Here is a 118416-nt window from a genome sequence, read left to right as displayed (position 1 = left end):
AATATTCATAAGTGTTGTCAGAATCTCGCATCGTGTTTGCGACTCAACCTAGCACAAAGAAACTCTTGTTTTAACAAACGATATAGAAATTGCTACTAATGACACCCATAAAAACATCGTACCTGTTTAATCATCTTGGTTAAAATACCGACAGTCTCTTCAAAAGAGCGGCCACAAAGCCGCCCAAGACTTCGATAAATGACACCAAGGCAGGTTAAAGCAGTTAACCGTTTGTTTATCGTCGTGGGACTATCGTCACGAATTTTGAGTGCGTCATTACAGCTGTTCAGCACCGCGTAGAGAGAAATTGAGTCGCCTGTGGTAAAAACTTTTGCTAAACATCTTCCTAGCAGTTTGCGGGATGGCGGACCTACGCCTTGAGTAACTTGGTTCATAAGTTGGTCAGTTAAAGCCTGTTGAACATTTCTAACCTCGGTTTTTGTCGATTGGGAAAGCCGTCGGTCGAGACTGCGCAGCCAGTCATAGATAAATACAGGCTTATTCTGTTCAGGCACGCGAGCAAATGCAGCATCATTAAGCAATAAGCCAGGATGTGCATCCATTTCTGATAAAAGAACAGAGATAATATTATGCAACCCTAACCCAATTAAAACTCAGAGACTCTTCTTTATAAGCGTGCCAAAGAACGCGGCGTAGGTGCCAACCCATTGAAAGTACAGGACATTGACTTTTGCAATTAAAAAATTTCGCCTACATAAATTCGAAATGAAAGCGATGAACTTAGTTTTTGGCCTTACCATATTTGATTGCTCTGTATCTACTAAAAGGGCATCAAATAAACCATTTGCCAAAATAAAGTTTTAGCCATACTTCATCACAGCAACTAGTGGATAGTCACCATCTTTAATTTGTTTCAGTTTAATTTTTTTTGACAGAATCACACATTGGAATTATCCTGGATTATTTTCTAGAACCCTCACGTCGGCTCACCCCTGAGATCCATACATATTAGCTCTATCTTGGGCAGTTAGATTGTAATCGACCTATTCTGTGTATTTAATTAACTTAAAATGTTGGAGCAGTACAACTTTCATTTTGATCAAACTTAAAAAGATTAATTCAGGAAGCTCTTGGTCAAAGTCAAGAAATATTTCATCAAATCGTTGAACGCCTTATTCTCCTTATACGTCCCCATTTCTCCTCTGACCATCCGGCATCGGGTATTGTCCCTATGATGAGGTGGTAGACAAAGAGCAAACTTCATTGCATGTGCAATGAAGGTGTCATCGATAGTTCGATGGAAGAGGTGACTTAGTGGACCAATGGCATACACTCCAGTGTCTTCTCCACCACGACCGTCGTCTTGAGAGAAATTCAACCGACTTCGTTCTGAACCAGCAGTCTAGGGGTACAAAGTATGTAAAGCTTTAGGCTGAATATTTGCCTTTTTTACAATGGATCTTGAATCCCAAAAAAGCAGGAACATTGGGGTTATGAATATATGCGCTGATTTAAATCAATAGTAGGATAAAAAAACAAGATTTTGTTTAAATAAATGTACGCTTGCCTTATCTAAGAAATGCAGATTTTTTCTAAAACGATTAAATTCATGGTAGTCTTCTATCCGTTGCGAAGGAAATGCAACAACGATGATGAGTGTCTCCCTCAGATTAACCATATCCACTGCTGCTTTTACTGCATCATCAAACGCCAAAATTTCTTCTAAAATCCTTCTGTGTTTCAAAAATAGTTGTAATAGATATCCAACTTGCCTTGAATTATCAGAAACGTAGGATTTATCAGTCGGACCACCTTCCACAAAGAGGAAATATCCCTTGCCTTGATTCATCAGAACTTCAAGAGCCACCTTTGTTAAATTGGCCAGACCCGGCTCGGTCGGCTTACGACCTATTTCAGCGGGTAAATGAGAGGGCGCCAAGAGACCTGGAGGATAAATGTTGGGTTAGCTTTTCCAAAAATAACCCACCAAGAAGGTAATCAGGTCGTGTTAGAACCTTTTCATGCAACTCTGAAATTTTCCCTGCGTATTCAGCGCTCCTACCCATGTCTCGCAGTGTAGACAGCCAAATGTCAGTTAAAAAGAGGCCATCACCACGCAAACCCCTTCGTGTGGCGTCGCTGGGCAGGGATGAGGTGTTGGGATAAAAGTTTTCTTGTCCACCGCCAAGCAGAACGTTAATCATTGGGTGCTCGAGAACCAACTGTTTGGCCAAATCCATGCTATTGAGGTCGGTTGTTTCGTCGCACTGCCTATTAACCTCGCTACAATACAGATAAAATAGGTCACTTGTGCATATCTGAGAAAGTACTTAAATGAAGTTATTTATGCATGGCTCATATTGCGGCTGATAGTTTGATCCTGATAGAAGGTTGGACCTGAAGTTATCGAAATCTCAATCACGAAACATTGTCTTCTTAAAGTTAAAATATTTCAAAACAGATCTTCTAATCGATTTCACATCCAAAGCTTTACACAAAGACAAGATTTTCCATTTAAATTGTGAACCTTACATATCATTTTCAGAACCTTGAGAAGTAGCATATCCAAAATTGGCGGCTGACGGGGCCTGCGTCAAGCGTGTGTTGGTTACAATGCCAGTAGCTAGGCCAGCTTCCACAGCGGCATTCAATATGGACATTGTTTTCTCATGTTTCGTGTACGGGTGACAGGACCCACGCTTGACGTCGCCCGTTAGTCCCAAAACCCCTGATCGTGTCTTCGTTCCTGTAAAATTTTGTATGCTTATTACTTAATAAGTAGGCATTATTATCGTCGTGGCCACATTAAAGCTAGATTAAACTATTTTATTTGCATATTGAGGACTGTTTTTGCTGGTAAAAATTACCTGTCAAGAGAGCGGTGGCAGAGCTGGCCTCATCTGCTGACATGGTCTCAAGATCGTACGTCCTGCACATGGTGCTGAAAGGCCACACCTCAAAACTCATCCGTTTCACCTCCCCCGTGCGCTTTGCCTTAAATGCTTTGTACAGCCGCCCGCTAGAAAGACCCCCAGAAGTGAGCCCCTTGCCAAGAAATAAGATGGCACTTTTGGCTCGCCTTTGAACCAAGTGAGGGAACAGGCGTGAGGCGAAGTAAAGCTGTTCTCGCGCCTGGCGCTCCCAAAAGGTGGGCTGCACCTCCCATGAAAGCACAGGATGGTCTAACACCTCATCGTCCTCGCTCATTAGTGTGGCCATAAATAGACCCACCAAAATCCACATCATTAGTCCAAACGTCATTGCTCCATTTGCACAGCAAAATTTGGTAATTTCAAAGCTTGCGCGCGGATAAAATTATTGATTGTCCGAGATTTAAATCGGATTGACATTTGACTGGTCAGTTTTTCATTTTGGTAGCTTCGTAAAAGTTGCCGTCTACTGAAATTTAATTACTCCTAAATTAACTTTTTTTATATATTTGGTGCGTTTTAGGACCGGATTTTATGGGCGTGTTCTCGTCCGCTGCAGAAAATATCCTTACTTCCGTCGGGAACAGATTATCTCAGTTTTTAGTCAGCGGTTGCTTTAAACCCTTCCTTCTCTGGAGTACTTTAGCTTTATTTAGACAATCTTCCACCAATTTTTTAAATTGATATGTATCCAGTAAAAACGGTGAAGTAATTGCAAAGTAGAATATTCCCATTAATTTGTAAATTGTGGATGCAATGTAACCTTCTCTTCATGGAATCAGATGGGCACATCGATGCGAATCAGATTTGAAGACGAAGGAAGTCTTAATACCAGGCTCGAGTATGTATCACCGACGTACGGTAGGGCTGTAGGAGGCTGGTGTTGTGGCCTGGAGGTCATCTTCCCTGCTGAGGAGCAATGGGGAGCGTTAAGTACCCGCTAAACCAAAACCAAGTGGTAAACAATCAAACTGGTGCATAGGACACTCTCGTCTTCCAAGCCTCGCCCCCTAAGCTCCCCATGGATAATCTTCCGCACCGGCCATCACAACGTAATCGGTGCTCTAAGAGATGCAGCCAACAACCAACCACGCCAGTCATTGAATTTGCCTACACTTGAGAAGATATCTGACAATTTTATTGGATCTAGAGTTTTGTCCTGTTTGTCAAATGTATTAGGGAAAGTTGGAATTAGCAGGCCTTAACTTAGTCATAAAAACACTGACCAAAGCCCTGACCCATTCAGCGAAGGACGGTGTTAAAAAATAGTTTTGTGGGGACGTGGTATTTCTTTTACGTCTTCTTGTCACTTCTTACTTCAATGCTTCCAAGCTGCACCTATCTGGGTTCTTTCCAGGTGGTAGAGTTGAAGAAGGCATCACATGTTCATCCAATTGACATCTTCATACATGTACCAAAAAGTCCTCCGCAACGAAAATTCTCAAATGGTTTGTGGCTTGTCTCGCTTCAGATGTTAATAGCCTTCCTGTAGAAAACGGGACGTCATTTTCTGCTCTTCCACTAGGAGTGGTCACAAATTCTCCCATCTGCTGCCTATGCTTCTCTTCCCTCACTCCAAGGTCAAGTAATTAGGACTGGAATTCAAAGCAGTTGTCCCTTGAGATAGGGTTGGCTTTCAGGTGCTACCACTGCAGGGCCCCGAGACTTCTCTGAAGAGGCAAGGCGACATAATGTTAGGGCTGAATATGTAATGCTGGCGTATAGAAGACCTGGACGGCTATTGTATAGATCCAGGGGCATGCCGTCCAGCGGAAGTACAAATGCGGAATCTTAAACCAATAAGCAAAGTATTACCATCACTGCCCGGGTTTTGAAGAACTTTTGACCTCTAGCGGTTATGGAAGCATTACATCCACTGTTGGAACGCGCACTGCAGACCGAGCGTTAGAATGAGTCAAAGTCTCTTAAGTCCAATTGAGGATTTTGGCCAAGTTTCTCGGCTAGGCAACTACCTGAGCGATCCTTGATCAGCGACAGACGTGAAAAATATAAGCTTAATCCTTCCAGCATGCTGGACGCCCTAGTAGCAGACACAACTGGAACAGACTGCTGTTTTTTTAGTACCCGAGTCACACCTGAAGATGTCACGAAGCCTGTCAGCCTGGAAGTGGGTGAACTTCTAATTTCCAAAAGAGTTGGAGAACTAGTTCTTCCATGGATACAAAACAGATTCCGAAATCTCGGTGGTCGGATGGAGCCGCACATTCACTATCACCCATACACATACCAACTGGGTCCTGATTTCCTCGGCTCACTCCAGCCTCACAAATGTGCTTATCAAGCGGATTAAATGACGAACTTGTGAATGTGGAATCCATGAGCCACCGTTGCACGAATCAGTTCAGTGATGCAAGCATTGGTGTCAGGTGGTAAAACGTTACACCACACGGATCTGCGAAGGCGGATTTACCCTCGAGACACCCGACGACGGATGTGTTAAATGTAGTCCTGTCGTAATTGTATAAACAACACCTCCTCATTTCTTGGCCTTAAGCTTATAGCACACATGTATGGGGTAAACGGTAAAAAAATCACCGAAATGGGTAACAGCCTCCGCCCACCAACACTTTATCGTTTTAAAAGGATCATTTAAAGCCACCGCAATCGCTCTATCTCTAGAGTGATGGAATAGTATTTGGTTAAACAAACTGCCTGTTCGGTATACTTTCGGTGTCTCCGAAAATCACCGAGACCAGTAGGGCTACGTGTCCGCGTACTACAGCCCCCTTTTTAGAGCACTTCCTTGCGCTAGTGATGTTTCTTTTTCCCAGGTAGACTAATAAAAAACACTTTTAAATCACGCTTTGAAAGTTGAATGCTCTGTCACCTTGGGTGCGATTATACCCGAGGACCTGACTTCTATAGCCTCGCACTGACCGCAATGTTGTATTTGTTTGGTGGTGGAACCAGAAAAAATAGCGCATTTCATATGTCGTACCGGCGTTTAAAGCGGGTTAATCAGATGTCTATACAGCTTCATGCCCTCGGTGAGGCAAAATAAGGACAAAAAAACCCTCAATTTAATGCTATTTTGATGCGTTGGATACACACAGCTAAATACATGCATTTTTCCACCCACTGGACCCAGACCGCCGACCTCGATTGATTGGCCTACCGAAAGAGTGAGCCTTCCAAAGCTCTTTCGATTCTACCAAACGTGCAGAGGGTCTATGAATATTCAAAGCTAATTCTTGTTGGATGGGTGAAATGGGGAGGAGCACCACTCTTTACCAAATGACCGCAAATTTTGAACAGAAGCCACCGGACATTACTCCTTTGTCTGTCACGCACTAATTGGGAAGTGCCTTTTTAAAACAGCCTCTGAGGCGGTGAAAGACCTTTGCTAATGGCAAGGGAGACTAAAAGGATCCGCATGCTCCATCTTGTCACTGAAACGAATACCTGTGCCAGAATAGTATCAGTTTTTTAGAAAAGAGCCTTTTACAAAATCTTGATGTTAGTTCTTGGCCTTCGCTTCGTTCTCACAACCGGATAAAGTAACTTCCACTTTCATGAGAAAGGGTTGTGCTATATTAGTAATGTGGACAAGAAAAATGCTTTCCTGAGTGACCTAATGTTTCATTTTGTCAATGCAACATCGAGGAAGTTGGATCTTACACAGTAAGTCTCAATTTCGGTCTTGGACCTACCGACCCATATGGTAGGTCCAAGTGCTCCTAAAGGGTCCCTCAGGAATTCGGACCTTGTAGGATCTGGCAAAGACCATCTCTTTTCTGCAAATGACCAAATGTCACCCCTCTTATCACTCAGATCTGTGCCGACTGAGTCTCGGTAGAGGGTGAAAGGCTGCCGTAACTAGGCCTAAATGAGATGCTTTGTTCCCTCTTCCTTACAGAACAGGGTTGTGAATTGAGAAGTCGAATTTTTTAGATATACGAGTATTACATATTCTGTCCTGGTGACTCACCGAGGGTGACAAATCGTAGAGATGGTGCCACCACAACGGCGGAAACCATCGTGGCCAGTGCGGTAGTAGCTTGAATTGCGGCTGGCGAATTGGTAGAGCGAAAGGAAGAATTCGTGCTTGACACGGAGCATTTCCCCCTGTATGGAGTTTAAGAAGTGGTGACCAAATTCGAATGCATTGGCAGTCATCGGAGGGCTTTGCTTTTCCTCTTGCAACCGCCTTCACAATCCTTCCTATCGTTTAAGATTGACCAATGCCTCATGGAGAAAGAGCAAATCCTTACTTCTTTTTCGTGTCACGCATATTCGAGTCATATTGAGAAAACTTAATCGCCACAACTTAATTGTTTTATCTTCTTGGTTTGATATGACTTGTCATTAATTTTCTTGATGAAATTGCAGCTATCCTGAGATTGTCACCAGAAATTTTCAAAGGACCCACGTCACCTATCTGTGACAGCGGACTTTGGACTTGGGAAAGAAGCACAGTGAATCATATGCAGGCGCCAGAGGCAGAAACTCAGCCACATGGAAAAGTGATTTAGTTGGTTTTTAAACATATGCGATTTTTTTAAATAAGGGACGGATTTATTTGTCCCTGCTTTGTAAATGTTAACCATATCTTACAATAGGTCATTTTCACCCTTTCGTTACGCACTTGCTCTGAGGCAAAGGTCGTGATTCTAGCGATGTAGGAGGATCCAACGGTATCTGGTTATTAACCATCAGGATCACCTCAGCTGTCAAAACCACTTGATTTTTGGTGGTGCATTTCCCTTTGGACCCGACATTCTGCCGTAAAACGTTGTAGACTCGGAGCCAAGTCAAACTCACTTTGAAAAGGAGGAAAGGTAAGAATATATTCTTCATTATCAACTGAATTTTAATGAGGGTACTTAAGAGTAAACGTATAAAGCATAAAATGTATCTAGTCATAAAATGAACTGCAGCAGAAAAGGTCCTCCTCCGTTTGAAGGACTTTGTGGCATTGAATCACCTCCTCCCCTCTTTGACACTTGGTGAATTAGACGAACTTTTTTTCAGGCCAACATATTTTAAATTATCTTCAGTCGCAAAATTAGTCAATTTGACATTTGTTTTCTTATATTTGCGACACCGGGTACGGATGAGAATGGGGCGTCGCATATGTGTGACGGAGAATGTGGACGTTTCTTTCATCGCTACTGTAATGAATGCATTGTAATAGTTAAGATGTGAATCTCGAGTTGCTTCACGCATGGCAGGAATGAAGAAAGGAAGCAGACGACCTACACCGTTCTGACGCGTGTAATTGCGTGCGCGCGTATGCAACCACATACGCACGAGCGAAGGTACGTACGCACGTACGCAATCCGCACAACTATAAATGCAAGATATGAACACTCGTGAAGCATTGTACAAGGCGACGGGATAACTGACAAAAATGGTGCTAGGACAGTGTTTGAGGAGTTTTACATTCTGCCTTCTCCTCTTCTTTTTCCTGGATTGTCTGTGCTCTGTGGCAGCGCTGACACCGAGGCAGAAGCAGCCCACGAGCAGTGAAGACACCTTTCCAGCTTTTTGGGAGCGTCTAGCCAGAGAAAAACTCAAACGGAGTAGTCAATTCTTCCCTGCACCCCGGGCGCGTGCAAAGAATGTCATTCTCTTTCTGGGCGATGGAATGGGCATACCGACGATTTCTGCAGGTCGATTCTTCAAGGCCGAGATGGAAGGTCGTCTCAGCGAGGCAAATCCAATTCTAGACTTTGAAGATTGGCCCTTTCATACGATGTGCAGGACGTACGATTTGCAGACGACCGTAACGGACTCGGGTGGCTCTGCTACTGCCTACCTCGGTGGTGAGTTTATTTATGACATTGCTAGCTTAGAACTTTTAAGGTGGTGATATAATCATGCGGTCTTCAAAAACAATGGTTTTTTTTCCTCGAAGGGCATACGAAAAAAGGGTAGTGACTCCTGGCAGTTCAATTCTCCTTTATCCCAAAAATAGAGGTTGTGCTGCTTTGTCAATGGTTGGGGGAATGGCTTCAATTGTTCCCTTCCCATTCTATGACACCTTCAGTATAGTTGAGAATGTTCAATCGCCTGTCATTACTCAGTTACGTTTGGACGTGCTGGCATAATTTACGTTGGTGTTTGTGTTTAAACCCCTTTTTTTTCTCCACAAATAGTAAGCACTAGTTACTTAACAAAGTGCCAAAAAATAGCGCTTCAAGGTTTCTCCTCATCTTGAGGTAGTTGTGCGCAAGAGTCGGATAATATATAAGGAGGCGTTTTAATGTCCTAATTTCCTACTTAAAGAGTCCTTTGACTGACAGTGAAATTTTTTGGCCACTAACTCACTTTTAGGTACCAAAACTGGAACCGGAATCATCGGTCTGACAGGCGCAGTGCGTCCTAAATCCTGTCGCAGGTATGCACCTGAGGAGAGAGTAGAGTCCGTTTTAGAGGCAGCAATGGAGGCTGGTATGGCAACTGGGATTGTCACCACGTCACGTGTCACTCATGCCTCCCCCGCCGGAGCATTCGCTCACACCGCCTCGCGCAATTGGGAGTCCGACAGGTAGAGCTTGTGGCCTATCCATTTGTCCTCTCACTTTAAATGTTGATGAGGGGCTACGTCATTGAAGGCCACCAGGGACGTTCCCGAGAGGGAACATCATAATTTGCGAATTAGCCATTCTCTCGAGTCCGTATACGCCGATGGTCCCGAGGCAGAGTTTAAAACTTTAGCTCAATGTGAGCTGAGTAGCCTCACCCTTATGAGTCTTCGCGGACTCTGCTGGACACATTCCACGCCTTCTGCGATGGCTTACCGATCCATTTTAACCCAATCTCTCACCAAAGTGTTGACAGACCATCCGGTAGCGTTGTGGCTATCTCTGAAGGTGGTATAATGTATGACAGTCCAGTGGCATTAATTTAGTGGTTTGGCAATGTCGAGTTATCTAAGTGCAGCCTACTTTCACTTCTTTCCACTTCGTTCCCATCTAACTCTAATCCCACTGTATAAATAGGGCACTCTCAACTTTTTGCAGCAGAGGAATGTACCACCCTGCCGTTTGAGAGCAGAGGGGTTTGTAAGAGTTAACGCGATTTTAACAACTCCCGTGGTGTGAATCCTCGCAGTTTTTGCCATCTGCAGAAGACGTCTCTCTTCACAGTAGCCTGACAATCTGCTTAGACCTCAATCTGCCTGTTTGCAACAGGGTTTGGAATAGTTGGTTTTAATATGACTTCATAAAGGGCACATCACGTGTCTGTACCTCAAAGTTCAGGTCGGATAACCGAGGTGTCATGTACATGCGGTGCTATGTAATCCAGAAAGTGTATCATTCCTTAAACTTATTTTACCATAGGCAGATAGCGAAAGATTGTTTCGGCGTCTCCGAGCCCCCAATGGATATTTCCCGACAGTTGGTGGAGGAGAATCTAAACATCAATGTAGTTTTGGGGGGCGGTTACCGCACTTTCCTTCCTCGAGAAGGTAAGGGCGAACGTATCGATGGTCGAAATCTGGCAGAGGAGTGGCTGGCCAATCAGATGAATCGAGGACGCCGTGCCAAGCTCATCACTGACGCGACCCGATTCCTGCTAACCGACTTCTCTGAGGTGGATTACCTTCTCGGTGAGTCGAGGAGTCCCGGAACCTGCTGTCAAATGCTGAACGTTCGGGTCTTTCATATACCATCTCAAGAGTCGTGAAAAGCTGAAGAAAACTTGTAAGGCAGTTCATCAGCTCAGAAGAGAGTTGAGGCTTGTAAACATCTACTCAGAGGTTTAGATTAGCTAATACCTCAAAGTTTGAGGTCACAGAACCCGCTGGCCCAGTGCTAAAAGGTCCGCTGTTTGTAGGGCTCCTGAACCCCTCCCACTTGTCCTTTGACGCTGATAGAGGGAAGGCTGAGCCGTCACTGGCTAACCTAACTACCACTGCAATAAAGATCCTCTCTCGTCAGCCAAAGGGGTTTTTCCTCTTCGTCGAGGGTGCACGCATCGACCACGCACATCATGCCAACCTCGGCAAGTAAGTAATCAAGAGGGAAACTATAAGGTATTTAGCCAGTCTCGAGATAGAAGAGAGAGGACTATAGTCAAGCCACGAATCACTGTACGCACTGTACACTCTCAAGTGACTTGTTTGACACAGGAAGGCCCTTTTGGATCTACTGGCATTTGAGGAGGCAATTCGCGTAGGCACGAAAATGGTCAATCTAAAGGAGACCTTGGTGATAGTCACTGCGGATCATTCGCACTCGATGCTGTTTGGTGGACAACCCGATCGCAAAAGAAGCCTCCTCGAGTTGAACACTGAACTTGATCGGCATGTGAGTTTTTCAACCCGCCTAAAGACGACGGTCTTCTTTAGCTTCTGTCCAGATTTTCAAGGTTATAACAGGGCATTTAAAATGCATACAGAAATTTGGTTTAGGAAAGGAATCCCACTCAGCAATAGCTATTTACAGTAGCTACTTTTACCGGAAAATTAAATGCGGATGTTTAGTATGCGCCAGAATTCAAAGGTAAATTTTGAAGGAAAATTGTAAGCAACAATAGCATTTTTAATTAAAATTAAACTTTAATTTTTATTATTTGATGATACCCAATCAAATGCTTTCAAAATTGATTGGTTGCTGAAGCTAACTAGTTTTTGATTGGACGGCTACTGGGATCAGGTTCAAAGGGAATGGGATTAAGTTTTGATGGCAGATTTGAATTACCAAAATACAATGACGTTAAAATCTTTTCCTGCCAAGTGAGTTTTTTGGTTTTTTAAATACAACAGAAGAACAGAGCCACAAAAGGCAACATGCCAATTCTGACACCTGCAACCGTTGCAAGAAACAATTGTATTTTGGAGGATTGGCTATACCAGTTTGGTTCATGCTTGAAGGTTTTAACCCCTTTCTCGATCTAGACTTTCCACCTAACTTCCATCCGATCCGAGCACAGTTCTTCCACCTGTTATTGATGGTTTAGCCGTGATGGACGAAATTCCCTGGAAATGAGACTAGGGGAAGGAGGATTTACGAGACTTTCCATTTTTGAAGACGTTATGCTGCATCAAGCCATCATCGCTTGGACTGTAAAAGTAACATTTGGCAGGCACCTCTAGTTGAAATGTTGACTGCAAAGAGAATTGAGTACACTCCGTAGTGGTCATGAAACTCATCCATCGATGGATAGAGATGTTCCGCCAAGTTCTCTGCCCAGCCTTCTTAAGTTGCATGGTAGCCGAAACAAAAACTGAGGACAGATGATCTCAGCAATAACCATTTTAAGAAATGTAGGGGAAGAATGAGCAGTGAGTATTGTCTTCTTCCCACGGGTATTCATGGGTCAGATAAACGGCATCAACCGTGTGGACTTGCTAATGGAGAAAGTATAGTGCCGTTATCTCATTAACTGATTTTGCTAGTCGAAACTGTTCCCGCAGGACTCCTAGTGCTGTCAAGTATGTAGGTCGCTGCTGTAATTTTGGTTTAATCTTAGATATGTAACAAATTCTGGTGAACAACTCCGTTTGCGGCTCACTCGAAAAACAAACTATGTGCCAAAATAAGTCAGTTGGTCAGTCAGTCAACAAACGGTTGGAAGTGCGCAGCTCATGTCGGTGGACTGCGCAAGAGAAGTGAAGAAAAGCCAGTCGGTGATATTTTGTAGTCCACGGACATTGTTGGTTTGCAGCAGGCGGACGGCAACCATTTACTCGGAAGTCTTCATCATGGTCGTCCCAGTTTATGTAGACGTAGACGAGCAGCCATTGAAGGTTGCTCGTGACATCTTGACCTCGGATTGCTTTAGCTTGTCATTAACATGGCCTCTTCATCAAAGAAGGCGACTCTTCCATCGACAATACCATCCCCAGGCAGTTCTATATGCTGCGACAGACCATCACCAGCTAACTCTATACCAAAAGGCAACAAAATTTTGTAATAGACTAGCCACTTAGCAGCATTACAAAGGTTATTATTCTGTTTAAACAGATCCTAGATGGAAAGGGCATGCTTCCTCTGATGTACACCAGTGGACCTGCCGGCGCGGTGAACACTACGCGTCTGAACCTCAGCGCTCTCTCCAACCCCACCTTGCATGGCACCAATTTCCAGCAGCCCACTTTCATTCCATTGCCCTGGGCAACTCACGGTGGCGAGGATGTGGGCGTCTACGCCACAGGTGTTTTTAGCTACCTCTTCCACTCCACTGTGGACAACACCTTTATTGGACAGTCTATGAAGTACGCCTTGTGTCTGCGGCCCTTCGAAATGGAGCCTCACTGCCCAGCCTGCGGGTTTACACCCAGCCTCTTAATACTAGTTGTCTCATTCATGTTCTCCCGATTCATGCTTTTTCAGTGGTGCTGAGCAGTGTATTAAAGCGGCTTTGCTAGTTTTCAATGCCGCTGCCTTTGCCAGTTTCCGATGCCGCTGCCTTGTTGTAGTAAACCCTCTTGGTCTGGCATGATGTACATAAATCAGCCTCTCTGAATGTGCCGATAGTAAGAGTAAACAGACTCGTGACAGAACCTGTTTATGAAAGTAGCGTTTCTGCCTATGCGATGAGATGTTTGGGTTTCACTCCAATTACAATCAAATCTATAGTGGGAGGATCCGTTGGCAGTTTAGGACTAAGGGAATCTGAATGCAGAAAAGCTTGCTGGACTAGATCAGGGAACTTGAAGCCTGTGTGTCGTTGAGTGGCGTAGTGTGGTGACTGTATAGCCACTGAAGCTATTAGCGATTAAAAGTCTACGGATGCCGGACTATATGAGAAGGCTCTGCAGCTTTGGCACCTAAATAATCCTTGCCTGTGAAGGGAGCGAGCTTGAATCACCTCCCTCAGGTTAAACCGACCCTTTAATTGAGCTTAAGTCTACGGATGACCATTAGGGTAAAATGCGGACTACCGCAGTGAAAACTGCCTGACGCTTACCTACCTGCTTTACATTCCGTGAATATAAACAATGCCATGCATAGTGTAAGGCCCCACAATCGGCGGCAAGATATCGTAATGCGCTGCGGCAAAAACGCCCCGAATGATTTCATCACCTGAGAGAAGGGCCAGAAATATAAAAGCGTGGGTAACAGTGGGTGGTTTTGGAATACCTGCATAGCATTAAAAGTTATTTCAACGGGCTTCAGCATTTCACATGTTCCCGATTTTTTGCGAGGGAGTTCTGGCGCCTCGAGTATTCCCACATTCGAAATACTTTGTCGCATCTCGACTTCACAAATAGTGATTGATGAGACTAAGCAACCGAAACATTGATTGCTGAGGGAAGTTATTCAGAAGGTGGCATACAAGATGGGCGAATTTTTAGCGTTTACTTAACTGAGCGGTACCAAATCTTCCTACTCATTGATAATAAGTAGTATGTCCATTTGAGGTTTCTTTAAGCATAAGTTCAATGGCTTTAAAATCGAACTTTTATCAAAAGAATTGTTTATAATTAAGTGAATTATGCATTTATGAAAGCGCTGCAAATGGATGTTTGATAATTCAAGTCTTTGGAAGGCTTCTAATCGAGGATAGGTGGGGGGTATCTTTGGAACGCCCTTGAGTCATTTAAAACGATGGCATAAGCTACTCGGTTATAGAGAAACAACCTGCTGAACCTAACTTCTGCTTGGATAGCATAGAAGCTTACCACTTTTGCAAAAACTAAAGCAAAACATTATTCAAGATAGTTTCATTTCAGGAGAGGCCAAGTAAAGCCAAGCGGAATGCCAAGTAATCCGCTTTGGAGACTCACAGGCAAATTAAGACGAGTTGCTAAGCAAAGCTTCAGGTTAGATGCTTCTGTAATCTGCGGTAGAATTCTGCTGATGTTACAGGCCATGAAATTGCTTGATTAGGAGAGAGCTTGAGATAAATAGGGACAGTTATGTCTGCATGTTATTCCAAGGGGGTTCTGACAAGTTCCAGCATGGTAGACAGCCTCTGATCAGTCTTGAGGTTTTCTTCGGTATTCGAAGTTATAACAATCCTAATTTAACCTGCGTGGTGGTAAAAGGATTGAATTTGAGTCCCAGATTACCTACGAACTCTTTGTAGGGTGAACCGCATCGGATGGGTTTTAATCAGTTTGGTAAAAAACTATGGCTTGCATTTGTTCAACGACGATTTCACTGACAGCAGGAATCCTCCATTCCTCAAAAAAAAGTGGGTAACTGAACCGATGAATGCATGTGAATGGAGAATGCAGGACTTTTAAGACGGACACTTCAACATGGCTTTTGCAGTGTCAATTTCGGGCCCCAGGCGATGATTTAGACGCTTCGCCGTTTCTCTTGTTGACCTCTGAATTCAGATCGGTGGAGACTATTAAAGGTTTTGCAAGCAGTTAATGGTGTATGGGAAAGAAATGAGGAGTTAGGAGTTTTTTATTTCTGAGGAAGGACTGACAGCCACGGAATCCTGAGGTTGTTTTCAGCTATCTTGCTGCACCAAAACAGGCAGTATAGAGGCGTTTTTATCGCAACATTAGCTCCCCATGCTAACATAAGTTGAAAGGGCCTCCTGCAAACAATGGAGTGAGGGTTTTGGATGAAAATCAGTCTAATGAGCCATTGACACGACTTAAGTACACATGATTATTTAACAAAAGAATTCACCGTCCAAAACACGCTCAAATTGCAAAAACCTAGCAATTACTTAAAGTTGTGGGCAGTCCTAGAAACCGATCCTTAAGAAAATCTTGCTATTAAGTGCCTCTATGCGGCTGCAACAAAAGGCAGATTTGGAAAGCGGTTTTAAGGATTACTAGTTAAGTTTCAATACTTGGATAGTTCGCTTGACCCTGCGTTTGGGTTATGCTGGCACCCAGTTGACAGGGTAGCCCAGACCATGCCAATCGCCCCCGGGCCCTTTTCAACGTCGGTGATAAACATTTTGCCCTAGTATTGTACACTCTTTCCTTTTAAGGAAGTGTCATGGCGCGACATTAGTGGGAGTGAAAAGCGAATCAAGTTATTTTTTTTCTAATGGAGCGAAAAAACTTGGCGTGAAGGAGAAATGGTATATGCTGGAGATGGGGGAATCTGTGGCAGCCCCCAAAAGAGGGGGGGAAATGACGTCCACCTTCGACAAAAGTCCCAGTTCGCCAGAAATGGCGTTAACAACTAAAGGGACACCAGCTTGGTAAGCTCTGCGGTAGACGCACTGCACACAGAGAAGTCCGCTGCTTACCACCGACACAGCAAAAAGTCCTGCGAGCGTAGTCTGAATTGGGTATCGATGCCAATCTCGCTACACGCGCTCGCTGAGGGTTCAGTCTCATTTCGCCGCAGCTCACCCTCGGCCCCGGGGGACCTCCACAGGCAAGCGGCCACGACGAAGTTCTCTCTGTTACCCTCTGCCTTCTCTCAAGGCACCTCCCTTACGGAAGACGGCGCGACGCCTCAGACCTTCCCGCGAGAAGGAGAGCTACATCAGCCTTTGATATCTCGCACTGGCCTCGTTCGCAAGGCTGCGGCGGCGTTACTAGGGTAAAGCCAAGTCGCTAAAGCGCAAGTCCCTATAATTTATTAAAAGACGTCCCTAAACTAAAAAAGTAAATAAGGCTAGTTAGCAAGATTTTTGAAGGTTAAAGCAAAATATTGTGCGAAAAAATTTTATTGATGACTCTGACTGTTAAAAATATACTAGAAATAAAGTCAGCGTTGTGGCATTTATTTTCAGTAGTATAACCAGCACCATTTAGGTATTTTAGGATAACTTGAAATCGTTCTTATATAACTCTAGTTTCGACGTCAGGATGTCAAAGTTCACTGCGGAACAATATATGTAACCTAAATAAATTAGATAAAATGCATAACACATTAAAGTAAACAAATTGGTGCACCTAGTGCCCTCACAAAGAGCATAATAAAACTAAATACATTTTGACTTTCTGGTCCTAAATGTAAATTTTACTTAATTGTTTTTTAAGTCTTACTTCCCCAGTTTATGTTATTTCGCCACTGGTTTGCCTGTGCTGCTTACGGCGGCGGCACAAACGCCTGACCGAGCAAGTGAGGAATGGGACCTGTGCGCAGGAGTAAGAAGGCTCCACCAGATGGCTGGGAAATGATTGAACCAACAATAGACGAACTTAATCGGAAAATGCGGGAGGCCGAAACTGACCCCCATGAAGGCAAGCGGAAAGTTGAAGCAGAGTGGCCAATATTTCGTATCCATCACAAACGGTCGAGGTATATTTATGACCTATACTTTAAGCGAAAAGTTATATCGAAGGTACTTCATGATTTTCCTTTCTGATTGAGCCCTTAGGAACTGTATAATTATTGCATTAAAGAGAAAATCGCGGATGCTAACTTGATAGCAAAGTGGAAGAAACAAGGATATGAGAATTTGTGTTGCCTGCGATGTATTCAACCCCGAGACACCAATTTTGGCACCAATTGTGTTTGTCGTGTTCCCAAATCAAAGCTGGAGGAGGGAAAAGTCGTTGAATGTCAGAATTGTGGGTGTCGTGGATGTTCAGGCTAAAGTTCTATGTAAATTCTTTTAAGACCGCGTACTACTTGTTTCGCTATTTTTTAAACACAATATGTATTTTTAAAAAGCCGCTTTGCCTCCTTTTTTCATATGCACTGTGATCACGACGGAAGAACATGGTTCTTACAAGTTTGCCCGGATTACTATTCATCTAGATTGCGTGGCCTACATCATCGTTTCTTTAGTCCGGCTCAAAGTGGACAATACAACTACTTACCTAGCCAGAGCTCACAGATTACTTACCTTTTGGGATGTGAATAGCTAGAATATTGTCGCCTTCACCACCTATATTCCGGCATCTTTCCTCCTTTTCTTTGACGCCAATTCCTAATTATTACTGCATTAGCTGTTTTTGTCTATTAAGGAATGCTTACGTTGCTACATCATCACTATGATTTTAAACTTATTTTATACCTTTCACTGAATCTCGACTTCCAAAAACTTGCTTTTATTTGTGAATCCCATAAACTGGACTATTACGTGATTCTGGGCCCTTATGGTGACACTGCCCATCACTGGATCGGTGTCGCGATCTTTGTGAGAAAGAGGTTGCATACGGCCAAAAATCCGCTGTATATTAACCATCGTCGTCTTTTATAGATGAGTTGAGGTACTATGAAGTATTCATTCAGATTAACCGGCACCCGTTAGTCCCAGATATTCAGAAGCTCCGTCGATTTGATCCTGTACATGAAGAGCGGTAGTGGTCTCTCAATTTGTCGGGAGCCAGCTTTCATGGTGGTGAAAGGAAAAAGAGACGGAGAAGGCTTCTCAGTTCTAATTACGGCTAATGTTGTGCAATCTACCCATCACATGCCTTAGCTCAGCTGTGAATCGCAAGGCTCAGTTGATGTTAAAAATCAGGCTCTACGTCACACCCTCTCCTCACATGCCCATTGTAACCTCAAAATTGTCATTGTTGAGAGCCGATGGCAAAATACGAACGCAACGATTTAGATAAGAAGCGACAAACATACTGAGAGTCGAATTCTCCTTTTAGAAGACGGCTTTCTTAGTAAATACTAGTTTTGTGATAGTGAAAGGACGGATAAGTGGGGATGTCCTGCTTCCGCCGATATCCTCTTTCTTCAACACGTAGCACAACCAAGTGAGGGGCTACAAATGCTTGATGTCATCTTGCATTTGAAGATTCGAAGCACTACTGTTTTGAGAAAATATCCGCTCTTCCATTGCATGCTCATGAGTTAAAATGACTCCCAGTTGGTATATAAAGAGCCAACATGTAGTGGGAAATAATAAAGATACTTTGAGTGAAGCGCGATAAATCATGAAGACTCATGAAATTACAGGCAAATTATTAGCTATCGTGGGTACTTTTTATCTAATAAGGGTAATGAATTCCACTGTCCACTTAGCAGAGCGGAGAGGTAGTCAAAATGATGCTCTCTTTGAAATTACAGGGTTCCACAGCTTATCGGCCGCGTTTTATGAGACTAAAACCTCACTGTCACATCTCTCTTCTGCTCTGGGATGGTACATAAATCAGATTTATTAAGGACTTGAAATAGACCCCCAACAGTCACCACCGCTGAGAATCGAAAGAAAGAATACAAGATAGGGAAAAAAGACAAAATTTTAGGGTAAAAAATCCATGATACAAACAATCGGAGAATGAAACGGGTGGCAAGCGGACCGACCTCAATCCTCCTCCAGGCCTTTCAACACCGCGGCGTATCGATCACGTAGGAAGGTGAGGTGATAGAGGACATCCTGTTTAGCGTCGCGTACCCTCCTCTCCTCCTCCTCCTTCTTCTGAGTAGAGGCCTCCCCGGTGGTTGACACCGAGGCGCGCTCCACACAGCGCACCACACACGCCAGCATCTGCACCTGCTGCATCAATCGGTGCGCCATTCGGTCCACACTGCTCAGCCCTCCTCCTTCCTCGCTGTCCTTGTTGTCAGGGCTGTCGGTAGCACCACCTCCTGGTATTCACACAAAGATGTAATCACAGGTGATATGTTTTTTTCTATATCTAGTTGAAAAATCAGCAGAAGCTAGCTTCTCGTAAGCTTTTTTTGCATAGCGCTGGAGATGGCAGAACATAGCGCTCAGTGTCAAATGGGCTGAGCTAACTGAGTGATTCCCGTGATGAATAACGACGGAAAATTATGTACCACTGCTGACACGATTACACAATTCGAGACTGATGAGCCAAGATCTTCGAATGATGCAATGATGCGTCCGCACCTACATCACCCCTGGGTGGAACTCGTGATGGAAGCTAAGCAGTTGGGTGCCTAATGTCCTCCACTGGCAAAAGATGATAAGAAGCCTCAAAGACTCGTCGGCTGTTCTTCACATCGCCGTACACTTGAAATTGTTTCCTGGCTGGCTGACTGATTTGCGTGTTATAAAGGTGGAACTGCTAAGCTTGTGTTTCTTTGAGAAAGGATTACAAACCAATAGTGATTATTTTAAAGAATAAAACTATGTTAGTAGACTTTCTGCGTCTTGTTCAGATTGGCTGAAATAAAATAAAAAGCTGGTGGAATTTAAATGCTGAATAAAAATTGTCAAAATAATGTGGTTTATATATAAATGAATACTCCTATGTCGCATGAATCCAGAAAAGCAGCTCTTGCCATTTTCCTGTCTGGAGCATTCACCTCCGTTTCCCTTATTCGGATGCGTCTCAGTACTTGCCCCCTTGGACGTCTGATTAGTAGGTGGCTGAGTGGGCGCCAACGGTGTCGAAGTCGGCAGCGTGGGAGTACCCTCGTCCACATCCAAATTCTGTAAAAATACCAGCCAGAAGGGATTTTGGTATCCAGAACATAATTCAATTCACTCGTTTCACAAATTAATTTGGGATCAGAGTCAATACTACCTTTGAAAAAGACATAAAATTAATATCCTTTTTTTGTCTATCATTTTATGAATCACCAAGGTCTTTGGGAGTGCCTCCTGTTCCTTGTCCTTTGTGGCGCTTGAATGCTGATCGAGAGGGGGAGTCTGGTTTCCCATCTGCTCCACTCCTCCCTCAATTTCTCTCGATGTGATCTGATGTATAACATCCTCCTCCTCCTCTTGATTCTCTTTTGAGGTCACAGGTCCAGCCCTCCGTAGCTGTTCACTTCCTGGCATTGGTGCTGGATCAACAGATGAGTTCCCAGCGATGACAACGCCTGAAGTTTTGGCGTTAGAGGTTGTCACGTCGGTTGCGGAGGTCTTTCCACTCATTAAAATATTATAGTACTTTTTTGTGATGTCGATTAGGTCGGGGTCTAGTGCGGTCAGTCCAATTTGATCAATGACTGCAAAGTGAAAAAAGCGACTGGTTATGTTTACTCCAGAAAAGCAGTTCTACATATACTCACAAATTAAAATAGACTGATTCGAGGTGTGGGTTTCTTGGGAAGATGGGTTACCACTATGGTCTATCTTAGGTTTTATTCCACTTTTACACAGTTTGGCTCTAGAATCAAACAGTCTGGCCCTAGCCATTTCCGTTTCTAATGCAGTTCTACTTCCGAATAGTCGATTTAACATGTAATTACCTGGTACCAAGGTGGTAATCGCTAGCTAGACGAAACAGGGAACAAGGATGGGGTAAGACAGGGTCCCTCTTCCCCATTCCAGAGTACTGCATGAGATCTTGTGAAAATGGAGCTTTCACCTCATTAACCAGATTTTATTAGTCCCGGTTCTAATTGACAAGCTTTAAGTCGCGTCGAGTGGGCTGATTACATTTGTAATTGATGGTTGGCATTAAATGAATCCTATCCTGAAAAAGCACTGCATTTTGTCTACAATAAATCACATCCAGCAAATGTTTGCAAATTTGATCAGATTTCCTAATTTAAACATCGCATTTGACTTTTCACATTAAACCGTCATATTGGGGTCAGTGGCTTAAAATGACTACAATTGATACAGAATAATCTCTGTCCCAACTCACCGGAATGCGTTTCCTTGCCAACACCCTTCTTTAGCCTGTAGGTGAATCGATAGAGAGTACGTTTGTCGTCGCCTTTTAATCTTCCACCTTCACCCACTGCCGGAGCCCTTCCACCTCTCGCGGGCAGTTGGAAGGACTCGTCAAATGAGGTGGACGCGACGGACCCGTCACTTGAGCTGTTAGCGCTCCTCGGTTGATGAATTCGTCGTCCACCCTGCATTGTCCCCCGTGTCTCCACCTCAAAATGACAGCTGGAATTGGAAAGAGGAGAGCCCAGTTATCGATTTCAAATTCAAAGAGTGGGTGCATTATACAAAAACCTTGATGCTTGTTTGAAGTTTTATAAAGTGAATCGAAGAGAATGCGGTACACGACATCACCTTCAACACTTGAATTTTTAAAATGGCACCGATTATAGGAGGGTGGTGGCTTGCATCCCTCAAGACTTCCCTTCTCCGAAGTAGCAATTCAACCAATCCAAATCCCTGAGACATACTGTAAAGTTGAGCTGTATGCTTTATAAACACGTGCTGCTCTTATTTTTATGTCCTGACGGAGATCGGTTTGTTTTAGTGGAGTTTAGATTGAAATGGAAGTAGAAACCGGTAGACAGTTATTTGAGTCTCTTCTCTAGTGTTGCAGAACTGAACGATCCTGCGATTCGCTCTTACTTTAGCAGTCTTGCTGTTTGGTCCGCTTTCAACTTCATTTCCGAAATACCTTTCCCGCAACGATACTTTCATTCATTTATCGTTACCTTTAGCTAATTGGTTCATGCATACGGAACTTAAGCATACATCTCGGACCCTCATGACTCAAATTGTTCATTCATCTGTCCATTCATCCATTTATCTGTTCCGTATCCATCCGCCCATTCTTCCTCCCTTCAAAGTTCCCGCCATCCATCAATCAATGCACAGACAGAGGGACACAGAGAATGGAGCATGAGAGAAGAAGGGCTCTTACATCTCGACGTTGAGGTGAACAAACTGCAGTTGGGAGAGGCTGGCATCGGAGGAGGTGAAGAAGGAGAAGGCACGCATTTTTGCCAGGGCATCGCAGATGGCGTAGCTGAGACTAAAGCAGTCCTCATCTGTTGTGCCTTTAAGTTAGCAGAAATGGAAATGGATCGTTTCAGCAACAGTCACGAAACGGACCTACATTCTGTGGTTAATCTATGAATTGTGGCTTTCTCTACTAATCTATCTTAAATTAATTTTGACATCTGGCCTCTGGAAAAATCTTCGGCAGTGTAGCGGTGTAAATAAAGGCGTTTGGGAGTCATCTGCGATTTAAAGCGAGTCAATGCAGCGCTCTGTGTTGTAAATCGCACCAACGCTCTGGTCATCTGATATAAATGACAAAGAATCCCTCAGTTTTTGTGCGACGCACAAAGTTGAGGCTATTCCCTTCTGCTTAACAACTTCAAAAACTTTTTCCTTCGAACACATTATAATCAAACTTTACAGGAAAAAAATTAACAAGTTAAGTCGGCTTAAAAATTAGCAGAAAACAATACCTCAAAACAATTGTGAATAGCTCAACAATCGGAATGGGTTATTGCCCATAAAATATTCACACAAAAACCATGAAGAAGTTTAAAATAGCGAGGCAGAAGCAAGGCTTACTTAGCCCAAGGTCATCAATCAGGACGAGAGAGTTGTCCGTCGCTGATCTGAGCATGTGACCAACCTCGCGCATCTAGTTGAATCACAATGAAGCGTCGCCTCACCTGCATAAAGCTAACCTACCTCCAGAGCGAATGCAGAGGCATTTGTGGACATGTCGTCGCGACAACCCATACGGACAAAAATTTTGTCTGTCAACCGGAATGCAGCAAATTTGGCAGGCACGAAAGAACCAATCTGAGCAAGGATTTGCATTAATGCTACTTGGGTCAGATACGTGGTCTTGCCGCTCTGAAACAGTGAGGAAGTAATGCCTGGGTTAAGATTTATCTCAGTTTAGGAAATTGAGGATATGGAGGGTTCGGAGGACCATCAACATGGCCTCCTGCTGGATGTGTGATAGCTATTTCATGCGTGCGTCCACAGCAGGTGCCTTTCTTCTGTAAGGTCAGTCCTCTTTTGAAGTGAACGCGCCGACAACACCACAAGCATGGGGTTTGGGATGCCTCTGAAGATTTCATTTGGCGTGTGACACTGGAAGTAACTACTTCTGATTAGGTCAGGAAGAGCATTAAATGTTGAAACGTGGGCGAAAAAAAGACCCCCGTATTGAGCATGGATAGCACTGTGCTATGTTGCTTTCAGTGGGTACGGAACTCACCATACTTGTGCCAAGGATGATTAAGACATTCTGTGATGCAGATGCGAACTACAAATCAACAGCAAATGGGTACAAAAAAAGAGTACAAGAAGAGAAATTGCTATAACTCCAACTTACTGTGTTATTGCTGACCGGTAGACAGCCACCGAACCGATCGTTGATCATATGCCGTCCCTCTTGAATGGCCAGTGTGTCCCCGAAAACAGGTTTCACTAGAAGTGGAGGAGAAATGTTAGATTTAATCATATTAATTCGGGACAAACCGAAACAGTGACCAGGAGGAGCAGAGATGACAATGCGAGCGAGGGAGCAGAGGAGGTCGAGACCAGAGACGGCCTCGGAGAGGCGGTAAAAGAGACTCATTTCCGGATGTAGATCGTGAATGAGCTTGCAGGCGAGACTGAAGGGAGAGGTAAAGGAGGGGAGTGAAGATGAACGTGACTTACTTGTCAGCGATCAGGTAGACCTCGTTGAGGGATCCTTTCACACGTTCTAGATGAGGGTGAGGGTAAGAGAGATGGGATAGGAGGCCCTACCGTTCAGTTTCACCTAAAATAGACGTGAGATAGTTCTAATAGGCAACTTTCAGGATTCCCATCACCTCATTCAAAAAACCGGCCATACGTAAAAAGACCTTCAATTATTTCTAATAGACTTAAAGCGTTGTACAAAATTACACCAGGTTTTATTCATGCTATTCGTAAAGGCGGAGTTAGAGCAGAAATACCATCATTTTGGGGTGCTTATAGGGATGTACCAGTGTACTTCCCATTCAGCGACTTCCATCACTGCGTCTGTCAGAGCATGTTTGGCTACAGTCTGAATTTATACCCCTCTAATCAGCTTACGCACTTTGATGCCATAAAGAGAACAACACAACGACACCCTGAAGGGGCTCACATACCAGCTCAGCCGTGGTGCAGTTTATCAATCCTCTGGCGACTTGCACCTTGATAAATACTTCAGGCAATCCATGACGCCTTGTGTGGGATTGACTGTCAAAAGACGACCCTGAAAAGTGGGAGCCGACAGACTCAGCGCAAATTTCCGACCTTGTTCGCAGTGCTGGTGGTAGATACAGCGCCTGTTCGGGAATTTGAATGAAGAAGCCACGCGCTTTGTTGTAACCCACACGAAGAGGCAGAGTGTGCTCTGAAGCAAGGCCTTTTACGTAATCTGAAAAGGGAAAAAGAAGAGGACTAGCATAATGCTAATTCTCAAACAGCAACACCGTTACTACAAACCACTTACGCGAGATATCGTCCACCTGCTCGGCGTAGGCGCGTCGAGTTAAATCGAGAAGGACATTTATTCCTGGCTGAAAAAGGAGGGGAAGGAGGAAATGGAGGAACCGTCTTTTGTACTAAAGCGTTCTTGTCAGACTGTATTTAAAAATTTGTACAAAAAAGGAATTCCGTGCATTTTTACACTTTCCCGCCATGTATTCGCATTAATCTCAGCGTTGCATTGGTGTCTGGAGGGCCGCTTTGTCATTGACTTGTCTTTGCAGGTAAACCGATCTAGAATAGCTTACTGTGCCAGTCAGGGACGAAAAACAATCAGCAAATATTCCCTATCTTTGTTCGCGCGGAATGAATCACCTCTTGCCCAACTTCGTTAAACAATAGATTGTGCGTCGATGAGAAGTCCGGGATCAGGTTAAGGCTTCTGCGCGCCAAAATATTCACAGGAATGACTTTTACGAACTGAGAACATGGTGACGTCTTCTTGGACAAACATTTGGGCATCCTTTAAATGCCTTGCTGATAAGCAGCTGGCTGGATGGACATTCCACCATTGTAAAAGCTGAGCTTAGAGTCTTCTGTAGACGCCTTCATTTGCAATCACCATGGCAGCACTGTGTTTTACCTTAACTTCCCGCACCTATGTGTGGAAAATGCGAGAAAATGAGACTAACCTTGATGGCGAAACACTTCTGTACACGCATTTGCAATGTCCCCTTGCAGACACAAGCGTCCTGATGCAGCACAGTGGTCATTTTTTCCAGTAGCTCAACGTAGCCAGCGTCCGAGAGTATCTGCATTGGAGTTAATAATGAGTGTTCAAGACCAATTTGTTACTTCACAGCTCTTTCATATTAATACATTAATAACATAGTTGCTACAAAACAAATTAAAACTCTTCTAATTAAACTTTAAGAAATGGTAATCAACCACACTAACTATGTCAGAACCAAATTAAACGGTGCTCTATCTCATATTCGTTTGAAATATCGGCTAATTCTCACTCGTGCGAACACAGCTATCATTCCATAGTTTCGACATTTGGTGGAAAACAGTACGTGAGTTCTGCGTAACTTATTCGAAACAATGAGGTGAGAAGTTTACATTATCGCTTACTTCTCGATAAGTCTTGAGAAGGGCAGAAGACGTCCCTTTCAGGGCATCATGCAGTGGTCGAATGAGATCCAACATATGCTTGATCGCAATCAGTTTGGTGATTCGTAGCTCAGCATTATTGCCAATCGTTACCGCTGATACCAGTGAGGAGGTGGCATCACTGTCACCGCCCACGCTGGACTTCCTCCCCGAAGCCATGTTGGAGGTTGGGGCAGAAGCGGCGGAGATGTTCAACCCGGAGGCAGTGCCAGTACGTAGCCTTTTTGGTCGATGATCACGCTGCACGTCCGAGCTTGGTGTGAGCAGGTCTTCCCCTGCACCAGGACCGCCAGAGGACGAGGTCAAACAGTCGCGAAAGGTGGGCGAGGTGATAGCGAAGGCGGCGGAGTTGGTGGCAGTGCCAGTAAGTAGATCAGTACGAGGCGCAGGGAACTCGGAGAGGTGGACGCACATTGAGAGGAGACTGTCGATGGCTGGGAACTTTGCCAGTACATTCTTTGAAAGTAAACAAAACCAAAAGTACTTAGTAACCCATTTTGTGGGTCAAAATCAAGTGGATTTTGCCCTACTATATACTTTGCTAAACATACTTCATTCCTGATTGGTTTTTAGGAATTTCGAAGGACTAGGGTGGTAGGGATTACTTAGGATTGTATATCTACTCATAAAACCCGATAATAAATAAATCAGATCAATTAAGATAAATGAAGTAAATTTTAACTAGGATGCTCAATTATCTCGGAATACACTTGATAATTTGATGTTTTTAATCGTGGATACTTCAATTCCCATTTGAAGAGGCGGTATAATCCTTCAGTTCCTCCGGACCGGTATGAATTATTATGACTCTAGGGAGGACTCAAGGTGCTGCATGGGAACTTGTGCCAAGTTATTACGCCATACTAATGTACTGTCAAGAGTGGCTTTTACCATTCCAACTCTCGGTTTTTCATAATTCAACTCAGGCAATGCCAAGTTTCGTTTTGTCCCAAGCCTTTAACTGGAACACAAACCTAGCGTCAATCAGAGCGCAGCCAAATGAGGCGTCATTTATGTCCTCACTGTCCAGTTTTCATCTAAAGAAGCGAATGACTTTTACGGCCCAAATAATGCTTGTATCTTCCTTCTCATTTAATATTAGCTTCAGAACGCTAAGTAGAGTTAAAACCATGGCCCTATAATGGTGCTTGCTATCAAAAGTAGGTTTATCCTAGGTTACTAGGTCATTTGACTAGAATAAAAGTTTGTGACTGAGGAAATTGGTTCTTACCGGAGCACGCCTTGACAGTTACAGGATTATGTGGGTGGTTTTTCGCATGAAAATTATCAAAATTTGACCTAAGGCTACGCAACTCCCCAATAAGGTTCTACTTATTCCGCTTGGCCATTGTATATGAAATGCACATAAAAATCAAACACTACCAATCAAATTAGTGTTGTATATATTTCATAAGGGATGGTTGTCGCTAGCAACAGTTGGGCTTTCGTTTACTGAGTGATCCCAGATTTTGCGTAGATTTGGGTTTTTAGGCGTTGGGCGTAACCTTGCTGGATTTAACTATTAGATGGCCAAAATAAGCCAGTGGGGTTGTTGATAAATCCTTCTTCATTGACTTACTGTAACCTGCAGGGACTTGTAAGATGCATGCTGCTGTCTATATGCATCTACTGTCAGCCATAGATATGCGTCAATTTATCAACGGTACTCTCCATTTGTGCCCGTTGAATTTCCATATCATTGAGCAAAGGTTGAATCTTATGGGTGTGATTCGAGCAGTTTATGTTTAGCTCGGCTTTAAAGCTGCAAAGCATAACGTCTCGTCAATTCCACAGCATGATGCTTGGAGAAGACGGTAGCAGAATGCACCATAAAGAATCAAGTGGCTCAGACGATTTGCGCAATTCTGCTCAAGTTCAGGGGGAATTGCATGTTACTACTGACAAGCTATAATAATTCGAGGCAAAGTTCTCAGGAACAACTTTTTAGTAGTACTTCAAGTTAGTATTGATTGAACAATTTAGCGAGGAAGGTCGTGATGGAAGCTACAAAGTAAATGGATGCCCTTACCTACTACGCATTGTCAACTGAAAAAATAAGCTCCAAAGGCTATCATGCATCATGTAAAAACTTTCCATGTATTTTAGATGTTTAACTGACTAAATTGCAATGAAAAATGGCTTTTAAGTTAGAAAGTTGTCAATTTAATTTTTTATTATTAAAAAAATGAGCAAATGCACATTCAAAATCAGAGAGAGAAATATGTTTTTACCCTCTTGTCTTTTGTAATGCCGTCGGAGTAATGCTTTAGCCGACACGGCAACGGAGAGGATTCACCATATAAAGCAAAACTCCCATACATTCCAACAGCAAGAATATAGATTAAGATATTATGATATGAAGTGGCACTGAGACTATTAAACTTCTTAATTATCATTCTAGTGAAATGAGAAGGACAATAATCGGAACCACTACCTGAATCTCAAGCAAAATCTGAGGTTTCGAGATGAGCTCAGCAACCGAGTCCTGCCGATAAGTGATCGTGGTCAGATCTAAGAAAAGAGAAAAAGGAGGAAATAATCTTGTCGCTGGTCACTGTATTACCAAGACCATAATATCCCTTCCACAACGCACCATTGGGCGGCTCCAGCAAACAGCCTCTGAGTCGACGTGCCCCACTGAGGGTGCAGGTGTTATTGATGGCCTTGAATAGGGTCTGGCTGTCTCGCGGTCGACCCAGACGACTCACCAGGCCCAGTCGAATCGCGCTTGTAGCGTCTGGGTAGAGATTTTATTTCCATTAAACACAATGCTTAACGATGTCTACATTTGTGAGATACGATAGCCCACACAATTGCATAAACTTACTTGTCGGCAGAATGAAGGAAACAGGATAAGGAAAAAACCATATCACAAATTTTGATTTTCTTCGTCCGTTATTAACGCATCACTTAAAGAAGAGAGCCATCAAATGCATACCCAGCATTGTCGCTTGAGTAGAGCATCCGAAATCCACTTTAAGGGACTTCGGAGCATAGTAGACCCTCTTTGCTGTCTCCAAGTAGTTAATTAACGCTGCAGCAGCGGACAGACCATAATATCTAAATTAAACATTACAGTGTTGGCAAAAGATATCGACACAAGCTAAGTAAACCAGGATTTCGCATCCATTACTTTGATCAATATGCTTAACATCATCGTAGGAATTCCATTTAATTGGTGAAGTCACGAATGACAATCAAAAATTAGACTATGAAGTTACGTTAAGGATATCCTTGATGCTCACTTCTCTTGAAAAGCGTAAATTGATGGAAGGTAGTGCGGATGACACAATGATTTGAGATATTCGAGACCTGCGAAAAAAAATGCATAAAAACAATTTTAATGAAAGCACTCCTGAAAGAGTGAGGAATGGGAACCTTGTTGATTGTTAAAAGAGTAGCGGCTAACACCAATAATGTTGCACCCAAATTCGCTTTGTTGGAGCAATTTCACAAGTCGATTCATGTTACTTGACTGCTCTAAAGCCGAGTGAGGCAGCAAAACCTAAAAATTAAATGTAATGCCAAATCTCAGTCCCAAAAACTACTGGAAACCAAATAACAGCATTGTGTTCCAATACTATTAAAACACACTACTACCAGTTTAAAAATGCATCTGCAAAATAAGGTTCATTTCTGTTTGCGATTTTATAATAAATAAGATAAACGTACCTCAGTGGGCATCCATACGAGCATTTTCATAAGAGTGCTGCCATAGCCACTGGTATCGGTGAATTGTGATACCTCGATGCCAGGTCGATTTAAGTCGATAGCCGCCATTCCAATTTGACCATTATTTGCACCGCGTCCCTCAACAATGCCTTTATTTAAAAAACATTCCTTATGCCGAATCCAATTTGCATAATATCATTTTGCGAGTTAATAGTAGGATAAATGTACCAGTCCCATTAACCAACACTATATGTGAAACAAATGTGTTTTGCAAAAGGCTTAAAAAAAAGAAAGTAGAAAGCTGAAACCGAGTACCTAAAGCCAATTTCATGCTTCTGGTATACACAATGGCTAACAAAAGAGGCCTTTACATCATAATTAACATCTTAAGCGTACTAAACGAGCACTAATTCTGCAGTCCCCTACATAAAATTGTATTTGAGAGGGTTCGTGTACTACGACAAGTCCTTGAGGAGGAACATTTCCAGTGGCAAATACTTGAGCTTTTTCTTGAATTTGGCGGTTCAGATACTTTCGTTCTTTCAAAAGCTCTCTTAGTGGAAAAGCCTGCGCGCCATTTAAAAGAATGCAATTTTCTTTTCCACCTAAGAGCAAAGTCCACTTGGCGAGAAACTAACCCTGAAGATGACATTGAATGTCCGCACGATAATATGTACAAATTTAACGTAAGCCGCCATTTTGATTACTTAAAACACAAAGATAATCTTTGCATTAAAATTTTAAAAGCTTTAAAAAGAAATTTTCTGACTATGAACTTGTAAAATCTGGTTTTAGCTTTCCATCAGGGAACGGCACAACCCTTTGTGTAGTTGAGGTGAATTTGTGCAACTATGGAACATTTGCTTATTGATTAAAGCAACGTTAACCTTTTTACTTAAAATGGATTTTTTGTTTAAACTAATTCAAAGGATTACCTGCCGCTACAAAATCATGTGTGGCATTAAAAGTTATTTCATTAGGGAAGATTCATAAAGCTAAAAACAAATTTTTTGCTAGAAGGTGTTTATCACTTTTATATGTACAATTGTCTGTATTCGGTACCCCTGCAGTATGGGGATGCTCAAATCGGTTTTGAATATCCTCAAACTGCCTCATTTACAACCCGACCTTGACACTTAAAGGTCGTAAAAGTCGGAAGTGTGTGACAACTCAGTTGGTCACTGTGACACTGTACTTTTCGCGCTTACTATTTTCCAGCTTATCCTTGTCATGGACATAGGCGAACTTCTATGATTTTCTCATTAGAAGGCCTACAGTTCGCAGAAGCGATGTACATCTGATTGAAGACTTATTTTTTTCCTCTTCTACCCTATCCAACAGTTAGAGGCATATTCTTTACGTGACTTTTTGATCAACTTTTTATGTTCTTAGTAAAAAATTTGAAACATAAACTCAGCACATTTTTCCTGCCATTATAGCTGTTTTTTACGTCATGAGTAATTTCTACACTCGAGTTGCCAACACTGAGTTAGGTACCGACATTTACCCAATTCGCTCGGACACCTTTGTCATTCGCACTCTTCTCAACCCTCTCCGCCTCACTCGTACGCTAATTCAATTAGGCCACGAGCCTCTTTCTCCTACCGCCTCCCTCTCTCCCCTCTCTCTCCTGAGCTTTTCTTCCTCCACCATCTACTGCTATCCTAATGTCTTCGTCTACACTCGTCATCTCTTTCACACCTACGGCTTCTGGCCTGTCATGACTTGCGGGTTCTTCTCCTCATTCTGCTTTGACTTCCTCACTGAGGTCTTTTATTTCATGAGCCATCGATACATCGTGGAGAGAGCCCTTTGTGCCGAGGAGTGGCTGGATGATACCGAAGTCATGGAAAAGCCAAAGTCTAGATTTGGCGAGGGGCTAGTGGATAGGATTCCACTCTCTCAATTTGCAGCTCACCTGCTTAATCTTTGTCTCCTCAAGGTTCATGAGGTCGTTATCACTCAACCCTTCTATGGTTTGTCAGTCTTATTCACCACACTTTCCTTTTAGTTATAATGGTTCGGCAGGGAGCCAGCATTATTGGCAAAGAGGTGGGGTATTCATGGTTCTATCAGGCCGTCTTATCAATCTTTAGGGATAACGGTATTATGGGATTTTTCTCTGTATGTTTGATGTCTAATTATCTGATTTTCCAATTTCCGCCTTCTTTTAATCATCTTTTTTTTTCTAGGGTATTACACCAAGGCTGATGTTTGAATTGTCTCCCATGATAATCTACCTCTGTGTGCGTCGTATGCTCCAGCAAAACATCTTCAGTTCTTTGCGGTCCTGGTCGAAGACGGTTCATAGCTGCATTCATACTCTCTCTTACGCTGTCATCAACTTCCTAGCATATCGATTGGAGGTACTTGTTCATTGAAATTACTAAATTTCATAAAGGAATGAAAAAATAGGGTTTAGCACATTTGCTATCATAGTCCGAGAAACATACACAACCAGGGTCTTGATGCGTTGCTCCTCGAATATGACATTAAATGTCACTTTCTTGAACGTTACGAATGTAACGCTGCTGGCGAATGACTCAATATGGTCGATTACTAAATTCCCAATTATCTTCTATGCAGGTTTGTCAAAAAAGATAAGTGCAATCATGTTTGAGAGGCCATATAAAGCATCCAACTCTTAAGGTAGTGTATAGCATTACGGTCGAATAGACCAACCTGACAGTTCTACAGAGTGAAGGTAATTAGTCATCACCTTATCTTGTCATTGATGTTAGCATTAGGTAAGCAAATGATCACACGGGAAGGAAGTATGCTTAGGTGCGGACGTGGCTAGGGCTGATTTGCATTATTACAAAAGGAGAATTTTCGTAAGTGGAATTTGCTTTTGTGTTCTGATTGAAGTACCCTTCATTCTGACGTCTGCTTACAATCCTTCATATATGTCATTGAAATGGGTTTGTTAAGCATATTATCACTTCCCTATTCTGCGAATTCTATATTAGTGTGCTTTTATTGAGATGAAAAGCAGGATTTGGGTTGATTTCGTTGCGCCCAAATTTATTTTAGAAGTTGTAGAAAGATATTGCGTGCGGAAGAGACTAGGACCATGCCAAAAAATATGGGTAATGATGAGCCCTGCGAGGACTCAAGAGTACGGCTGGTTAAATGACAATTAGGGAAAATGATGTATCATTTTTATCAATCATGGTATCCTTCTGTGCCGCACTTTCGCAGGGGAAACTAGCGAAAACTTCTAGGAAGGAACTCACCCTCCTCTCCTTTATCTCAGGTGGTGTCGTGTGTGATGGCGTTACACGGTTCACGCATACCGACGGCGGAGGCGGCGGTGGCAAACAGCTTCAGCGGCTGGCGCGAGTGCAGACGCACTCTTGCGATGACCGGGCAATTGCAACGGGGTTACTTCCCCTTCTGGCGTTTCTGCCCTACCCCCTCCTTCGCTCCACTCTAATCTCACTGTTAGGTAAAGTACTTATTTTTGTAGTCGCTCTTCTTTGTGTAGTAGCTATTAACAGAAGTATATTCTGTCCTTTTTCTATTCTTGTGATAAGTATTTTGTAGACATGATTGGAAGTGGTAATGTCTGTATAAATGGATCGGTCATTTGATAAACATTTATTTTGGTCAATTAATGGGGCAAAGGACATTGAAGGAGAAGTTAATCGTGGGATAAGTCGAAGCTTAATTTGCCGTTTTTACATTGAATAAGTGGATAATTGAGGTATGAAACGTCCACAACAATTTCATAGTATTGTTTCAAGTCATGTTGGCAGAGGGTTGTGATTGCACGACTGTCCAACAGGCTGGTCCGTGCAATCAAGTTCACTGTCTTGACTAATTTTAAAACCACGCCTCTCGTGTTAACCCCCAGTATAATCTGTCAAATTTTCTCATAAAAAGTGACACTTTCAAGAGTCTACGTCTTTGCGACATCCCCTCTGGTTGTTCCTTGCTATCCCATCTTACTTCTACCCGCTTGATGATGTGTGGTACTAATGCCGTGCGTTGCAGCTGGTCTGGATGTCTACTGTGATGAATTGGGGCTGAAAACCTGTAACTACACGGTAGAGGTAAGGGTAAAAATGCAGCGTTACTCAAACTGCGGCAGAATGCACGGGATAGCCAGCGAGTACTAAATCTCTCTTTGAAATCTATGCAAATCACCTCTCAGGACTGCATTAGCTTCAATTTTTTCTCCTTTAGTATAAGACTGCTATCGAGAACATAAATATCATAAAGTACACCTTCAACTTTTTACCAGCGTTTGTGTGAGCGTTTAATGGGTTAAATTCCCTCCCGTACTTTAAAAAACTGGGAAAAATCTGACCAATACGCAAACAAGGAAGTTGTTGTTGATGGAGGAAGACATGAAAAATGGCTAATGGGATGGGAGAAATAAATTGCACACCTCAAAGCATTCATTTGTTGGATAAATTAGAATCTGCAGGTAATCGCTCCTGGCAGCTCCACTGCCTTGAGGAGGCCACCCTTAGCATCCAAATGATACCCGAGAAGCTTCGGCAGAGAAAGTTTACCTAGCACAGCTGGGCGGTCACAAGATGGCATGCTGTAGGCGAGCGATCCCCATCACTGTTGTTCGTCCGACGCTTTGACTTGCTTGAAATACGCACTGCGCCACAAAACTCCACCTCTGTAGCAGCCCACTTCGTGGATGTGAAGCCAAGTATCTTTATTCTTCTTAGAACTCGCTTTTACTAAGACAATTTAATCATTTGCGAATTTGACTCCCATGTCCGAAGTTGAGTTCAAACTAGACTTTCAATGTTGTGAATTTTCTGTATTAAAAAATAAAAATTCCAATAGAAAATCAATCCCCAACACAATCCAAATCCCCAACCGTCTGACTGGAAAGAACAATGTCTTCTAGCAGACTGTGGATGCATTCCCCGCATGAGGGACAAACACTGTGGTCAATTTGAACTGGTGCTCGCAAGCTGAAATGGGGTCTTAGGCGCTCCAAAAGGTTCCTCTTTTCCGGTAAATTTTGCTGTTCTTCCGCATTCTAGACATAAGCGTTAAAAAGGCGCAAAACCTACTTTTGAAAAAATATCCCAACATTCTACAATTCTCCTTCGAATAAACGGATCTTCTTCCCACTCCGCAGAGCCCAGATCGGCACACGTTTCCATAGTGAGAAGAAAGGTTTCTGTGGTCCTCAGGTGCTCCACTACAGCCTGGCAATTAAGGCATCGGAGTAAACACGCCAATAAGACAGCCTTTAGTGTACTCGGAAAGATTTGCTCTGCGCCGATCGACGCTTTTTCGATCTGAAGGCTGGTTACTAGGTCCAATATTTGCGCGAAAATCTGGGGCGAGAATATATCACAAACTTGCGGTTCCAGCAAGGGTGTGATGAAGAAACCACGAAGCATTTCGATAATCGTCTCATTAGCTACTAATGAGGGCTCTTCAGCTATCTGTTCGGAGACAAGTTTTTGCAATTTTAGCAGCTGTGAAGCGACCGCCTCATTCAGGAAAGGGGATTGATAAATGCGCAAGAGAAGGAAGGAGTAGGAAAGGCACCCCCCGCTAGACTTTAGACGAGAGCACTCTTCGTGAGCAAGACGATAGATCTGTTGAAATATACCAAGTCCCTCTGTGCGGGTGATAGAAGGAAGGTTGGAATACAATGAGAATACACTATCCATTAGGACTGAGAATTCTGCAAGAATATGCGGCCGATTGCAGATTTGGGCGAGGAGGAATTGCAACTGTTCCCTTTTTCGTGCATCTTCTTGCAAATGACAATAGCGATTGAAAAGGAGCCAACAGTTTTTAAAAACATTATCAAATTGGTTCTGTAAAAGTAGGTTGATTGAATAATTCCAGAGATTATCGATGAATGTAGGAGGTAGGAGATCGCGAAATGCAGAATGAAGGAGAGGATTTTTTTGACAAGTTGATAATGGTGTAAGGACTTTATTAGGAGGATAAGTCTTCGACTCGTTAAAGAGATCTTCCATTTGGCTGTACCATGAGCTCACTAAGAATCGATGAAGCGGACAATCCTGAAACACCTCATTGGTAAGCAGCCTTCGTAAATAACCGCCAACTTTTGATAAAAGGTGGCCATCATTCATAGCGTCTTCAAGGATGGCTGGTTGATATGGGGCCAACAAAGTTGAAAGATACACTAACTCTTCTTTATGATCAACAACAACAGAGTTTTTATTAAGAAACTTCGCAATATTCTTTGTACAATCATTGAGGTAAACGTTGGATGGACGAGGAACTTTAATAAGTACAGTCAGAAGATCCACAAGAAAGTCAACATCATAGGAGGATAAATCCGTCGATTTTATACAGTTAGGAAATCGATCACCACCTTTGCGATTTTTGAAACCGGAAAGCGACAGCAAAATGAATAGAAGAATTATAGAACGGCGGTGATTAACATTAACCGACTTTCGGTGCAGGTTTCTTAGTGTCATAAGATGTGAATCAAAAAGTTCACCAGAGAAATGAAATAAATTCGCCTCATGTAAGCTCTTTTGATAAAATGTGTGGAGTATCGAGATCATTGAGCAATTTTTAGACATGATCAATGAACTTAATATGCGGGTTACCACCTCGAAATCTGACGGTTGACAGTAATTGCGCATTCGCCAAAAAATGGCAAATTTAATTTTGAGCTTCCCGCGGGACAATTCAGTATCTCCTAAATTATCCTCGAAAGACGTCATGAGCTTTCGGAAAGTGACATCATGAAAATTACTCCAAACCGCGTGATGCTCGTCCTCACAGTATAACGCTTGTTCGAGCCTGTTTAAAAGGGTATCATCCAAATGTTCTGCGACCCCCTCTTTTTCCTCTAAAACAAATGCAAGCAGTTCACGAGAGGTAGACATTTGAAAGACGCACCCTTTGCAACAACCACGATAATGCAAAGGTCACAGCCGAACCACTAATGTCCGAAGAAGAATGTTGGCTCCCAAAGCTGGCCTAAATTAGACAAACTAATGCTTTTTGCTTAATTATTTGGTTAAGCTAAAGAGCACCACAGCCTTTCTTTTTGTACTTCCTCCGGCACCATGGCCTCCGGGCCATGCCAGCGACTTTCAATCCTTTTGGTACAGCAGTAATGCACATTTCGCCCTAATATTATGTCTCACTTTGTGTTTAGAGATGTCTAAAAGTGCTGCGCCAACCACTTCTGGATGTCTAGTTTGTTTGATAATTCTCGTATCATGTTGCTACGACCAGTATTATGCAGACAAGTTTAAATATAAAGGTCAAAAAGTCGCTTTCTTTTTTGGTCTTAGTTTGACGTCATAATGAACGCCAGAAATAATATTGTCCATTCTTATCTTTTATAGTCGTCAAATGAAATGATACATCTTCGCATGAGCATGTTAACACAGACTGCAGTAAAATTTGATTTGGAGGCTCCTGCTACTTGGATTAATAAAAAAATGTACCATTGCATCAGTACAATGACTTATTAGTAGCGTATACAGTCGAGATGCACGACACACAACCGAAAACCTTTTTATACTGAGATTTTAAGACCAAATAAGAAGGATAAGTCCTCTGTGTCATAGCTTGAAAGGAAGAAATGTGAATGATCAGCTCAGAGAATGAACTAATGCGCTCTGCAACGGCCCTGCAAATGCTAGGTATCCTAAGCAAATATCGTTTTTTGATTTTTCAAATTTAAGGTGTAAGGAAATATGGATATTCGCATGGCATCAATTAAAAGGAACATTTTTGTCTTAAAATATGTATCTCAAATTAGTTGATAACACAGGTAAAGCGCAGGATAAAAAAGAACTAGCTAAAGGTGATGATTAGGCCAAAAAGGAAGCTTCAATGCAATGCCTACAGTATGGGCTTAAATTATTCTATAAATTGTCAATTTTTAAAATGCTTTAAGGGGCAGGGAATGGCCCGAAGTCTTTTATCCCTTATAAACTTACGTGTGATTGATCTTGGCTTAGAAATCTTTTTTTGGCAAAACTCTGCTTTGTTAACTTATCAAAAATCAGAGCGCTTGAAATTTTGTTCGTATTGTTATTTGGCCCCAAGCGCTGCGTTCAAGTGGATTGTGCTTTACATCTGTTTTTTATTTCTGGATGTAATGCGTTTTTCTCGTTAAATGTTTGCCCTGTTTGTTGCATCTGTTTGAATGAGTAAATTTCCATCATCAGAGGGCTATCCCTTAAAGGGAAAGAGCTCTGGTCCTCCCGATGTGTATCCTCAAAAACCTGATCAGCTTGAAGATGCTTTGACGGAACAATTGGTCAAAGATGGATTTAAATATCACAGACCTGTTGCTGATGAATATAAATCAGGAAGGGGCAACAGCGCGCCTCAGGATTTGGATACCGCTTGGGACTTATACTATAACATTCTTCTCCTCAAGGCCCAAACGGCTCCTCCCTATGAACCGGATAACCCACAAATCCAGGTTAAAAGTTTCTCAGGAATGGATAAAGATTGGGACCAGCTTAAAGACTGGCTTTCAGACCTTTCAGGCGCCAATTGCAACAGAAGAAGCACCGTTTTCCACGCTAGTAAAGAAAGGATTCTGGCTGAATTAGTTTCCTGCCGCTTCCCTCTTTCGCACTCCCTGCGTCTGATTAACAAACTCATCATTCACACTACCGCACCGCTAGAAAATTTAAAGAAGAAACAAAAGCTTGATCCAACAATGGAATGGACTGAGGAACTTCTACGAATGCTCAATGAGCTCTTTTCTGGTGATCTCTCAACTACTCCTCCCAACAGATACGACAGTATGTGTGCCGAATGGGATTACCTTTTTAATCTCCTAACAATTCTTTACGATAACGATTTAGTCGAGCATTGGGACGTGCTCAAATCGCTTGCAACAAAACTTGACCACCTGTACAATAACTCTCTAAGGCTCGCGTCGCAAGACTGTTCATCCTTCTGCTCGCACCACGAGAGACCACAAGCAGCGAAGTGTGATCCCTTTCGCATCCTTAAGTTCGTTCTCCCCTACTTCCAACGTTTCTGCCTCAGATTCACCGAAAGTGAGCTTCTGGCTCGTCGTATTCTCTACTGGGCCTGCTCTGCCTTCTCTGAATTTCTTCGTGCCTGCGCTCTGCGATCAAACTCGGCTGTAGTGACCTTCACAAAACCGGAGGACTACATCGATTTCTTCGTTTGTTCACATCATCGTTCCCTTCTGCTCTCTACCTCCAGCATAATTATTGCACTAACACTGCACTGTCCCTCAGCAGCAGTGTGGAATAAAATCACTTCTGAGACTAGTTATACTTATCTGACCGGGTCGCCGCTTGACCTTCTCCCCTGCCCTCTTTCCTGTCTTCCTATTTACCCTGGACCGGAGGCTTCTAACCTTCGAAAGTGTCTGGTGGAAACCGAGACCGTCCTTCTGGAACGCGGCAGATTAGCTGAGAGTGGATGGTACTTGTTTCCTTCGCGAACAATCACTTCCGATGAATGTACAGATGAAACAAAAGTAAGCAGCGTCTTTGTCCATCCCTCCCTGTAGAATCTAGCTGATCTGATTTCGGCCTGGTGATGGTTTCTTCCTTCTTTGAAAAGCATCACTGAAAGGCCTCACCGATTCTTGGCTTCGGTGATGCAAAGTATTATTTGTCTTATTAACGCTACTTTCGGGAATGGGCTCTTACAGGCTTCAAATTGAATTTATTTATTTCATCCTTATCCTTTTCGCACAACTTTCCCGTCGGCGCTTTAAGTTTTCATAAAAATAGCGTGATCTAGGTCTGCAGCTCGAGTTAGTGTTGAGCCAATAGAGTTAGTATTTGCGAATCTGATTTAAAGTAACTGGTAAATAATGCTTCATGAAGTTTATAAACTAGGTGAATTTAACGATTCATCGTTGATATTTGGGTGACTGTCAAATTCTCGGTAAGTTCACTGTAAGGATCCCGTTGCGAAATCGCCCTGATGTTTTATTATTTTAAGCCAATAAGTGCACTCATCCTCTAACCAAGAACATTCCATGTCTCTTTTATTGTACTAAAACCAACCCATCTGCTTTTGCAATCTGACACAGAACACATGTCAAACATCTGTGATGCGGTCTCCAGATAGGAATATTGGTGTGTTACATGTGTGATTACGTTAGCGGAAAAGAAACAAATCGTAGCTAGATACTAATATTCTTGGTTGTGTGACTGTTTATTTTAGACGGAAATGTTTGTTCGTGTTTTGGACGAATTGGACTCGCATGATTTCAACCAGAGCGTGGAAACACATCCAATCGACAGTCTTTTTAAGAAACTTTTCCACTCTGAACACCTCGAGTCACCACGGTCCATCACGGCGTTAGTCACTTTCCTCTGCAAATGGGCTGTCTCACCCACACGCACCGGCATTCATCGTTCCATCATTCTTGCCTGCCTCCTTGACTACCTCCACTCCAAACTGCCAAATTTCAATTTCCAGACCTGCCTTCTTGCATTCCTTGACATCCATGCCCCTCCCAGCCCAATTGTCGACGGGCCCGGTTTTCGTTCACTCGTCTGTCTCTTTGCCGAACTCATTGACCGAGGTCTCTTCAACCACGATGCTTTTGTGCGAACCTACATCGCGCGAGGTGTCTTCGATAGCTCACTTCATCCCCTTGCTAACGCCGATTCGGTTCCTCCCTCTCTCACCTCTTCATCCGCCCTTCCTCCACCTACCACCGCAGCCGGCCTCCATCCTTCCTCCCTGAATAATAACTTTTCAGTGCAATCGGAGATCTCCGAGGACAACGATCGCACCAGTATGGACAACCCTGACTCCGTACGCTCCGATCTCGGCAACGGTCTGCCTCAGCGACACTCCTGTGATCTCAACCGCCACCTCCAGTATCTCATTCACTTCCCCTTACCCCAAGACGACTCCTACGCACACGAGCAAAATCAACGTGCCCAGCTTCTCTATGGGAGCAGTGCTAGAGCCCATTCGAGAGCGCGAGAGACTCCACGGAAGGTGTCTCGAGACATTGTTAAGCTCTTTACGAGGAGTGCGCACCGTCTCGACGTAGTACATGGAGAGTTAGGCAAGAGGAAAAAGAATAAAGAGCGGGGAGTGGATGTCAGTGGCACACCGAATGGCACTCAACGTGGCAGCAGTGGTACCAAAGAAACGCGGTCATTGGAAGAACTACTTGAAGCGATAGCAACGCGGTTTCGTTGTCTCAATTATTACGACATGGAGTATGTCATCTCCAAGAGTATACCTGCATACCTGCGGTCGTTGTCTGGCACCATCTCCCCTAACACTACTACCACGAGTGGTGGTGACTCTCTTGTTGCCGACTCCAGTGGAATCGTCGCATCGTCACCATCTGCTCCCAATTCGAGTCGAGATCACATCTACTATCCGGCTCATAACAGCCTCTTTCTCTTCCTGGAGTTGATTGAAACCTCGCTTAACATCCTCAGTCTCTTGGATACGGTTGTGGAGACGCTGGAACGCCTTCAGGCCTCTTCTCTCTCCGCTCCCTATCCCTGCATGAGCTCATATCTCTCCCTTATCTGGCTACATGCTATTGGCATCCTTCGTACACATCAGGCGGTTCTGATGACTCAGCCTAACCTACAGCAGCGAATCCTCACCTGTCTGATCGAACAACTTCGTCGGGGCACGCAGGAGAAGCTGCAGAGCAAGTGGTGCATTTTGGAGTACCTAAGGAGTCTTTACCTCTCCAGTGCCTATGTAAAACGGCTCTGTACTCCTTCCGTATCCCTATCCACCTTTGAGTCGCTTCAACATCAGCTTGCGCTAAATTCACAGACCTCGGAAATTTTACGAAGACTGCGCACATGTGCAGAGGACCGTAAGACTCTTGTTGACGAAACGCTTAAAGGGGTGCTTCAATGCCGTGATCCGGATCGCCTTGTAGCCCTCTCTGACCGCTTCGTTGATTACACTGTCCAGTGCCCCGAACTTGCTCTAGAGTGGCTACCATCCATGGCTGCTCTCGTCAATCCTTCTCTTCGTGGTGGCGGTGTTGGAATCTCGTCTTCTGTTACCTCTCCAGGCGTCCAGAATTTCAATTCCGAGATGAGTAGTCAGTTGGATGATCCAGTGGAATGGGATAACCTTGCTTCGTTGATCGGAACCCTCCTGGCACATCACTGCATCGACACGGAAAAACTCTTTGATAAACTTATCAATCCCTCCCTCGCCTTTGGTCTCGATCAGAGCTCCGCACCCATAGATTCACGCTCCGAGCCTACCGTCCGTCTGGCCTGTCACATCCTTCATCGATTTTTCACAGTGGAGACGGTCACTCAGGATGCACAGCCTTTTTCCTTCCGAGTATCCGAACCCTCTCTTCTCTCCAGTGCGCTTCGTCGTGTGAATTATGCACTTTTTATTGACACTCTAAAGATGCTCATGATCCACAGTAACAAGGGAAAACCACTGGAGTTGATAGATGAGGCTGGGGAAGATGGCAGTGCTGCTGGTTCGGACGATAACTCCTCGGACAATGATAGGGACTCGGAACGCGAGACAGATGACGGTCCCGCAGACAGCTCTCTTGACCCCACCGACGGGTTTGATTTGACGGATGGTCCACCGGTCTCAAAAAACAAGCGCAAACGGCGTCGAGTGCACTTAGCACCGTCAAAAAATAAGCGTAAGCGTGGAGTGAATGCACGACGTAGCACTTCTGGTGGGAGCTTACTGAATATGCGACGCAAGAATCGTCTCGCTAGTTGCATCCACCAAAGTACCTGCGCCTTCCTCTCCACTGGTCAGCCTCCTAGCGATGCTGATTTGAGGGAGATGTCTCTCCGCGACTTTGCACATCTCGTGCTCCGTGAGATTTGTGTTACACCATGGGTGCGAGAGTACTTCTACCTTATATCGACACGCCTACTGCAAAAAAACGTCTTAATTGATAAGATGATTTCGAGTAACCAGACCCGCTTTCTCCTACACATCATCTACCATCCGCATGATGTGAAGTGGATTGATTTGGCCGCCACTTCGGACAACGTGGCTGAAGCGATGCTCTCGCTCATCTCTAGCGTCAACGTTTGGTCGTTGCATGCCACTCTGATGGAACTGCACCTCCTCTGCCACCAAATCTCTGTCACTTCTTCCAAGGAGGTCTTGGACCAGGTTGCCAATCGGATTGTTACCAGTTTTAATGAGCAGGCGATAGCCTATTTAAAATCCACTCCAATGGGCGCATTTTCAGCCTCCACTTATGGTGAGCAGTTGCCTGAAGCTCTGCCGGATATTGAGATTCCTGAAAACGACAATAGTTGGCTTCTTCCCTCCCTCATCGCCAAGTTACCACCTGAACTCAAAACGCAAATTGTCACCAAGACTTGTGATGTAAGTTGGCCTTCCCTTTAACTTGTTTAGAGTAACCCTAGTGCCTGTAAATGGGCCTTGTAGTGGTATCGACAGCATCGTGTTAAACTTCTAATTTGGTTTAGATACTCAATGGGATCAAACTATTTTGGCGGCACAAGAACGACGAAGATCAGGAGCGTATTGTAATGCAGCACTCCATCCTCCTGGCCCATCCCGTCTTCTCCTCTATCCTCCACGTCTGCATGGAGACCGTGGACCCGCTAGAGCGTCTCTACGAGCAACTGGAGTACTTTGTTTCGGGCGTCAAGGAGACGCGTGATCGGATGCCCGAGAACCTACGTACACGGCACATCCTCCAGGAGTGTCTGGCACTCCGTCTTTCTCTTCTAGGCATCTGTCTCTCCTCTATGAACCTCACCACAGATCGTTTGATCAGCGGGGCCCTGATTCTGGCTCAGCTCATTGGATTCGGGGTCACGGAACCCCATTCCAACCAGACCCTCTTCTTCACCTGTCTTGACATGCTTCATAGTTTGGTGCACAATTTGGCAGCTCAGGTGGGTCCTGACAATCCCCAGTACCAGAATCTGGCCAAGAAGGTGCGAAAAAAACTGGCTGAGCGCCATTTTACTGTGGGGATAGAGTACATCCGGCCACTTCTCTTCATTGGTCGCACCGGCTATCCCTTTGTGGCTGTGACACCCCTTGATGGCACTGCAGGGTCGGGTAATCGTGGCGATGGCGGAGGTGGAGCAGGCAAACTTGGTGGGTCTTCGAAATTTGCCTCTGTCAAGTCGAGTGGAAAGTCAGGTGGAGCAAACGCGTCCAGGTACAGTGGAGGTGGGGGAGGTGGCGGCGGAGGTGGATCCGCTTCAGCTACCACCAATTCTGGAAATAATAATGGGAATCCATCCTCAGGAGGTGGTGGTGTAAAAACCTTTACTCGCAAACGGGGTTATGCTTTTGTGAGTCGTGATCGCTTTGCACCATGGGAGATCTACGATGTCAATCGACGACCCGCCTTTCTTGCCATGTGTGGGGCTGTTCAAGTACCCGCGACACAGTCGCAAAATGAGGAACAGGCCAACATTCTGCTAAGTCACGAGCACCCAATCACTCACCGAAGGTCCGAGGAATTCTACATCCAGTCTCTCTTCCACGAAGCGGAACCGTCGGCCTCTTCCACATCCGCAACAGCCGTATCCTCTCCTTCCTCCTCGATCGACTCCTCATCAAAGCAATTCATTCTCGGGTCAGTCCCGTCGGTGAAGCGCCATCCAGGCGTCGAGGGCATGCCTCGACGTATAGCCCAACAAACTCAACGTCTGTCGAAGCCTGAAGACATAATCTACCGCCAACAGCAGCAACAACAAGCGCCACCACTGTCAATGCCTCCAGCACAAATGCGTATGCAAGCACCGTCCCAACAGCCGACAAAACGCAAGCGAAGTCGAGCAGCAGCGCAACAACCAGAGGAGATGTTGTTGCCTCCTCCTCCGCCACCACAGATGTACCACCAAGGCATGTACCCACCTCCGCAGACGTCTTCAGCGATGGCTGCAGCTCAGGCGGCTGAATCAATGGCTGCAGCTACTACTACGACGGCACCTACAACAGTGACAGGAAAGAGGAAGCGCATGGGTGGAATGGTGGGTGGTGGCGGTGGTACGGCGGCTGCAGCGGCGGTTACAGCAGCGCCGGCCCCATCGATGCGACGAGGTGTGGCACCGCCTCCAAGGAGCTACGATAACGGTGCAGTTCCTATGCCATCGCAGCAGCAGACCTGGGGTGGGGGCAGGGCACCCTCTGCTGCCGGTGGTAGTGGTCGGGTGCCCAATCAGCGCCAAAATTTGTCAGAGTTTGTACAGAATCAAACCAAAGCTCAGCACAAGGCAGCTCAACAGCAGCAAATGGCTGCTGCGTTCGCAGCTGGAGTTATGCCCATGGAGGAGCAGTTTTCGCAGCAGCAACAGCAACAAGATCCCAGGCAAGTGGTCTTTACTAATTTCCCTTTATTTGCTTTTTAACTGAGCGCCGTGGTGTTCCGGATTGAAACATTGTTTTAAAGACGTCCTACAATCGATTTCGGGGCTAGTAAAGGCTTGTCAGAGCGAGAGAGATAAGCGGCAGGTGTGCGCGTGTTTTTGTTAAACAAAGATGTGGTACCGCTAGCTGCTTCTGCCCCTACTCTACCAGCTGCATTCTTCTTGTCTAGCCTCTCGCTTGACGCTCCTTCTACGTATACGTGCGCTCTCCTTCTGCCGCACGCGTACACATCACAAATTATCACATGTTTCACTATCGCTGTACTCTTTGTGTAAACAACTGAAAATTACAATAATCCGCCTCACACTCATTCTCCATAGCCGTCGCTTTATTGTCAGCATGGAACCTGGTTCCATGATGTTATACGGTTTTCTTGTCTGGAGGCAGATTTACTCTCGGCACAGCTTCATGCCACTGGCTCAAATGCAACATTTAGCATTATTTCGGCACAACCCCCTGATCGTTTTCTGCTTCGGCCATCTCGGTGGTGGTCAGGTATGCCAAAATCACGCGCAGAACAGGAAGGAGAGGCATAGCACTTTCTTTCCGCTGTCGTAAAAAGACTTGTGGTGATCCGCCTGAAAATTGAGTTGTTTCACGTAACCATTTTCTGAATTCCTTCCTTCTTTTCACACTGTTGGCGCCTTAATGTTGTCTAGCCACACATCTTGGTTATTATTCCCTTCTTGAAATGCGCGGAAGTACAGAGTTGGTGCATTTGGTGCAATCCAAATACCGGCCATTATGCAGAACTCGTGATTGCTGTGGTTGTCAAAATCGCACCGGGATGTCTCCGCAGGTTTATTTATCCACGGTTAGCAGGAAGCGGGCTCCCATCGTTACCGCCAATCCGGCGATCGAGTTATTTAGCAAGACGCAATTAGCCGATGCCATTCTGGAAGTCACTGTTGTTGGCGGACAAAAGGGTTGGGAGACTGGGAATGCAGAAGATGTGGACGTAGCTTCAGCTGAAAGTTTGGTAGCCAAATCGCGTGGGTAAGCGTCCTTCTGTTGAAATGCTGTCACACTTCACTCGGGTTTGGCGTCTTCAGCATATGCAGCTTTCTGAAATAAGTCGACACAAAAGCTGAAAATGTAGATTACCCTTATCCAACACGTCTCTTCCTTTCGGTTGGATGTACTGGCCGGTTGCATTGACACATGGTAGAAGGTATTACAATGTTATTGTTTTGCGAGATTTGGAGCTTGGTGGGAGCCCCGTTTTTCTTGAAAATAATGTAGGATTAGGTCGGGAATGATTATTGTGTTTCGAATTCAGATTCAGAGGAGGAGGCGGCGGCGGCGATCCAAACTACGGTTTCGCCGAGATGATGCCACCTCAATCCTGCGCTAGTGGACCTTTTGTTCCCGACTTTGCCGCCATGGATTCCCAGCTGCGACATCACCGTCAGCAGCAGCATCAGCAGCGGTACATAGGGGGTGGCGGGGCCGGGAGCAGCAACCAATCACAGCAGGTTGTACCTGATCCCCCACCCTACCCTGGTCGTTCCCAACCAACCAAAGCCCTTCCACCCCAGCCACCTCCATCACAGATGATGATGCAGATGATGGGCCCGTCGACATCCGCTCCTGCTCTATCCATGCCGACCCCAGCGGTAATGGGAGGGGCGATGACACAGGCTCAGCATCGAGCCTATATGATGTCCTCCGCGCAGTCCTCCAACTCTGTGTTTATGGGCGAAGCGCCTCGTGCTGCTCCGGCCCCGCCTCCACCCCATTTCTCCCGTCTCTATGACACCACTGGTGGTGGAGGTGGTGACTACCGCTGAACATTCCACTTCCCGCTCTCCCCTGTGTACAAAAGTGTATGTAATTGGAAGAAGAGAAAAAAAATGAGAATGCTTGTGGTCAAATCGCCTCTCACATCCCCCTTCCAGTGTACAGTGCTACCTCCCTCTTTGACCCCCCCTCCCCCCTCTCCTCTCCATTTTGTGACCGGTGAGGCTGAAACAATGTTCTTCTGACTGTCTGATTGCTTGTCTGTAAGCATGCTGCGTATACATATACTTTTTGCTCCTCCTCTTTGGTTACTTCCCTTCCCTTAACCTAGGCGAACAAGAGGCACACGCGTCCATGTACCCTCCACTCAAACCAATAAATATGCCTATCCATGTGCACAACGCGGATACGCACATAGCTGATTGGCAACAGCCACGCGGTTAGATGTGAGGGTAGGGTTTGAAATGGCCAGAGCGGATGGTCTAGCCAGGTGTCAGTCTGTCTAGAAGTGGGGCTACTGCTAGGCCTCTGCCGAATTGTTGGAAGTGCATTCATGCGAAGGATGATGGAAGGAGTGTCTTTTTTGCAAAAGGCTATCGTCGGCTCAGTTATTGATGACAACGATTTCGACACACAGTAAGTCGACTTAAAATGACACCTCGCTTTACACAAGCATGGTCATATTTGTGAGGTCAAGGTCTTGTAGTTTGATTTTGCCGTCACAACCGTGCGACATGTGCTCTTTGTCTGCTTTTGGATGGCTGGGGTCACTAGATCGTGGTGTAAACAAATTGGTTGAGCAGATGTGGGATGTTTGTTTTGTTACTTTGGCAGCCAATTCGGTAGAATAATAAAACATCGGGAGAGGTTTAACCCTAACCCTCCCGGTGTTAGTTGAACCCAGTCATGAAGGCACTAACCCCCTAGCAAAGATTGACAACTCACTTCACTCCACGATTTACATCAAAATATTATTTGTTGGGTCATTGTTTTGACTAGGACTACTGAAGTGATCAAATCCCTTTGATATTCAAATCCACCCAATGGAGGTTTGATTGTTGGGCGAGGAGTTGCGGAAAGCAATAGTTATGAAATCGTAGGCTATTGATTGTAAAATTGCGCCCCTTCTGACACTTCAAGGGAGAAGATACAGTACCCGAATCAGCCGCTCCATCGTTAGGACATCATTCCTGCGCCGGTTTGGTGGAAATGAGGACAGAGGGATCTCCGGTCTAGCATGTAAATAAAACTAGATTTAAAGATGCTATTATATGGGGCGGGGTTTCCTGGAGGTTGATCAAGACGAGCGTCAGGGAATGCATAATACTCTGCATGTTTGTTTAACTCTTATTTTTGGTAGCGGCCTACTTAGGGCTCCGCTATTATTCCTCCGCTGGGTGGCCTGGCCTTCGGGCCATACCGGTGGCTCCGCAAGCCCTTCTCTAGGTCGACATTACACTATTCTCCCCGAGTCTTATGTCTCCTTAGGTCTTCAGGGTAGTCTTGGGAGGCTGCATAGTAATGCTACTGGCCTTCTCTCCATGTCAATAGCCTGTCAGACTTTCTATGCATTAACCACAAACCTTTCCCAGGACTGACAGGCCTTATTACGAATTTCGGGAGGACCAAGCGGACCAAAAGTTGTACACAAATGCATCATTTGGCCAGTCAGTTCTAAATCGTGGATGACATTACGGGGTTTGGTGAATCAAACCGCCTTCAAGGAACGGCTATTATCAGCTGCTTGAGTAGACCCCTATGTAGAGGAGGCGGGGATAGAAGGACGGTGATCGAATCTTCCCCGATTTTAGTATCGCCTTATTGAAGAAGAGCAACCGACGGCTTTACAAATGTCTTATGTGACTTCTTCCAAATTTCTAACACATTTTTCTTGTTATATTGAAGAATAAAGGGTTTTTTGCCTGTCAGCCGATCAAATCACGATTTACTTGACCTTGACCAATTTCACATAAATCAACCCCAAGACTGTATTGCCACTATCCCAGAGGGAGAAGAAATTGTGATAATGCACATTTTTCCAGTGTAAGAAGGATACTTTTCTCTCTCAAATTGTTGGCTGCGTTGTTTGCCCCAAATGGGAATGTATGATTAGCCGACATACATGTTTAACCCTTGATTGCTAGAGGTAAATCACCTCTCAAGATGTTGGCAAATGTGCAGAAAACTCACACAAGCACACACGCATCTACTCGTTATCCCTATAAAGTGCACAATTGTCGCATAAATTGCTGCGCCGAATTTTGAAAATGCTTACTGATTCCCTGCCTCTTCCTAACGCAATGAGGGAAGAGGCACTCGGAACAGCTCCACATTTCTCAGATTCCCATAAATGTAAATGCCGTTTTTTTCACAGGCATACAATGTTTTTGGTGTTCATTTTCTTCTTCATGATGAGCATCAATTCCAAAAGGTGATGCCCTACAAAAATGAATGCGATACTGAAGTGCGTGGAGGATGAAGTAACTGCGTAGTTGGTGAAGCAGTAGCAGGAGTGCGACTACGTTGCGCTGCGTCACGTTGGTTCCGGTGCTCTCCATTGCCTTGAAGTTCTTCACCTTATCAAATGGTCGTATAGCTATTTTTACTCGATAATATGGAAATAAAGGAAAGGATTTGTGCATGGCGTTGTTGGTAAGGATGATAATTTACTAATAGACTTTAGTAAGCCAGCTTTGAAGAAAAAAGATCTTCGAACATTACCGCTGTGTTGAACTGAGATGGAACCGATGCTTGCACACCTATCTGTCTAGGTTTTTACCTTTTGCTTGGTTTTTAATTAACCTAGCTTGGTATTCCAGCTTTCTGTCTCTGCCAGTTCGGTTGGAAGTCCATCAGTCCTTTCGTATATTCACACCATGGCTCTAAAATTCTCTAATTATTTGTTTAACTCTTCATTCTGGTTTTAAGGACACTTAAGGCTCTGCTTCTGTACTTCCGCTGAGTGGTATGACCCAGAGCCCATGCCCGTGGCCATCCCCGCCCTTAACCCTTCCGTACGTCGGCAATACACATTCTGTCCTAGTATTATGTCCTCTGTAGTCTTCAGGGAAGACTGGGGATGCTACATCGGTGGCAGTGGAAAGCGAGCTTGATCCAAAAGGACAACTAGCCTGATTTCCACACCTGAATGCTAAACATTAACTGGACGGAAGAAGGGTATATGCTGCGGATGGGAGAGTCTGTGACTGCCCTAAAACAAAAGGGTTGAGAACTGCGCCTACCTTCACTGACTACTACCACAATTTCGTGTTCTGCCATAAGCCATATAAAAAAGTTTGTTATCGAGTTGTCTAAGGTATCAATTATTCAAACACGAGTTACCTCCTCCACATCTCTGTTAACTGGATAGAACCCTGACAGATGTATATGGCACCGAAGTGAGAACAACACGGCAATGAGGAGCAGACGCAAGACCTATCCTTATGAAACCCTTTTTAACCTCCGCCCTTTGTTATATGGCTCTGCGTTTGGGCCAGTGTTCTTGCTACTAGCGAAGGACACACGAGGTGGCCAGCACATTCTCCCTTCCCTCAATACAGCTCCTAAACAGGATGGAACTCCAAATTTAACGGAATTATGAGGAAGAATTACTAAGGTATCTGTCAGATATCTTTGCAGTTGTAGGCAAATTTGATGATTGGCCGGGTCACGTGGCTCGCGGGTGTTTTCCCTTACAGCACTGACCGCGATGTGATGGTTAGCACGAGAGGTAAACCGAGGGGACTGCCAGCGACGACGCTCAAAAGGAGAGAGGGACTATGTAATAGCTTGCTTGTTTGCTTCTCTTTGTTTGGGTTCCGCTGCCACTTAAGACTCCGGTACTTTATTCCCGCTTCGCAGCATTGCTCCTGGGCCATGATAGTAGCACCCCTAGCCCTTCTCCACATCGGCAGTACACATTGTGCCTCAGTATTATGCCTTCTTTTGCCTTCACTGAAGTATCGCGACGCTACAATGCCGTCCAGACTCACGCACTTTCCACCCTTCAAGGAGAAAACACACGCTAAAGTAGGAATTTTACAGTAAAATCACAAGTAAATTTCTACAAATTTAGCTTTGAAAAGTCCCAGGTGGCAAAAAAAGCTCGTATCACTTTAATTATTTATCAACATGCCGAAGATGTTTGCCTTATATTTTCGGGATTGTAATGACTACCAATCGAAACAGATACTAACTTCGGAATTTTTAGCCAGGATCTTTCTTTTCACGTTTTATCGTGCAAAACTAAAGAGTACCTTCCATGAAATTTAATATCTCCGATCATTTAATGCTCAGGACTACCGTCATTGGAATTACTTGACGATGGTGTTTCAACATGTCGAAAAGGGGGAAGTAGAAAACGGCACCGTCTTTTCCCATTTTGCGCAATCTTATTTAATTTCGAATAACCGAAACAATGAAACTTCCCCCTCTTTTTCAACTTGCATGCATGCGGAGATCGTCGGTAATACTACACCAACACCAGGACGCGTTCACAAGCCATGGACAAACCGTCAACCGGGAGGTATTGGATTTTTCCATCGTATAGGTGAAAGCCTTTAAGAATCTTATCAGAGAGTTGGCCCTGAGGAAGAGCAAACCCTTCCACGGCTTGGACCTGATAGTCTCAAGTACAAGCCAGCAGATGTGAGGAGGAGGAGAAAGAGGAGGAGGATGCGTGGTTCCCTCAAGGCCAAAATGGCATATTTGCATTCCCCCTGTGCCTGCAATATATCTTGCACGCAGTTCAGGCCTGTCCGCTTCAGTGACCTAAAATATCTCAATCACTTTGGCAGTTTTCTTCCCTCTTTGGATAGACGGGGTTGAGCTTTCAGAGAGGACCAACGATAATGATAAGTCTCTCATTCTAACCGCTCACTTTCTAACAGCTTAATTGGCAAGAAGAAGAGGTGAAAGTTCTTTAATAATAATTCTTGATAATAGTTTATTTACTTGTATGACTTCTGGGTAAAAGCTCCTGGAGATTTAACAGCAGTGCCTGTGTAAATTGATGGCTTGTTACAGTCAATTGATTGGTTCGCCTGTACTTCACGAGATCACCTGTTGACAAGTCAAGGTCATTTGTGTTCAAGCCCTCTCCATAAATTGTCAAATTTTCATTGTTTTTTTCCTTTTTGGTAAAAATATAAATAATAAACTCATTTCATTAGTTTCCTTTTCGTGTGTCAACTGGCGCCTTACGGTACTCCTAAACGCGGTGGAAGCCATTTAAATCCATCACCATTAAATGTTCCTACCTGTCAATTTATGGGGTGATAAATGTGTGAGGCAACAGATTGCTTCTGACGGGAAAAAATCTGCTAGTTTTGCTCGTTGATGGACATAATTCAGAAGATACTAAACAGATGAAGACTTTGAAGGATGGCTCAAGAGATCCAGGGCAAGCCTGCAGTTCTATCCCAACGATAAGGATGCCAACAGATATTACGTTCCACTCACCAGAGTCTATTCTCGGCTGCGTTGGAAGACAGAATAACCCTGAAAACAGACTTGGAATAAAACTGCAAAAAAACTTGCTCCTCTTGCCATCTCCCAGGTAGAGTAAGGTTTATTCGTAAACCAATAGGAATACGAAGAACCTCCAGGACCTGGAAAAGCTGGTCTTCCACAGCTTATCAGCACTAAGGGTCAAAAGACATAGTCAGCTGGTTTAGGTGCGGCATGATCGACAAAAATTTTGCTCCAGACACTAGTTAGTGAAGTTGATAGTGAACAGGCGCAATGGAATGGTTACGACATCTCATTAGCACCTATGGGCCAACCAAACACACTGCCATGGTAAAGAGGGAATTCGCATCCTGATCCAGTTTTAGGCTAGCTCCCAATTGTTACTCTATTGTGCCTCTTTCCCAGGGGATTTAAAAATTTCCCATCAGCCCTACACAAACTGAAAAGTCGTTTTACGCATCTTTCTCTTAAGTTCAGGTACTGTCAGGCCGAAAGTTAAGACTAGCAGGTTATGCTCAGCAGAAATGCGCGACACTAGACCAGACAACATCTTCCATTATATTCAGTATCGGATCTTTCTTCACCAGTGCCTAGTAATAGAGATATCCGTGGCATCCTCTTCGAAACCGGAGTATTGTCTACCAGAATTTAGACTACCTCTCTTCAAAATCCACTTGTACTACCGACGGCGAGAGGACAGAACTTCAACAGCTGCTAAGTATGCCAAAATCTTCGCATGGCGCGATTCTAAGCTTGAAAGGACAAGCATAATCAAATTTGCGACAAATTGTGGGGCGGCCAGACTGGCCTAACAAACGCAAAGACGCTAGAAGGAGTAAACAGTGTGATTGATGAGATGCTCAAAGAGGCAGTAATAAAACCCTCTAAGTCATCATGTTCCTCTCCCAATCGGACTAGTATAAAAGACAAAAAACTTGGGTTGTGTTTGATCTACAGAAAATTAAATCCAGTGATAAAAAGGACGGTTTTCACTCGCCCCTGTCCGCAAGTATGGAGGCCCAAAAGGAGGGAAGAAGAGATAGCATACATGCTATCCAATGGGCTTAATGAACTTCAAACAATGTAGTTGAATTTGAAATGATTATGTCTAAAAGTAGAGTTGGATTATTCCGGAAGTATGGAGTAATATATCTAGACGACATACTGATTTTCAGTTAAGGCACACTGAATCATAATTGCAATCTCAAATTAGCTTTGATCGTCTGCAAAAGTTGAGTATTACACTGAACTCTCAAAAATGCCACTTTTTGCAATGTCCTGAAATTTTCCAGACATGCTGTTTCGGCAACTGAGCCGGCAATGGCAGAAGACCGCACACAACAAGTCAGGACATGGTTGACCCTCAACTGGCTAAACAGGACTATACAATCTTCGGGGCGTAGGTTACTACGGGCGTTTCGTTAACTCCTTCTCCACTACATAGGCTAATGGAAAAGCATGCTACGAAGTGTTCAACTAGAAAAGCGTGTTGAAGTGCGTTAAAAAGTGAAGCAGCGGATGTTCAACCATTTGTAATGACGACATAGATGCTATACCGAAAAAGCCGAGAACACGTTACCGTTTATGCGAATACAAAACTCAGCAAGCAGATGAAATAGGGAAGCGGTAATTAGCAAGGCCTGTCAAGCCCCTCAGGCCCCATCACATGGTAAGGCGATTCATAGGGGGAACAGACAAGTAAGTGTTGACTTTGGTCGAAAACAACGAATCTTATATTACCCCTCATTGATCTCTTTGCAGGATGAATTGCCTGATCTTGCAAACCAGGCCCCTAGAACTCTTAAGGCCTTTAGGTGAGCACTGCTTTAAACAAATTCACGATTGGATAAGCACGTGTGACATAAGTAGCATAAGTGACTCCCGGGAGTAAAAATAAATTACAGCACTGTCAAAATAATGTTCTCAAACACCAAATAATCACAAGTTCGTTAGTATAAGCAGTCATCCAAGAATTGTACCAGTAGTTAGACCATAGACGACAATTGATTTCTGTCAAACCTGTGTTACCCGCAAAAGCTCCAAAAGGCTTTAGCTCACGGTGATGGCACCACCTCAATTTATACTTTATGGGGTCTTCAGGAAAAAGAACATACATCGAAGTTGTTGGCCCTGCATTGATTACCAAGAGCAAAAACGTGTATGTGAACGTACTGATAAGTTACTTCCCCAACATTGCTAAGCTGGATATATCAAATCCTCAAAGTACCAAAGAGGTCGCTTTTACCTTCTTCAATTATAGCTTTTAAAGAAAAACTAACTAAGGATAGGCTTTGAAGCAGCCCTTAAAGCAATGAGAAGACGAAGAAGAATATGCTTGGTCTGCCATAGATCATTAAGTTACACGATAAAGAGCTTAACAAGTCTTATTATTTCGTCTACGTTCTCTATCCCATAAAAAGATATCAGCCTGATTCCCCATAAGGCCCATTCATCGCAATCTGAGTGACCGTTTTAACAGCAGTAGACGCCTTTTACAAATCATTTTTAAGTATTCAAGATTTGATTAGGGAGTCAATAGGGAAGTGACTAGAGTGACGATGGGCACAGCCGACGGATATAACTCAGTAATTTTCTAAATTGCACTCTTCAACGTTGCTGAAAGTTGGGGCCCAAATGTTTCAATAAGAAATGATTGCCGGCAAAGAACGAAAACAAATCTTAAACAACTCTTAGCGAAATATTCCAGCCTTTTTAAAAGCATTGGGTACCAAATAACTGGGTATACCGAGCGTGCTTGTTTTAAATATCGGACCCTTTCAAGTCTACGCTACGGAAGTCTTATTCAGGCTGATTGTAATCCCTGACCAATAAAAATCTAGTTTTTTAAATAAAAAGGTGGAGTCTCTTGGGTGGCTCACCACAATCTTTACTCAGTCAGAAAATGGAGCCAGTCCACAGCTTTTATTTTTTCGAAACGAAGGGATAAATGCAAATCCCTACGTTATAGTTCCGAAGAGGCACTTTGTTTATGTAATATTAACCAATAAGCAACGAGGAAATAGAATAAGCTATCAGCCGGCACAGCGGCTGCGCTTTCGTTCTCATTAGGATGGCTTGTCGAGGTGTCTTCGGGCTTTCAAAGTTTCTTAAGATTCCCATCAAAACAGCTTCCTTTAGTAAAATTACAACCGCTTCTGCCCTCACTAACAAAAGTAATGCTTGAATTATCTAGCTTTCAATGCGCTAATTTAGGATGGTTTGCGACTGAGACGAAACCTGCTCCTTCCGCCTCCACCAACCCCAGAGGCCGCATTGTCGCCGTCATCGGTGCCGTTGTCGACGTCCAATTTGATGACAAGCTTCCTCCTATCCTTAATGCCCTGGAAGTGCAAGGTCGCTCCTCTCGTCTCATTCTCGAGGTTGCTCAGCATCTTGGTGAGAGCACCGTACGTACCATCGCCATGGATGGTACCGAGGGTCTTGTTCGTGGTCAAGAATGTGTCGATACCGGTGCTTCCATCACCATTCCTGTCGGTCCTGAAACCCTTGGTCGTATCATGAATGTCATCGGTGAGGCCATTGATGAGCGTGGTCCTATCAAGTCCAAGATGACTGCGTCTATTCATCAGGATGCACCTGAATTCGTTGAAATGAGTACAAGTCAGGAGATATTGGAGACTGGAATTAAGGTTGTTGACTTGCTGGCTCCTTACGCTAGAGGTGGTAAGATTGGTTTGTTCGGTGGAGCTGGTGTCGGTAAAACTGTCATTATTATGGAGTTGATCAATAACATTGCACGAGCCCATGGTGGTTACTCCGTCTTTGCTGGTGTTGGTGAGCGCACTCGTGAGGGCAACGATCTCTACCACGAAATGATCACTACCGGTGTCATTGATCTCAAAGGAAGTAACTCAAAGGTTGGCCACCAATAATCTAACCCTAAATTTCACATAGGTGTCTCTGGTCTATGGTCAAATGAACGAGCCTCCGGGTGCTCGTGCTCGTGTCGCCCTGTCTGGTCTCACCGTTGCCGAGTACTTCCGCGATCAGGAAGGCCAGGATGTGTTGCTTTTCATCGACAACATTTTCCGTTTCACGCAAGCTGGATCCGAGGTGTCTGCTCTACTGGGTCGTATCCCTAGCGCTGTGGGTTACCAACCCACTTTGGCGACTGATATGGGTACCATGCAGGAGCGGATCACCACCACGAAGAAGGGTTCGATTACATCTGTTCAGGCCATCTACGTGCCTGCTGACGATTTGACTGATCCTGCTCCGGCTACAACATTTGCTCACTTGGACGCTACCACCGTATTGAGCCGTGGCATTGCCGGTCTCGGTATTTATCCTGCCGTCGATCCTCTTGATTCTGTTAGTCGTATCCTGGATCCAAACATTGTTGGCGAGGAGCACTACACGGTTGCTCGTGGTGTGCAGAAGATTCTTCAGGTATTTTGCATTTTCTGCGGTGTAATTTTGCCACTTTCAGGACTACCGTTCGCTGCAAGACATCATCGCCATTCTGGGTATGGACGAGTTGTCTGAGGAGGATAAACTGACCGTGGCGCGTGCTCGTAAGATCCAGAAGTTCCTCTCTCAGCCCTTCCAGGTGGCCGAGGTCTTCACTGGCATGGAGGGCAAGCTGGTCAGTCTGCAAGACACGATTAAGAGCTTCAAAAAGATTCTCTCCGGTGAGATGGACCAGTACCCTGAAGCTGCTTTCTACATGGTCGGTGGCATCGACGACGTGGTTGAGAAGGCCAAGAAACTCGTCGCTGAGCACTCGTAGATAGACTAGTAGGCGCGCCTCACCTCCCTCTACTCTGATGGAAGTAGGGGCGTTTGTAAATTTTCTACCGTGATCTAAGAATAGCATTTTATTTCTGCGTCGTAGGACTTATTTTTCATTGGTATCGTTTGAATCGCCTTTATCTAAGCATATGGTAGTGCTCCGAAGTACCATCACGTAAGCCAACACTGCCATAGTGATTTGCGTTTACCTCTTTTGATAGCATAATTTTATACTGTTCAGTGTTTGGATGAGCATAATTCCGCCTTATTATGTCGCGTCAGGGCCCCAATTCTGCATCGTTGTAGTCATGTGACGTCAATCGCTCACGTGCGTTGAGGCGGGGTCCATGATAGGCAGGTACCAGGGGGCGCGCTTCATATCGGCCGGTCGGGGGAGGAGGCGGGACCAGGTTAGTGTTCTTGATGGTGCAGATTAAAAAGGGATGTGGGCGGCTACGGTGTTTCATTCGGGGGTTGTGTGCACTAAAATGGCGCCTGCCAGGAGCGCGGGTGAAACGTTTTACTGGAGTGGACCCGCCATCAGTGTCGTGCTGCTCGGGCAGTGGGAAGTAGGGGGACAGGACGGGAAAGTAATTAACGTGTTGTGGGCTTGTGCATCCGCCATGCGGCAGTGATGAGCCAAGTCATACGGTGTAGAAGGAATGTTACGACTTCAGATTTCAAAACAATGCTACAGTTCAAAGACTTGGGCATACCGACTTGATGGACGTGTTTTTTTTAAACGCACGTGCTTTGTGTAAATGCTACACAAATGCCTCTGGGAAGATTATAAGTTCACTTCTAAAATATAGCTACTATTTATACGAAACTAAAGGTCTATAAAAGACCAAATACCTGACATCAACCTTAAACAAACAAAAAATCAATGATATTTAGTCAGTGAGGAAGTAATTCATTGCATTGTTAACAGTGATAAAATGCAGACAGAATTGTCTGAAGTTCCTACCAGGCTCCAGAATAATTTATTCCTCTACCTATAAATTTAAATGTAAATTCTTTGCTTAAAAATCAGAGACCATTACCAAGCAGAATATTCTATCTTTTTTTCTAATTACTCAGAACAATAACGGATTCAATTAACCTACATTATTAGGGTTTTATGCCTTGCCATGTAATGGTGCACTACAACCAATTCTAATTGGTGCTGAACACCTAAATAACCTTAGCTAGTTCTAATCCAAATAGTAAAATTTCGTTTTAATGAATAACTTGGCTCAATCATGGGCAAAGGAGCAATCGAATTCGCAGTTCAAAGAGGTGCTGGTGTTGCGTTATCAAAATGGAATGGTTCAAACTTCACAAGATAACTTTTTCTCCTTTTTTCGTGCAAAATTCTGGAAATGTTTTTTTAATCGCGGTCGGGCACGATGCACTCTAATCCGAATCTCATGGCTGTAGAATATCATTCAGGTTTCAGATTTGTGCTTGTAGTTGAAATGGAATCAGCAACCAATATTTTCCAAAAATTTGAAGTAACCACACATGAGGTGAATAAATACGGGCATCGAAATGATGTCAGCAGTAGTGTTTATTCCGAGTAGTGTTTGGCCATAGCAACATTTTCCATTTGTTGTTTTAGGATGCCCGACATCACATTTGTGGTTCTGCTTTGCCTTCCCCTCATCGCTGTGTCAGAAGAGCACAATCGCCTGTTATATGTAGATACTGTTGACAAGTACCTGGATATGTGTCCAGATTCTGGTGAATTGAAAGATCATCCTTCCCCAGAACCCGATTTAAAGGAATGTAGTGAATGGAAGAGTCGCACTTGTTGTTCTCCTGAAACAGCAGAGCAGATAGCGAATGCAACGCTACACGGCTTCTCTTTCGACTTCTGTGGTAATATGAGTGAACAGTGTCGCAATTATTTCCACTATGACTACTGCATGATAAAGTGCTCTCCTGATTTAGGTCCCTGGATTGTTAAAGTGCGTTGATCTAGTGTTTATTCCTCTTTACTGCAAACTGTTTACATATTCGTTGTCTCTTACGACAGATGACAAGTTCCCGATTTAAGGAGAGAGCGTTCAGAGTACCGCTCTGTGAAAGCGACTGCTACGCTTGGTACGAAGCCTGTAAATGGGATAAGGCGTGTTCCACCAACTGGAGGTCGGGAGGATTTGACTGGTCAGAAGGTGAGAGGCTCTTTAAATTGGCTTGTTTATATTTTTGGAAGATGGCACACACATTGTCGTTCCTAGGTACGAACAAGTGTCGAAAAGGCTTCGAGTGTCTGAACATCTCCATGGTCTATGGTTCACCGATAGCCTTCTGTGAGCACGTGTGGGATCACGCCTATCGAGTTGTGCCTGTGGAATCCGTTGCTGTTTGGGGCAGCAGCGATAAGCACTGCATGCACATACCGAATGGCAAGAGTGACCCGAATGCTACGCGAATAATTCAACACAACCACGAGGTGGCACGACTCTTCGCTACGGCCATTATCAGGCGGGTCTACGGTGGTGGAAATTAGAGTTCTCCATTAACCAATTCGGTGTGTGTGTGTGTGTGTGTGTCCAAGCCCTGTGTGCCGTTGATGTACACCGTAGGTGACTGTGATTTTGTTCCGATTTGACATCTTCCTATTTGTTACAAGGAATCAAAGTGCAGAGCTGTGCATCGTTAGTGGAATTGCGTATTTGTCAGCATTGTTGAAAGCGTTAAATATGGGTGGGAAAGGACGGCGTCTGAGTCCTCATTGAAGATGTTTTGAGGTGAATGAGTTTTGAACAGAAGTGACTTGCGTCTAGCTACTCCTGGAAAGTGAAGTAACTTGGTAACTGTTTGTGCCCCAAACAACCGCTTGTTCTCAGGTAGTTTAGTGACACTGCACAGTTGGTGTTTTAGTTGACAACTGTAGCATGCCAGGTTTCAGACCTTTTTACCTTGTAAGATCTCCATGTGGTTGCAGCGTCACTACAATAGTCCAAGTTATCTCCACCCTCTCCTTGTGATACAAGTATTGCTTAGGTAAATTGTTGGATAATCACCCTCACAATGTTCCATCATTCCCCACGCTTTAGTAAAAGGCATGTGTCCTTGAAGGCAGCAAAAGCCCTACCTCTGATCCCCTCCTTTTCTATAACCCCTTTTTCTCGACTGTCGGTTTTTGTAGTGTCTGTTTGATTTATTCAAATCTGAATTTGTATCTCTTTTATTACCGTTCCGAAGGACTGAAGAGACTAGTGAGGCTGTATGATTAGCCGCGCTGCAAGACAATTAGCAATTAACACTTTTTTCAAGTCAAAGTCAGAGTTAATGGGTAGTGGGTTTACGTCTCATTTCACCTTACGCGTTGGTTATAATTATTTGTGATTATCAGTTCTTCAATCGCCCTTGTTCGCCACAAAGGCGGTTGTGCTACTCTTGCATGAAATATTGTTGCCTTGTCGTGCCTGTCACACTGCCAAATCTGCTGTCTGACTACGCACACGCTGAATGAGCCTGATCGCAAAGATCACATGTGTGGTTTGACGTAGTCTCAGTCCTGACACCCAATTGAGATGCCCTGGACTACGGCCGACTCACGCCCACCTCACAAAGTGATTTGAGTACAGTCACCGAGGCGACACGAGCCAACCACATGTTAGTCACCCAGACCTGGGTATGAGTTCCCCATCGTCATCTCCACATGCCACACAGGATGCGGCCCCTCCGAGTGGACTGCTTCCTACGGCGAACTGTCCACCAGCATCCTCAGCATTACTATTGCTGTCCCCTTCATGTATGAATGGGTGCTGACATTGTCTCAAGCTTTCCGATTGTGTATTCCTTGTGCGTAGATTTGGAACACGGCGCACACAAAGCTTGATAAACAATATTACATTCATGGTATGCCTCTTTGTGCTACTCCGCAGTCTCTCCTCATTGCGCTTTTTGGTTCGCACGACTAAATGGCTGCTCTAGCGGAGCCAGCGCTAATCTGTGGAGATCCCGCTAAAGAGAGTGCATTTCACTCTCACCCAGCAAACCCCTCCATCACATCATAGGATGGCTATGATGCCACCTCTAGCCTCGAAGACCCTATAACGCCTAGAGGGCCAGCTTAAGCGATGCCACAAGAGAAACCGTTCATAGGAAACTTGACACCACGCCGCAGTGTCCAGAGAGCGCGGCATCTGTTGTGAATGGCTAAATAAGCCGCGACTCATTGCGAACAGAGGCACCAAGGTCGAAGTGCCTTTCGTCCACTAACCCACCCATAACGGCGGACGTCGAAGTGTGTCGAATCGAGGTGGCCCTTAAAGGACTTGTAATGCTGATTTTTACAATCGACCCAGATGCACGACTAGAGGGCATTGAAAAGGCGAGAATGCTGAAGGAGATTTTGAAATGTCAAACATTGTCTTACCGTTGAGGCGGGCATTTCTGTTGGAAGGCGTGAGCGACCAGAAGACGTTCGCTACAACGCGTCACTTGAACCTGAGTAATACCATCCATGAAGAGGCTTCCACTTTAATGTGTGCCGTGATATAGATCTGGTTTTTTGGTTCTTCTACACAATAATGCCTCTATCAAGACCCATCTGCCTCCTGGTCTATTCAGAGGTAACTGGAAATCCACCATTTCCACGTACCAACATTATCTCAGCACAATAAATGTTGGGGAAAAAGGGAAGCCGAAGACCGCAAGCTGAGACAAATGGAAGAAACTTAAATACGGTTGTCAAAAACACAAACGCAAGTCAGTAGACAAATATATGGACATGGATTAAGTTGGCAGGAGAAAAGAAAGATGTGGTTTCAAGGGGTGAGGTCGATTTCAACGAATTTCGAGTCCTCAGTGGGACGAGAATTGTCGGCTATCCCACTGGTGACTTGGTTATTGGCACCATCCATGCATTGGCTATGGAGCGAGACGGTGGAAGGTGCGGGTGAGGGGTTGAAGAGTGGCGTCTGCGATGGCGGATCTGACGGAACAGGAGAGAAGAGAAGAGGATGAACAAAGATGGAATACGATTTTATGTGGAAAAAGAAGCGCAACCAAAAATTGGGCATTTGTGACCGATTCAAGGTGTCTAATTCAAGAAGTACTCACATAGATGTTGGATAACCTGCGGAGGTAAGGCTGATGATGCAGTGGGGACGTTCGGGAGGACGGGAATGGAAGCAGAGTGTTGCATCAGATTGGTTGTCTTAGTGGTGGAGGTGAAATCGTGAGTGGTGGATCCCTTTGGGGTCAGCACAGACGGAGTTACCGAGGTGGTGGAGGTTTCAGTCTCAACACCGGCGTTGTTGAAAATTTGGTTGAGCATGAAGAGCAGACAATCCTGAGAGTCCCAGTAGACAGCGTGGCTGGACAGAGCGAAGAGGTAGTCATTGAGGCTCTCCAGCGGACCCTCCTAAATCGAGAAGAATAGGATTCCGTTCGAAAAATTGCTGCCGTAAACATCGAGGTTAAAACTGGTGGAAGTAGATGGAACAGAGGCAACGTAATAGCGTGCATTCATTCCAAAGGGGGTTTATGTTAATTCTTATAAAGGGGGAATGGACAGAATCACTCGAAGTATTATGAGTACGTGAGACTGGTTGCCATGTTGAACCTCCGGCAATCAACCCGGTAGGCGTGTTTCCACACACTCAGCTGCTCACATATCCCACACAAAAAGCGTAGCCTTTCAAAAATATTAACTTTTATTTATACCAACATTTACCTATTTAGTTGTTGTGTTCACAAATGGATGTAACATCACAACAAAATTGAAGTAACGAACCTGCAGCACGTAGTCTAGACGTCGGCCCTGATTCAATTGACTCGGGAAGGTGTCCTTATCAGCGTCATCGTCATCATCAGCATAGTCGTCGTACTCATTGCCACTGTGAGGGAGTGAGTTCCCTCCAATGCCATCAGTAAGACGGGAGAGGGCACGTTTAATTGCCTCTGACTCCTCTTCTTCCTCCTTTTCCTCCTCATGTTCATTTTTCGTGGTTCCAGAGCTAAAAAAGCGGGTTTTTAACCATCAAATAGCAATACACTTAAAGATTTACACATAAAACCAAATCGAAACCTAAAGTTCCGGGCATCTAAATTCCCATTTAGGCTGATGGAATTGGGCAAATGGATACTGAGAACCAACCAGAACACAATCCCAACCGCGCCACACAGCCATTGGCTAGAATGGTGCATGTTGACAGCTACCCAGAAATCTGGCCTAACTGAACCTTAAGACAACTGACAAAGTGATTTTAAAATCGAGGGCAAATAAATACACTAGTGACGACTTACGCAGTGTGCGCAGCTGCAAACTCCTGAAGGGTGCGCCAAGTGGACCGCAAGGATTGGTAGACACGCGTGGTGATGTCAGCACCCACACGAGCGATATTGTCCTTCAATTCGAGGTGAAGCCGCTTTCTTCCCTTGTGGTGTGGCATTAACACGGCACAGGGCTGCAAATGGAAACACCCTCATTTTGGTAAGCAAATAAATCTTGCGTAGCTAGAGCGACAAAAGCTTTGACATTTGATACAATGCGTGATCGGATTTCTAATTGGAAAGCGGAGACAAAGGAACGCCCCTACCTCTTGCCTTATGGCATTTATCTCTCCAACGTCTTAATTTCAGCACCCATATGCATTACTTACAAGCTTCCATTCGAACTATGCAAGTATAAAGAGTGGAATTAAGCACAAACCCTGTAATCCGGCAGGATCATATTTTCCAAACGATAGGCCACAGGATCGAAAGGATGAAAGATGTTGACACAGGCTTGACAAGTTGGCAATCGAAACTCCGAGGGCAGACGTTCCACCCCTCGCGCCACGAGGAAGATGGACAATGGGGAGCCGAGAAGGAAACAGGTGTTAAGCGGAAAGCCGAGCTGAGGATAGTTGATCACTGGCAGACCCACGCCGTTTGAATGATTTGCTGTTGGAAGAGCAACACTACCACCACCACCACTAGTGGTAGTGGTGAGAATGCTGAGAACCTGGCGAACCTGAGCCTCAGTCAGATCGGTAGCCGAGGTGAGTTGGGCAGCAAGATCTGTAGTGTCGGCGCAGAAGGGAGGAACAGCAACTGAGGTTGAAGAAGCGGCAGCAGCGTCAAGGAGTGACCAGTCGTCCTCGTCTTCGGGACCCCCTCCTCCGCCGCCGGAATTGAGTGAGGGTGTGCCGGAGGGAGTGCGTCGTTGGTGCGAGAGTAGGTCAAAGACTATGACGGAGCCCAGGCTATGCCCCGCAATCGAGAAGTCCCCCTTGAGGAATTAAACGATCAGAAAGTTGGCCTCTTCAATCTGACGTCATTTCCAGTCTACCATATTCTACCGATCTTGCCTCTTGGGAATAATGCCGCTAGGGGAACAAGTGCAGTTAAATTCACCCCGGAAGCACGAAATAAGCCCAATTCAATTAGCTAAAGTTCTCCTCAGTCATTTGCCTATTACTGGAATCGGTACAGTAGAAACTTACCCTAAAGTCCGGATTCCGCTGAAGAAACAGTTGACGTAGGTGTTTAATGGTGGTCGCCACAGTGTCAATGATGTGTTGGCAGTACTTGGGGCTGGTGTAGAAGAGAATGTCGGTAAGGGTTTCGTTAGTGTAGCTGCGCATCTTAGGAATGCTGCGTAGAGTCACACGCTTCAGTCGATTGTTAATGCCCGTAGACTCGGAGTGGAGGGAGGAGTGCCATCGAACAGGCAGGAATTCCACTCGTCCTTTTCCTCGTAAGTCTTTGAAATGCGTCGACAAGAGAGCCGTCGCTGTTTTTCTGAAAACGCATAAAAGCGATTAGCTAATTCAGCACATTTATTTAGATTTTCATCCAATTACCAGCGTCATGCCATTAGGCATTTTCCAACCTCTTCTGGCGGAGGCACTCTACTACCGTGTGCCTCAAACCTCAGACGAAATGGAGGAGTTTAAACCTACAAAGTAGGAAGCCTCAAATCACACTCATCCAATTTAAACGTCTTTTTATGCAAGAGGGTTAAAAATGGGATAAAATTGGTACAAAGCAGAATGACGATACCACAAATCCAGGTTTGAAAGTGAGTGCAAGTCACCCGCACTTGACCAGTCCCTGACACATTGTAGCAAGTCATTCCAAAGAGGTACATTGAAGAACCTTGGAGCCTTTTGATCACGTGATACAAGGAGCATTGTGTTGCTAAAGGCCTTCAGATTAAATTTCTAGATCAGGGGTGCAATATTCCTTGAAATGCTGTTTATTTTCAAACTGGGTCCTCACCCACAATTGACATTTCAACATCAAAGACATGATGGCATGAAAAGCGCATTTAAGTTACAAAATTTTGAGTGACTCACCGCATATCATTGACACAGCTGATAAGACCCTCGCCACGCATATTGTAGATAGGTCCAATGCCGTGAACAACGAAGACTACATGCTCAACTGGGCGATCGTCGCCCTGAGGAAGCTGAGCTGCCAGATCCTCACGCAGACCCCGATGGAGATAGGTGCATTCCGCAAAATTGGTGGGGCACTTACCACCGCCACCATGGTACTGAAGCATCGCCTGAAGGGCAAAAAGCGGAATTCTTGCAGTAGTTTTGCAATAAGGCGGAGGAAAAGAGTCATTTTGTGCCCTAATGTTGAACGCATTTGTCTCCGACCGATCAACGATGATGGAATGAATAAGGGCTAAACAAAAGTAGTCGTAGTTTTGCTAAAATCGTCAAATCTCATCCGAAATTACCTGAAGAAGGAAAAAAAGGCGAATTGAACCTCCTTTCGTAACTCTAGCATGGGAATGTACGCTTCAGTCCCCCCGCCTTAGCATATACCCATCGTAGCAATTCTGCGACGACAATCCATCCTAGGTTTCAACCGATTTATTTAAGACAAAACATATATGCATTCATCGACGTTGATTTTGTATGGATCCTCCCCTACCCTGCCTCGCCGTCCGATGCGGGCCTCGTAGTCGTGAGAAATGGGTATCATGTCCTCTTACAATGCAGTAGCCTGAATTCAGTCATTAAAGAATTGTCGTCAGGACCTCGGCAATAGTAGTTGCTCGTATGTTTCAGTAGGACTGCTTATACATGTTGGAAGATTTGGGAGTGGGTAGAGTCTACCACGCCTAATTTGGCCTCCTGAGCTATCACCTTGGTGACATCGATGAGAGGATTGTCGATAAAGCATGCCTACAACACCCGGGAGGACTAGGTTGTGCCAACAATTGAAGGAGGATTTGCATGAATGTAGGCGGCTATACCAAACTAAAATTCTAAATTCCCGGATTCTGTGAAAAAAAAAAGAAAACGTACGAACGTTTACCAATGCTCCTATTCGACTTATTTCTTACAGGTTTGGCAATAAAAGTGAAAGAGACCTCGTTTTGTCTTTGGTGGCATTCCGATTTTCGTTACGCACCTCCGTTGCAACGAAATGCTAACCCACTGTTTCACAATCTCACCAGACAGAGCTTCACAGCTAACTACATCACCAAACACATTTTTGTAAGGAAGTTCACAAGTAATCACAAGTGTGAAAAAAAGTTTTGTCGAAGGCGTATGAAGTCAACGTTTCAACGCCAAGTCGGGGAGAAAGGCTAAACGTAAACAGAGGGCAAAAAGCGTTAATTTCGGTACCTTTTTGTTTCTCACAAAAAGTATACACCTCCAAGCATGAGAAATGCTGTCCGATCGTAATGTTCAAAACTAATTAATCACATTCAGAAACTTATTCCAGAGAGATATAAAAGGGAATTTAAGGGTGGAAAAAAAAACATTTTGCCGAGTGACGGGACGTCAATACTAAAAAATACTAAGAATACTTTACATACCATTTTAGCCGCGGGCATCCATAGAAAAAGGTGAATGAATAAATACACCTCTTTCCCTAATTTTTGTGACAAGAATCATTCCCTCTTAACTTTGTTCAGTTTTTTTTTTAAACTATGAGGTAGTGAAGGCTTCGTAGAGTGGTCGTTGAAATAATTACCGTTTTAATCTTCCATCCTCTCTCAACGAGATATGAGCTTTGCTGCTAATTCCACTCACATAAAACGTTTTACCTCTGGAATCAACAGCCCATACCTACACTCACCTCCTTCTCTACCTCGCTTTTATTTCCCAACTGTTCATTCGGTGTAGTAAGTCCTATTGGCATTTAATTGTCTAACGAACCCCAAACAAAGGCGAAAATTGCCGCTTGAAGAACTACCGTGAGGCGAATAGGGAGGACGAGGATGAGGTAAGATGGGGCAGTACATCTTTCTCATCCTACAGTACAAATCCCCTTGGACAGGGCAGTTTTGTGGCGATATGGAGGATTGTGGAAGGTGTAGTCTAGTGGGAACATAACCTTCTTCCTACCGATTTATTTATTACCCCCATCTACTTCGGCTGTTACTCAAGAAGAAGCTTTTTCCACACCTTCGAGTAGTATCCACTTGTGCCCTATAGGAAGGTCGCGGCCCTAATTGTTGGTTGACCTTTGGAAGGTAAACAATTCCGGCTGTGATCAATTACACAAGGATGTAAAGTTGATGCACAGACCATTTAAACAGGCCAACTCATATAAACAACCAGTTTCTAAGAACTGAAAACTAGCTATAATGAAAGTAGACAAATTAGCCCACTCATCCATAAATGCTTCAACGATCATTTGGATAATCAAAACAGATAAAGTAGAAAATGAACTCCACCACAGGAGTCTCCCAAGATTCGAACACCTTGCTGATGGTACGAAGTTATACTTCCAAGGAGACATACCTCATTAGAGGAATTAGGATGGCCCAGAGAATATAGTAGTAATACCACAGACTAACCCTCTCTAAAAGAACGATCTTCCATTTCGCTGACTGGAACTTAAAGAACACTCACCACAGACTTGCCATAGCAGGAGTGATGAGTGAAAATAGATTTCAACGTAACAATCACGGCCTTGCATTGCTTCAAGGGCAAGATTTTCACTAAAATGCGAATGGCATACGGAGACTGGTTGCAGACCTTTAGTACTAGCCCCCTACCAATGCCTCCCTTATGCAATTCACCTATCAAAGGATGATGTGTTTGGATATCTCATCCACGTCGACGATATGCACCACCACTAATGAAATGTGCAGCGCTCTCCTTATCATGCTCTTTTTGCTTCTACCTCGAGTTGGATCACGATCCACCGGAAGACCTGCGAGGACCGAAGTAAAGGAGCAATCGCATTCAACACATGGGGACTATGCAGTAAAATTAGTTGATTGCTACGTCAGAGGTACGAAGCCTCGCCTCCCAGACCCATAAGGCTTTGGAAATAAAATGGAAGCCAGTCATCGCCTGACGGAAAGTCACCTGATAAAGGACAGTGGAATCCAGTTCAACTCACCTTCTCGTTGTGAAAGATGTAGGTGTCGGTTTCATGAGGCAAGTCCTCAGAAGACAGGGAGAAGTGTTCGCCCCAGGTATTAGTTTCCAGAGTGCGTCGGTAGCGCTCCTCCAGAGCCTTGGACAGGGCCTCAGAGAAGGGTAGCACTCGTTGCTCATTTTGGGGTCTGAGGAAGAGATATTAAGGCAGGAAAATACCAGCCGTTTTCACTTTGCATAGTATTTCAGTCAAATCAGGCAAAACTTAGACTTATAGTAATCGTGGTATCGCATCAACAGATTGATGGTGATACGGAAAGGCGAAAATTCCATCCCAATTTTAGTTTTAGGTGAAAGCATACACACTTGATACGGCGCGGACTCTTTGGTCGCACTTCCGGTATAAAAAATGATCCACTGAACATGTCTGTGATCTCTCGTCCCTTCTGTGCGTTAAATAATGGCTCTTCTTCCCTACTGATACGACTTTAGGGAAGACCTGAGTCGCTACACTACGATGGTAATAAGACAACAGATACAAAGCTTGCATGTGCTTATTTAGGATGAAAATATACGTTTAACAGCGTCACGTATAAATGATACCCCGATTCTCTTATTGGAGCTGCCATGTCACGCGCATAAGACGTGTTTTCCGTCAAGAAATGATAACTGGAGCCGCCTAACTAAATCGTGTTTTAAATAGATGGTTGAGGTAACAACGACAGTCGTGCTAGTCAGCTAGGAGTTCCAGTGATGGCCGATATTACCTCGGAGACAGATTTGGTAGACAATGCGATTTGACACAGATGATATTCAACGAAGAAAAAACTGGTCAGAATGATTCTCACAATAAGCGTTGAGGTAACAGCGACAAGGAAGCAAAAAACGTCTAGTCCGCATGTCAACCCGGCGCAAAACCAGACATGCTTAACCCCCCCGCCCCCAACTTATGGTGATTTGGAAGAATGATATTAAAGGAAGTCTTTCGTTATAAGCCATGGCACTAACACTTATGGGAACAACAAGGGTACAAAGACGCCTAAAACACCCACTTTCCCGACATGGGTATTAGAAATAGAAATAAAGGCGTTTAGCGCGCTCACCTTCATGAAATGGTGACACCAACTGTCAGACACAGAAAAATTCAAAGTGAAAAGTGCTATGATAATGAGATGGCACCGGTTTTTTCACAGACTAATGCAGATACAAAAGGCGACACAGAAATCACCCTTGCATTTCACCACTACTGTGGCTGGAAAAGGTCTACACCCACCTCTGCAAATATTCGTGATGATATTGTAAATAAGGACGTCTGGGAAGAAATTAATTTAAAGCATTGGTGTCTTGCCAAGTTTAGACAATTAACTAATGAAAAGCCGCCTTTATTCGTGCCAATTTGGCACGAATAAATCACATTAACTAACCTGTGCCATGAGGTAACGCACATAGGAGGTAAGATTGCCAAGAAAGATCGTGCAGACTTTTATAACTTCCAGGGAGTTGTAAAATCCATGCGATTGTTTAGATTCATCTACTAATATGACAAGAATTTACACTTTATCACAAAACGTCAGAATTTCTAGAAGCATTCGAGAGGTGAGGTAGTGAAACACACCATCAAGAAACGATTTTAGTACTTTGAGTGATGTTGAACATGAATCGCTCAAAGATGGATGCTCCGCGAGTAGGAAGATCTTCCCTATAATAAACGAGCTTAACGTATGTGAATGGGAAGCCGCAGTGGAAGGTAAGTTAATGGACCTCAAATGCCATGCATTGTCAGATGACAATGAGCTCCCAAGACAGTCAACCCATTCATCCCTTACCTCACCTATGTTTGAAAAATGTGCAATCCACTCCCGATTGCTTGCTTACTGATGGAATGATTAATGATGGGAAATACTTTTGGGCATTCCAATGTTAAGCCCTCGATTGCTCTAGGACACATCACTTCAAGGCCGGAAGACAGTACTCACTTTATGTGTGCATATGGTTGGTTGCCTGCAGAAAGAATTGTTTGCATTTCGAAGGCCAACCAACATCCATGATTGACACCTTCCTACCGGGTACCAATAGAGACTACTCAAAGGTATAGACGAAAACTGCTCATTGAGAAACACCTAGGACGGGTAGAAGTAGTGAATCAGTCGTTAGAACGAAGGTTTCGTTCTCACAAGGCAACCACTTCCACAACGGCCCGTACCACCACAAAACTGACCTGTGGGAGGGGAGTGGTACTTTACAATGAGGAGGAGGTACTGCCTCATCTCGCCCCGCCTCACCCTCGTCCTCCTTATTCGCTTCACGATATTTCTTTGAGTAGCAAATGGCACCTTTGTCTAGGGTTGGACACTTAAATGTCAAAAGCTGAATGGACAATTGGTAGATAAAAATGTGGCAAAAAAAGGAGATAAGACATTTTATATGAGTGGAATCCGCAGCAAAGTATGCACCTCGTTGGGAGGGGATGACAGTTTAATGCAGTGATTATTACAACCACTACTTTTAGAAGCATTGTGTAATAATTACGTATGGCATCGACAACTTGTGGAGCCAAAAAGAGATTAAGATCAGCCTGTTGAGTCAGTAATGATCGTCTGTCTAGCTTACCGAGTGCAAGAGTCCTCAAAGCTCCTACCTTCTACATGCTCAAATAATACAAAAAAGCATGTTGAAATACGCTTCCTTACGACGCATCACACCATCCTACATCATTTCATTGACAGAGGAGCCTTCTCCACTGTCAATGCTATGCTGACAACAGCATTCTGGAAAACAGATCTAAGATGGATCTTTGAGTAGGATTTGTGGCACTGGAATGGCAGGCAGATGAAAGTACGGCAACACACATGTCACGTGGGCATATGCTTTTCATTCACTACTGACCATGAATGACAGAACAGAAATAGCTTTGCAAGAAGATGGATCCAGAATGGACGCATGAAAATCCCTCCCCTCCTCCAGTGCTTTCTTTCATGCGGAGAGAAAAAAAGAACGGTATGATTTACTCGATTAAACGGAGGAAAGATAAAGATTGATCACCGCCCAAATCATTCTGGGAAATATTCGGCAACCGACTAAAAACCATATTAGTAACTAAAAAAGGTAGCTTATGCTTATTAAATTTGGTATCCACATTTTCGTGTTAATAAAACTTCAACTACTCCCCCTCCATACGACCTCTGAGAAGGCATAAACGACTGCTTTATTTCGTAAGCATACTTATCAGTAACCCTTTCGACAATGCTTCGACTCGAAAGCAAAGGAGTCAGAGGACCATACCGTGAAAATATTGCGATCAGGAAAATGTTCCGCCATCCAAATCGGGATAGTGCGGGTTGTATGAGATGGAACAGTAGATTGCTGAAGTACACGAGCATCTCTCCCGATTTAAAAGTTGAAAATCATCACAAAAATGAATTTTAAGCAACAGCAGAAAAAAGCTCATGACTAAAAAGTCCGCCACGAATTAAGCAGATTCTGCAAAATTCAACTTTTCCGATAATATCAAGTGGACAAGAGTGATTTTAGGTGCTTCCAACAGAAATCGAAACCCCCCTTAAATCGGAATCAATTAAACTACTGCAACTGACAACAATGAGGATAGGAAAATGCCATACCTACAGCCATCCATAGTCAAAGTGAAATAACACAAAACCGGGCCCATCGGTACCCGGTCCCACTAGTTTACTTTGTAAGCCAATAAGCTTCGCTTAACGTTTTTCACGCAAAAATTCGATAAACCAACACGTTTTTAGTTAAAATTCACGACTTGAAACACCGTGATTCACATCGTAACATTTCAGCTTCAAAATAAACGAAGATATACGTATATCATAGTTTGGCGGTGATTCCCGTACTATTTTGCAAGTGGAAAGGTACAACACAGGTAAATCCAGCACTTATCACCAAACTCCCCAAAAGGCATCATTCAACATTTGTGTCAAAAGCGAGAAAATCATAGATGACAAAGTTCAATTCTTGGCTATTTAGGGTATGAGTCGAAATTCTACCGAGATGAAGGGTAAAGCGGATAAACTAAAGATATCAGGAGAGATGATATGGGTCGTTGCCACGACCACGACCACCAACAGTCAAGATGATACCAGTTGGCACCACTTCAAATGTTCCTCGAAAACCAAAAAGCGTGATTATCCTCGGGCCAAGAACATCCCAGGTCTACCTTACTGTTTGAAACTCAAGCCAACCGCCTTGACACAGAATTTGATGCAATCATTTAATTTGAATTGATAAAGAGATACACCATCCATTTGTGAAATCAAGCTCCAGTAAAAAATTGGGGTGCTACACATATGCAAATTCGGGTATCCGATACGAAAGCGTAGGACGCAAACTCTGCACTGACGTAAGTGATTAGGACGAGTCTAGACCAGAAGACCCAATCAGGCTACCCATAGCTAGGCTAAATAAACTCAAGTATTTTTCCAAAAAGAAACAATAGGATGGTTTTTACATCTAAATAAAGGTAATGAAATTTTTAAGAGCGGTAGAGGCGGAGCCCACGCAGAGGGGGACAGGAACAGTCCCGTGGGAAGATTGTTTTGCCAACTCCAGAGAACTACTGCTGCAGTGATGTAAACAAACTGCTGGCACAGTCTGCGATCCCAGAGAACTATCCTGTTTAACTTTCTAGAAGTTTAGAATTGAAAGCTATTCCCCAAGCATTCTAAAGGGTCGAGCACTCGTTCGCTTCCTTCTGAGTGGCTCACACCGCGCATAGATTTACTCCAGATGCACTGATAATCACTAGAAGGTCGAGGTCAACCAGTTAATATAAATGCGTATAACTGAAACCACGGCGACAGTTGAGCAATCACAGGCATCTACCTGCCGAGTGCGTACAAACCAGCCGTACTCTGCTTACGGCAGTCGACAAAGACATCTGCTGAAGTATTGTTACCGACTTCACGGTTGGGTGCTCAAAAAGACTAGAAGTCAAGCACATAAACCCCAATTTACAACTGAAATGCCGAATAAGTAGACATCAGCAGAATGTTAAACTCTTTTTTTTCCATAAAATCAACAATGCACACCTAAAGTGAAGCCAGCGAATAATGACGTCTGGAAAAAGGTTACGATGACGGATGACAAAAAGGGGTTCATTCTTCACTTACCACTAAATAGCCTCTTGAACTTTGTCAGCAACTTCAGTAAGTAAACGCATAAACTGAGACAAAAGGTTCAGAATGAATGTTGAAAAACAAATATGGGACCATAAACAAAAACTGAAATTTACTAGAGAGAGGATGGGAAACCTCAACTAGTGCGTAAGCATTAGACGCCTAAAGCGAGGCGGCGTAGTGCTGCAAACAATGCGTAGGAAACCAGAACTTAGTGGAAATGCTTTTTGCAAAATCAAGGTAACTCTGGTTTGGGCGAATGTCTAAAAGCAAGCTAAACTACAAAAAGGTAAAAGTTGATACCTGAAGAATTCGAGAATTAACAAACCAACAGAAATTTAACGCTATAAATAGTGTTGGAGTAGGACTTCATTTGAGAAACAGAAAAATGTGGGATTCAAAACATCCATTAGATGGCGAGCCTAGGGCACTAATAAAAGGACAAACTCATGACCTTCCAAAAAGGACCATAACCCAACGCACTTTCGTTGGGAGCGCTTTGGGGTCAGGTTTACGGATGCATAAAAACAAACGTGCATATGAGGAAACTTCGCTCAAATAGAAGGTGGAGAGCAATACCCTTATCTGCATCTTTCCTTCGCTTGCCAAAACTTCAAAAGAAATACTGGACCCAAAAGCCGTTAAATTTAACTTTATACTTGACAGCATGGAACTTCCCAGTTCCCTGTGTAATTCAATTACCAAGACCGACAAAAAACTCTTTCACCAGTCCCCAAGCCCTTCTGTATGCGTTCAACCTCTTCAGGAGTAACCCAAACGGTGGACAACTAATATTAATCCGTATGAAACAACCCACCAATGTCAAGAAGCCAGTTGGATGGTTTCTAATTCCGCACATCTTAAGATGTCTCGAGAGATAAGTGATGGTACAAGATTAGTTACCTGGTCTCCATTATCAGTGCAGGGCCATGGTCACGCTACAAATTAAGCTTTTCCACTATGCTTCTATCGAAGCTACTTTCAGATCCGCGTGTCCCATATTGTGTCCAGAGATAACCAGAACAAATTAAAATTAAACAAGGTAGCAAATCAGTTGGGGATGAGATAATGTTCCGTCCTCCATACTATACCTACTACGATGATGGGATGAAACTCTACTAAAGCAATCTAAGCTACTAGTCTCCAGCCGCTCTGTGTAGTCTGGTACACTCTACAACGTTCTCAAGGATGAATCAGATTTCACAGTTATCAATTTGAGAGACACATGTAAAGGGGAAGACCTACCGATAAAACCACATAACTCTCCGAACCTCTCCCGACTCCTCCTCATCCGCTAGCCAATAGACGGGTTTGTAGATACGTTCTCGTAGCAGGGCGTCGTAGAGGCCGCCTCGAACTGGCACAGCTGTATCCGGTGCGTCGGGTGGAAGTGCATCTACATAGAGGAGGTTTGCCGAGGTCGCCGCAGCCTCAAGTCGTTGTGCATCGACACGATCAAAAGGCCACCAAATAACGCCATGAGCGACGGTTTTAGTAGAGTAGAACCAGTGAGCTTTCACAGGTTCGTAGGGAACTTTTGGAATAGTAACTAGAAGATGCGGAAAACATCAATGATTAGAACAGAGACCGGGTGGGAATTCGGAGGGTAATCTTGGACTAACTTCCTGTTGAAAGTTGTTTTTCCTGCTGATTTTGAGCTGATGATGAACAGTCGAAGTAAGAGGGAGTTGGAAGAACTGTCGTGGTGGAAAATGTGGGCTCTGATTGCGGTGTCGGTGTAGCCGGCTCTGTTAAATTTTCCGCCGCCGCTAGTGGAGAAGCAGACACAGAAGTCTGCGAAAGCTGAGGTGGGAGGACGTACCGCGAGCGAAGCTGACCTGTTGGACGCTACAAATTCAGCAGCAGAAAATAATAACGCTGGTATTTCCTAACAGAGAACTTACGCTACTAGAGACGGTAATTTGAGACGGTACTGGCATTGGAGGTGGCAACATAATACCAGAAAGGGAATTTTCAAACGAGTTTTTTGGTTCTTCCCTTTCCAAAAGCTGGTCATCAGAAGTTGTGGTGTTAGTGGCCACAGGTGGAGGAACCAAACTTGGACCGGAAAGCAAATTTGCTGCATTAAAGTTTACCGTAAGACGCGAATTTGAGTCCACGTTATGCAATGAAGATGGAACACGTGTGTTCGGTGGTGTATACATCCTCGAAGCAGAAATACGCGAGGACACAACCGCCCAAATACGTGGGCCGTTCCTCAGCTTAAATTTACCGCTTTTGTCGGCTCGGTCCGACGCAGGTAAATCACACACAATCGACAAATAGCTACCCTAATCATAACTATGGTGCTTGCTTAGTTACGTTTTTGTTTGTCTTTTAAAGTGGTAAATGACACGAAAATTCAATACACTAATTTTGCTTATCGAGTAATGATCTTGGTTTGGCGGTGAAATCGTCTCCGCCAATTATCTTCAAGGCCGCGTTAGCCTCTCTGATGGCCTCGAATGATTTCGTATTATCCTGCCAATGGCTCCGCTGCGAGGCCATTCTAAATATTTATCCCGATTTTCGTCAGCATCTTCTGGAGCATTTACAGGTGAGTTGACCTAAACCGCCAGTTATGCATAATGAACATCGCAAATGTGAACTCATTTCTAGTTTGCAGCCTAATGAAATATACTCTCTGAAATTTTTGCAGATGGAATGGAATTCTCCTTCTAATATCTTTTGTGGAGTTTGTGGTGACCTGTTGGGTCGAGATGAAAGCGCTTATAGACACATCTACTTTCATGCCTGGTTGGTGTATCTGTCTGCTAGAGGTAGTTTTTATCAGACCTCCGAGAAATTGCCGCCTTGTAAGCTTCCCGAGGACTTCAGCTCCATCCCTGATTTTCCCACACCTTTTTGCTGTGCCTGGAAAAATTGTTGCTTTCAAACAAATGATGTGGCTAGTCTCTATTCGCATGTCTCCAAGCACCCACAGGTTCGTCATTAATTTTTTTTTCAAAATAGCGGAATTTTGTCTTTTGGACAACTTTTTGAGTTTTTCTACGTGAATATTTGGTGCTAAATATTGGTATAACTGTTTCTCTCCTGTTGTTTGCTATTATGATTTTGATGACGGAGTGGCTTTACGAAAACAGAAATTCCTACTGTTTAAGCCCCGTGAAATTAGTTTTGTAAAATCATTAGGTTTTGCGGTATGCATCGCCTTGTGGAAAGAGGTTTTCCTTCACAGATTTCGGCTCTCTTTGAGGATTTTATTTTGCACAGGTTCGAGTTGCGTCGACTTGTATCCCGTTAAGGTCTCAGGCGTAGTTGTTTAGGGCCGAAGTGGTATATGGAATGGGTAGTGAGTAGGACTTTTGGAGATAACTCTCCGTACGTATGGTGTTTTTATTTGTCAGTCAATCAGTTACCAACCGAAAATGTGCAGTGCGTTCTTTGTAGCCTTTGAAACTTATTGTTACCTATTAGTGCATGCTGTGCAAGACCCATTGGCTTACCTTCTACTCTGGATTTCCATTTCGAGTTGATCCAAGTGCAGACGAATTTTTTCGTCAACGTGCCCTATAAACACGACATCAAGTTGTTTCTGACACGTTAATCCCAAATTATTTTATAGTGACATGTTTTCTCATCATTATCAAGCATGGCGATTAATCACTGGGATCACTCGAATTACTTAAACCCTCTCCAAATACTGTACAATGAATGCGATGAGAAACTTTTGCAGCCTTGGAACTCGGTTCAAATTCATAAAGGCATAAGCCTCCAGCCACGTCCATGAGGTCCGACCAACATCTATGTATGAGGGTTCACAATAGAGGACTAGACTGATTGGCCAAATCAATGCCTTAATCAGTATAGGGTCCCAGTTAACTCTGGAGGTATGTTTGTCATCATCGTTTTGGATTTTTGTAACACTGATAATCGAGTTGTGAAATTTGCAGGGACTCGAGGACCCTCGTAATGACCCTTTTGTGTCGACGAAATAAAATAGTTTGCGGTTTTGCGCAGTAACGTTACATCCACAAAGCAATCACCATTTCACATCATCTTCGCTAGATATATATGCTAGGCGGCAGTGATGATGACAAAGACCAACAGTACGCCTGCCTTTGGGATGGTTGCTCCTTTTCCTGCTCCCGCCTTGGCAACCTCGTCGCTCACCTGCGCTCGCATACCCAAGAAAAGGTCGTCGCGTGTCCGCAATGCGGCCTCCTCTTCACCGCACGCACCAAACTCCGCGATCACCTCGTTCGCCAGCACCAGGTAAAACACTCAACTCCTCACTCCCCCTTCCAGTAGACTGAGGATCCCACCTCCTCAACTGCTACCTACCAATGCGCCTACTGCCTACGCTGCTTTGGCAACAAATCTCTTCTGCAAGCGCATGCCAACCGGCATATTAATAAGCATATCTGCCCGCTGTGCAACCTGACTTTGCATAGCAAAAGTGGTAGGCGGTTATGACCGTTTTGCATGCAATGACTTCAAATTGCTCTTTTAAGGAGTTTGTTTCTATTCTCACTTTTTGCTGCTTAAACGTATCTTTGTGATTCTTTTATACGACATCAACGATCTTTAATTTCCAATTCATTCATCACATTGAATTCAAAACTTTGTATCCTCAGTATCCTAACAGCACAATCCCTCCCATTGAAGCAATCTGTCCTTTTCCGATATGCAGCCGTCAAACGTCACATGCTTTTTCGTCACACGAACAAGGCTAGTGTATCCTGTCCCCACTGCTCGGCTAGTGTCAAAGATGCGCATTCCTTGGACTCGCATATCTCTCGGTGTCATCAACAGTCCAACTCCTCGAATTCGGTTTCGGCTGTGGAAGGAAAACGCTCTCCTGGTGAGTTATTGTCGCCTACATAGCTGCCTTTTGGAGTCTTCGCTCACCTCCAAATAGGACGCCTCTACGAAACTACTACTTAGTGAATAGCTAAGTTCAAATTCATCTGTCGAAGTTACTTTCATTCACCTGCTATTTTTACTTCTCTGTATGCTGAATTCTCTCCATCGAAACGATCCTTTGAGAGTGTGCTTGAATTCAGCTCCACACACTGGACCACGCATCCACTCGCCACGCAGATTGGTAGAGGTTTTATCCTACGTTTTTACTTTGGCATTTCCAGGCGTTGGGTCACAGCGCTCCACCACAGTCACCCCAATCGGTCCACTAGCCATCGCCGGGTCTCCCAGTCTCGGCGGAGGTCACCTCTTCCCTCTACAGACGTCCACACCCACTGCCACTGCATCGGTCAAGACGACTGTCTTTCGGTGCTCCGTAGAGGGCTGCAAGTTCTACTCCGCTACACGACCCGGTCTCTGTGTCCACATGACTAGAAAGCACCCGCCCGAGGAGCCACAGGGTAACTACGCCTGCCACCTTTGTCCCATGCGAACCACAAAAGGTGAATAGGTGGTCGTTGATGACCTCGTGTCGCTCATACCTTTTAAATTGCATTTCCTCCTGGAGCTGGGCCCAACCCAACCCCTTACTGTTTGTTAGGCTTCCTACTCTCACGCCATCTCATTAGCAAGCACAATCATCAGCGTCCCTTGGGACACTTTCGTTTCAATTACATCCTCTGCCCCGAGGACGGTCTCTATCGTCTGCAGACCACACGGCTGGACTCCATGGAAGTGGCCACAGCCCTTCTTGGTCCCCAGACAGTCGACCAACTGCTCATGGGTGGTGTCACCGAGCAAGTGGGCGGAGAGACCGAAGAATCGGCTTGTCATCCATCACTGTAGGTGAAGCGACCTCATTACCTTAATGCCATTTTCATTGCTGCAAGAGCACGAGCCGACTCCCTCTAGCCGAATTGTTCTCATTTCCAAGAGATATTACTCAATTTTGAATGTCGTACATTTCATTGCAATGTATTCAAATGAAATGCACAATGGTGATTGATAGTTATCCTTGTGAATTAGGCAATTTATTTGTCAGGCAGACGTGTTTTCGATAATGACGGTTTAGTGGTAAGAATGACTACTTATTTTATTTAAGTAAAGCTCGTTTAATCGCAGCTCGGCTGGAAATGCTTCCCAATGCAAATGTGTATGCCTGCCCCTCTAGGCGGGTGGGAAGTCTGAGATAATGGGATTTTTGCTTTCGCCAAAACTTCATCCACACTTTCTTCAACTGTGTGAACACCCATAATTCATCTTTTTCATAGTATCTACAATGTATCGTTACTTTCCAGCTTTTTTTTTCATTATTTAGAATTTCGTCCATGCATGATCGATCCAGCGTTTTATACTGAATTCTTGAATTTACATACCTGTATTTGCTCCCAATAAAGAACCATTTTTATGCGTCTTTCAACTTTTCCCTTGGTGGTAACAATTCAGCTACCAGAAATTTAAATTTTCTCCGAAAAATCCTTCATAGAATAAGTGTGTTTTAAGCCAGAACTGTTGCTTTTTGTTGTTTTTGGTTCCAACTTCTAATATCATTGCGGCTCACATTGAAGCTCTCCGTTGTTATTGAAGAATGTGTGGTGACTTATCAACTTTAACCTCATTGAATTAGTTCCAATTGTCTGGAATGTGCGATAACGTTAGTTTCCCTTGTCCTACCCTATCTAATAATTCATTTATATACGTTATGTGTGTGGCTAGCCATTTTAAAGTGGTGAATTAAATTTGATGACGAATTTGTTTGTGCACACAATGTTGTTAATGCCTCCCATGTGGAATTGAAGTGGCAGAAAAGCGTTCTCGTCGGGCTCCTCGTGTGGCATTCGGAGGCGTGGTAGCAAAACGTATTACCGAAAAGTGGTTTTAACAGGCTAAATGATCCCAGTGATGAGTCACTCGCGACCGGTACGTAGTCCTGTCGACACGCCAAAATGAATCGAGATGAGCGCGTCAATGAAAACTTTTAGCTGACCCTATCTCCACCTCCCACGGCATGCACCACTTCAGCGCCAAAGGCTATGCTCGCTCTGTACCTTTATTGTGGACTGCAGATAGAACTGTTCACGAAGAATTACTTGTTGAAGGTCATACGATAATTAACGCTTACTGTCTATCTTCTGGGTTCCAATCGACGATGCAGGGGGAAAGCATAACAATCATTCCCCTTCTTGACGAGTCACCTGGGTAGAATCAACTTTCCTCACCGCTAGGTCAATCGTACCGCATAGCCACTCCAACCAAGATTATACTTTATTCCAACAAATATACCAAATTCATAAGTAAAGCTACCGCTGTGTGGTGTGGTGCGTGACGCAAGATATGGCACTGAAGAAGGGTGTAAATGGAACAACGAAAGCAGAAGTAAGCACGTCGTACACTACAATGTGCAATTTTCCTATGATGGGGGAATGCCTCTACAACGGAAGTTGATGTCGATGCAATGACTGTCCAATTTCCACTCAGGGATTGTAGTTGGGGTTCTGGATGGGTACGACATAATTGGATGGCAGCATGCCGAATTGACCGGTTCGTCGAACTGTGCCGAACATCCAGCCCTCATCGATCGGTTCGCCGTGAAGGATCTCATCGCCCTCTACAAAGCTCACCTCATCATCCTCGGCTGCCTCGTAGCTGTACACAGCTTGGAAGTGCTGCAATTAGTTTCATCATTTGTGACGCCAATAACACGGGATACTGTGATGGCAAAAACAAAAGTAAATGAGGAGTACTTACCAATCCGCTGCCAGTCACCTTCATGCCGCCGATCATCACCAGGTCGGGTCGATAAATTGGAATGGCATCACCCTCTTCTTCAACGCTGAGGAGTACAATGAAGCAGAACACGTGCAGAAATGGAATGGGAGCATAGTAACCTGATTACAATCGGTTTCTGTTGTCAAGCTCTAGATGTGTCAGGCGTTTCTAGCTGATAAATTGAGTAATAAATGACCTTGCATTTTCAAATTATGGAAAAAAAGTCAATAGATGGCTTCACTTTATGGGGCTCCCACTGATTTACGGGTGTCTGTCCCATCTTTATTGCATTGAATTAAAACTTTGCTAGTTGCATAAGGGCAGCGTCTTCCTTACACTCTTATGGTCTGTAATTGACGCACTGATTATCCCCATGATTGATTGAAGTACACTGAACCCCTACAAGGATAACCGTATAGGTGGTTCGGTTTATCTAAGGACGCTGACTCCATCGGCAGAAGCTTTAGTCAATCTACTCGTTAGTATTCTTGAATTTCTGAAAGCAATTAAATAGTTAGGAGAAAAGTTACGAGTTTTATGTTTTTGTCTCCGACAAACTAATACTGATTCAACTTCCTATTGGGGAAAAATGTGGATTTAAATGCGGAAAATGAAATTGCTCAATAAAGCACCAAATGATTGGCTAATACAGAGAACCAATCAAATCGGTGTAGCGCCTGTAGGCCAATCAGGACTCACCTCTCCCTACTTTTTCCCACGTTATCGTTTTTCAACACTGAAAGGTAAATAGGAGGTGGAAGACCATTTATCGAGCTTGTCTAGGAAATGGCAACAAAAGCAACTCATTCAAGCACTCAGCCTGCTCACAAGCACGCACTTCTGCACGCTCACCCACCATGCACCAATTAGAGGGCTTGGCAAGAAATGAGTGTTTTGACTTCTGGGTGAATGCTACCACCTAATTTTCACATGGGCGTTTCTGACTTGTGGCCCTGTTTCTTGATTGTGGTGATTACCTGGGATTCCTCAACTCGATGAAAATGGAGCGCCACGTTTTGCTGAGTTAATTGCTGACTCAAACATCAACTATCATGCTGACTTTTTGCCCCAGTCTTGAGGAGCACATGAAATGAATTCAATTGTGTGGATTAGTTATTTGAGGTCACGCCAATATTGGTCTCACTTGAAGGATAATTGCTTTTTTAATTCGACGAATCGGTAGCTTAACCACCACAATACAGATGTTCCGCTTTTCAAGCAGGACACCGACACAGCCTACTGAACTGATCCAAGATGCAATTGTTGCTAGATCAAGAGCAGCCCAAACCTCTTTTATTGTTTCATTCTAAACCAATCTGTTTGAGATACATGATTTGTTGCAATATTTTACTGTCACATATTTGTGACGGTGACGTCAGATGCGAAAATCGCTTAAAGCTGGTCTCCGAAAGATTATTACTTTTCGAGGTTGAGGTTATGCTGGTTACTTTACCCACATTGAATGGGGTGTTTAGAAATCTCGCACACTAGCAATTAAAATAGGTGTAAGTCTCCACCCGTGCGTCATTATTAAATAAATGTGAGGTGGCTGCAATAGCTTGTGGTAAAAAGGGAGATCAAGAAAGCAGACACCACTTACCTGATGCTGTTTGAGTATTGGTCTTGGCATAATTGTCTCGAGCGTTGCCATTGGTGACATTCATCGGTGGATGTGAGAACGAGTAAGACTCTGGGCTCAAAGGAACCTGTTTTACTTGTTCACCTACAAAGGCAGTGTGTAAGTAGAGTGTTTACTTTGAATTATCTCATAAGCCGAAAGAAAAGTCGAACCGATATTTATCTAAATGCTAAATAAATACGGCAATTTCGCCTTTTACGGTGCAGAGAATGACATCTGGAGGGTAGACCAGGACTCCCTCATGACTAGACCACCATAAATGCCAATGAGTCTCTCTTTGCAAATCAAAGTGCGAAATATCCTTTGTATTATCCAGAAACATTGACAAATATCTCTTCAGATATACTGACAGGGTTTTTAAAGAACCACCACAAAAAGTAGCGGCGCGCTTATTTGCACCACCCCCTTCACTTTCCGCGTTTTCCGTCACCACCTAGGGTGTCTTGACGCTTCAGCCGTATCCGGGGTCTTTCAGCCATTTTTGCGTTGGAAAAGGGTCATTTACACCGATAATGTCCTGCTGTGGCTCAAGAAAGCAGCTTGAGCATTACAACTGAAAATAAACGAGGAGGCACCTTCTGACTTAGTCATTCTCTACCTCCAAGGCCCAATTTTGATTGGATGAATAAAATCTAGTTTGAGCAAATTAACTAAGCCCTTGCCAATAATACTTTTTTGAAGAAATACTTCCTACGAGAAAAATTTATAGGTACTTAAGCAGGTAAAAACGATCACAAGGTGCGAGCACATGGGGGAATAACTAAATAAAAGAAAGACCTAGGGGAACACGTGAGCACTCAAAGAGACTCTTTTGCAGATTTATGATAGGAAAGTGATTCAGCTAAATATGAGTTAGAAGGTAGTACCTATTCTAGCTTTTTTCGAAAGAAGCTAAAGTTTGGATAAACTTGGTGCTTTGAAAATCCGGAATATAGAATATCCGCGCTGTGATTGGTGGATTACATCCCTACTAATAAAAAAATAAAACTTTTAAGAAGAAACCTCCAGATTCAAAAATAATTTAAGGAAAACATATTTTTAGGCAAAAAAAATTATTAACAAACTGATGGCATTGAAAAATAAGACGAGGAAGGCGCAAGTGGTTCCCGTCATTTTTGTCTCGCTAACAGTTCATTAGTTGAACTTCTCACATTTTAAATTTACTTTAAACAACTTTTTTTCCGCCACGAATCACTGCGTTTACTTTTCTGACTTAATAGTAAAGTTGAATAAGAGATGATTATCCTTTTCTTTGTTGAAGATACCACCAAAATCAAATGGGTTTTTACACCAGGCTCAGCACTTCCGAAAGGTGCAGTGCCAGCGCCATGTAGGCGGCTCAAAGAAGATGGATTTCACTTCTAAGTTCTAGGTAGCATTTGACGCGTACAAAGTGGGGATGACATAACAACCTTTTTTTCTCGTGTGTTGTAGGCCATTCGCATCGTCATCGCCTCTGATGGTGTTTTTTGGCACTGGAGACAACTTATCTTGAGAGTGGAGGAGAGAGGCTAATTTAGTGACATTTATGACTGCCATCTGATGTTAGGGTGTGGATGTGCGAATGCCTCTGATCACGACTGACTGTAAAACGCGCCATCATTAGGCAACACTATGTTTCAGTCTAGTGGAGCTTGAGACTGATCAAAGTATTGGGTAGCAGCACATCCTATCCACTGATTATGATGAGGGCTGACATCCAGCAGAAGTACGGCATTAAACCTTGAACGAGGGTAGAGGACTGGAGAACTTCACAAAACTTATCCAAAATTGGATTGGATCTATAGGGTAGGATAAATGGGGAATAAAATTTGGGCAGATTTCTCCTCATGCTGAAATAAGTAAAGACTACACTCTAAACATCACATTTTTGCCATTATGTGAACAGGCTATTTGGTCATAATTTTGGTGCCAACAGTCAGCAGTCTCCCAGACCATCCGTAACAAAGGTGTGGAAGAGAGCTGGGGAGGAAGAGGTTGAATAGGATTGGAATTACACCACCTAACAGGATAGTGGAAAGAAGAAAGAAAATAATTGAGTGACAAATTTGCTGCCTACTAACCTGTACTTGACCGGCTGTAGCTCTGTTGTTGCATCGGTGGTGTCTCGACAGTTCTACTGAATTCGTTCTGCGTAAGAAAAATCTTGGTAAAAGAACCGACTTACTCACCGTATAAACACTTTATTTTGAATGCAAAATATAATCCAACTTGAATTATCAAAAGAAAGCACAATGCATCGTCTTTCAGTTCCAAAATGGACTTCATCGGGCAAACTAAAAATTTAAATGCCATTTTGAATCTTTTGCCTGAGATCGGCAAAGCTTTTGAAATATCACAAAGCCTTTTACTTGAAAATAGATTAACTCAAGCTGCTACAGTTTCTTGGAGAAGGGGGGCTGCCACTTACACCATAGTCGAAGGACGCTTGACTCTCAGGAAGGGATGCCTGTCGGCCTCTTGAAAGCTCGTAGTCTCTGTGGTATTGTATCTAATACAACAAAATAAAACCATGAATTTTCTGCGAAAATTATGAACATTTTACCTAGACAAGCAAAAATTTCCTTAGGCATTATTAAATGAAGTTATCATTCGACAACTACGGTCCATCAAAGAAGTGACTATTTCCCCTATCTTTTTAAAAAAAACCAAAATTTGCTTCTAAGTGACCAAAAAATACTTTTTATAGTATAATTTGCTAAGGAATGGAATTTGTTTTATTACACAAAGGGAAAAAATCGAATAAACCAAAGGCGGTCTTAAAGGTCTGGCGCATTATTCAAACAGCTGGAGGAAACTATCAAACTTAAGGCGATCAAATAATTTATTGTGTACTGCAAAGTGAGATAGGAGGAGCTTAAAGATGCCTCTTTGAATGCGTGAAGTGGCAATAAAGTTGCTCTCTCCTCTACGGCAGGTCGCAAGGTCAAATAGCTTTGCCCGGAGGAGGAGGAGTCGGTCTTGGTGAAATGTGTCGACAGCTGGGAATAACTGCGTCTTACTAATGCACCTTTTTGTCAGTTCTCTTGTTTAGAGCTATCAAAAAAACGAACATTTTCCACTTCACAGCCCCTTGATAAGCACATATTTTACCGCCCCAGATGTTAAATAAGATATAATACGACCGGAGACTCAAAAACAAATGTTTGTCTGTTTGGGAATTCTCCTCCATTTCTCTACATTTGGACACAAGGCCGATACCTAAGCCATTCTCATCAGCATGCCTTACCACTGCCCCTTCTGACTGGGTAGATCACCCACAGACCGGCACAACATCCTTGGGTACAAGATGCTACAATCAAGTCTTCTCGGCTTTCCATCCCTGCGAATGAACGAAGGATGGAATGCGCAATTAACACGCACCATGGAGATGTGTGTTTCGGTGTGTGCCTATTTGAGTCACTTTGTACGCCCCGTTTGGCGTACGACTTCAGATGAAATGAGTGGACGGATAGTTAGGTGGACGACCAGATCGTGTCCAGGAACTAGGTGGAAGTTTTCTCGGTCCTGTGAGCATTTTTGCTTAGCCAGCGCTTTCCTTGCAAATACATGGCTTTATGTTATGCATAGTCGTTGGGTTTACCTGACCAGCTCAATAACCGTTCCAAATTAGACCATCAATATTGTAAGGCAAAATAAATAAAAACCAAAAATAATGATTGTTTGATAATTTCTACCCCACACAGCAAGAGGGATTAACTGCTCGAGGTTTCGTAGGGACAGGCACACCTGCCGAAGCATGACATCACCAGGGGCTAATATTTTGGTCGTGGGAGTAGAAACTTGACAAATTTAGATGAGGGTGAGAATTATATTCTTCTTAAAGAAAGTCTATCGAAGTAATTTGCAACTTTGTTTAACAGCCTCCGTAGGTCGTACTTCGGCTTTGCTTCATGGTTTTCTGGCCATGCTGCAGAGCCTCCCAGCTCCTCGTCTTACGTCGGTAGTACAGGTTCCCCATTACTATCATGGCTTATCTCGACCTCAGGGAAGACTCGAGACCCTACACACATTTGGGGAATATGGAATTAATATACGATGACCTGATAGTTTGTTTAAATTTGTGCTTAACCACGCGGCCAAATTGCTCTCGGAAGGCAGTACCTCCGCTCCGCCCTTCCGCACGGTAGTGAGTGATATATTCTTCTATACAATGTCAGCTGATCACGAATTCAGCTAATATTCGTATTCATTAATTTCATAATCTTTGATTATTTCAGAGTCATTATTTTATCATCTACTTTCGAAATTCACTGGATGGTTTACTGAGTGAAATGGATGGAGAAATAATGCGTTTGTTATGTTATCAAGACGGATAACTTCGTCTATGCATTTTCGCGAAACATGACACCTTTCAGAAGTCTAATATTTTAGCCCTTTTTTGAACAATCCATGCAACTTAATACGCTGTTTTTGGTTGGCTAATATGCGGAAATCTTACCTAAAATAAAGCGGAAATGAATTTCTTGGGAAAAAACAAACTCAAAAAATACATTTTTCAAACTTTAACCGCATTTAAAAATCCCTTTCCCACGCACTATTGAAGCGCGCCAGATTATTCAACTAACTACGACGTATTAGCACACACCTTTACACACACATGATCAAAATCTGCATCACACAACATCGCTTGAGAAGTTTTCCCACCCAGGTGGGAACTCACCTTACTCATATTCTTGGTGTTTATTGCAACCTGTTGCATCTCGGGAGTGTCGCTGACCTGGGTGAAGGACTTCGACAGTGGGTAGTGGCTAAAAAGCAAAGCAAGTACTTACAAGAGTCAGAGGGGAATTACATTGTCTGGATCTAAAATACCTACTAGCTTAACGGTCTGGTATTCTGGCCAGACTTGCTGGAAGTATAGGAGAGTGCTGAAATATGTAGAACAATTTTTATCTAGGCTACACCATAGTTAGAAGCTAAGTGGATGACGGTAAGAACATACAGGTGTGTTAGACAGGAACTCATTCTCTAGCAGCGTGATCAGCTGGTTGTGTGTGTGTGGGTGTAGAAGATGAAGTATCAAACTTACACATTACAGTAGGGTTTTCCACCATGACCTTTAAAGTTGTGGATTCCAAGAATTTTCCTGCATTCCTGACATCGAAAACACGATTTGTGCCACAACTAAGCGACGATAAAAAGCAATGTTAGATGTACGCATGCATATTGCACCTCATTTAGCCGAAGTTAAAGAATTCCTATTTTCTTCCTTTCTACCGACGCTCAAAATCCCCTACATGCATAGTTGGGCAACATATATACTGGCCACACCTCAGTCTTGTATCTACGGATTTTATAGTAAAAAAATCACCCAGTTTAAAGAATATTTCCCAGAAATACTTATAAAACCCACACGTTTTTCCTGTCAAAAGAGGTGCTTTAATCGATCGGACTTTGCACCAAAAAGGGTGCTTAACATTTAGAATTTAGAACATGTTAGCATAAAATTAGAAAGCTTCATCTAATGGGAAATACAAAAAATCAGAAACCATATTTTGCAACAAAATAATGCATTAAGCATCAAAATGTACCACAGTATGTAAAGAAGATGTGTAGTGTAAGACTTTCTTATTTTAATACAGAATGAGCTATATAGCTGTCAGACTAAAAACAAATTTTTTTATTGTCTCTGCTATATTAATAAACGTTATTTCACAGTGCACAAATTAGCCAACTCTGGTCAATGTTGATTTTATTAATTATGTGAAAATTGAAACCTGGTCATGTAGAACTTAAACACAACTAACTATAGCAGAAAGTTGACAAATTAAAGAATTATCAAATTCATTACTAAAAACAAATTGTCTCAATTGCACAATTTTATAGAAAGTACGCGTCCTTCGCTAAATTTTGCTTATTTTATAATGGAGGCTTTTCTAAGCTGTAGAAATTAGTGGGGGACAAGGGCATATATAAGTGAAGATGCATTGAAAACTCTAAACCTACTTTATCTAGGCACCTTAGTTCCTCTGTGGGATACACAGTTTTGCCGCAAGCACCGCAGCTTCGCTCCATGTGCATTCGCCGAGGTCAATTGAAAAGTGGTCAAACCAAACTCATATACTTTCAAGCATGGTTTGTGGATAATTTGAACAAAAGAGGTCGCATAAGGCTGTTATTTGGCATTTGCAGCTTTTTGGCAAAAAATGATAAGGTTCTTGCAAAACGATTTAATATTTACAAAATTCCGACATTATGGGTATGCAACCAGTGAAAAATCTTGAAGTGTCATAACATACGAAAAACATATAATCCACCAATTGTAAGTTGTTTGAAATACAAAAAACTCAAAAGCAAAAAAACTAGTGTGTTTTATATGAAGTTGGCTTTGGCGTTGTAAAAAATCTCTTAATATGCGAGGATTTATACCAATCGTTTCCCATGACCGTGGGACCGTTTCTGGAGTATCCCTGTAGCAATCTAAGCCTACCTTTGGACAAAAGAAGACATAACACTTAAAAAGAACTTGTATGTTTAACAAGTGGTAGAGCCTAGGGATACTGGCATGGCCTAGAGTCCAAATCACTCACCGGAGTTGCAAGAGACAAGCCACAAACTGACCCTTTAACACGACCGGAAGTTAAACAACCAATGTATTACATGGTTTCTTTTTTTTGCGCATTGCCTTCGGCACCCCCCTTGATTAAGCTCCAGAGTCAGCCTTCACATCGTAATCGAATTTCTACGAAGCCGTGGAGATAACAGATCGCAACGTCACTGGTTCCTCTTGGCATTTCAACTTAATACGTAGTTTCGTCCAGTATTAGAACTGTCCACAACGTATGTCTATAGCTAGGCATAGGAGCACTGGCTTCAAAGCAGATTTATGTAAGATAGGACGGGATTTAACGCAGTTCCTTAAGATACTGTTTCAGGTCTGTTTCTCCTTGCTGCTTTTTTCCTACTTCGGCGTCACTTAGTCCTTTCTGTCTAGGTTCTATCCGGCTAATATAAAAGTAGAGGGTGCATAGCAAATTCACTTTACTGACGCTTTCATGCAGGTGTGACAAAAGAACTCCGTAATTAAGCGTTCTAGTGTAGCATCAGTTGTAAATAGTTTTCCTGCAGTACGCGGAACTACGGTGATTTCTATACGTAGAATGCAATTTCAGCCGTTTACACTGAACCTCCTATCTGTAGCATATGCACTTAGTCTGCCTCGTTAAAGATTATCGCTGTATAGTAGAAATTAGGGCAAGTGTTCTTTAGGATTGGATTCGCATTCCAGTGTCAACAATATAGTACCCTGAGACATTACCGTAAACGAAATGATGCAGAATACTGAGGCGGAATATGCATATTCGAATTACAGTTAAGCCTGAGTGTACTAACATGGTCCAGAGGCCAGCCCACGCGGTAGGGTTACAATGGTCAAGAAACGAAGTAGCCATCTACTAAAATCTGAAATTAAAAATCCAACGCACTGCATAATTTGCATCCTGTTTGGTAATAACAAATACCCTTTATTGCAAGAGAATAGCGTGATCCCGGGAAAGACTAAGAAACCCATTATTTCTGCAATGGACGAAGGGTTAGTTCTTGAAGGAGAGTTGCAACGACCACTTCAACTGATTAAAAAGGCTTTATTTGAGGGATAAACAACAGGTCTTTATTTAGCTTACAATAATGATAATCTCTAGCCGCTGATGAATGGTGGTAAAGTTTTGACTAATTAACGCTGGCTTATAAAGCAGTCTACTCGCGGTTTTTCGAGATGATATGTTCATATCATAGACTGTGCAAGAGGCTGTACGACCTGGTGTAAATTTTAGGGTTAATTTATAACACTTGTACTTTCAGTAGAAAGCTACACAATACTAATAAATGATCTGAGTCATGGTAGTTTTAGAAAAGACTCGGAGGCGGTGTGCTAAGACTTAGTTATTTTCAGCCCTGCGCCTACATTCCACTAATGTACTTCTGCTTGCCGATACGGCCTTTAACCATGCCGGTAGCCTCAACTGTAATACGATAGTGGTTTATCCCTCGGTTCTGGTGAGGCGCCACTTTTGGACTTTGAATTAGCTCCCTTGTACCCCGCTGGGTGGACTGGCCTTTTGGGCCATGCCAGTAGCCCAGACACCTTCTCCGTGCTGAATGTATATATTCTGCCCGAGTATTTTGTCTTCTTTCGTCTTCAGGGAGTCTCGGGACGCTACACAACTCCTGTGTGCACAATTATTACATCTTTCGGCATACTCCTATAACCACTTTTAAACTTAGAGGAAGCATGGAAGGTTACATGCAAGATTTTTTGGAATGTTAGTCGCAAGTCACCAACTCATTGTCTAAAAACTTGTTTTGATTACGCGGGCAACAAATTATCTGCGATTGCACTCCCTCTATGAGGCATGCCTTTCATGCCATGCTAACAACCTCCCAGCCAATCAACGCACCGAAGATTAATTTTCTGCTTTAGTTTTAGGCCCTTCCGATTTCGGAGTAGACTTAGAATACTCTATTTGTATGTTCTAATGGTAGTTTATTTTAATTTACATGGACCGCGTCTGAGTATAGTGCCTAACTATTATAAACGTGTATTCTCAATTCAGGATTCTCTTTGTCATCTTTCATACCTTCTTCAATTATTCGCGAAAACTAAAATTTTAAAGGTTTTAGGAACAGTGCATGTACCTTGTGACCTACTACCTAAAATAGCATGTTCCCGCCCTCAAAAAGCATTCTTTTCGTCCTTTTTGTCTAGTTTGATTGTCCTCTTATCCGTGCCAATAATATGTTTTAATTCTTATTGACGGTGAGCAAGACATTTGGTAGCGTTCTTGTTGACCTTGATGATGGGCTTGTCTTCATCGCCTAAGCCCCTTTTAATCGGTGTAAGTGGAGGTGCTGCTTCAGGGAAGGTAATTCGTATTTACCACACTTGCCTTTAAGAATGAAACGTGTGCAAAAATTATACAAGAACTTAACAAGAAAGCCAAGGGAAAACGGTCAATAGTGCTATCCCTTTACTCGTTTTATCATGACTTGTCAGAAGAAGATATTAAGCTGGCAGAATGCGGAAAATTGGATCTTGACCATCCCAGTACGTGCCCGTTTTGTTTGACTTTTAGATGCTTTTGATTTCGATGCACTTGCAGATGTTTTGCGAAAGATTGTTAGAGGCGAATCCGTTGTTCTAAATTCCTATGATCCAGAGGCCTTTTCTAAGTTAAGTCGTCGTCGCTGTTGATTCCTTTTATAGTTCTCCTCAAAAAATTGAAATACCAGCCGACATTGACGTCGTCATAGTTGAGGGCATCCTTACCTTTTACCAAAAGGAGATACGGGACATGTTCCACTTAAAAATTTTCGTGCAGGCTGATGCGGACACCCGACTTTCGCGTAAAGGTAATCCTTCATTCTCAATAGAGTTCAATTTCTTTAGTCATCCGAGATGTTGTCCAACGCAAACGCAACCTGGACGCAGTTTTGGACAACTACTTTAAATTCGTCAAACCTGCATTTGAGCAGTTCTGCCTTCCTGTACGTCCTGATTACAACTGCTATTTCTCTATTAAAATGAGGCATAACCGTATGATCGTTTTCATCAACTTTTAGACAAAAAAATATGCCGACGTTATTCTCCCACGTGCTCCCGAAAATCAAATAGCTGCGGATTTGATAATCGAGCACCTTTTACAATTAATTTCGTCCTCTCCGAACTCCTGTTCATCCTCCCCTCCAGGAAACTTCCCCATCCTTCGCCTGCGTAATCAGTCGGAACCAGGCGTAGCCGCGACGTCTATCCGTCCTCACTGAATTTTACTCCTTACCTAGTTTGCATTGAAGCTTTATCATCAATAATCATTGTATAATCGTTTACCCTTCTTGTTATTTTTACCAATTCCTGATCACCTCTTCCTCCTTGGTCTGTTTGTTGTGGTCACTCCTCCCTACTCCACCCTGCCTCCTGTTAGATCGGCTATTTTATTTATTTTTTTTGCTGCCCGCATATCTGTATGCGTCTCGGCTATTTTCACTTAGACACTTTGCATAAAAGAGTATGTGGGATTTTTCTCACAAGTTAGCTTACCTTATGGCCGTTTGCTTTATACAGTGAATGTGAGAACTTTAATTATGGAAATTTTGTTTTGTCGCCCTGGTGCTCATTGTACATGTTTGGATTTGATGGAGGATTTGATTGTTTGCAAGTGGCAGGTGAGTCACATGACGAGTCTGTACTTGAACCATTTTGAATCGGCGAAATTGGATTATCACATTTAGTGCTGGGTTTAACCAGCACCATGCGGGTGTTTCGCTACTCCGGTGTAGCACCGATTCTTGTCAGTTTTTCACCAACTTAAAAGTGACTGATCAAAAAAAACTTAAGCAACCTCGAACCGAGAAATTCTACATCTATTTTGTCATCTCGACCTCAACCTGTCTGTTTGCAGCATGAATCAGTTGTCATGACCCGGCGGAGAGCTGGCGTTACCGGAGTATATCAGATTGTTGTATATGCGTCAAGGCGAGCGTCTAGCCAGATTTCTGGAGGGGATTTCTACAGGGTACAGCTGTACGTTTGAGCGAGTCTTTTAAGTCTCCTTTGATTTAGTCACTGCACCAGTGGTATGGAGTCACGTTGGCGGTCTCCCAGTCCCTTCGTAGGCTCATAGTAAGACCATTTTGGAGATCGCAAACTGCCCTTGGCAATATTTATCCATTTCTGTTCCTTTTTTGCCCTCACCTAGGTTCCCTAATTTTAAATTTTGCGACTCATGTTGTAAGCAGCACTTAGCGGTTCCCCATTGCTCACACTCTGAGTCATCAAGAGGCACTTGCTTGCTTCGCCAGCGTTCCTTTTACCGTTGTCTCTCTGTAAAATCACTTGATGGTCTTGCTGTAGCTTTTCCGCCTCCCTGTAAATTCTGGGCACATAGGACCACAATACAACACTCGATGGAAGCGCCTCTCTACTCGACTTGTTTCACTCATCAGTTCCATGGGTTTACGGGGAACCAAGGAGTCTCACAAGCCTTAGAGGAGTGCCTTGGCCAGCTTTCACCCCCCAACTTTCAGCGTATTACATTTGAAAGAGTGTAAACTTTTCAAATAACCAAATTTGGTGTTTTTCTTCTCAAGAAGCGTAAGCCATTTGGCAGTTTGTCGTTGAGAGCACAGCGATTACGGCAACGCTTCTGCCCCTCTCCAATTGTTTCCAGAAAAGCACTTCAAAACACGCTTAAATGTAAGCCTTTAAATAGTTCTTCTGCAGTTGAGCCAAGATAATGGCTGCCGCCATTTGGCCAACAAATTTGCGACTGAAAACCAACCCACCATCTGTAGATTGGTGCAATAAACAAGATTTTATCAAGTGTTGCAATAAAATTCATGTTTCTTGCCAACTTAAAGCAACAAATTTGATTCCATTGAAGTGTTTTAATCCCTCGTACGGTAGTTGTGTCCGGTTGTCCGACTTGCATTTGGCACCTGACAAGTGCACTTCAAGCACTGATTGGTTGTTCCCACGTTTCCAATGCAAGGGTTGTCAAACCAACTGGTTGTATGCAATTTCAAACATGTGAACGTACTTTGGAGGTAAGATTACATGGATTTTTCCCTCACGTGGTATCGTAATGTATGGGTTTGGTGGGGCCCTACTACTCGTACACTTATAAGTAGTATTGATGCGGTGGATACTTCAAAAATCGCTTACTCAGTAAATTGGGTGCATTTTTGATTAAAGAGTAATGCTTTTAACCTTTTTGTAATGATGTGACAATGCAACCTGCGTATGTCTGTGTCAAATGTCACCTGTTGAGGTTAACCTAGAAGATTCACCTCATTCACCAAGGCAGGGGCCGACATCTTTGGGACTGGGCAGTGCGAAAAACTTTTTTCGGCTGATTGACTGACTTGCGCTGCGAAACAGCCTTGGTAGGTCTTGCGTCGTCAACCGCTCACGCTTCCAAGCACACATCTGATTCATCCCTTCATGTCCTAGGCTGCTTTGTTTATGTACCTATGTGGGTGTGTGGGCGTATAGTGCGGTGGTCCTCCGACGGAATTGGTCACCAGTTAACTGTCAAACACCGCTGGGTGCAAGAATGAGTTGTCTGACGCAAATTCGTGCACCTTGAAGATGGCTGGCGAATGCTTCTTCAGAAGTAGTCAGGACTAGTCAATCGGTCAACAGGCGGTCCTATCGCCCCTCAGACAAAGCGCACCGCAACTCCACACACTGCAGAACTGACCCGCTATGTGTGCACCTCGAAATGGAATGGATGGAGATACTGCCTCACCCCATCTCCCTTCAGACTTTCTTTTGTGCCACTTCGCCGTTGTGTCATCTGTTTGACTTGGGCAATGATCAAGAGAATAGGCTGCATTAGCTACCCAAATTAGGGTGATAATTGTGATGCCTAATTTTCACAGCTTGTCTGATGGAATATTGTGTTGAGGCTCACAAAGTAATCCCAACATTTATTTAAAGCCGCCGAAATTTTGCTAAACTGGAGTACAGGCCATGGGCTGCAACAATTTGAGATAGAATCACCTTTCTAGAGGACATTTTGACTATTAAATCAAGTCCTCCTCCCAGGTGGATCAGCATTTGGCTCGCTGTCAATTGCATCCTTCCAGAAGCCCGATTGCCAACCCTTTTCTCTCACGTGGGATACAAATGCGGTGCAGTAGATTGAGGACAGGACTGTCTCGCCGCAACGAATCCGATCACTGGATGCAATAAATCAAACGGAGTCGGTGGTGAGGTAACCAAAACTGTGCAACCGTTTTATTTTTGTTCCAATTTCCAAATTTTCATTGACTTTATAAAAAGGGGGCAACTACTTATTAAGCACAGTAGTATAAGCGAAGCCCTGAATTCTGCCTCGACGTGTGGAATGAGTGTGTGACCTACTTTAGCCATTCCAGAGAAAAAAGAAGCGCTGCCTGCTCTACTGGCACACCAATTGCATTTAACACGTTTATCAGGCCGAACACACTTGCGCTAGGCATAGATGGCAGGGCAATAGCGTGCGCCGTTGTTAAAACTCTGAAAAAGATTGAAAAATTGACCACTCCTTTTGAAACAATTTTGGAAAGAATAAATTATTCTGGATGTGGTAAACGCACATCTAAACAAAGGAATACCTAATCATGATGATCTTGGCACGCTGATTTCATTGGTCGAGGGTTGGCACTACCACTTGTCTTGTGAGTAGGCAAAAAAGGCATCAAAATTGTTTAACAAAGGTAAAGAGTTTGGTCCGTAATACTTAAAATCACGTTAAACTATGGGTTTTATGCTAAATAAATGCTACACTCTTATATGAGTATTTTTAGCAATGACCTTGACCTAGGATTGTGGTTGGTCAAACGGATCATAAACAGATTGGCCTATTTTAGGCGAAGGAAGTGGTAATGCTGCTGCGAGACGTGCCAGTCTTACATGAGAATGAAGAACTTAATGCCGTCCAGTTGGACGTTTTCAAGTTGAGCAATGAAGAGCGAAGCACTGGTCATAAAAATAGCCGAGCCGTCAGCTTTTAGCATCAAGGACAACGGCAGAACGAAACGGGACACTGATTCTGGCAGTCCATAGTCGTCACAGGTTTGGTAGAAATGCGGCATTCCAACCATTCTAGAGGGGAAAATGAAGCACACTCGACAGCATAAAGGGATTATAAAAGGAGGGTTATTTTCCTCTTCACTGACGCCTTTAATCTGGAATATTAAACTTAGCAGTTTGTGTTTGCGTTTTAACTTGTCTCTTCTGCCAAATACAAATTTTACTCTAAGGTTTATTTAAAGTGATGAAGGGCTGCATTTAAAGGACTAACAATGCTTTAGAATTTTCTTGTGCTAGAGACTTATCTCCCCGTCAGGAACACCAACTGCACGACAATGCGGTTAAATGCGAGTGGTTCATGAAGTAGATGAGGGATTGTTAAAGTCCACCTCCCACGAGGGTAGGAAGTCACGTGCTACCATAGCGTATCAGTACTTTGGCATAGAAGTCAGTGATTCCGGAGGTGAGGCACTTTTGCAGTTCAATTCGTCCGACCTACCTGCTTCCAGTTGCCACGGCAATGAGCCAGGAGGAAAGGCAGTGTTTGAGTAGATGGAAGGGGTTTTCACGGACCAGTACAAAGGAAAAATTGATTAGGAGGAAGTGGACGAATTGGGCTGCCAGATGGGTGGCAAGGAAGAGAGCGAGTCGCTCAAATGTGCCCTCCATGTCACGCACATCTGCCACCGCGCTCATCACCATGAAAAACACTCCAACTGGTGTTGCACTAAAGTACACAAAATAAATCTGTCACAGCCTAAGTGGATAAACAAATCACACTGATTGTTCAATGGATGGGAATTTCATCATCGCATTAGCAGGGGGGGGGGGGTATGAGGAGGGTAAAATAGATCACTCAGTGATCTTGCTTCGTCACGTCGCATCAACATTTTTGACAGGGCTAGGTTTATTTTTAAAATTTGACAACCCCAGACAATGCACTTTAGTCGGGAGACCCGAGCTGTGTTAACGTCGGACAGCTAATCGATCACAAGTGCACACACCGTACACCGTTAGCGGAGCTCAGTCGGTGTTCGATTATCGATCGGCGGTGCACAGGTGTGGACTGAAAGAGGGGGGTTGCTGGCATTCCGACAATAAAAATGGCATGCTATGACTTGATCAAGAGTTTTCTTTTTTAAATAAATGCCTTGGCAAAGTATGGTCGCGCCAAAATGTTGGTTAAATAATCTGGACATAAAAAGGACAATTCTCGAATTGCAATTCTTAGAAAATCTCGAAATAATAATTCAAAAGATTTTAAAATTGATAGACTTCCTTTTCATATAAGTAATATAGAAATTTACCATTTATAGACTATTGGCAATTTATTACCTATTCCGAAGTTTGGTGTTTAACATGCTACTGATTGTAAAAAATAAGTAGACTCTTTATAGATATGGAATTAAATACGAAATGGCGAAATAATGAATTTTGTTAATTATGACATTAATTAATACAAGGCACAGCTTTTAAGGTAAAATCTTGAATATGTGAATGAAATGGTCAAAGGAATGCCTTTAGATGAACTCACAGAATGAATTTCCGCATCAGAATCAAAACAACCTCGTAGAGAGCTAAAGAGAACTGTTTCAGGGGTTGCGCCTCCTCATTCACCGCATTAGCAGCAAGTCCAAAAGCGACTGAACAAAAGAGGATGCCTATACGTGGGAGGCAATACGTCAGGCGAACTCTGCAAGCAGTTTATTCTGCTGTTTTATCCAAAATTGATAGCTTTTTAAACCTGCTTTAGCATTTTAGAAGATAGCTTTCCAAAATGAGTTTTGAGGTCCACATCTTATTTTTCACAGATTTAGAAGTGATTGCATCGCTTTTGTCTACTAGCCAGCCCATCTGACTTTGATCCCCTAGTTAACCAATCAAATGGTCAGGCGTAATACATATGAGGTTGGACGCTATTCCAAATGGGATCAGAGGGATTATTTTAATGTACAAGCATAAAATACTTGCCTTATTATGTTTTGTTTTGATGTTTTATAAGATCCTACTATATTTTTTTGGCTAGAAGAGCAAGTTTGAGTGCTATTTGATGACAGGGACCTTACCAAGCATATTGACTCCATCAATGTTGATTTTACGGTAGACTGTCTCGTTGTAGGCGTTTTTTTCTGGATGTTCAAAGTCTGTACCTACCTAGTCGATAAAGTTTGACCACCTGTTCGAACTCGTGAGAAGCGAATGAGGCTTAGTTTCCTTACATGAGCAATAGACAGCTTCATCAGATCAGCGGGAAAGGCGTTTCTAGGGCGGGAAATATGAACAATAGTTCATTTACAGCTTCATCTTTATCGTAGTCATATGGGTGGGGTTCAGTATTTCTAGCATCAATAGGAGCAACAAATGATCACAAACTGAGATGCATTAGCAATACCTACACTCCAATGATCCTTACTTACCAATGGCTTTCAAACTTACAGCAGGAGATCTTGAAAGATGTAGGGAATTTGATGTCCATATTCCTCTTGAATTGTGCCATTGTAAGTTGCAGGACTATCCGATTCTACAAAAACAAAACAGCACCAGGAGACACGAGACCACAGGTTAATTGGTGATTGCCCAAAAATTTGATTTGTATGCAATAAGAAACGCTTGTTTTTGTTCATGGTAAGGGGGTATCGAACAAACCTACTCGTCTTAATTGGTAGAACCGACACGAAACCGAGAATTGAGGAGATAATGTTAGCCGAAAGGATGAATGCTGCAGCGGCCACTCCAAGTCTCTTCTCCTTGCTTAAGTTCATGTCAGCGACTACTGAAGTAAACAAAAGTAGCCTGTAATTTTCGTTTTTTTATGCGTACGCTAAATGTTTTGCTCAGAATGTAAGAAAATCGTTATAACTGAGGAATTCACCAACCTTGTTAATTCTCATTTAAAAGAAATTAAAAGTGACATGGTTGGGAAAATATCGGTTCCCCTTGGAATATCCGAACAATTATTCTCGTAGAAATCGTCCTCACGCATTGCAAAAGATATACGATTGGGGATAGGGCATTGACGATGCTTAATGAAAGTCGTCATGAAAATGTCCTATAAATAGGTAACTGAACATGGAAAATACGATCAGGGCCATTGGCTATCATCTTTCGGCTGTCCCTCAAGGTAATAAGTAAAGCAACTTTTACCTTCGGAAGTGTCTGCTCTATTAGGTTACTCGAAGGGTCATTAAATGAATAAAAATAAGACATAACCTTCTCAACAGTGTTAAGCATCAAGGGGGAACTTGCCGTTGAAAATGCTTGTCGCAAGCACTGGAACAATAGTGAGTTGGAGGACTCGTATGTACAAGACACCCGGCATTGCTAAGTGTTAAGGGGACACACGAACATTATACTACTCCATCGTGGTAAAACAATGGCATGACCACACATTTAGAAACACACCAATCCACAGTTTTTGTGCAGCCGAGAGATGAATTTGTTGGAGCACCAGCCCGAATGCAAGTCCAGTAGAGATGCCCACGAAGGTGGCGAAGAAAAACCAGTGCTTGCGCAGCCATGCCCCCATTCTTGCAGACATTATGCCGCCTGCAGTAGCAGGTGGCTCTGCGACTGGTGTGGCGCCCTCCTCACGAGCCAACATTGTGACCCGTCCACGAGATCCGATCGACCGCCAATCAATAGCGAGCTTTAGAATTTTTTATGTATTTGACCTACTGAAATGGTATAAGTACACCTTATTGTAGGCTTAATTTCCAACCACTTACTAAATTTAAGCGCACAAATTATTTTATTTGAATGGCTTTTTACCGTAATAGATGTATAAATAAGGCTATACTCCGCACTTTGATTGGCGAATTCTGATCAAAATAGTCATCAGGCGTTATCTAAAAGTATCCTTACAAACTATCTCAGTCTGAATGTAAATCACCTCGAAATACGTGCTTTAATCAAGAGCAGGGACATGAACAGTGTCGGACCTTGCATAAGAAGTATTGAGATTTTCCACGCATAAGGTAGAGCAGAAACTTTGGTTAGCACTGTTTGCCTGATTCGTACAGAGAAGGAAGATTAGTGCAGTTTTACACCCCATCCTGCGTTTCAGAAGTCGTGAAAAATTTAACTACTTTTGGGGCAAAGCTGCATTTCACCTGATAAGGCTTCTTTCTCACTTCATTGTAAATGATAAGGACAGCATAAAAGAAGGGTCCAAAGGGCACACAACGACCAAAAACTCACATCAAATTAAGGTGAAGTTCCACTGAATAATTTCTGACTACACAGCAAGACGTCACCTGACAAAACTATTTTTGGCACACTGGAAAATTTGAAGGGAGTGAACATCCTGAGGCTGTCATAGCAACGTAGGCTTGTTTAAAACCATGCCTCGCTTTTCCCTGAATTATCATCCTTGTCAAGCTTCTAATTCGACAGTCATGAAGTATCCTGTTGGGCGTGCCGAGCTGCTAGGAAGGATTAGAGCCGCGGCTTATGCGCTATCCACGTGCTGAAAATTTGAGTATCACTGCACTAAGGCAGGTTTTGTGTAAAAAATAGTGCTGAAGAGCAGCTATTTACCAGTAACATTTGCTAATTGAGGGGCAATAATGCCCCTTAAATATAGCACACAAATAGCTGGGTCCAGGACATTGTGAAGAACCAGAAAATGAAGATTTACCTCTAGGCAAACCCGTCCTTTGTGAGATATCCTCTACTCCGACATTTGGACTTGTTAACTAGTTGCTGAAATTAGGATAGTTGGTTATTTGGAAAAAATTTGGTGAAGGCTAATAGCATGAACAAAGCACCATGATAGTGGAAAGATGGCTAAAGCTGCGGAGTAAATTAAAAAGTTAAAGCAGATTGCCTTTTATAGCGCTTGAAGGAATACATTGAGGAGAGCGCTAAAAACATTCGGATCTTCTAAAAGCAAGGTGAAAGGCATTCCACGATCAAATTCAAGCCAGCCAAATAAACCTTTTAAAAGGTTTTACTTCTAAACCTTACTCTGTAAAATTGGGAATAATTTTCTTGATTATTTATTCAGAATGATCACTTTATTTTTTTAGACCACGTGGGTCCCTCAGTCTCCACAGGCTATGCATCGACTCGGCGGCATAGGTTTCTGGCCGTGCCTAAAGCCTCTCAAACCCACCATGTGTTGATAATAAATAATCTTTCTTACTCTAAATTCGTAATAGGCCTTCTTGAAGTCTAAGCGCGCTCTACTACATTTTGATGGACCTCAGTTTAAAATACAATACCTTCTACTAATTTAACAAAGAGTAGTATAGGAAGACGTATCAGGCAAAATATTTTCTTTATGTAAATGCCACTTTTACACATTGTTTAGTCTTTAGAAACCAAAAAAGTATTTCTGACCACCTTTCCTTCTGTCTTACTTTTTTCAACACCAACCATTTGGCATGTGCTTGTCTGATGGTCATGGCAAGAAAAGGTGGCAGTTGTCACTTGGCGAAAGATCATCAGGGTATATACAGGTGGATGCGAGACAGTATAACCCAACCCCTGAAAAACTAACTAGAGTGAGGTTAGGGACCATCTCATTGTCCAACTGATTTGCGTTATGCTAGGACGGAATTTTCGTCACGCTGACGGGCGCCTTAGTCTTGGTTACTGCCTACACACACGAACTCTATCATATCAAGCAGGGAAATGCAATTCGCAGTTTCTTTTTCGACCTTTAGCAAGTATACGATTCTCATTGCAGTGTATCACGCACAATTTAACAAATTTTCCGGTTGATGGAGACTTAAATCAAGTGTTTCAATGCCCTATTTAAACACTACTGAAGGTTCTCAGCACCCTAATCTCGAATTAACACTTAAACTAATAGCAACAGGGAAAGTTTAATTATTTTAAAATAAAGAGGGTCTTTCTGAACATGTAATATTACCAGGTGGTAAAGGATCGTCCAAGTTGCTCAAATCCTTTTACTCATTTGAGTCAGGACGTTACTTTCTGCCACAGCATACCATAGGCTATTCATCAACCTAGACGATGAGCTTCTACAGCTTTACTTCCAACTTAATCTCGGTTCGTAGTGTAGACAAGCTCAAGTCACATCCCACGTGGGTTCGAAATGGAGAAAAACAGGCGAGGGCACAAATAGAGACTACTGCGCCAGTAGATTGACACGTATCCATGCCTTTTAATGCACGCATGTAGCAGAAAGTCATTTTAGAGAGTTATGCCAAGTAACACTTTGATTTTCTAACCATTCGAGTCCCCTCCTTCTCAAACCATCCCACATTAGTTTTGTTTTCATAACAAATGTAAAACCAACTTTTCCACAGCAGATAATTATTGAGTCTTTTAAAAATTGCGTTCACATACAGTCCAGTGTAGTCATCTTGGAAACCGGAATTGGCCTTGTCATTTCAATTCCGATGGGGTAACGGAAATGCTGGAAACGGAACAATTCCTTTGTCCTACTGAAATTTTTCTTTTCTCTTTAAATCACTTTCGCTCCCACATATTGTTGCTAATTCCTCAAATAATTTTCTGTGCCTCAACAAAACTAATGCAAACTGTTCATTTCAGATGGTGCTTTGTAAGTAGGAGTGATTAAAATGGAGCCCAAATGAAGAAGCATTGCAGTATGAACATAAAATTTTGCCTCACTGTAATACTGACTATTTGTTTAACTCTTCGTTTTTGTTACGTGAGAACTTAAGACTCCGCCTTTGTACTTCCGATGGGCGTCATGATCTCCGGGCCGCGCCCACAGGGCCCCCTCTCAGGCCTTAGTTACGTCGGCAATGCGTTTTCTGTCCAAGCATTACGCCTTTTTTCATCTTTAGGAAAATCTCGGAACGCTACGAATGCATTTAACCTTAGCGTTTTCTAATTAAAGGTTGACTTGGTCGCTCTCCTTAAGGAAAGGGAAAGGAATTTGTGGTTTGATGGAAAAGTTTGCAGTAAAAAATCAGGAAAATGATCAGATTTATCGGATAAGTAAAATGGGGGGTTAATCAATTTTTTATCAATTAATGTCATCTTTGTGTCTTGACGCCTAATCAATGTCATCTGTACTTATGACAGCTTTATATAATACATGATCAAAGGCTCCCAACGCAGCATAAATAAGTGGTATTCTTTATAAAACCAACAAAAGAGAAGTAGATAGCTAGTTCAGCAACCTTCATGTGGGGATCTACATGATTCCATTACAAGTTAAAATAAAAGTGTGCTTTCGAAGAAGCATTAAACGTCGGTAAAGGATCCACAAGTTCGACAATTCTGGGGTCCAATCCCTTCCCCAGAAAGGACGAATCTAAAATTGCAATAGGGCTGAGGCATGCGGTGTGGCATCGGCTGTGCTTCCTACCACCTAAGACAACTTCACAACTGTTTAAAATTCACACTCGCTAAAGTTTCATGCATGCAAGTTTGTACGGGGCATATAAACACCATCACCCCGTAAATAGTGTGATCAGTGTACCGCAGTCTAGAGGACAGGGAGATGGTAATCTAGTGTGCGTTTGGGCTCTCTTTTGGAATTTTGTGCCAAACAATAGGGCATGATCATCTGCGGAGGCATAAAATTTTCGCATGAAAAGAATAGAAAGTAGTATTTTTTGAACAAACCATAAAATTAGTGCTATCTAGATTAATAAAATTTTGGGGGTTTGCCTCAAAAAAGCTGTGCCAAACCCGAGTAATTCTTGCGGACTCACAATGCATTTGCTTAATACCTCTTTTGAACATTTCAAATTTTAAAAAGAAAAGTTTTAAATTAGTGGACAAGAAGGACATAGTTAATTGTTGCGATGGCGCGTGATTTGGCGGTTTCATGTTGCCTCATTCTAATAATAACTCAGCCGTTAAGTTAATAACTATCCACGAGGTGAGCAAGTTTGTACAAGCGTCCTATTTATTGAACTTGACTCGCTGAACAACAGAGACAAATTTGAGTCAAGTGACGAAGGGGCGGAATTAGGGGGAGGGTCCAGCGCAGCACTGTAAGGTGTTATCGTGGTTACGTGCGTATGTGCGTGCGCATGCAGGCTGACATCGCTCACCTAATCAGTGGTTATTTCATCCACCTACTAGCCAATCATAGTCACCTTTGCTTTGACGTTGCCATAGCATTGCTACGCGCGCTCACATGTATGTGCGTGTGAGTAGGTACAACGAGTCAAACCCGCGCCTCTACGGACGCACAAAGGAGTAGGCCTCATGCGTGCATGCAAGCACGCATCAACGCACGCACGCATGCATGTACGCACGTTAAACACGGCAACCAGGATACCCTCCACCACCGCAGTCAGTGTCACCGTCACCACCACCACCACCGCTGCCGTTAGACTCACTTGTCTCCCTGCACACACACACCCACACCCACACAAACACGCACACACGTATAAATACATAAACACACGCGCGCATACACATTTAAATTCACGTAAGGAGGGAGTATATTTGTCATCACCTCTCAGCAGGAGAGATGTCAATAGCTCCAATGCTTATCCCACCGTCGGTGAAGCCAGATTTGCCACCTGACTATCGGGGCGCCGAGTGCCCGCAGCAACAGCAACAACAGAACTGCGAGATACCCACCGACTGTTCGGCATTTCGACCGAAATCACCAAGAAAATCGGCATCAGAGGGCTTCTCAACCCCACCAGGACCGCCGAGTTCGGGATTTCTGAGCGCCTTCAAAGCGCCCCACTCCGTACCACCTTCAATGGGCCTCGGTGGCGTGTCGGCTGATGACCTGGCCTGTCTGCAGAGCGGCCGAGCCCATTACTATGGCTCGCCGGAAACGCCTGAGGTTGAAGATGTAAGTCCGCCCAATTTTTTCGCTATTCTTTAAAGCGGACTGAAGTGGTTCCGCCTACTGCTTTTTTCAAACTGTGGGCGAAGCAAGACACATTTACTGACGTTTTTGTCTGAAGTAGGACCATACCTTCTTCCGTGCTTTAAAGATACCAGTATTTCTTAAACGGCTTTGTTTTTCATTTCCATCCTATTGTCATTCGTCCAGAGCCTGATTTAATAAAGTAATTCACCTCTCCATCGTTGGCTGATTGTTTACGAGGATATTTAGAGTTTTCAGTTGTCCGAATTCATATCATTAAATAGGGCTGTCAAACTAGCCATTTCTTCATTTATTACGTCTTAAGCTAGTTCCTGGGATCTGAAAGGAGGGTTCCTCATTTTCGGTGTCGCTAGATAGTTAAGCAATTGACATTCTCTCACGGCTCGATTTAAATTTGCAGAACAATTCGAAGTTTCATGGAAAGCATCCAAGCAGTATAGGCCTGGATTACTTTAGATCATACTCCAAAGAGTACTTATCATTTTCTTTGAGTGCCTGATCGGCTTTCATACTTCCCTTTTCGGTTTGATTTTCTAAGTGCCGGCGGTACGTAGGTGTAGGCACCAAACAGCTGTCCAAAGGGCACGTCTATTTATCCTACCTGGTAAGACGTAGAATTACACCTCCCAATCAAATTGTATGTAGGCTCAACTCATTCTATGGCATTTCTTTCTCTTCTTTTGCGCTTCAGTAGGTGCAAAATTTGTATGTACACTCTCCAGCTTTAGTCATTTTCGAAAGGCACCTCCTCTGTGGTCGGTCGAGCGAGAGCGCGCGCGTAAATGCGAGTATCGATTTTTTCCCTCCGAGTAAGCGCCGACTACTTGGCGCTGTCAATTATCTATTGTCACAGGCTTAAGAACATGCGGTCTAACCGGAAGACGCAGCCTACTGATTATTCTCAGTGTAGGCTCCACTTCCTTCCTTCCCTCGCCTCCTTTACTGTCATTGAGATGGAAACGGTGGGGTGGGGGGGGGGGAAGTGGGAAGGGGCAAGAATACTACAACACTCCGAAACAATGCCCACATAGGCAGGTTTGAGAGAGTAGGTAGATGGGGGGCGGATGGGTGGATGCGATGGCTGGTACGCACACATACGCACTCATAAAAAACACGGAAGCATGGAGGGGAAAGGGCGTTAACGGAAGTCCGTAAAAAGCCAGGGTGGGGGGGGGGGGGAGAGCAACAAACACAATGTGTGTGTGCCCGTGCGGAAAGCCACAACGGAAACATGCCGTGCAGTAGTGTGTGTGTGTGTGTGTGACGATACATGTCTGGGGATGAGGTTATATTGCCCATTAAAACTAAATGAAGTGCTTGAGGTGCTTCTTAGACGAGGCAAAAGACAACACTGGCCATTGCTACTGAATATTCTGCCCTCCTCCTCCCATCGATCCCTGGAAGCCGTAAGGGCCGAACTTTCATTCTCGAATTTCTGTTACGCGAGGAGCTAAGAAAGAGCGAGATCATTTCCTCATTAATGTGTAGAATACTCATAAGTGCCGAAGTTTTATTTGAGGAAGAGGAAGAAAAAAAAATTACAGAGTTACGCTAATTAAACGTGTATGCAACTAAGCCTTATTAAGCTGAAGATTGCTTTCTCCGTTAGGCGCGTGACAGATGACACGGCCCCCTTCTGTAATTACATGACCGCGCCGACAATGGTATATATGTGTGTGTGCGTACTGAGGATATACGCAAAATCGGACGTCCCTTTCTCCTCAATGTGGCTAAGTTAGCTGCAGACAGGGATGGTGGGATGGCTGAGGAGAGGGGGTGGAGTTGAACAAGGTGCGCATTCATGGAAAACAAAGGAATTGCTAATTAGCGGTCAAGTTAGCCCTCTCCCTATCCCATGCCTCCCCTCCCTCCTACTCTCCCTTGCCCCCTTCTCACCTTTTCTGTCGCCTGCTAGCCTGTACGCCTTGAGCATTCACCTCTCATCTGAATAATTCATCTGCGGATACATTGTGCACGGAAAATCTTCGACCATACTTGGCGTCAATGGCATTCTTGGTGTATTTTCATGTGAGAAAGTGTTACTGTCACCACTACTACCACTACCACCACCACCACCATCTCAAAACACCCTGGCTGGAACAAAGTGAGTCGGCTTTGCATGCGAAATGAGGAGGAGGCTCAGGTAGGAAATTTTTGAGGATTTATTTGCGTTAATCAATTGTGAGGCTGAATTAACATTACCCAGCTAAATGTGGACCGTTTTTTGTCTTCTCCGGGGGGCAACTTTCTCCTTCCTAGACTAACACTTCCGTTTCGTGTTTCATCCGCCCCTCAGTGGAGCTTTGAACTTTCTAGCCCTCTTAAGATGCGCTGAAAGGTGTCATCGTTTATGACTCCTCATCACTAGGTGGTGAGGCGGTTGTGCTGTCTTTCAAGTGACGGGTATGGAGAGTTTAGTCTCAACTCTGCGCGTATATCTGACTGACCGACTGACCGAGTGGATACGAGTTCCACAAATGGTAAGGCAGTTAATACTCTTCCTATTACGTTTTTCTTTTCTATCTTTTTCAACATTTCGTCCTCTTGTGTCACCCACCGAGCCAACACTGGCGCCAGGACTAATTGTGACTCCCCACCGCCCACCATCCCACCTCCTCTCGCTCATCTTTCTTAAGCACTTTATTCTTCAGCATTTCAATTTGAGTGCCACGCATTTCCTGTGGCCACCCACACTCTCCATCTCCAAGTCGTTAAGGTTAAGTAATTAAATAGTTTTACCCCCTTTCCCTGTGTGGATGAAACGGCAGAGGCAATTCGATAATTGTGGCAAAATATTACGATTGGAATTATTTTTCCTTTATTGAAGAACTAATTGAAATTCCTTTCCGTCTTTGTTGATAGGTGAAAAAATATTTTGGTAGTACCTGGAAAGAAGCTAGTCGGTGGTTGGGACTCGAGGAATGCCTCCGTAGCTCCTACTACCCATCCAAAATTTAGCTTGATAATTTCAGTTGATCTCGACTGTAAAGATTGCTCCTTAAAAGTCGCTCCTTCAAGAACATTGAGTTCCTTATTTTGGTAAAATTTGTCCTTAAACTTACTTTTCGTATGTTTAATTTTAGCTGGAGTTTGACACAACAAAGGGGAAGGTTACCCTATGGCAATTTCTCCTACAACTTCTGCTGGATCCACGCTACTGTGACATCATTCGGTGGACAAACAATGCTGGGGAGTTTGTTCTACTTCGAGCTGAAGAAGTTGCACGTTTGTGGGGTCTTCGAAAAGACAACAATCATCGAATGAATTATGATAAGCTTTCTCGTGCTCTGCGCTACTACTATCAGAAGAACATCATTCGTAAGGTTCAAGGACACAAGTTTGTCTACCAATTTATTGGTCTGCATCGATTGAAAGGTCTCATTCGAACGCAGAGTGTAGAGGAGGGGGGTGTCGAGTCAATCTTCCCCGTGGAACTAATTAAACCTCAACGACGACAGTCGACCTCAAACAAGCCACTAGTCGGCATTTCGTCGGACGGTTGTTTCAACGGTTTCCCGTCATTTTACAAACAGACGACTTCGCCATTTATGGACCCCTTCAATAACTCGCAAATTTCTAAGTCACCGCAGGTGCTTTCTTCCTGTCAAGATGTACCAAAATTAAGCCCCAGCCACTTTCAACCTCCCTTCTCCTCCAATTTGAGCCAATCTTTCAACTTTGGGGTGCCAAGTACCTCTTCCGCATCTTTCTCCTTCCCTCCAATCCAATCTAGCCCTTCCTCGGATTTCCCAAAACGCTATTCCAACCTTCCAAAAAATCGTGAAAACTCCACAATGGAAAACTTTGGAACCATGGCTTCCCTTGTGTGTAAGGACGTGTTTCAAGCCCTTCTACCACCAAATCGACCCTCCAAACGTTCTTCTTCACCTGACTGTCATTGCAGTTGTCATGGTTCATTGGCCTTGTCTCCAAGAGCCGGCGAGAATCGATCTCTGCATTTTAACTCCAACCCTCCCCATTCTTCTCATCCATCAGTTCCGATGTCAGTACATCGAAAGCCTCGATCACTGGATTGCTGGTCTCCAATAAGTGGAAGTCAACATGACGAACCTCTCCCACCTCCGCCTCATGCACCCGATCATCGGTCATTCCTCCATTGGCAACGCCATATGATTAATATGACTCGACTGAAAGAGCAGATTCAACGAGTTTCTGGGCGTACCGAGGATGGAAAGCCTCCTTTGCAACCGCTGCCACTACATCATCAGTCCCAGTCGATTTTTCGACCTTTTGACGTGCCACGGAATGAAAGCAGAAAGTCAGAGGAGATGGACATTGAAACAAAATCCTGTCAAAAGGTGATTGGAGGTTTGTCGAGTGCTTCTGCTTCCGGTACCAACGGGAACAACACTGGCAATAACAGTAGCAACAACTCCAATGATAATGGAAATTACATTTGGATGCCAATTCAAGTGGATCTGGTGGAGCACTTTATGTCGATGCTCTCGCAGACCCTGCAAGATCGAAAGCCCAGAGAGCCACCATTGGCACACTCCTCGCCACATTGTTGAACCCCCAAAAAAAACATGGTGTCATGACTACTAATATTTATATACAGTGTGAGAAAAATAAGAATACATACTTCCTTCCCCTACCCTCTTCCTTTTCCACTTCCTTATGTGAATAAGAGCTGCTTTGTAGTTCTTTATCTCCTCGGTTCAATTTAATTTTTTCTGCGACTTTATTTCGACCTCCTCTCTATCTCTTGCTGTTTTATTTCATGCCTGGCCTCTTCCCTTCCCCTTCTAATCATTCCTTATTTTATATATATAAATATACTATATATATAAAGGCAATTATTGTATATTTTGCGAAGATGCAGTACATCTTATTTAAACCGCTGATAAGAAGTCCAACTGGATGAAACAGCAAGAAGCACAGGAACAATCAGTCCAGAGGTTATAGCCTTGGCAGTAGTAGTCGCTAACTGAAGGGGATGAGGAAATCACTATGAAATTTGTCGCTAAGTCCCAATTATCCTGTTCTAAGTTGGTGATTAGAATATGCTTCTGTTTTTAAGGTTCGTTTAAAAGATGAGTAAATTATATTCTGGGTAGTCTCCTCCTCCACGTTCATAGCTGAGTCTTGATGTCGGGTCAGGCACCAGATCCCTCCTTCATGCAGGCAGGTATTGTGTATGCACGCCCGTTGCAATCCATCTGACTGATCAGGAATAAATGTCTGGTATTTAGAAGTATATTTAGATTTATCAATTTTATTATTCTAACCACTCACAAATGATACAGAATTAGTCCCACTTTCTACGGTCCCAAGTCTTAATGCCTTATTGCCTGCCCCTGTGAGCCTAACGCTACCGTGGTGGATTTTCTTGATTGACAAGTGATGTTAATTAGGGGAAAAAAGACCTTCCTTTCTGACGATTTGGTGCTTTGCAATACCTGTCTGCGGTACATCCATAACTTTGTGCAACCGCTAAGTGGTGAGTGTTGCCCCTGTTTTAATGAGTGAACCTAGTTGCTCTTTCAGTTTAAATGAGGGAAAGTGACAATTTTATCCCCTATTCCTGTCACTTATTGTCAACAGGAGGTTGTTAACTTAACGCCTAAAATAAAATTAATGTTGTTATTTATTTGGTGAATATGGAAATGATGTTGAGGTTGTACTGTGTAACATTCAGCCGGTGTTGGTAACATGGTAGTGACCAAAGGAAAGCTGATCGGGTATTGAATATCTTTGAATTCAGACACCTTTCGGGCTTATAAGTGTATAATACTTTAGCAGAAGCTCCAAATATGTGATATAACCATTGTCATGGTTTTGGTATCATAATAGCGGTAGTAATGAGACCATTGAAATCTTGAAGTACAGTTCCAGAGACAGCAAGAGGAGTTCAAACTGATGTCCGGAAGGTGCAGTCTTTGGTGAGCGGAATATCCTGTAAAAACGAAGTGGAAACCACACCTGGTCTCTGAGTCTATGCCCCGCCTGTAACTTGTTAGTTTATTTGCTTTCTTGTAAGATGAATGGCAGTCTCTGTCTACAAACCAATCACAGAGTTCGATTAATCACAAGGTTTATTTAATCTTTGGTGGATAGACAATTACCCGCACATATCGGATCATCACATGAAAATCTGGTGGATTACTTCTGTGCTAAATTGCCAACACCCGTCCTTCGTAAACCGCTGCTTCACCACTAGCGTCACGTGTATGTGACGAAGCAGTATTTTAATTTAGCCCCTCACATCACTCATCTGCTACAAAATTAATCAAGAGGAGATGATTTAGATTGGACAGGCAGAACAAATAAAACAGGTAATGGCATACTACTCGTCATATTTTGGACGCGATGATCGGTGATGATGATGCCCTAATATACAAGGCTGGACTTAATGACGCAAAAGGATGGAAAATTGAACACTGGCACAAATTCTCATGTATAAGAAAATTTGATACCATCGCAAGATTCTGCTACTGATTTTAGATCTAGTTTCGTTTCGCCTAACATCCATCTTGTCGATTTAGATCTTAATGTAATCGTTCCAACTTATTGGGAAGCAAACTCCTCCACAGCCTCCGTTAGCCATTCCTTCAGCCAACCGGAGTGCGTCAAATATTGTGCACAAAATAGCCACATCCTTCCGAATTCAACTTCTCCTAATTTTCATTAAGGGGAAAAGCAGTGGACAGAGAGAGAGAGAGCACATGCAATGTAAAGAGTAGAGAGGGTAAAAAATGGGTGAAGCAAGTCGACGCCCTTATTGTTAGCGGAGTGGGTAAAAAGACTGAGTCTGCAGTGCTGACATCCACAGTTGGTTGGGCAGTTGGTTAGTTAAGTGGTTTTACGTGAGGAGGCATCCTGATTAGGTGGAGGTGCTTTCGGCCGAAGCGCACACGTATCGATTTTTTTTGGCGATTGGTCACTTTGCCAGCGCGGATATTTGAGTTTCACCTGTTTCACCTTAAGCTTCATTTCGCAAGTAATCTTAAAATATTTAGGCAAATAAATAAAATGAATTAGCAAAGTAGTTAAAAAATGACTTGCAAAAAAGTGAAAACATTAGTTAACATCCAGTTACGCTTTTTCGATACATTTAATAAATGTCAATTCGAAAGTTTCTCCTTAGGCATAAAAGCTAGGTCAGATGGCAAATTTAGTATTTTATGCATTTAAAATAGGAAGAAAAATAGCAGTCATGCTTTTTATCAACTTTTAGTTCAAGTTTACTGTGGAGTTTTAACCCATTTTATTTTCAAAAAGGAGCTTTTATAAACGAAGTTTATTTTAAGTCGGAAGTTAGTATGTTTTTCAATCTTAATATCTTGTCTTTTTGATTAGCATGACACTTTGCTGCTTCCCATACTTTCGCTACGACTCGTTGGGAGTAGGAAATTGAGCATTATTTGGCTTCATTCGTCGACTGACATGTCTGACGTGTCATTGCAAGAGCTAGCAGCCAGCGAGTCCAAAGTACTGTGGGCTACTTGTTTATGACCTTATGATTGACATGGGTGAAACTACCAGGGAAACATTACTAGAGACGGAATTAAGCAATCTTTCGGGAGTGCAGTTTTTCCTTAGCTCAAAAAAAGTACTTTTTTGATAGTAATTACTAGGTAGCCAAAGAGAAGAACAGTGACGCTCGCATGTGGTGTGATGGATGTACCGTCTCATAAAAATAGAAAAACCATCTATTCTATTAAAGCATCTGGAAATATCAAATTCTGCACCATCTTTCGATTGCTTGACAGGCGATTCCTCCTCCGGATTTTTAGTATGCAAACCTGTAAAATTCATAATTCATTTCAATGCGTTGTGCAATTTTGTGCAAGGTACTGGGAATCATGGCTGCATTGCTAACAGTCAAGTACATCAACATGGTGAAGGGCGTTGGTTCCGTAGGCGCCGCCATACAGCTCTTTGGTGAGGAATTCGGATAACAAAAATATTTGACTTGATTCACCATGCCGCCGGCATTACGTCTGTGAAATGTTGATCATCCACTTAGATGGCCCTACTTAAGAGGAGAAGGTGAGTAGGAAGCAGCGACAGTAGAATATAATGAACCCACACATCAAACTAAGTGTGAGGCACCAGAAGGCTTGATATAAAATAAATTAAGGAAAATTCATCTTAAAGCCAGTCTTTCTTTGTGGCTACGTCCTGAAGCCTGACCAGCTCACATCGACAGATAGTCTGGATGAGGTGTTGCAATATCTAACGTGTCTGTGGAATGGTTTCACAGGTCGATTCTATCAATGCAATTGGATAAGTAATCGGAAGTGCTTAGATAAGACCGTCACGAGGACTCCTGCATTACTTTGGCTATGGAGGTGGTCAGAAGGTACTGTTCATCATTCATCTAAGCCAACGGCGGATTATACAAAGGAGGTCCTTCTAAATACTGGTAGACATGGCACTTTGGGACCACCGAATTCGATAAATCTAAACACCGACTGCCCTTTTGTCTGTGGCGCTCGTCTGACTACTTTTTACATGCGACAAAGAATGGTGTCGAGACTTTGGTGTCGGCATCGCGTTATCAGTACAACAATAGAAGTGCCACTGAGTCAAAGAGTTACTTTTGTTAACAAAACTTTCGATATGGAAAGGGACTTCCTATTAAAAACACCAAAAATTATTAGAACTGATGTGACTTTGCCAATCAGTGATGCTATCAAGGGACAAAGTGTTATTAGGACTACGAAATGGATGCGTCCACTGTCAGAAGCCGGGAGGAGACTTGGACCCCATAACTCTGACGTTTTGCTTTTCTCATATGCCATAAATTGTTATTATCTGCCACCCCTTTAAAATTGAATTGACTTCGTCTTTAACAAATGCGCCATACATGAGTGACGTGCGCGATCAGGTAAGCAAATTGGCGATGACATTAAGTGTGTCATCAACCATGTAAAATACAAAATAAAGATAACAGGAAGAGAGAAAAGCTGGTTTAAATTGAGTATTGTTACTTTGTGGTAGTAGTGAAAGTAATGTCCACCCAATCTGACCGAAATCAGCTACTTACTTACTTGCTTGTTTGCATATCCTTTCCTCCCCTCCTTTTGATCATTCCTCCCCCTCTTCGCATTGTTTGACCTCGTCTTATGAAGTGACACTTTGTGCACTTTGACTGGCCACTGCTTTCGTGGGCAGTCGGTTCAGTGATGCTTGATGGAATGAGGGAAGAGCGGGACATCCGAGTCTACAAATGCAAAGACCCAATTGTATAAGAAAAAAACTACTAAATTTTTTTGACAGTTTCCCAGTACACTTTGATACTTTTCTAGTGGTTAGTTAGTAGCTGAAAAGTTTTGAAATGATTGGGCTTCTCCTAACGACTGGAATAGAACATCTCGATCACTTCACCATCGGTGCTGGAGTTAAGCCCACTTGATACTCAGCGAGGGCGATATTCCTGACATTCCAATCATCGCATTTTGTCCATCGTCGCTGCACAAGACGATTCGTCCCTTGTGCATTTTAACCCCGGTCTTCTAGGCTGTGTTCCACCTGTTGGCTGACTACTCACAGAAATGACTGCTGCGGTTGTAGCCCGAGAACACGACCGCCACGGCCGAGATCTCCACTGAGACGTAGAGAGGTACACCCATCTCTTGAGCTACTAGTGATTCGTTGTTAAGGGTTTCATTACCATGCATACTCATTAGCTGTCAGGAAATCGGGAGAAGATTTACCAACACAACTCGGTTATCATGTTGATCCCATGTGGCACCAATCTCCAGTAATTGTCTTAGCTAATTCAATCACTGCTCAAAAACTAAAAAAATACTTAACTCTGCTCTTAGACCAGGACTATCCTGGCCGTATTTTGCGTTTTCATCGCAATCCATCCCATACAACGCCAAATTCGGTGTAAACCGCTATCAGGAGCCGATGAAAGACGGGCTCAGGTCCGAAAATCGAGTAGGGTAGGGCTGGGTCATTATGTACACGTAAAGCTAGTATAGTGATGGTATTTATGAAACTTCTATCAAGGTAGATAAGGTAATCTCACCTCTATTGCATAATTAAAAAACCTTCCTCTTATTTTACGACTAGTGATTTAAATGCTACGTGAAGTTCACCACTACTTCAACTCAAGTCAATTCAATTCACTTATAGTGAAGTTATATTAGGTATTCTTCACTTGTGTGAAGATGCAGGCTGTGAAAAACCTGTAATCAATCAGACCGCCAGGATATCTCCAGAATGGATGTCGGAATAACACCAACCGCCTAATAGGTTGCAAGCCATGAGTCAATGCCTCAACTTTCCAACTGTAAATGTAAATAATCTTTTATGAACAAAATTTAGGCGGTTTTACATATTAACAAGCATTTATGTTGTATTTTAAGGAGAAGGTAAAGCTTCTTCTTTTCGACTTTGCTACAGCAATAACCATTTAGACCTGACTGATTTTTTTTGAAAGGGAACATCGGCACTACTGAGTCAGTATTTCAGCGACCTCTCACAAAAGTGTTGCATCTACAAAAGCCATTTCAAATTATTATTTTTCTGGTTAAATATGATTAACATATCACTAAAAATCTTTTACGCTTGATCACTACAATCTTTAATTATATTTCTAATAATTTATTGTAATCTACACTTTTTTAATTAATAGCTTTTTCCTCGTTCCACGATAGTATTGTTGTACTAAAACCACACTTTAAATGCCTATCTGAGTAATCTAGTTAATGAAAGTGCCAATTTCTAGCGCTTAAACGCCTCATAAAATCCTTCCTGACTTTGGGACGCTGGACGGCTGTGTTGTTGCCCCCTCCTTCTGCAAATCTTCCCATGAATAGAAAGTAATTTGACAAATTGAGTAGTAATGTGGGGGTTTCGGTCTTACCCGATTGTGAGCCCCCCTTTATTGTTGTTGTCAATTGATTTGTCAATTAAAAGGCATTCACTGTTCGCGTAACTACTGTCTTCGTTGCGGAAATACCCCACTTTGGTGTGTTTTTTATCGCTTCAGGAAAGTGCCTGGGGATCCGCTTGTTGTTGTGTGCATGTCTCCGCGTCAGGCCCGTTGAGTGGCATGAGAAGGCAGGCATTAAGCGATTTTCTGCTTTGTTTTTTCTTGTCACATAATTCCCTTTTCATGCATGAAACTGCACGACAAGAGGATTTTAAATCTTGTGGTTTGTGGAAAAAAATCATTCGCCTTGACTTAGACGCTAATCAATGAGTAATTTGAAGACTGTGTTCTCACATAATCCACATTCAGGCTGAGTAGGTATTATTAAAAAACCGTAGAAATTGTCAGTTCACCAATGAGGAACGAGATCCGTGTCGCGCTTCTTCACGTTTTGCCGCAAGAGATTAACATCAATGTGGCGATCTACTTTCATATAGTGGAGTGGAGGATAGATCACCATCACGATCGCATCAATCCTAATATTTAGTCCTTATGCGCTCCCGGTTTGAATTCCGTGATTTATCATTGAGCCGCTTGCATCTGGATCCAATATTGGCTTCAATTAACAATTGAATGTCGTTAACGATGTCAAAAGGTGCTATACCGCTTTCAAAACCCTCATTCCTTTCAATGGGATTTAAGGTCCTTTTCAACCATGAGGTGTGTTACAATTGACACGCCTGTCAAGGCTCAGGTTTTGGAGGTGGTTACCTAGTCCCGAATCGAGAAGGGTGTTCAAAGAGGAAATCACGTGCTATGTTATGCTCCACTCCTTCTCAAACAGCCTGCTCTGCCCTATGTTGGGATGGAGGACAATACCATGATAATGTCATGCCCAATCATTCAAGCACTTGATCCCCATCATTTAAATATCTTAGAGAATGATATTTGGGGAGTCGTTTAGGAGTTATAGAGCATCAAAAAGCCAAAGAGTAATTGCATGGTAGACCATCTAAACCAGCCTACAGTTTCCATGAGAGGTTAGGCTATTTAAAACTTGGCTGTACTAGGGAGATGGAGATAACAGTTAAGGTAATCAAAATGTGTGTGTGTGTAAAGTGCGCCTCACAATGCGCAATAATATTTCCGAGATAACAACGAAAGATCAACGAGGGGATTTTTTTGACTACCTAACGTTTGATTGGGTGTTTCTCGCTCTCACTCCCTCATTCTCTCTCACTCCACAGGAAGTATGCCACGGCGAGTGAGGATATGGCGGTGGGGGAACGTGGAAAAATCCAGAAGGAACAGGAAACATTTCGTGTTTCCGTCCTCAAGCCCTCCTTTCCCATTGTCTGAGCCCCCAATAAAACTCTCCGCCTAGAAAATTTAATATACTTCCCCGCGGCTTTCTTCCCCAGATAAAAAAAAAAACAGGAGGGCATTTTTCGGCTTGATTTCTTACAACCCACTTTACTTCCACTCAGCTATTGTGGAATTGAAGAAGGAGAAAAAAAAAACTGACAGAAGATAGTAAAAATACATTGAAAGCTAGCAATTTGCCGTCTAATGCTGTGTTGAGGAATAATAGATGAAAGTAGCCTTTTGCGATAAGGCAGTGGAGAGCACGAGAGAGAGCCTGAGGGAGATAAATACCTGCATACGACACCCACATCCGGTGAAGGATATTAAAATGGTAAAAAAAATCACAATGAGAAAAAGACAAAGACTTGATACAGATAAATTTGCATGAATAATATTGGCTCTCTTCTCAGCCCTGCGTCGTATTCACATCGCACTACGTCGGATGTGATGTGTGTGCTTGTATGTACGTGGGTGTCTAGCATACCTCCAAACCTATTTTTATGAATCAGACACTGTAGTGTGTACTTTCATCCTAATATATTATTCTTTCATCGCGGTGTTGACAAAGCTCTCATTTAGGTACCACACTAAATTGGATGTTTGAAAGATGGAAAAAGAATAGTGAAAATTGACTTCTGATACAATAATTAAGGCAGATTAAAACCTCCAAATTTGGGTAGTCTCTTCACGTATGAGTTACTTTCACCAAAATGGAGGTGATGTGAGAGATTCAGTGAAGTAGGCTTAAGAAGATAAAAAGAAGAGAATAACTGTGATGTAATGGACACGGTGGTTCTTCCTTGGAATGTGGAGACGAGTTGGACGAGAATATGCCTTATTAGGGCAGTGATAATTGAAGGGGGTGCAGATGTCGAGGTTAAGGGTGTTCACGCTACATTTCCTCCTCCTCGGAGGGAGGGGTGTTGTGAACCGACGGCGTCCATTCTGTCAGGCGGTCCGTGCTTCCTAAACCATGTTGGTAAATGGTAGGAGCTACAGTTAAACGTAGTTGAAATCGTGAAAAAAACTGCAACGCTGATTAAAACAAATCAGCCATACTTCCTTGCAGGAAGTAGAACAGGAAGTGAGATTTGGGAGGCTTTTTTTTCATTTTGCCCTCATTCCCACTGCCAATACCGCTGCTTGGGCTGATGGTTTTCCGCTTCATCGGTCAGTACAGTAGCGAAGGCAAGACAACTCATCGCTAATTTTGCACCATGTTGATGGTCTTCCAGGACGGCACGATAAAGCCTCTC

The 118416-nt window shown here is 43.5% G+C and overlaps 17 protein-coding genes across 17 annotated transcripts in view; 10 read left to right on the top strand and 7 right to left on the bottom strand. All coding sequences in view use genetic code 11, as the record gives it.

Moving 5' to 3' along the window:
* The window catches only part of EGR_03841 (HEAT repeat-containing protein 5B), a gene marked incomplete at both ends in the record, with an annotated part of 44186 nt that extends 43623 nt beyond the window's left edge, over nt 1–563 (bottom strand). Inside the window, one exon of the mRNA XM_024493090.1 lies at nt 123–563. Coding sequence (XP_024352551.1) covers nt 123–563 — 441 coding nt within the window. The remainder of the gene's footprint in view (nt 1–122) is intronic.
* Nucleotides 564–1075: 512 nt separating this feature from the next.
* Nucleotides 1076–3207, bottom strand: EGR_03840 (Alkaline phosphatase, tissue-nonspecific isozyme; the record flags this gene model as incomplete). The annotated part of the gene is made up of 5 exons (XM_024493089.1): nt 1076–1363; nt 1523–1905; nt 1949–2244; nt 2494–2707; nt 2829–3207. The coding sequence occupies 5 exons, from the start codon at nt 3205–3207 to the stop codon at nt 1076–1078; spliced, it is 1560 nt and encodes a 519-aa protein (XP_024352550.1).
* A 5055-nt stretch (nt 3208–8262) lies between these two features.
* On the top strand, nt 8263–13304 carry EGR_03839 (Intestinal-type alkaline phosphatase; the record flags this gene model as incomplete). The annotated part of the gene is made up of 7 exons (XM_024493088.1): nt 8263–8677; nt 9189–9402; nt 10199–10467; nt 10695–10866; nt 10990–11167; nt 12827–13131; nt 13196–13304. The coding sequence occupies 7 exons, from the start codon at nt 8263–8265 to the stop codon at nt 13302–13304; spliced, it is 1662 nt and encodes a 553-aa protein (XP_024352549.1).
* A 3555-nt stretch (nt 13305–16859) lies between these two features.
* EGR_03838 (hypothetical protein) lies at nt 16860–18043 on the top strand (the record flags this gene model as incomplete). Its single annotated transcript, XM_024493087.1, has 3 exons — nt 16860–17075; nt 17112–17304; nt 17940–18043. 3 exons carry the CDS (start codon nt 16860–16862, stop codon nt 18041–18043), a joined length of 513 nt encoding a protein of 170 aa, XP_024352548.1.
* A 955-nt stretch (nt 18044–18998) lies between these two features.
* On the bottom strand, nt 18999–29726 carry EGR_03837 (MutS protein; the record flags this gene model as incomplete). Its single annotated transcript, XM_024493086.1, has 21 exons — nt 18999–19282; nt 19967–20093; nt 20244–20614; nt 21259–21509; nt 22225–22360; nt 22887–22959; nt 23010–23177; nt 23548–23595; nt 23665–23759; nt 23811–23947; nt 23994–24039; nt 24084–24096; nt 24452–24723; nt 24799–24865; nt 25466–25585; nt 25908–26402; nt 28381–28457; nt 28540–28683; nt 28885–28980; nt 29192–29258; nt 29619–29726. The coding sequence occupies 21 exons, from the start codon at nt 29724–29726 to the stop codon at nt 18999–19001; spliced, it is 3195 nt and encodes a 1064-aa protein (XP_024352547.1).
* Nucleotides 29727–31071: 1345 nt separating this feature from the next.
* On the top strand, nt 31072–33054 carry EGR_03836 (Mitochondrial carrier protein; the record flags this gene model as incomplete). Its single annotated transcript, XM_024493085.1, has 4 exons — nt 31072–31594; nt 31630–31742; nt 31811–31984; nt 32875–33054. The coding sequence occupies 4 exons, from the start codon at nt 31072–31074 to the stop codon at nt 33052–33054; spliced, it is 990 nt and encodes a 329-aa protein (XP_024352546.1).
* A 1377-nt stretch (nt 33055–34431) lies between these two features.
* EGR_03835 (hypothetical protein) lies at nt 34432–36055 on the bottom strand (the record flags this gene model as incomplete). The annotated part of the gene is made up of 2 exons (XM_024493084.1): nt 34432–34626; nt 34661–36055. The coding sequence occupies 2 exons, from the start codon at nt 36053–36055 to the stop codon at nt 34432–34434; spliced, it is 1590 nt and encodes a 529-aa protein (XP_024352545.1).
* Nucleotides 36056–37749: 1694 nt separating this feature from the next.
* Nucleotides 37750–46741, top strand: EGR_03834 (Mediator of RNA polymerase II transcription subunit; the record flags this gene model as incomplete). The annotated part of the gene is made up of 5 exons (XM_024493083.1): nt 37750–39072; nt 39771–42923; nt 43028–44896; nt 45751–45947; nt 46231–46741. The coding sequence occupies 5 exons, from the start codon at nt 37750–37752 to the stop codon at nt 46739–46741; spliced, it is 7053 nt and encodes a 2350-aa protein (XP_024352544.1).
* Nucleotides 46742–55230: 8489 nt separating this feature from the next.
* EGR_03833 (ATP synthase subunit beta) lies at nt 55231–56910 on the top strand (the record flags this gene model as incomplete). Its single annotated transcript, XM_024493082.1, has 4 exons — nt 55231–55333; nt 55374–56038; nt 56076–56570; nt 56611–56910. The coding sequence occupies 4 exons, from the start codon at nt 55231–55233 to the stop codon at nt 56908–56910; spliced, it is 1563 nt and encodes a 520-aa protein (XP_024352543.1).
* Nucleotides 56911–58513: 1603 nt separating this feature from the next.
* On the top strand, nt 58514–59406 carry EGR_03832 (Folate receptor beta; the record flags this gene model as incomplete). Its single annotated transcript, XM_024493081.1, has 3 exons — nt 58514–58861; nt 58930–59068; nt 59135–59406. The coding sequence occupies 3 exons, from the start codon at nt 58514–58516 to the stop codon at nt 59404–59406; spliced, it is 759 nt and encodes a 252-aa protein (XP_024352542.1).
* A 2269-nt stretch (nt 59407–61675) lies between these two features.
* Nucleotides 61676–75500, bottom strand: EGR_03831 (Phospholipase DDHD2; the record flags this gene model as incomplete). The annotated part of the gene is made up of 12 exons (XM_024493080.1): nt 61676–61842; nt 61971–62274; nt 62647–62869; nt 63159–63319; nt 63565–64125; nt 64340–64637; nt 65195–65406; nt 68217–68382; nt 70413–70561; nt 74607–74884; nt 74958–75183; nt 75240–75500. The coding sequence occupies 12 exons, from the start codon at nt 75498–75500 to the stop codon at nt 61676–61678; spliced, it is 3006 nt and encodes a 1001-aa protein (XP_024352541.1).
* A 290-nt stretch (nt 75501–75790) lies between these two features.
* Nucleotides 75791–79131, top strand: EGR_03830 (Histone H4 transcription factor; the record flags this gene model as incomplete). Its single annotated transcript, XM_024493079.1, has 8 exons — nt 75791–75892; nt 75995–76279; nt 77365–77571; nt 77608–77758; nt 77990–78160; nt 78444–78722; nt 78821–79020; nt 79066–79131. The coding sequence occupies 8 exons, from the start codon at nt 75791–75793 to the stop codon at nt 79129–79131; spliced, it is 1461 nt and encodes a 486-aa protein (XP_024352540.1).
* Nucleotides 79132–80693: 1562 nt separating this feature from the next.
* Nucleotides 80694–88651, bottom strand: EGR_03829 (LIM and SH3 domain protein; the record flags this gene model as incomplete). Its single annotated transcript, XM_024493078.1, has 9 exons — nt 80694–80885; nt 80968–81052; nt 81688–81724; nt 82589–82711; nt 84691–84757; nt 85038–85118; nt 87291–87378; nt 87660–87754; nt 88577–88651. 9 exons carry the CDS (start codon nt 88649–88651, stop codon nt 80694–80696), a joined length of 843 nt encoding a protein of 280 aa, XP_024352539.1.
* Nucleotides 88652–91425: 2774 nt separating this feature from the next.
* Nucleotides 91426–92389, top strand: EGR_03828 (Uridine-cytidine kinase 2; the record flags this gene model as incomplete). Its single annotated transcript, XM_024493077.1, has 6 exons — nt 91426–91491; nt 91523–91673; nt 91702–91798; nt 91833–91978; nt 92016–92113; nt 92189–92389. The coding sequence occupies 6 exons, from the start codon at nt 91426–91428 to the stop codon at nt 92387–92389; spliced, it is 759 nt and encodes a 252-aa protein (XP_024352538.1).
* A 2765-nt stretch (nt 92390–95154) lies between these two features.
* On the bottom strand, nt 95155–99741 carry EGR_03827 (Neutral amino acid transporter A; the record flags this gene model as incomplete). The annotated part of the gene is made up of 10 exons (XM_024493076.1): nt 95155–95305; nt 95490–95624; nt 96021–96212; nt 96640–96867; nt 97145–97206; nt 97707–97833; nt 98295–98402; nt 98577–98661; nt 98791–98913; nt 99543–99741. 10 exons carry the CDS (start codon nt 99739–99741, stop codon nt 95155–95157), a joined length of 1410 nt encoding a protein of 469 aa, XP_024352537.1.
* A 4827-nt stretch (nt 99742–104568) lies between these two features.
* On the top strand, nt 104569–109475 carry EGR_03826 (ETS domain-containing protein Elk-1; the record flags this gene model as incomplete). Its single annotated transcript, XM_024493075.1, has 2 exons — nt 104569–104904; nt 108027–109475. 2 exons carry the CDS (start codon nt 104569–104571, stop codon nt 109473–109475), a joined length of 1785 nt encoding a protein of 594 aa, XP_024352536.1.
* A 4301-nt stretch (nt 109476–113776) lies between these two features.
* EGR_03825 (hypothetical protein) lies at nt 113777–117154 on the top strand (the record flags this gene model as incomplete). The annotated part of the gene is made up of 3 exons (XM_024493074.1): nt 113777–113797; nt 114484–114524; nt 117043–117154. 3 exons carry the CDS (start codon nt 113777–113779, stop codon nt 117152–117154), a joined length of 174 nt encoding a protein of 57 aa, XP_024352535.1.
* Between the last annotated feature and the right edge of the window lie 1262 nt (nt 117155–118416).

Source organism: Echinococcus granulosus (assembly GCF_000524195.1).
Source record: "Echinococcus granulosus chromosome Unknown EG_S00021, whole genome shotgun sequence".
NCBI classification, from domain to species: Eukaryota; Metazoa; Platyhelminthes; class Cestoda; order Cyclophyllidea; family Taeniidae; genus Echinococcus; species Echinococcus granulosus.
The sequence above is the reverse complement of the archived record's forward strand: the minus strand, read 5'-3'. Positions and strand labels throughout refer to the sequence as shown.